Here is a 144,179-nt window from a genome sequence, read left to right on the forward strand (position 1 = left end):
TTGCGTGGCTACAAAACCAAATAGCTGGAATTGATTTTTCCTGAAAATGCTACTACAGAAAATAAAAATAAATTAAAAATCACATGTATTCTGTTTTCAAGAACAAATGATCATATTTATCAGCCTGTATTTTTTTTTCCAAAATGCAAAAGAATGTTTCAGCTTGCTAGAGTACCTAAGCAATGTGATCCAATGATGTTAAAACATATTTTACTAGGTAACAAGATTAACTTAACAGCATGACTTTATAATATGCTGCTAATACTTTTAAAACAAATTATTGATTTTTACATTAATTAATATTTTGAATTCCTAATTTCAAAAAACTAAGAATATTATAATGGGAAATGCTATTAGTCTTTCCTGATGTGTCCTGGTACTGATGTGGAGATGTGCTTCTTAGAAAAAGCAGTGAAGGAGAAGAGAGAGAAAAAAGAAAAAAAATGCATGGTTAAATTATCCTGAAAACAAACACACGTTAGAGGTATAAGATAATGTGTTTAAATCTCTCAGAAATCTTAAATTATAAAAAAATGTTTAATCATATAAAATCCAGTTTCTTCTTTTGTTGAAAAGAGAAGCAATATTGAGGAATGTACACATCTGCCCCATGCATATGACTCTTCATATGTATCATATTGTCACAGATATTCAAAGAATCAGAGTAAAATAATTGTGTTTATTTCCCAGAGAATCATTTGAATAATAGATGGGAGGCATTTTCTTGTATTGAATGTTAATGAAGAAAAGCAGATTTTAATTCAAATTATTCTAACAGTTTGTCATGTTACTCGGAGATGAGAAGCTTCAGGTTTCTATCTGTAAAAATGGAAAATAGTAAGTGCTTTTACTAAAATAGTCTTATGGTAATTTGGAAAATGCTATACTGAATCACAATGTAATTGTAGCTCATTAAGAATTATATTTGTAAGGCTAATTAAAATTGACTATGTAAATAATCTGCGTAATCTAGGAAATAAAACTAGGAATTTCAGAAAATGGGTAACCTTCCCTCCCCAAATTGGTACAACCCAAATATAGGGAAAATAAGTAAATTTTAAGATGGGGACTATACCAATACTCTACTAATCGTATTCTTCAGACAATAATTCTACTGTATGCTAAAAGGTGTTATTATGGAAAATAGATCTGATGGACATGTAAGTTTGACAACTGCTGTGTAAACTAATTTATATAGGTTTCAATAGTTTAGGAGTTCACAGTGTATTTCATATGATAATGAACAAGATGCTCCTTCCTGGCACATAAAAAAAAAGTTTATTAATTAATTAGCAAATGCCTGTTATCTGCCCATCAACTCCCCCTCTATGCTCTGGAATTTTCCCCCATTTCCCTACTTCATTATCTCAATATCTCAGTTGATGGTACAACCATCTTCCAGTTATTAAGCCACACAAGAAAATCACATGGGCATCTGCTGAGCCAGCTCTTCTCCACTGCTACTATTCCTCCTCATGCTCTACTCCTGGCAACAAATCATCTTTGTGCTGCAATTCTTTACACCACTGAAATTCTCATTTCCGCAAAGTAAAATGTGGGGCAACTATATCAAAATTGTTTATAAAAATTCAAAACAGCCAGATATTATTAATCTCAGAGTTAGCAGATTCTATTCTCAAGCACAATAATAAATTTATCTGATGGTTTACAGTGCTAAAATGTAAATGCACATTTCTGAGCTCTCTAGTAAGAAGAAAGTTGGCCACTGTGCCCATGGTGATTGAGAGAAATTAGTATGTGGAGGCTCAAGTTAGTACTGCCTTACTGAACTAGCCATGTATCAGAACTTGCCCAGCAGTCCTGGAAACTCAGGAGAATGATTTTTATCAAGTCACCAAGAGTGGATTTATTTTTCTCAAACCTGAAAAGTCAAAGTTATAGCCTTCTTTAAATAATTCAAAACAACCTCTCGAAATTCAAGCCAGAAGTGCAAATATAAATATCTGAAATGGGATGCCATAAAATCTTTCATTTGCATTCTTGCTTTGGACAACTCATGAATGGCTTGGAAAGTCTATGGCATGGTAATTTACAACTTTGCAATGAAACAAATTTCAATCATACACTTGCTGGAAATCTTAAATGTGGAATGGAGTCATTCATCTGGGAACTGAGTTTACTACACAGCATCAAAAATTCAATGTAGTTTTCCTCTTTTCCACTTGTGTCTGCTCCCTCAATAAACTTAATGTGGGGCTAAAGGTTGTTACCTAATGTTTCCATTGTTAATTTGTATGTATAAAATTTGGAAATTTGAATCCTGGTAATGGGCTTACAAATGTTTGTTTCCTATTAAAGATTATAATTAAATAAATCTCTCTCTGAATATAACACACAATGCATGCACGCACACACACATACACACACACACACATGAAACATGTTGTGCTAGGAAACCTGTAGCTTTGTGGTCATCAGAGGGCAAAATCATAGTTAAAGGGATTTTGTTTTCTTGTCCTAGAAGTAAAAGAATAAAATCTTTTCTTTTCTAATGCCATCCTAATAACAATCTGAGCAGAACATTATAAAATGACAATTTCAAAAAAAACTGTAGTGTAGTAACCCTTATAATTACAAGTCTATATATTATTCCAAGATAGTACTAGTTATAAAATGCATAAGAACAGAAAGAAGAATATAAAAGCTACTGAAGTTGTTATGCTTTGACACTAACAATGAAAATGAGGTATTCTATAAGAAACAGTTTTTGGTGTCTCTCTGTGAATATAAATATTGAGATCTCTAGAAAAGTGGTCATCGAATGTAAATAATGTCATTTCTGGGTGGTGTGATTTTGGGTGACTTAAAATCCCTTCTCTTTGTATTTTTCTCTTTGTATGTTATCTTTGCTCGATTAAAAAAAATTAATGCACTGTATTTTCTTAAATTATAGACAATTGAAAATAACAAAAATCCTTTCTAGTACCTTTAAGTATTATATAGGGATTCTAAAGATGATTTATTTTATTGTGTGCTTTTATCATTCACCAAATACAATAGAAAGCCCAGGTTTCAAGTCAATTGAGTTTAATATACAATAGTTTTGATTGTAGTGGGAATAGGGAGAAAATGTTCTTCATGAATTATCTCTTTTAACATCCCTTTTCAAGTTAAAGCTGGACTTACATTGTAATCACAAGTCTTGCTTCACATTTTATATATTTGTATTCAGCTCTCACTTATTGACACACAAAACAAACTATCTAATCAAAAGATATTTATTTAAATTTATTATTTGTGATTGTAATTATTAATAATAACATTGGCTTTAACATATTGATCACTAATTGTGTCTGACATATGTTTTCTCATGGATGAATGCATCTACATTTATAGGTGAAGAAAGAGGGGCTACAGAAAGTAACTTACCAAATGAATACAACTAGTATTGTATTTGCATGTATTATTACTTTAATATTTTCTTCTGAAATTAAAATAATTTCTGAACTGTATTATGATATTTCTGTGTAGCACTTTCTTTAAATTATTTCCAAGGATCATTTTCTTTAATCCAGACAAGGTAGATAGTATTATTAGCACTTTTTACAGATGAAAATAACTACATAATTTGCCCAAGGTAATAGCTTGTTGATATTTAATACCACACCTATCTTTCTAAACTTTCACCACAGGGGCATTAGGCCTGTAAACATTTCCAGCTTTCTTACTAAAGAGTTCCTGTTACTTATTGCCTGTCTTGTGCCCCCTTTCCATCTTCAAAGCCCAAAACGGCCAATCACATCACTCTAACACTGATTCTCTTCTGCCTCCCTCTTCCACTTATGAGGATCCTTGTGATCACATTGGGACCACTCATACAATCCAGGATAATCTTCCCATCTCAAGGTTAGCAGATTAGAAACCTTTATTTCTTCTGCAACTTTAGTTTTCCTTTGCTGTGTAACCTAATCTATTCACAGGTTCTGAGGATAAGGACATGGACATCTTTGCAGTGGGCATTTTTCTGCCTACTGCAATTGGGTATAACAATAGATCAAAGAAAAGATTTCAGCTCACTAAGCTTTAATTGGATGACTATCTAATTACTGTGGTCTTGTTTGAGCAAATATACCAAGTTTCCCACCCCCCTCCAAAAATGTATTTGTTGTGGTAATTGTTGTGATGATAGCTGTGGCAGTGTTTTGTGGGGATTTCATTACTGTAAATATAGAATGCAGGACACACTTTCCAAAGTTTTCATTTCATAACATTGTTCCTAGCAAAAAAAATTTTGTTTCCTTTAAGGAAAATTCTATTTTAAAAGTTAATAGTATTTGAAGAGATAACACACATTTCTGAATCCTATTTTAAACCAATTTACACCGATTAGAATGTGTTGAACTGAAAAAGAAAGCATCCATATTTTCAGTATGTCAAATGCAAATGTTTTACGTACTTTGATGCTTCAGGGGTGAGAATCCTCCTCAGGTCAGCTAAATTTTACCACATACATGTCTAATTAAATGCAGAAACCCATCAGTGCCAAGGTAAATAATACTGATTTCTGGTTCCTTATAACATACATCATTTAAAATAGATAGAAACGGGGAGTGTCCATGTAAAATAATATCCATTCTATTGAAGGAAACACCTTCTTTTCTGCTACTCCTGATTCATGCAAATGCATGTGAGGGTATCAAACCAGAGTACCTTGCAGCCAAATAGCTGAGATTTTAACCCTTGCTCTGCTACTTTCATGCTGCCTGACCTTTAACAGTCAGCTTCCTCATTTTAAAAATAGAGGTAATTATTTAAATATTGTGCTGTCAGGAGAGTTAAATAAGATCAATTAATTTCTCCAAAAATATTTATTGTGTCTACTTATTGGCAGGCACTTTTCTAGGAGTTAGGCATAAGGCAATGAACAAATAAGACAAAACCCTACTCTCAAAGAGCTCACATTCTGGGGGCGAGGAGACAGGCAATACACCAATAAACAGTATAGTGTGTTAATGGTAATAAGTGCTAAAGATGAACCATGGAAGAGGGATAAGGAGTGCAGGGGTGTGATCGGGGAATGGTTTCATTGAGAAGGTGACAATTGTCAAAGACCTAAAGGAAGCAAGGGAGCCAGATGTGCTATTATCTGGAGAACAAGAAGTGTCCAAAGAGAAGAGTATGTTCAAATGTCTCAAGTGGGAAGAAGCATAATGTTTCTAGGAGCACAAAGAAGGTAAGTATAATTGAAGCAGGGAGAGTGAAGGATAGTGTGACACAAGGTAAGTATGGAGAACCAGAACTGATCATATCACGAAGGCTCATGTCAAGGCTTTATTTCTACCCTAAGAGTAAAGGGAAGCCATTGGTGGGTAAGCACGATGATAATGTAATTGTATTCTTGTTTTTATTAAACACATTGGCTTCTATAAAGAGAATAGATAGGAAGAGGTCAAGAATTGAGGAAATTGAAGAAGTTAGAGTAATTAATGGGCTATTGTGGAATTCCAGGTGAGCCATAACAATGACTTGCACTATGTCAGTAGCTGGAGAGATAAAGAGCAGAAAGAAAGATTTAGGACCTAGAATCGACAGAATTTGGTAACACGTTACTTCTGGGGTATAAAGGAGAAATCACTGTCAAGGATGGCCCCCCCAAATTTTGTCATAAACTACTGGGTGAATGGTGGGGTCATATTCTGAAGGAGAAAAGGAGTGGATGAAGAGCTAGTTTGGCAATTAAAATAGAGTTGAGAAGGTGGGCAAGATCATGAGTTCAGTTTTTAAAAGTTCACTTTCGAGGTGTTTGTGAGATGTGCAAAAAACTACTGAAAAGGGGGGAGTTGAATACACAGGTGTGAAGCCCGTGGTAGAGATCTGGCCTGGAGCTTAAGATTGCTGAAAGTTGAAGTAATAAATAGCTAGAGAAGCAGTGCCATGGGGGATCAGCCAAGTTTCAGCTAAGGACAACAAAATGTGCTGAGGGAATATTTGGAGAGGTTGAAGATCTGGGCATTTACTGACTGTGAAGCTGGAATGGTTCAGAGAATGAGCAAGAGGTAGAGAAGTAAAGACTTGTGAAGGGAAAAGGATGTAGGGAGACTTTGGGGAATGTGGAATACATCTAAGGTTAATTTACACATTCTGCTCTGAACCATTGCATGTTGATTTTAGAGACATCTTACTTCCAAATTCTTAAGATTTACATTACTCTAACTTCTGTGTATTGATAATAACTTTCACATTTAAAATATCACACAGACGAAATTTAAAAGTAAGTATAAAATAAATGCTATGTAATCTTATTGTACTCCTAGATAATTATTTTTCCCAAATCATATATTGTGACTTTTTTGAAAATTATATCATATTCTTATATTTCAAGTATGGATTTCACCTACATGAGCTGTAATATTTTTCCCAAACTTACTGCTGAGAAATGAAATACTAATTGATAAGTTACAAAGTCCACAGTGATAAAGGGACTAAAATAAAGTAGTATGTGTATTTTGTTTCCAGTTAACCTATTTATTGCAATCTGATTTTAAAGTAAGATGATGTGTGGTCACTACATACTGCTAATATTCATGTAAAAAATGAACCAACACTCATATTCATAGTAAACACAAACTTATATCAAAGAGCTTTAATCTTTTGCTAAAATGACATTAAGAAACATGAATAACATATATCATAGGTGAAAAAGCTTAGTCAGATATGGCATTAACATACATCAAGAACAAAATATGAAAGACCTGGGTAATTAAGGAAATCATTATTTGATCGAATGGCTGATATTTTCAAGTCCTACATGATATATGTCAAGTTTAAAAAGGAACAAAATTCTATCCAGCTATTCAGAGAATTTCCAGAATTACTGAAATACATAGAATATAACAAAGAGCTATAAAAACAGACAAGAAGCAGAAGAAAAAGAACTTTATAAAAGAACACTTTTATAAATATTTTCATTTTATAAATAATTTTTTCAAATGATTTCTCCAACTTTAATTGGGCTTGGAATAGAAAATACAACAATTTCATTAAAAGAAAATATAAGGAGAAAAATATTTAAATTTTGGAAAAACACAAAAAGATGTATTTTGGAAGATATAAGAATTAAGAACATATTAACAAATATCTGCAAATTATAGTACTCAGTTTATATATGTATAAGATACTATACATGCTCTCAAGAGAGATTGTGAGATGATTTGCTTATTGATTAGTTTGTTACTACATTCAAGCTCTGGAATCTGAGAGTTGTATCTTGAAAATTAAAACATATATAGGCTAATAAAATATTTCATTTCCCCTAATGTTATGTAACCTGTTTAATTTTGAAACATGCATTCATAAAAAATTATAATGACAAAAGATAAAAGGACCACAACCTCCTCTGAAATGTTTCAACTGCTGAAAAGATGTCTCAACATTTCCTACCTAGTTGAACCAGAAATCTCCCAGGGAGAGAGCCCTCTGTGTGCAGTGTGCAGCTGCTCTCACACCTTTGATGTAAGTAAAAATATAAACTTCAGATAGACTGAGTTAAATATATTTTGTTCTCTGCAGAGAGATTGGTAACAGTTAGCTTGCCACTCCCTTATTCTAGGATTTCTCCTCTCCTAGAATGACTTTCTCAAATCCATGCAAAAAAGGAAAAGAAAAGAAAAGAAAAAAAGAAAAAGTTATTTTCTCTCTTTTTTTAAATTAAAAATCCTATGTACTTTTCTAATTTATCACCCACCAACCACTTTTTCTATTTATGTCAAATAGACTTGCCATTTGAATGGTCTAGTATAAGAGAAGTTGTTTTGAAACCCTGAAAGTCCCCAAGGTAAGTCAGTTCTTCCTTGTCCAGGCAAGGAAAAGTTAGTGGGTCTGTTAGAGATATTATAAGGAGAAGCAGCAGTGGCATAGAACAAAGGCATAGACAGCCTCAGGTTGCTTAGGAGACAAAGTATAGAAATCTCATTTTTCTGTGGATAGCTGCAAGTAACTTATCATTTCATTTTCAAATGTATACCTACCTAGAGAAAACCACAATGCAAAAAGACACATGCACCCCAATGTTCATTGCAGCACTATTTACAACAGCCAGGTCATGGAGGCAACTTAAATGTCCATCAACAGAGGAATGGATAAAGAATATGTGGTACATACATACAATGGAATATTACTCAGCTGTAAAAAGGAATGAAATTGGGACATTTGTAGAGACATGGATGGACCTAGAGACTGTCATACAGAGTGAAGTAGGTCAGAAAGAGAAAAACAAATATCGTGTATTAATGCATATATGCAGAATCTAGAAAAATGGTACAGATCAACCGGTTTGCAAGGCAGAAATAGAGACACAGATGTAGAGAACAAGCATACAGACACCAAGGAGGGAAAGGGGGAAGGGTTAGGGTGGGATGAATTGGGAGATTGGGATTGCCATATATACATTACTAATAAGAAAAAAAATCAAATTGTACCCTTTAAATATATGCAGTTTATTATGTCAATTATCTCAGTAAAAAGCCTTAAAAATAAAATAACACGTATACCTAGAAGCTTTCACACATTGAAAACGAAATAACAATTGTTGTAGTAAAGATTACATTGAACTAGTTAGGTGTATATTTAAGGCTGATATGTTTTAACTATTTCATCATGGGGACCGAAATTTTTTGTTGCAAAGTGAGTTAGGCCCTATATAGGGTATTGTCATTAGGAGAACTACCAGAATAGAAACTATCTCCATTTCTTTGATACCATAGTCAATGTTGATGCCTTTTTTGGTTAATAATGTTTTTTAATTACTTTACTTATTTTTCCAGATGGTGGAAGGGATGGAGTAGGACTAAAGCTGCAATTGATAAAAAAGCAAGTCACTCATATTAACCCAGAGAAGCAGGTGTTTGGTATTTTTGTGGTTTGGAGAATTTTTCTATTCTGTTCTTAAAATGTTTTCTGTTCTCAAAATGATTATGGAGTGGTCTTATTACAGTCTTGCTCCATTGTTGTTACAGATGAATTTTGATGTAAGTGTTCTGTGAAAATACTTATTTTCAAAGAAAAACACCACAGCCTAATTCTTAGGACCAAGATAATTCTAAACTGATAGCAGTCAATGATTTTGTTTTTCTTTTTCATCAATAAGAAGTGAGTATGCTTGTACATACTTCTTTGTGTACATCTGTGAGAGCATCTCAAGGTGGAACCCTGGGTCAAAGGGAATATATAAACTTAATTTTACTGAATACAAATGACATGATTGACCTCCAAAAATGGCTGCACTCATTTATAGTCTCATCTGCAATGACTCGATTTCTTCCCAGCACCTAGTTTTATAATTTATAATCTGCTTGTCAATTCCCCTCAATTGTTATAATATTTTTTGGAGGTAAATGTTATTATTATTACTATTGTCATTATCATTATTGTTTTCCCTGGTCCTTGTGTTCTGAGTTACCACAATAATGTTCCGGTTTTATTTATTGATTGAGTTTTTTAAACCTTTGAATCTCTTTACCCATTTCTCCCATTCCCCAGTCCTGCCTCTGGCAACTACCAATCTGTTCTCTATATCAGTGAACTTTTTTTGCTTGTTTGTTTGTTTTTGTTTTTGATTCCACATACAAGAGCATTAATATGGTAATATCTTTCTCTTTCTGACATTTCCCTTAGCATAATGCTTTCAAAGTTCATCCATGTTGTCAAGAATGGCAATATTTCATTCTTTTTTATAGCTGAATAATATCCGTTGTAGGTATATATATATATATATATATATATATACATACCACACCTTCTCTATCCATTCATCCATTGATGAATACTTAGGTTGTTTCCATATCTTGGCTATTGTAAATAGTGTGGCAATAAATATGGTGGTGCATATATCTTTTTGAGTTAGTGTTTTCATTTGCTTCAGAAAAATATCCAGAAGTGGAATTGCTGGATCATATGGTAGTTCCATTTTTAATTTTTTAAGGAAACTCAATACTGTTTTCTATAGTGGTGGCACCAATGTACATTGCCACCAACAGTCCACAAGCGTTCCCTTTTATCTACCTCCTCATCAACACTTGTTTCTTTGTGTTTTTGATGATAACTATCATTATCATTTTATTTTTCCCTGGTCCTTGCATTCTGAGTTATGAGTTGTCTTAAATATTTCATTATAACAATATTCTAATTCTCTAATTAGGAAAGAATTATATCAAGTTACAGAAATTAGTTCTGTAAATTCAAAGCAACCTAAGTGTTAAAAAAAACCCAATGAATACTATTTTAGGCCATAACTTAGAGAGTCACCAACCTGAATGAATGAGATAGGATGATTTATTCAACTAATTAAATGGACTAGATAGTGATATTTTTTTTCTGCTATCCATAAAGCAAAGCTAGAAGAAGAAATTTGGATTTTTGCTATGGACTGAAGTTTGTGTTCCCCTCCCCCAAATTCATATGTTGACTCTCTAATCACCAATGTGATGGTAGTTGGAGAGGTAACTTTGGGACATATAAAGTCATGTGGATGGAGTCCTCATTAATGGAATTGGTATTTTATAAGAAGAGACATCAGAGAGCTCGCATCCTATCTCTTTGTTTTCCGCCATGTGAGGACACAAGGAGGATCTGGCTGTCTGCAAAGCAGCAAGAGGGACCTTACCAGCCACCAAATGTGCTGATACCTTGATCTCAAACTTCCCAGCCTGTGAGAAATAAACATTTATTAAGCCACTCAGTCTATGGTAAATTGTTACAACAATCCAAACTAAGACAACTTCCAATTAAAAAAAAAGTACACTGTATATATTCATATACATTTTATTTTTTCCTTTCTAATTAAATGTACATACTGAGAAATAATTAAATTTGATGACAAGTATTGGTACATAAATCTACTAAACATTGAAGAAAAAAATAAAATTATATAAAAATTTTGCTTAAAAATCACCTATTTTAACTATATCTTAATTATGTACATATATATTTAGTAACTAGTTTACAGTTTTAGCTGAGACTTAGCAAAAGTAACTATAACAATTAAATTCTTTTAAATATGTTAAGAAATTGAATCTAGGCCACATTATTATAAAATCAGCATTAATACTAGTGTACACTGTGCAATAACTTTAGATAGATGTTATGAAAATCACATTTTACACAATATAAGAAACAAATAAAGAGGGTAAATTATAAGTATGGCAAAACTTAAATCCAGATGTTAATTTCTCTTTGACAACTGGGACGGATGGTGATCTTCATGACCAGCTGATTTCTATTGGTTCATCTAGAGTTACATTATTCTGTCTTAGATCAATGTTTAATATCTAAAAAAAATGGTAATTGTTTAATCAGAACTGTTTTTTTTAACAAAAATTAATTCTGTAACTAAATGCTCTATAAGTAAACAGATTATAGCTTGTTTTTCTTTTCCATTTTGATGAATTTTTATTCCAGAGAGTTTACAACCATTTCAGTAATAGTCTCACCTAACCCACCCATTATACAGATGATGAAAACAAGTCTCAGAGAGAAAGAATGGTTGTCAAAATACAATGAAAAACTGAGATTATTAACCAACTATCTTATTTATACTACTTTACTCTTTCTCCATGACTCTTAAATACACAGTTATTCATAATTGCACTACATAAATCTCAATGTGTTCTGCCTTCAAATATTATCCAGTCATCTACACATAAAATTTAGATTTTAGAAATATGCTTTCTTTTACATCAATCTCAAAGGGCTTTAAGATGCTGAATTTATTGCCAATGATTTCATTGTGTGTGTTACTTTCTTTCACTGGAGAGAATCTCCATCAGACCATAGAGGGACTAAGTATGGAGGTGACCAATTAAGCAACTGTACTCAATCATCTACAATATATTTATAAAATGTTGATTTCATCAGACTTTTCCATTGCTCCGATAGACTCATATGATTCTCAGTGCCTTAGCTCAGAAAGTTGTATTCAATCATCAAATATGCAAGAGAAGAGAAAGAAAATCAACATTCCTTTACTGCTAAACAAATACCAAACACTCACCTGGGGATTTTATAAAATTTATTCTTTACTAAAGCACAGCATCTTAAGAATTTTTTTCCCACACTTTACAGTAGAAGAATTTAAAAGGTAAAAGGTAAATAATTTTCTTAGTATTCATTAGCCAGGTTTGAAACTGATCCATCTTACACCAAAACCTAACCTAATTCCTTTATATTGAAAGTGAAAAACAACCAGTACATCACATAAATTTTAACACCTGTACAGATGGCAACTAGGCATAATTGCTGCTAGTAAAATGTTTAAAAAATTATATTGATAGAGCAATTAAATTGTCCTTCACATATAATTTCTACACCCATGGAGAAGCACAACCAAGATAGAGAAATTGACTGTTCCCTCCTTTTCCCATATATCTATAAAACCTTGGAAAACAATAGATGCTCATAAATATTTGTTTTATTTAAATGCATTTAGAAGGGACTGCTCCTTTGCTAGTAAATTTAATATCTTCTTTTGGAATCACTGAGATAACAAAACAGTGTAAAAAAATGTAATTCTTTGTGAATCTATCTGAAAGCAGTGGAATGAACTTTGTAAGTGGTGTTTTTTATGCCAAATATTTGGTCAAAATTAATTTGAAATAATACTTAAAATCTATTTGACTTTGTTCAGCTATCTGTATTTAGTTTACTTTTATAGTAAAAGTTGTAAGCTTTATTTTTAACCTCTGTAGTAGTAAATAAAGAACAAGAAAATATATAAAGAAAACCATCATTCTGCAATCTTATTGAACATTGGGCTGTTCAAAGGAACTGATTTCTTATTATGATTGATAATCATTGACTATTTATTCCTGGGGAATTAATTTTCCTTTTTAAGGACTCTGTTTCTTAGTCTGCCATTAGACCACTAGACTAAAACACTGATTCCCTTACTTTGGAATTTTCTAAACCAGTGAAATTTTAAAAAGAAGAAAAATGGGGGCGAGGTGCTTGGTTATCAACTTTTGTTTTACCATGGAAAGTCATTAAATATATAAAACTCTAATTTCTCAACCTTGATAGAATTTAAAGAAATAAAAGTATTTTAGTGCCAAAGTAGTAATTAAGAAATAGTTGTATATTAAAGGGGAAATTCTGATTGCCTACAGAACAGCAATAACAATAGGACAGATATTAAATTTCAACTGGAGGAAATGGCTTCAGGTGCAGTTCGACACTCACATCTTGTACAATTTATGAAAACCTAAAATTGTGTCCAAGATACAATTACTATTTTTTTAAGTTGTAGTCAGTCAAACAACTAGCTATTTTGTAAGTTCATCTGAAGTGGTTAGTTGATAAAAAGCTAGTTGTTTTTATTCAACTTTAAACACAAGCAGATATGTGTACTCACACTCCAAGTTTTAGCAGTACAGATGTAGGCTTAAACTTGTATCAAACACTTAAAACAGTTAGCTGCCTTCTAGAATATATGTTCTTTGAAATCTACTTTCACAGAATTTAGAATCAGAAGGAGTTTAAGAGATTGTTTACTTGCATATTCTTATTTAATTGTAAGGCAAAAGAAGTCCTGAAGGTATTTATTCAAAGTAAGAACCTCATTACTAGCAGCAAAGTGACTTTAACATAAGAATCCTGACTCCTTTAATGTGTGAATCATATCCTCATGTACCTGTATGTCAAATTACTCATAGATGCTAATAGATAATTCTATTAATTTTGTAAGGATTTTTAAATATATTTTATCTAAGACATATTAAATGTTCAAATGTGAACATTTTGTTTTTGAAAAGTATTAGGTTTTGAGGCACATGATCATGAAGGGATGAAAATGATTTAGAGATTTAATGTAAATTTAATTTTGCTTTGATTATGTCAGAACAATTATAAAATAGATGCCATTAGGTTGATTTATATGACAAGTTACCAAGGATGATGATATGGAAATAGATATGGAAGTTTAATGAAAATAAACAAGGAAGGTGATGGTTGACCCATAATTATGTTTCTTTAGGGCTAAGAAATATATGACGTTCATGTAGACGTTTTGAATAGTTCCATTTAAAAAGAAATGTTTTCTTATGTCACTTACCTCCAGGTCTTTGTTTTCAAAGTTAACAGTTTCTTTATTTCCATTATGTATGAGATTAACCTCACTGACAGGAGTCTTTTCTTTCCCCCATATGTGGATGTATCCAAGCCTCATTTCATTTTTGTTTATGTAACCATTTTTCAGTATAGCGCTTGTCAAGATGGTCTATAAAGATAAAGACAAAGAAATAATTTAAACTCTTCATCTAGGAAAAGCAATTAAATCTTTAAAAAGCATATATCTGTTAACTAAAATATATTTCATGGTACAGCAAATTGTTTATTCACATATTTGAAAAGAGGTTTATTATATAATATATATAAAATATGTAAATATAAAATATGGCATAAAACTTCAAATATTATTTAACACAATTTCATATAAATGAGCTGTAATGAATACCTACCTTGTTTAAATTAAATTGTACAAAGAAATATAGGTCTCTTTCATAGGTGTCTATAGAGAAAAAAAAAAGAGTGATGTGTTTATATTTCTAAAGAAGAACAATAGTAAATACTAGTACTATATATTTTGCTTTTCTTTCACAGTAAAAGGGTACCAAATACCATCAATGTATATTTTATTTTCTCTAGGTTTATATATCTTATTTGAACACAGTCCAAGGAGCACTGAAATATAAAGGATGAGTCACCAGAGAGAGTCCTAGATGGATGAGTAGGTTGGTATGTGCCTATTTGTGTGTAGGAGAGTAATGCCAAAGCAGTGACAGGTCTAAAAGCATCTTAACACAGCTTTGGGAGGGTGGAAGAAGTATAAGAATAAAGAGAATTGGGTGTGATAGTTGTGGCTACCTCAATGACTGACAATAATATTATAAAGGAAAAAGAACGTGATGGTAACTTATCCTACTGCCATTTGAGAAAAATATTCAATTGTTAGAGATTATTACAGGTCAACTGAAATCAAACTGATAAAACATAGGTTTTATATCCAGCTCTTTAAATAAGATGTAATCTTGCCATACTTAAAATCAAATTAAAAAATAAACTTAGAGCTAAAATTTATTATTTAGTATTTGTCAAATTCTAAGTACTTTATCACAATACCGTAAGAGATATGTATTATTATTCTTCCCACTGTATAGAAGAGGAAAATGAGTCCCAGAGAAGTTAAATAAATGGTCAAAAGTGAAACAACTAATTATCAAGTCTGGATTTACATCCAGTTTTCTCTGACTTCTACTAAACAAATGTATAAGGCAGAAAGGCAAAATAGAGTCAAATGCATGATTAAAACAAGTATTAGGATAACATTGAAAAAGCAACAAATTTTAATTCCCTTTTCCACTTATACATGCCAACATTATATTCATGAATTCTCTGAAAAAAATTGCTTAATTTGAGACTAATTTTGCCTATACTAAAATCAAACGATATTCTGCCCCAAACTTTTTTCTCTATACATATTAATGTATATATGGCTTATTTAATACATGTTTTGAGGCAAAATTTTGTCTTAATTTTTAAATACATAATTACAGCTTAAGTTTTTAAGAGCAATTTTTAAAGTACAGGTCGATGAGATAAAAGAAAACAAAGGTGACAGCTATTAAGACGATATGAACAGTTTCGTTGTTTTTAAGGAATAAGAGAAAGATACCACATATGACCTTAGTCCAGAGTAGACATGTCTATTTCACTAAGATGAGTAAGACAAATTAATATTTTACTAAGCTACAACTTTATTAGCTAGAACAGTTAAAATTTACTTAGTGTACATATATTTCAAAATAAGTTTATTTTGCTTTATCTTTGCTTTTTTTGAGAGAGAAAAAAATATGTGTACAAGTAACAGTGATTGTGACTGAGCAAAGGGGCCAAGTAGGTGATTAAATAGTTAATTCCACTAGGTGATTGTAAGTAAAGAAAAAAACCCTGTAAGTTAGTAATCACTCAAGAGAGTAGGTTTGCTTAACCACAAAATCAAGCAGGCTTGCTTAGCAACAAAACCATACAACATGAGCATGAGACATGCCCTAAAACAATAAAACAATGGTGGAATGAGACCCACATCCTGCCCAGTGAGGTCAGTAGGTTAATGATTCCTAGGAATGCTTCTCTGCATACACCAGAAACAAAAATATAAGGAAAAGGTGACATTATATTGAAACCTGAGATGATTTACCATATTTTAGTATATGTTACTGCCTTTTTGCTCATTTCCATTGCACCATGACAGTCCCAGTTCGACAATGTAGGGACAAGAAAACTCCCTTGCCTGATGTGGAGGGGGAACTGATGATGGAAGCTTGATGTTTACTCAAGAATGAGGAAGAAGGTGATCTTCTCCCCCTCCCCACTTTTCCTTTGATTATAAAATTCTAGCCTGCTAAGTTCTCGGCATGGCACCCTCTTGCCCACCTGCTTGTAAACCTCGCAAGCATCCTATTCTAATCACTTCTTATCTATCACTTTGCTTCTCACTTAATTCTTTCTGCACAGACATAAAGAACTGGAGCTCCTCGGAGCTCCCCAAGACGCATTTCTATGGTTTCAATAATATTCCATAAAATTTAAATGTACTTCAAAGAGGAAATCATTTAGATATCATCTAGTTTATGGAGTAGGCTGGCAAGCTTGCTGTGAGAGAAGACTTCTTTGGAGATTCTGATCTAATAAATCCAGAGACTCTAAGCATTTGTTATGTATTGTTGTTGCTGTTCACTCAAGAAATTTCAAGGGATTAGTTGAAATCTTTATACTTAATTGTAATAAATATACCACGATTGTGAAATATAACCAAAAAAGTAGATATAATGGGCCAGAACAATTTTGTATGCCTGCATGAAGAGAACATAGAGAAATATGTGCATTATGTTCAATTGCTTTCCAGTGATAAAAGAACAAATCTGCCATGAAACTTCAATAGGGTAAAGGTCACACCAAGTTGATTCATCTCTATCTTAGTCTGACAGAAAGAGCTGAACAAAAAACTCTAAGAGAAGCTTTGTCTTCCTTACTGTTAAAATGAATTAACTCAATTTGTTAGATAGTAAGATTCAAATATCCCAAGACAAGCATGCAAATTATGCATAACTCAACTTTACATCCCTGGGAAATTGTAGGCAAATTCAAAGTGCCTTCTGCTGGGCCCAGTGAGGAAGAAAGGCTGCAGACTTTGTAGAATCTCAGTTAATGTATTAATGAAGTTCAGGGCTCTGAAAGCATAGGATTTTAACTAACAGCAGTTGAGATCTTCACCTTCTAAATCACAAAATACTAGGAAGAAGTAATTTTTTTTGAGTTTTGCTTACTACCATATGATTCTTACATCACTTTCTGGTATGCTTTACTTACTAATAGACTCCTATTTCTTATGGTTGTAGAATATTAACTATGATTTACCTGAAAAGATGAAAGATATATGTCTTTGTTATTAGTGAAAAACCTCTCATCTATGGATAATTTATTTAAATTGCAGTGAACTGCCCTATAGCTCCAGATAGATGTTAGTTTTTGTCTAAGATTTTTGTCAAGAGAATGCTCAGAACTCCCATCTAGTATAGCTGGCACTGCTAATGGCTGTCAGTAAACCTAATCCTCTAACAGTGTTTATTTTACTGTAATAATGACCTGGGGACACTTTACTCAAAGGCAGATTCCTGGGCCTCTCCCCAAATTAATGCAATTTGGTGGGCCCCAGAATATACATGCTTTACAAACTACTCCAGGTAGCAGAGCTTTCACTGCTAAAAGTCTAGCAGTTCAGTCTGATTTTGAAGAATAGCCATGGAGTAAACAACGATTTAAGTTTAAATCCTTAAACTTTTCATGTAAAAACTGTTGAATACTGAAAACACACACACACAAAACTATAGCCATAAAGCATAGAGACAAAGTTTGAGTTTTGTTTCTGAACTACCATGTTTTAGAGGCATCCTTCATGCATCAATATGTGCACATGGGAACGTGGCTTTTCAGCTCCGTTGACCTCACACACACTGAGTGCCTATTATGCAAACAGCACTGGGCTAACTTCTGGGAATGCAAAGATGATCAATATACCATCCCTGCCCACACAAATCTCTTAGTTATCTAGACATTGATCATAGGGATTTAATATATTTAGGATAAGAAAAAATTCTTTAAATATTTGGAAGTCTATTTTTAAGTTGATTCAACTATTTATGAAACTATTTTAGCTTTGAATAATATTATTGGCTTTTTATTCAGCTTCCAAAGTACAAAAATAGGTAACAAAAAAGTAATGTGAGATGATATGTATGTTATCAGCTATGCTTACCTCTTAAATGGAACACTTACCTATAGTCTCTCCATCATCCCAAAACAGAGATCCTTGTGCCATCTGATGATCATCCGCAGCAACAATGAGCTTCATGTAATTTTGTCGACTGTAGGAAAGAAAGAAATACAATTTTGCTACGGTTTATACAGTAGCATATGTCTTGTTATGATATGACATCAGTAGAAATATCCAAAGGAACACAAATAAGAATATCAATTAAGGAGAAGACAAATTGTTTTAGGCAAAGGGAATAAAAAGATTTTCCTTTTTTAATGAGTTAATGGAAATTATATAAATCCTTCATATTTAATAGAAAATATCATGCTTGTCTTTGATATCAAGGATTTACCTACTGTAACAAATCAGAAGTGGCCTCATTTATAATTAAAATCATATTAAGATTACTGATACATTCATTTATTCTTTCTCTCTGATAATCCTGTCATTGATCATTAAACATAAAGGTATTTCAATAGCATGTCTTAATCTCACATGAGTTAAGCCTTGCTCACATTTCCATACACAAATTACTGAATTATCATTGGCAACTGTTAATAAGAATGTGAAGAGTAGCCAGAAAATTGCAAGTCCTTTCCTTGGATGGGACAATACTTCCCAAGCTTGTGCCTACCATAGGCCTATCTATGAACTAAATATCTGCTTCCACGCTCAGTATACAAGCAACTTGGTTTGTCAGCCTCATATTGATATGGAAGGATTTCTCAAACATATTATACTTAGCTATCTACCTTTTCCAATCACAAATGTTGAAGGCTGTACTGCTATGGAAGTCTTCTAAAATATCCAGAATATCTACAGTTCAAACTTCCATAGCAACTTTATATTTTCCATATAAAGACATTAGCATGTCTTGGCATGCATGTATATATGTATTTCAATTCATAGGCACTGTGGTAAAAGATGAGTAGATCTTATTAGCAACATTAAGTTTCAGTTGGTGTTTTAGTCTGGGAAACATTTCTATCATGTTGGAAAACAATTTTCCATGAGTTTCTCAAGTTTCTACATATTTTGTATACAAAAGCTTTGACAGTGTTTCTCCCTTCAAAGCAAAGAATGGATGCTTTTGTTTACAGCCTATTATAAAAGATTGAGTTTCCCAAAGTGTTGCATCCCTTAACTGTGACCTAAACCTCCTGCATGGGCAGAATTCACCTTGGCCACTTGATGTCACCCACATGGGACTTGGGGGATGGGGAAACTTGAGCAAACATGAAGCTCATATTTCTTGCTATGCCAAGAGTAAGAAAGACCTCTGTCTCAGACCCAGCATCCATAAGACTCTAACCTGTAAGCTTGGAAGTAGGATAAAATCTCAGACCTTTCCCTGTTCTTGACAATTCTAGCATGATGTATCTCAAAATCTAATCTGAGTTCTGTAAACACTTCATTTACCTGTAAAATGTGTTTTGAGCAGGCTCTTGACATGGTAAAATATAACCACCACGGACATGTAGGTTTATTTCATATAAAGGAGCTGCAAATGTGTGAAATGTTTCTCTGACACCAATATCTTTGCCCTGGAAATGAGAGGATTGGAAGAAAGAACAAAAACAGTAAGAAGTAGAATCATCAGCAATATTGGTACTTGAGGGGGCACATGTATAGAATCAAGTAATATGTCTTTTAATTTAAAAAATAATAAAACCACAACCATTTAATAAGGAAATCATGTTGTTAAAGCATATACTTATTCCTTAGTTTATTGATAGCTCTGAAAGTAATTTACCACCACTTGTTTCTGTGGTGTCACATGCAGAAAATATATGGGTTTTTGATGGGTCACAAAAGTTATTCCTGATTTGTCATATACATTATTCTTGGAAGGACTGCATTACTTTTAATGGTCGTTTTGCATATCTCATAAAGGGCAATGAACTTTTTGTGCTAATTGTACAATTTCCATGTTTATTTGGTAAAATACATCAATGGCTACTTTAGAAACTATGACAAAATAAGTTAACTCTTTCACTGTTTGTTAATTTGATTCAGATATAATTAGCAAAAAAAATCTTACTCTTTTTAAGTGGGAAGAAAAACAAGTATGTAATTAATAAAAAGGCTATAATTGTCAGCCCCCAAGAATTCCTTAACTACTTACTGTATGGTAATCAAACCACTGAGCATTAGGGACGTAGCCTTTTACAGTGTCAACATACTGGAATTTAAAGATATAGTCATTAAAAACATATAAACCAAGGAAAAATTATTTTGTGAACAAAAATATGTGGTAGGACTTACATCTTCCACTACAGGGGTAACCATAAACGCTGGACCCCACAGGAACTGTTTGAATACATCCCAGGTTGGCTTTTCATTAAAGAACCTGGACAAAATGTTTACAAAATTAAATCAAAGAAATTTATCTCTTCTGAATACCATAAAATAATTATTAAAATCACATTTTGCAGTATGGACTTTTGTGAACTGAAATGAAAATTAAACCATAAAAAAATCAAAAACAATTTCATTACTTAGAATTCAATGTGCAGTAGTACAATACTTTATGAGTAAATCTAGACCATGACTAAACCTTCCTACAAAATGCAGAGTTGTGATGGATATATAAGACCAAGTAAGAGATCTCCTTTAAAGAGAATTCATATAAATTTAAATATTAACTCTGCCTAGTAAAAGATCAACAAAAGAGGAAGATAAAATTATAAACACTCTGGAAGAAAAGTGTGAGACAAGTGTGTTATAAGAATCTTAATTTGGTAACTTTAAACAGTTTGCTCATCCTATGTAAGTTAAGCTCACTGAATTGTGAATTTATATGCCCTTAAAGTTTCTTCCATTTGTTTATATATTTCTGAATTTGAGATATAAATGGCTGGAAAAAACAAAATCTGCTTTTTATAGTTTGAGAATTACCACTATTAAATGTCCACATTTTTTTCTTTAATTGAAATGGAAATGTATATTTTTATTTTTTCTTTTGTGTTTTGTATTGTTTTATTCTAAACTGAGATTAATGCCAAATTGGTCTGCTGAGTTTACTCCTCTATGAACTTCCCATGGGAACAAAACACCAGAAATTCTCAGTAGGACAATAGTCTGTATAGTTAATAATAACATTTCCAGCTAGGGACTCAGATCAGAGCTGATACTCCAGCTATTCTGGAAAGTTAATAGGGAGAAGACAAAGAGGAAAAAATCTGGAACTAAAAGAGGCAAGAGACTACTAAAATGTTAACCAGAAATAAAGAAGGGATTATGGTAATAAATTACTAGAGGATAATTTGAATCTAGGAATTTTTTTCTTCTGTTTTTAGAAAGTCAGATCTTTTATCTTACTATTAGAACAGAAGACATATTTATCAACTTATTATTTTGGTAACTTTATCTTGGATACTACTGTTTAATTTGAGTAAATAGTCACTGATGTATTTTTTACAGGTTTACCAATAGTGAAATCTAAAAAATCACCTCATTCAATTACTCTGGTAACATAGGGCACACAAAAAACTAAGTATACCATGATTATTTCAAGGGTCTTTTTGTATTTATGCTTGAATGTGCTTTTTTAAATTAATTAATTAATTAATTAATTTAATTGGCTGTGTTGGATCTTCATTGCTGCACACGGGCTTTCTCTAGTTGTGGTGAGCGGGGGATACTCTTCGTTGTGGTGCGTAGGCTTCTCATTGTGGTGGCCTTTCTTGTTGCAGAGCACGGGCTCTAGGCACGTGGGCTTCAGTAGTTGTGGCATATGGGCTCAATAGTTGTGGCTCACGGGCTCTAGAGCACAGGCTCAATAGTTGTGGTGCATGGGCTTAGTTGCTCTGTAGCATGTGGTATCTTCCTGGGGCAGGGCTCGAGCCTGTGTCCCCTGCATTGGCAGGCAGATTCTTACCCACTGCCACCTAGGAAGTCCTTGAATATGTTTTTTACTTTTCATTACATTCATAAGAAATTGCTTGTATTTGCCTTAAAAATAGAACAGGCTAAAATTTTTGCAACTATATACCATAGATTAGAATTTTAAGATTTGGTCTTACATCAGTTTGAGCTTTAAGGAGCAAATCTAAAACAATTTTCTACAGAGAATGTTAGAACTGTTCTCGGGTACCCAATTAGACCATCTCTAGGAAGAGTTAGGGTGCTCTTCTTCAGTCAGGCATTTATACATGGTAGATTTACTTAACTGCTGTAAACTTCAATTAAGTCAACCATAATATGGAGATAATATTACTTATTTCCAAGAAGTTTTGAAAATATAGACCAATGTAATAAGGTCTGTAAATCATCTAGAACAATACCTGGTATATAGTAGCTATTCCTAAGAATTATTACTTTTTAAAAACTGATTAATGTGTTTCATTTTTAATGGCATATATTAGTTTGCTTATTAGTAGATTTAGTTACATAAATGCTTATTAACCCAAAGTGTACACTAAAATAATAATGAAAAGTTTTAAATTTAAAGTATTTTATATTGATTATTGAGTAAATTAAATGAACACTAATCTGTCTGCAGTAGGAAAAAAAATTTTGCACTTACTCATGCAAAAGGGGTCGGATAACAGTGCCACCATGAGCATGAATTTCATGCATCTGTGTATAGAAATAGGGCAATAAGGTATATCTAATATTTAGAATAGTCCTTGACATCTCAGAAAAAGTTTCATTCCAGGAAGCAGGATCTTGTCTCTGAAACAAAGCAAAAGTCATAAGTTCTTGTTCTTGTTTAAATCATAATTTTCAAATACATAGTTGGAAAATAAAAAGTAGGGAAAAATTTAATTCACTGTCATATGCTACACACTTTTTCATCACAAAAGTCTTATGGAGTAATATTTCTATCTCATATGATAGAAAGAGAGAGAATAATATTAGTACTTTAATAAGAAAATGTAAATTAAGCCCATGGATTGATTTCATTTAGGTGAACATATGTAAAGAGCAGTTCATATTTGAATAGGTAACAAACACATTGCCAACTGTAGTGATACTCAGTGTAGGGTGAAAAGTCTAGGAGAGAAAGAGAATGCTATACAGAAGCAGATTGAAATGAACAGACACATGCAGAGCCCATTATGGTGACCCTGCACATTGTATGTTCTCATGAGAAATGAATAAATTATGGTACGAAAGAATTAATAGAATAGGAGGAAGAGAGGATGTAATTAATGTTGGATAAGAAAAAAAGAACATGTCCATGTCTGCTCTGGAATACACTCTCCAGGTAAAAAAGACTAAAATTGACACTGGAAAGTTAAAAGCTTCTAAAAAATGTTATTGCACTTACTGGCTAAACAAAATAATAGGGAGAGAGATTAGTATTTTATATTCTAATTTATACCAAGGGAACAAACAAGACTGCCATATAACTCCAGGAGGCAACACTTCCAATGTTTTTTTGTTGTTATCAATAGGAATGGAGCCCTTAAGAGTGGTATCATATCTATGAAGATTCCCACTTTTCTAGATTTCAGTAGTAAGAAAGTTTGAATGATGACCGATTGCTATCACCTGTACATGTAGTGTTAGAATAGGAAAAACCTTGAAAGTACAAAGTACAAAACCAAGAACTATTAAGCTATATGTCAATACGATCCTACTGTTACTAGTTTCAAAGTCAAATTAGAAGAGGCAAAGAATATATTTGCTTTGTTGATGTTATTTCAGTTTTAAAATGCTGAAACACAAGCATTTAATGCTAAACCATACATCCCTAAATTCAGTCAAATTACCTCATAATTAAACTTAAGTTGAGGCTTCTGTTTTGTAGATTTTTATTCAGAAATACTTCATCAGTCTTTGCCACCCCCATTTCATCTTCTCAAAAGCTCCAGCCACATTCCCATCTTGGGGTCTTTCACTTGTTTCCCAGACCTGGAATTTTCCTCCATATATTTAAATTTGTTGCTCTCCCCAACTCAAGTCTCTGCTCTAATGTTAATGTCACTTCATCAAGAGGACCTCCCTGGGCATCCCTTCTAAAACGGAACCCTCATAAATCTTTATCATTTTAGTTTACTCTAGTTTTCCCTCATATGATTTATTTGTACCTGCTGTTTTCGTTCTCTCTCTCTCTCTCTCTCTATATATATATATATATATATGTAATTCTCTATTATTTCTATCCTTCCTGCATTATATAAAGCATTAGGGTAGGGACTTTGTAAATATTAAATAATAGGTTTTCAATGAATTTTTGTTGAACAAATCCCTGTTCAGGATTTTATTGATTCATGACTCACTCTCCCAATAATACAGCTTTTTGAATTGCATTACTGACATAAAATTTCTCTGTTAAAATATTGCCAACCCATTAAGTTGTCTCTACTGCCCAAGTTTCATATTCTTCCAAAATGTGGTCCCACACTGCCTTTTAACCTTGTAGAGATTTTCATTGTTATTTTCATTTTCTAATATAAATTATCCCTTCTATTCTGACTAAAATTTCCTAGGAGAGACATGAAGAATTCACAGCTCATAATGAGTTCTACCATTCGGTTACTATGGCTAGAACCCATCCTTAAAAGACCAGCTCTGTCTACGATTCTTCCATGAGGTGCATTTTGATAATTTATCTTTCTTCTATACCTCTCCACTGAAAGTAATATCACAAAGTTTAGCACTTACTCAGATATTGCCTGCAATTGTTTATACTCTTCCATAATTTTTATTATTGTCTCTCCCTTACTCAAAAAGTTCTTTCAGTTTAGTAAAGTGTATAGTAAAGTAAATAGTGCCACCACTCAGAAATTAGTTCTCATATTCCCTTCTCCTTTTTTTTTCTCAGTTTCTCAACTCATTTTTAAAACATTTGCTTGTTAAATCTGCCCATTTCAGGCACTGCTGTTTAATGACTTTCCACCTCTAATTATTGGTTTGAAACTGATTTTTTTACTGTTCTGTCCAGGTTTAGAATAATTTCCAGAAGCAAATTTTTTATGCCTAATCCAAAATTATATAGAACAGCAGTAAGTATGTCAGCTAACCAAGTATTGAATGCCAAAGCTTAAAGAAAACTCAGAAAATTCTCAAAGTGATGGGCTCAGATGCCCTTGGTAAATGTAAAGAGATTCAAAGCATTCATCTGGAAATCAGCCAGGAAGGGTGAATTCTATTCAAAACTGTTTAAGGTTAGTGGGGCAAAGCAATGAGAGTAAATGCAGCAATCACATACCCTAGTAAATGCACTGTTGTGACTTCTTGCGTATGGATAAAATGCTCCAAGCTGCATCCAGCGGGCGCAGAGCTGATATTCCGAATTGTTGAAGAAACCACAGATATCCGCTCCAGTCTAAAACACAGTTATCTTTAATTAAATAGTTTCTTTCTTAATATTAATAAGTGATGAAGGTAAAAGGAATAGAGTTACTTACATATGACATTCCAAAGAGACTAAATTCCATCATACCTAAAAAAAATTAGGAAAAAATTGTAGAAAGCCACTATTTTATGTATTTCGATATTTGCTTTTTTCTATTTATGAAGATGTTGTATTTCTAATATTGACCTCTAATTCAATGAAACATTTTTCAGATTATCAATATACTTTTCTATCATTTCTTCCTATGAAATTTATGTAGTTTTTATTTCATAGTATTAATGACATTTATAAAAATAAGCCACTATAATGCTTCCTTGACACTTTCAAGATGACACGTTTAGGTCACGAAACTGTTATGAACACATTATAGTATGAGAAGAAGGTGTTAGTGGTTTCCTTCATTTCATTTTTAAAATAAGAGGCTGTCTCTGTAATTATTTAACCATAGTTCATCATTTGAAACAAATTGAATTATCCTTATTAGATAAAAATCCCCCAAGGAATGATCATTTTAATAAACTAGAATGCATGTGAATTCCCAGATCTTCTTTTAAATAAGTATTTCTAAACATTAAGTGTTTCCTTGAATCCTAATATAAATAGTAAAGAATTAAGTCTAGATCCAAAAAAGTATTCCCTTTAAAATAATATTTTATTTACTCTTTATCAACTATTGTCAGAAAACTTTCAAAATTTGGTTTGTGATGTTTCACACTTTAAGATCTATAAGTGACTCATTCCCTAGAATCTAGAATTTCTACCCATTTCTATTCTTACCTCTATATGTTATCTTTCCCAGCTTCCACCCTTTCAAACAAGGAAACTGAGACCAAATGGGATGAAATTATTTTCTCAAAATAAACTAGATCCTGCTTTCTGGCCCATGTTTTCATTATGCTATCTGTTGTAAAATATGATGCCAAAAGCATATTTCAGAGGACTTATAAAGTATATGAACTAGCAAAAGGGAATACTTAATAGAAAATTCAAAAGAATAATGATAAGATGGTGACTGTCACATACCAATGATAGATTTGTCTAAATTGTCCCATTTTGCATAGTTGTCTCCAAGCCAGTGTCCTGCCCATCGTCCAGCAGTAGGGTATGTGGAACGAGAAATAACAATTCCTCTTTTGCCAGTTGCCTTCTGCAATGCACTAATATAGATAGAGAAGATCTATGAGTTTTTATATGAGATGTTTTCTTCAGATATTTCTACTTAGGACCACTTCCTTAAAGAAAAAAGTATTTGATTTATGGTGTCTATGTGTCTCTTATCACAACCAGCTCTTTATAAGTGAGTCTTCTCTCATTATGCTATAAAATCCTCTCAAGCATGAAGGACATCTTTTTTCCTTCCCAACATTTACCAGAGTGACATGCCTAAGTGGCCCTTTATTTATTTGTTCAGTGAATACAAGGCAACTATTGATATTATCAAATCAACAGATTATATTCTGAGTTTTTGAATGAACTCATTCTACTTAAACGTGTTCTCTTAATAAATACTTAGACTCTATTAATTGTTCCAACCCTTCTTATTTATAACTTGTCAACACTTAATCTCCATAATACTCTGCAGAGAACCTTTGTTGTAATACTCCCTGTTTTAGAGGATAGTTTAAAGATAGCAAGGCTGTCCTAGGTATTAAAAATAAAATAACTGCTCTATTTCAAGCATAAAATCTGTCCAAAGCCAGATCTCAAGAGAATGGGTTTAAAAATTAGATTATATTTTTTTCTTTTCTCCTCTCCTCAGTCTTCAGAGAGTGAGTTTATTGATTTTATTACTTATTTTAAAACATATTCTAATGCTAAGAATAATGCAATAGTGTATTATATTATTTGCATCTCTTTCTCTCTATTACAATTATAAAAGTATCAAAAATAAAAAAAATTTCACTATAATATTAATTGGAAAGAAAATGTTCATTTTTATATTACTCAAAATAAACTGTATATGAATAAGGACTGCAGAACTATATTAGGACAAAACATTTCAAATACCAAATTAGGCAGATTTGTAACCCACTAACATGTTATCAACTGTATCTAATCATTTTGTTGTTAAAGATGAATCCAGTGTTTGTACTGATTTGTTTATACATAAAGCTTCTTCAATGAGACCTTGAGATTCTTGAGGTTAAGGACTGCCTTAATCTTCTTTGTATTCCTTACACCTAACACAGTGGTGGGCATATAACAGTGGCTTAAGAAATTTTTGAATTAATGAATATCTCAAACTTACAGGAAACAAAATGTTTTAAACAGACATATGATATATTGAACCATCTGTTGATAATAGAGACAATATTGTATTTGCTAGCTTAAAATTTCTTACTTGTCTCTCTTTAAAAAGATCATATAAGAAAACCGTCTTCACTGCTTCATGTTTTATAACAAATATAGAGAATCTAGTCAACTGAGGATCAGTAACATATTTAATACGTCACACATATTGCAGACATTTAATAAGAAATGAATGTCTATTTATCTAAAGAATAAAAGAACTGATGATCAATCTAGAAATGTGCATATGTTTTCTCTGGGTATATGCCCAGTAGTGGGGTTGCTTGGTCATATGGTAGTTCCATTTTTAGTTTTTTAAGGAATCTCCATACTGTTTTCCATAGTGGCTGTACCAATTTACATTCCCACCAACAGTGCAGGAGGGTTTCCTTCTCTCCGCACCCTTTCCAGCATTTATTGTTTCCAGGTTTTTTGATGATGGCCATTCTGACTGGTGTGAAGTGATACCTCACTGTGGCTTTGACTTGCATTTCTCTAATGATGAGTGATGTTGAGCATCTTTTCATGAGTTTGTTAGCCATCTGCATGTCTTCTTTGGAAAATTTCTTTTTAGGTCTTCCACCCGTTTGTGGATTCGGTCGTTTGCTTTTTGGTATTAAGCTGCATGAGCTGCTTATATATTTTGGAGATTAATCCTTTGTCCGTTGCTTCGTTGGCAAATATTTTCTCCCATCCTGAGGGTTGCCTTCTTTTCTTGTTTATGGTTTCTTTTGCTGTGCAAAAGCTTTTGTTTCATTAGGTCCCATTTGCTTATTTTTTATTTTATTTCCATTATTCTAGGAGGTGGGTAGATAGCTAGTGGGAAGTTGCTGCATAACACAGGGAGATCAACTCAATGATGGGTGATGACTTAGAGGGCTGGGATAGGGAGGGTGGGAAGGAGTCGCGGGAGGGAGGGGATATAGGGATATATGTATAAATACAGCTGATTCACTTTGGTATATAGCAAAAACTGGCACAACTCCAAAAAAGAGGTTAAAAATATATATATAACATGAAATAAAAATAAATAAATAAAAGGTCATAAAATTAGAAAAAAAAGAAATGTGCATAAAAACATATTCTAAGTATAATTTCCAAAGAAAATTCATTTTACTTAACTAATATAAAAATTATTTACAAGGATAGAGTTATCCCAAATCCTTGATGTTTCCACATGCAAGAAATACATATTCTTGAAGAATTTCTTTTTTTTTCCGGCCTTATGTCTTACTTTTGAAAAAAGTCTTTACTGAAGCTTTAAATTAATGACTAAACATATGCCTCGTTAGATTTCTGATTGAGAAGAACTCTGCATAAAAAAAAAGTATTTTCGCAACAATTTTCTCTTCAGGGGAATCTAAGCTCTTGCATTATAAAAATCTCCTTTGTAACCCTTCATAGGATATTTCTTATTTGAGAAATCACTTGCCACCACTAAAACTATAATTTAAAATTACATTGTTATAAATATTTTGTAAATATTTCTGATATGTTCCAACTTTACAAATGGTTAATCACAATGAACTTAATTTAATTTTTAAGACACAGTTTTCAACTATAATACAGCTTGTTCTTTTTTACAAGTTGACTGGGAAATTTAGCTTACCGAAAGAATTTTAATGTTATAGATACATTTTTATTGCATGTTTATAACTGTCTATGTGAGCATTTTTTGAAAAGTACTAGAAAAGTTATAAAAATATTTTAAGTTATTGGGAAAAAAAGTCCATCTAAAAGGAAAACATTGATTTTTAGAAAACTGTAAGTGCATATTACAAAAGTGGATGATGTGAAAGGAGAATATTAAGTTGAAAAAGGTTTTAAATATTATAAAGCTTCTAACAATGCATAAATATCTTTGTTTTTGTCATAGTTACTAAAGATAATAATTACAAAATTACTCAGTTGACTATTGTTTACATTACTGATGAAATCAATTGGAGTAAATACACTCCAAATACTTTGATTGGGAGATATTAAATCATTTTAGAATACTGACCAGTATTGCTCAAAGAAAAGAAAGTTATTACAAGATTGTTTCTCACAGTTTTTTTTTTTATTTATGTATTTATTTATGTATTTATTGGTTGTGTTGGCTCTTTGTTGCTGCACATGGGCTTTGTGTAGTTGCTACAAGCGGGGGCTACTCTTCATTGTGGTATGCGGGCTCCTCATTGTCGTGTTTTCTCTCATTGCAGAGCACGGACTTTAGGTGTGTGGGCTTCAGTAGTTGCGGGACACAGGCTCAATAGTTGTGGCTCACGGGCTCTAAAGTGCAGGCTCAATAGTTGTGGCGCACAGGCTTAGTTTTTCCATGGCATGTGGGATCTTCCTGGAACAGGGATCGAACCCATGTGCCCTGCATTGGTAGGTGGATTCTTAACCACTGCACCACCTAGGAAGTTCCTCTCAATGCTTACTTTAAAAATCTCTTTGAAACTACAGACGTTTTGAATTATAATTTTTACAAGGCAAAAAATTTAGTATTATATATTTACAATCCATTAGAATAGTAGCTTGCCAATTTCACATCTCAAAGAGACCATTTGATCAGGAAATGTAGTTTCCATTTTAGTTTTAAAGCTGGATAACAAGTTTTTTGTAAACTGAAATAATTCCATTATTTTTGAGTGTATAAGTAAAACTTAAATTTGAGATTTCTTTAGCAAGAAGAATGTGAAAGTCTAAATCATGGGAAATGGTTTTATGTATTCAAATCTCAATTTTTTTTAAACATTGTTACCAGCTATATCAATGTTCAACTCAGCTGTATTAATTAGAAAGTAATATCCAAGAGACATGTGTTCCATATTTTTTCAGGTTACTAACAGCTAATTAAGAGAAAGTTACAGCTATAACCAAGAAAACCTCCAAATTCATGAAACAATGAACTGTATAGTGATTTTTTTTTATCTATACTAGTCTTATTTTTTTGTTAAAAAAAAATTGCAAGAGGAGGTCACTTCCTACAGTACACAGTTCTCCCAAAAAAAGCCCTCTTATTTTTCCAGGTTAGATGAACTAAACATCAAAAAGCAATATAATTTTCCAAGTAGCTAAATAACCCAGTCTATAGGGATGTCTGAGAAAAGAATTTCTATTTACTGATGTTTGTTTTTCATTCCAAATTATGATTACAAAAATCTTGGGCATTTACTTAAAAATTATATACTTAACGCAACCTGAACTTCCAAAGGAAGTCAAAGATTTTGATTTTTCTATGTTTTCTCTAATGAAAAATATGTAGTACTCTTAAAACTCATTCAAAGATGTTGAAGATGAAAGTATAGAATATACAGCTATCTAATCCTTGGATAATTACCTAAAATTTAAACACAATTAGAAATTTTAAAAATCTATTTCTCCCTACATCTGAAGCATAGGCTTTATTTTAGTACAATATTGAATTTTAAATAACAGAAAGATCAATCGAAGACTGAAAACTTTTAATATGGGATTTACACATGAAATTTTTTCATTTGCCACCGATACCCAAGGTTCTTTCTACAAAACTGTTTGCAGTCTTTCAAGCTGATTATTTATCTCCTGTTTCTGAATCCACTAATTCTGTTCTTTCCTTGTTTTGCCTGTTTCATGTTAAGTAAGGAGCACAATAACAAGAACTAGTTTAATGTCAAATGTGTGCCAGTTTAGAAAACATAAAATGAGACCCAAAGGAACAAAAAAATGGTACAGTCTGAATAACTTGAAGAAAAAATATGCTTTTAATCCTTTCAGTTTTCTCCAGTAATAAAAAGTATTTACTCTCAAATCATTTGCTTAAATGTAGTTTATGTATAGCATCTTTTTACATTTCTCAAGGTCTTTAAACATATAATGACTATGTTTAATCTCTAAAATACCTGAAGGAGAGGTCAGCAGTTTTCTCCCATACACGTGAAAAAATTAAATAGCAAGAAAGTATTTAAAAGATATGAAAAGCCTATAGCTATGCATAAATTGGGCTATTTAACTCAACATTTAAAATGTATTAATTGTTTAATTTAAACAACAAATGTGGGGGACTTCCTAGGTGGCGCAGCAGTTAAGCATCCACCTTCCAATACAGGGGACGCAGGTTCAATCCCTGCTCCAGGAAGATCCCACATGCCACGGAGCAACTAACCCCGTGTGCCACAACTACTGAGCCTGTGCTCTAAAGCCCATGTGCCACAACTACTGAAGCCCACACACCTAGAGCCCATGCTCTGCAACAAGAGAAAACACAGCAATGAGGAGCCTGTGCACCACAACAAAGATTAGCCCTCCTTCGCCACAACTAGAGAAAGCCCGTGTGCAGCAACAAAGACCCAACACAGCCAATAAATAAATACATAAATACATAAATATTTATTAAAAAAACAAAAAACAAAAAACAAAACAAAAAAACAAATGTGGTTAAACATTTACCGAACAATTTTTATAGACAGGAGCAAAATCAACATTATTAAAGGGATATTTTTTGGAAAACTGTACTAATATCTTCCAAATAATGCTATTTAAGAGTTAAAAATAGACCTTAAACATGACTAAATACCTATATAAACTATTTAGAAATTTACCTACTTTTCCCTTAAATTTATATATACAATTTTGAAAGTTGTGGTGGGATAAAAATTGATCCACTTAAATTTAGTAAAAATCCCACAGTGTGTCAGAAACTGTTAAATTCTGTAACGTGCTCCAGAAGTTCAATTTACTGCGCTTTGTGCAAAGAATATTTTCTTCCAATTTCCCTTAAATTGGAAGAAAACATACTTTCATCTCAAGATGCATAAGCTTTTTTTAAACTCTTTTTATACATCTTTATTGGAGTATAATTGCTTTACAGTGTTGTGTTAGTTTCTGCTGTACAACAAAGTGAATCAGCTATATGTACACATATATTGCCAGTGGGTTCATCAGTCACTTCTGAACATTTTTGTTATTTTTACTATCTATAGTTTTATGGTAAAGTGAGGTTAGCTGAGGATAACTGTGCTCCAATATTATGTTCCAGTGGGGTTAATTGAAGAAGCATTTGTCCCAATAAAAAGGCATTATTAAAGACTAGTTTCTTTGCTCTTAAAAATGACATTTCCTAGTCTTTCTGCATGATCTTAGTGCCCTCACATTGGGATTTGGTGAACAAACCTGTAGTCATTCATTCATGTGATAATATCTTAAATAATTCCCTATTCTAAGCTGAAAAAGAGTTTGGTGCTAGAAATAAAATAAGCATGCTTCACTAAGTGAGGAAATATTACCCATACCCTTTATTCCAAAATGCTTTTCATTCTTTTACCAACTTCAGTCATCTACTAGAGCAGTGGGTTTTCAACCCTGGATACTCATTAGAACCACCTGAAGAATTTTTAAAAATTCAGATGCTGAGGCTGTAGTTCAGACTAATTAAATCAGCATTTATTAAAAATCTCCAGTCTGTACTATATTTAAAATAAACAACAAGGACCTACTGTATAGCTCAGGGTACTCTACTCAATATTCTGTAATAACCTAAATGGGAAAATAATTTGAAAAAAAATAGATATATGTATACTTGCTATACACCTCAAACTAACACAACATTGTAAATCAACTATATTCCAATATAAAATTGAAATTAAAAAAAATCTCCAGTTGATTACAATGTGTAGTTAAGAACCAGTGATCTAGAGCTGCACTGTGTAATATGGGGACCACTAGCCACGTGGGGATATTTAATTTAAATTTATGAAAATTAAATAAAATAAAAATTCTATTCCTGAGTCACACTAGCCACATTACTCAACAACCATACATGGCTAGTGGCTACCATACTGGACAATTGAGAATTTTGGGGAATGGGATAAAAATTTTTAAAAAAGATAGAGAGAGAGAGAGAGAATTATTCTAAGTGCCATGAAGGACCAAGTAAGATAAGGTCAGCAGGTAAGGACTCAAAGTAGGTAACGTTAATATCTAAAAAGTGAGTCATAACGGATGATTATGAAGATTGCTTACTCATAAGTAGGCTTCCCTTGTGACCATCCATACAGATTGTGAACATCGTAATGCAAAACGGATGAACCATCACTAAGAATCTGCTCGGTTTCCATACATATGGTTCTGAAATGTAATCCATCAGTTTTTTTTGTGAGTTCTGGGGAGAATCAATGAAAAAATATTAATATGTTATAAAGTAACTGATGTTAAAGTGTGTAAATAGTAATTATATATTGTCAAAACATTAATCATTGTTTGAAAATATTATTGATTTTTTAACCATTTGTGCACTTTGTTTATGTTAATTATAAGTGAAAAAAGGTCTGCAATTATAATTGAAGTTACAATTGTGACTGGAAAATATGTGCAAAATTTTACCATATTCAATAATAATGTTACTAATTAACATGAATTCATAAAAACCTGAGAAGTGTACTCCTAAAAGTCTGCTATATTTTATGCATTTAGATGAGAAATACTGATTAAATACATTTTTTAAAAAAAATCCATTTGCTAACCTAAAGCCCTGGCATATTTTCTCAGCTTCATACGCAAATTTTCAAAGCTTTGCCATCACTTTAGATACAACAGTTTATGCAGTTTACTGCCTACATAAGAGCATAAGGATGAAAGTGGAAAGACTGCACTTTTCCCTCCTAGGTCAGGGACAACCAAGGAAGTGCTGTTAACATTCTTTCACTTTTTTCCTAATAAAGAAAAACTTAAAAAAACTTTATAAAAGATTTTAATTTTTCATCTTAAAGAATATTAAGAATTCTCAAATTCGGGAAGATTCTTAAAATCAAAGTAACAATTTCAAATTTAGAAATGTATTCATATAGACAAAACATGTTTCTTGATTTTTCTTCTCAAAGTAATGTTAGATGATTTAGATGATATTGGTATTGGGTTGAGGTGTGGTCCAGTGTGTAGATGGGTTGTGAGAATTGGGAATGTGAATCCTGTTCTCTATGTCATAAGGTATATAAACTTGATTAATAAATAATATTAACATGACAACATCCAAGGCATAGCAGCAATATTGTACCTGGGAAGTAAGGTGGATAATTTAGCTCTGTATTTCTGCATTGATTAGTAGTTGTCCCACTTATAAAACTTGATGGTTCATTCATATCCTTAAAAAGAGAAAGAAAAGTAAAAAGAAAAAAAAAAAACAACAAAAAACCAAATTTAGGGCATATCTTCTCAAAAGAACTAATTCAGAGACCCAATAAATTAAAGTAGGATATCTGAATAATAGCACTTTACTATTATTAAAAAGCAAAAATATAAGGCATCTCAACAATAGTAAAGAATTTAGTTTCACTCAGTCTTTCTTAACTTTTTACAACTCACGTCTCCTTTTGAAAAACATAAAATGTCCTATTTTTCTCTGTAGGTAAAATCTACATATAAAAGTGAATTATTTTATATGTTTCTAGACATAAAACTAAGTTATAATAGTGTATATTTCCTCATGTCTTTCCCTCCACTTCTGCCCTAGAGACTTGTATCAATTTTTTTTTAAAACCACAAGATATAGTATACAAACACAGAAAACTTCAAAGAGTATTTCTATTGAGTACACATTTCAGAATTTTAGTAGTCATATATAAAGGGACCATCCTATAAACATATAAATCAGTTGCCATTTAAAGGTGATTCCTCCACCATAAAAAGGTTATCTTTTCTGGATCAAGATATAATTATTGGGAATATATTTAATGGAATGCCTTATAGTACATAACTTTATTCATAAAATAAACCTGATTTCCCATTAATTAAAAAAAAACTATCTTTATACAATTTCACATCCTCAAGGCTTGTACATAACAGCACCTGTATGTTTCTTTAATTGAAGAAGTAAGTAAATTAATGCATACAATTTGAAAAATCAGCAGAGTAGAAATGTCACCTCCAAAAAACTAGAGAAGTATTAATTAAAAATCTCCTGTATTAAATATTTACTTGTAATAAAGTAAACTCTTTTTCTGCTATCTGAAAATTATGTTAAAAATCTTATTACCAACATTTTAAAGTTATACCAAGAACCAGGATATTGTCTAGAAGATGATTTTGCCACATGTGTAAGAGTTTATGACTTCTTACACCAAAGGCTGACAGTTGAATGTGGGATTTATTACTACATTGAATGAAAATAAAATAAATATTTATAAGCACTTACAAGTCATTAAAGAGACTATTTTGATTTCTTGGTCAGGTTGAAAATATTCAACTTTAATATTCAGGAAAAAGCAACTAAATACTTAAACTGAATTGTTAAAACTGCATTTTAGCTGTCCTTTGCACAAGAAAGTTCTGTGAAAAAATGAGCGAGCTAATTTCATAAAGAATATTTTGTTAACATTATTAGAATCTAGTAAGAATTTTGCATATCAATATACAATAAATAACTTAAAATATAAATTTCTCAAAATTTACTTACAATCCACAAGCCATCAAACTTCATCTGGTTATTGTAGAAATCTATAATTTCCCTTGCCCACCACTCTGCTGTGGAATTCCTAAAGAAATCTGGAAAAGCTACATGAGCTCTGTAAGCCTATAAAAACAAAATTTAGACCCACATGTAGATAGTCATAAGAGAGACCATGTGTGTCAGTCAGACATTTATCTGTCACAAGTTGTGCACAAGATATAGTGAAGGCAGCCTGATCTCAACTTGAATGAATGTGTATGATTTTCCTCGAACCACTCAAGCCTATTGTGTTCTTAAATCTAAACTGAGTTTCTTATAGACAGCATATACAAAATTTACAAACTGTTAGCTAGACTAAAAAAAAAGAGAAAGTTAAATAAATAAAATCAGATATGGAAGATGAGAATTACAACTGATGCCACAGAAATAGAAAGGATCATAAGAGACCATGATAAATAATTATAAAACAGATTGGATAACCTAGAAGAAATGGACACATTTCTAGTTTCACACAACGTAACAATATCTGATGACTAGAGATGCAAATATCCTCAACAAAATATTGGCAAATCACATTCAATAGCATGTTAAAAGGATAGAATACCATGAATAAGTGGGATTTTTCCCTGTGTGGCAATGATTATTTAACATAAGTAATTAATCACATACAGCACATCAACAGAATGAATGATAAAAATCACATGGTCATATCAATAAACAAAGCAGAAAATCTATTTGACAAAATTCAACATTCTTTCATGATAAAAACTCAACAAACTAGGAGTAGAAAGAAACTACCTCAGCATGATAAAGGCCCTATAATAAATGCCCACAGCTAATATCATACTCATTCAGAAAAAAACTTTCATTCTTTTAGTTCAGATCAGAAAGAAAGCAAGGATGCTCACTCTTGCCACTTCTATTTAACATAGTCCTTGCAGTCCTAGCCAGAATAACTAGGAATAAATAAGGGGGGAAAAGAGCATCCTAATCAGAAAGGAAGAAGTGAAACTGTCCCTGTTTGTAGATGATGTAATCTTATATGTAGAAATCTCTAAAGGACACACACACACACACACAACTATTAGAACTAATAAATAAATTCAGTAAAGTTGTAGGATACAAAATCAACATGCAAAAATCTGTTACGTCTCTATACACTAATAATAAACAATTTGGAAGGAAAATTAGGAAAATAATCCCAATTACAATAGCAACAAAGAATAAAATACTTAGGAACAAAATTGACTAAGAAGATGAAAGATTTGTACACTGAAAACTACAAAAAATTACTGAAAGATATTGAGGAAGAAACAGACAGAAATAACCCATGTTCATGGATTGAAATAACTAATAACCAATGTCCTTAAGATAAACCTTAAGGACATTATGTTGAGTGAAACCAGCCATTTATAGAAGGACAACTACTGCATGATTCCACTTACATGAGGTATCTAAAATAGTCAAACTCATAAAATCTTGAGAGTTGAATGGTAGTTTCCAGGGGGTAATTGGGAGTTGCTACTCAACAGTCAGAAAGTGTCAGTTATGCGAGATGAATAAATTATAGTGATCTGCTGTATAAATTGTCCCTAGAGTGAAGGATGCTGTATTTTAAACTTAAGATTTTAAGCGTAAGTGTCATGTTAAGCATTCTTATTACAATAAAATAAAATTTCAAAAAAGAATTATTGCTTGGATTAAGTAAAATAAAATGTAAAATTGTTTAACAGAGTGACTAAAACACATTGGTATTTTTAAGAAAAATTTGATTTAATATGATCTGATAGAATTTGAAAATATGCCATCACTTTTTAAAGGAAAGTATTCAAACTGAATTATTAATCAAAGTGGTCATTAAATCCAAGTGTTGAATTTCTTTTAGTTATATTATTAATCAATACAAAACTTACATTAACAGCTTCATCTTCAGTTAGACTTTCATCTATTGTTACATTGGGCAAATCTGGCCAAACCTACAAAGAGAGAAGAATTGGGAAACCAGTTCAAAATAAATTCAGTGTGGTATGACTGTTGTTGGAGATATAATAGAGTTTTAGAAGCATATTATAGACTCAAGATCCCCAGATCAGTAATTCCTTCAATTACTTTTTTCAGTTTGTTTTGGTATGTGTATCATTTGCAAACTATTTCCATTTTCCACATTAATCTCCTCTTTAGTATGGCAAATAAGAAAAAGAATACTAACCTTTGTGTAGGTAGAGATTTTGAAAACAATGCATGTAACCAAAAGGTCTGGTCAAGAATTAATATGAAAAGTATATACTAAATTAAATTTAATGTCATACATTAAAGTTGTTTCTACAATTACTCCAGGATTAAAATCTAAAAACAAAAAGTATATTTTTATATGAAAGGAATTGAAGATCTGAGTTGGATGATGCCATGCTGAGGAAAATACCTTCTTGGTTTTCAGTTAGTACTAAATTCTCCTCTCCCCCATACCCTAGCCCTTGCCTCTTGGCCTACCAATGTTTCCATCTACCCCAACCACCAACATGAAACAGAGCCCAAATTCAATCATGCCAAAAGCTCTGGTATTTAAATCTACATTGTAGAAGTTAGAAAGTCCCATATAAAGATGTAAATAATCCCCAGAGAGGTAATTACATACAAGGAATTAATTGTTGATAGAGAACAGTGCTTGAAAGGTAGAAATCTGAGAAAAAGTATAGAATGAGAAAAAACAGAATGAAAAGAAAGTAAGAAGAAAAACATCCCTTTCTATAGCCAATACTCTATATTTGCATGTTTCTTAAAACATGATTTTTCACTGTTTATCACAGAATTTTTTCTATTTTACTTTAATCTTCATATTTTGAAATATTTTCAGACTTATAGAAAAGTCATAAATATTATACCTAGTGTTTTTCTATACCCTTCACTGTGCTTCCCCTAATATTAACATATTTTTAACCACTGTATAATTATCAAAATTAAGAAATTAACATTAATAGAATATTATAAACTAATCTATAGGCCATGTTCAAATTTCACCACTTTTATCAGTAATAATATATTTTTGGTCCAAGATCTAAAAATGCTCCCACATTGCATTTAATTATATCTCCCATTATGGGATTTTTTTTTCATTCTAGTTATAACTAACGGATTTTTTCCTTTACTGTTTATGTATAAGCCAAATCAGGATGTTTTCTATAATGTATTAATATACCCAAGTCTGAATATTATTCCTTAAATGAGATACAATGAATTATATTCCCTGTTCAAGTCAGGAATATAAGTATAACTTTTACAGAAATTGTTTATTTTATCAATGAGATGTTTTTAAGAGAAGTACAAACATTTAAATGACCCATGTAGTATAGAATAATGAATAACCATCTTATTAATGGTAGTTTTATAATAAAACACAGGAGATACCAAGAAATACAAGACAATTTTAAGATGAATAGTATTTGGATATATGACATATGAATTCTTTCTCTATTTCTAATAATTTGGTTTGAACTTAAAGAGTATCTATTATTTTATTTATGAGCTGTTAAATCATTACATCTGTCCCTCTGAATATGTTATTAACAGTGGCTTAATTAAATAGAAACTTTCAATGAAATAGCATTTTTATGCTTATTTTATATCAAGATTTCAATTCAGTACCTTTGCCCAACAAATATCATTGGTGTTAGGCCATTTGACAAAGACATCTTTCTCCTGTCCTCTTTCAAAGGCAGGGTAAGGCTTTGTTTCATTTCCTGAAATTGCCGGATCCTAAAATTGAAATGAAATATGAACAGGTAACTATGGTATAAAAGAATAACCACTTGGGTAGCTGTTATGAAATATTATAATTTTCCATTATTAAATTACCATTATATTGTATTTTCACATGGACTGACAAAAGGACTGATGATATAAACTTTTGTGTTCTAGTTACAGTCTCCTAAATTCCATAGAAGGAAAATTTAAGAACTTTTGAAAATGTATTAGCTATGATTTCAAGTAAGATTACCAGTGTTTTTTGTTTTATTTCTCCAGTGGGATTTCTGGCTACCTAGCTTGCTTTCTATAAGATAGTGATGAAATATTCTCCTCACTGAATCACTAACTTGAAGGCAAATTTTTAAACATGTGAAGCATAAGAAGCAGTCCTAGAGACTGATTTGAGAATTATATAGGAAGAGAAAATTCATCATCACTTTGTGATAGTATCTATAAATTGAGGACAGTTTGTAGCTTGGGTGATCACTAGAAAACAGCCTGCCTTGACTCCCAGCTTTGTTTAGTCTTAGGACTCTGTGCATACACCTAAGAATGAAGGTAGCCTGTGGCCGCCCATGTAAATGAAATGAAGTATTAAAGAAGGAAAGTTTTAAATTTGGGAGTACAATCCAAAGTTATATACTTCATATCTTGAAACACCTTTTCCCTCCCTCATTCAGGAGAGAAATCTTAACAAAATCAAGATAATAAGGCTCAGAATATAAAATATAAATACTGACCAGTATAATAATGTATCGCATTCCCTCAGTTCTTATTTTGTCAACAAACTGAGGAAGGTCATGGAATTCTTCATCAATAGTAAAGTCTAGTTGCCTTTCCATGTAATCAATGTCTGTGTATTGAACATCCTGAAAGATGAGAATTGTAGTGGGGCAAGAATCAATAGAGTGAGTTCGTCACATTCTATTATACTTATGAAAGTAACAGCAATATGAAAGTTTCAATGCCTGAGAGAATTAATCAGGTAATGCAATGTTCAAGAAATAAAAGTAGCATGTATAGATGCAAAATAAAAGCAGCATGTATAGATGCAAAAGCATGTATGGATGCAAGTTCATATAAATGCTCTGTTTTGTTAACAGTTCATTAAATAGTAATTTTGATTTAGAAGTAAAAATCCTTTCAAATCAGTATCTTTTGTTATGTTATTCCCAAAGGAAATAGGAAGACACAGGAGTAAAGGAGTTATGAGGCTATAAAATTATATTAAATGGCAATTTGGAACTTTGTACAATATACAGAAAGAGGTATTGCTCCATTTCTGGAAACAAAGAAAATATGAGGTAATTTTAAATAATTCTAATGTTGCCAAAGGGGAAGAAAGAATTATTAGTAAATCCATCAATTATTATAAAATTATTCTTTTATTATTCACCAAGTCATAATAGCCCAAGCTGAAATAAGCAAAATATTGTTTACAAGTACATACTTACAAACATATTTAAACTAATAAATGCTTTAATTATAACATGAAATCTTTAATCCAGACCTAAATAACATTTTTAAAAATCACTTTCTGTTAATAGACAATTTCTTCTTCTAGGTGTTATAAAAAATATGGCTAACATAGTAGACCTAAAAATTAAAAAAAACTCCCTTTTAAAAATTTTTTTCAATTGCATATTGCTACATCATCAACCTATACAATTAATTTCTGCATAATGTATTCAGGAACCATATATTGGATTCTACTATATGTACTGATGTTTTATAAATGAGATCCTTCTAATTCTTCTTAGAATGAGTTCTTATATACCAAGCGTTCTAGATTTCAATGTTTAAATGTTATCAGAAGGATCTCTGAGATTCCTTAATCTTGTTAAAAAATAAAAATCACAGGAACTGATTATTTCTGAATACTTAATATTCAGTTTCCCGAACATTGAGGGAAAAGGATATTTTGCAAGCCCTCTAATTCTGTATTCTAATATGACAACCATCAACTGTTCCATGGCGACAATCATTGTTTCGCCTCCAACTCTTTTTCTGTAATTTGTCACATCAGTTGATGAAATAAGTTTCTATGGACTCTTACTCTCATCTAAAGAGAAGAAAAGAAATGTGTCTGACTACCTATGAGACTCAAAGTTTCTGAGAGATAAGCAAGTGCATAGTGACTTGGTTAGTACAACTCACAACCAGGGAACTGGTGAAAAAGCAGGAAAAGAAATGGTATTATCCCTTTTCCTTTATCCACCTGATAAAGGCAATTAATAAAATCTCACATCCAATTCATCTGGTGCTATTAACAACCTAAGCATCGATTTTTGCCAAACATTTAAAATAACTTTAAAGTATATAAGTGTTTAATTATTTCACCCTGCTTTTATAGGTGACATATACAATACTGTTTTAGAAGTCGATATACATACATAGGGGATCTGAGCAGCCACCATGTCATTATATACTTGTTCAACTTGTGAAGTATTTCTGTACCCATAACGACATAACTGGAATCCCAAAGCCCAATAAGGTGGCATGACTGGTTGGCCAATTACCTATGGAAAAAAAAATTATTTGTGAACTAAGAGAACTATTTTATAAAAAAAACTTTATTTTTTTAAAATGTGCAATCATACTTCATGGTATTGCTTTGTTACGACTTCTGGAGATGGGCCCAAAAACATGTAAAAGTCCAAGATTCCTCCAACTGTGTGATATGTTAGAGCAGGAGTTGGCTGAAATGTAACATCTGGAAATCCAAAATATGATTACATTTTATCTATGTTATTATTTTATTAGTCACATAAAATATGATACATTAAAAAATTGTTTTACCCATTGCATTGCTGTTAAGTAAGAGAACTCCATGAGCATGGCTCTCATCTTCCAGAGCCATGTAATAGGGATGAAATCCATACGAATTAAGTTTATACTAAAATTAAAAAGAAACATAATATATATTTAAATAATAATAGCATGTGAATTTTGTCAATGTAATATTTAAATTCACTATAAGATTGAGCTTAGGAACTTAAATGTCCCTTCATTGCACACACAAACTATGACTGAATTAAAATAAACACTTTTTTTAGAAATAAGTTATTTCTTATTTGAACTGTTACTGCATTAAAGAATGTAAATGAATATACAAATGTGTAATACTCACAAATACTGCCACATTAACTTATATAAAAAACCCTTTGGTTTTAGAATAGTTGGGTTTCTTTCTACAGGTTATATGTCTTTATAAATTGGTACTTCTTTTTCAATAATAGAATGTTCTATAAATGACTGAAGTGATCAAAGTACTCAAACTCCTTAAGTACTTAATGTGATGATATATGTTTATACATTTTATGATAATATTTTAAATGATAATATATTGTTTATATACAAAGCATTTAATTTCATTTTCAGCTAGATCTTTTCATTTTTTAGAACAGAAAATCTGTATGTAGGGTCATGAAATTTCTTGTCAAGGTAACAAAACTTATAAGTTGATGATCCCTAATCAAATCGATATCATTTATCCACAATGAACCCCAGTAACTGATTAGCATGTGAAAGAAATTTTATATATTGAGAATTAAGGTTATATTAACCTAATAATGCCAATACTAATGTTGGAGGTTTTTTTTTTTTGGCCCCACTGCATAGCATATGGGGTCTTCCTTCCCCAACCAGGGATGGAACCTGCGCCCCCTGCAGTGGGAGCATGCAATCTTAACCACTGGGCAGTCAGGGAAGTCCCTGAAGGGTTTTAAAGAGGTAAATTTTGGTAAAACATATTCTTTCAAGTGGAATAAATGAAAAACAGCCTTCATAAGTCTGAACTATTGTGATACAAATAAAAGTTGTATGAACACCTAACAAAAAGTGGTTATGACAGTATACACATTTATAAACTCATACTGAATATATCCTTTAAGTACACATCACATGTGAAAGATGGAAATGAGCTAGTATTTTTTTAAATGTATTTTCCATGATATGTTTAGAATAATTATAATTAATATTAATCGTGCAAAGTATTAAATATTCATGAAATGTAGGCCAGTAATAAGATAAAACATTGGGAAAAGTAACATGAGCATATAAAAACATTTTCTAAAGCTATAACTAGCAGTATAATCTCATAAAATGCACAACTGCAGCTTAGGGTAACAAATGAAAAAGTTAGCATCAAATCTTTAACTAAGGAGTAGAAAAAAATCTTAAGGAGAACCCTAGCCAGTTATTTTCTAAAAGCTGAAAGTAAACATGGATTTGGCAGGGAATACTGAATCTGAATGTTCTTTCAATGCAGTTGAGGGGGTAAGGAATTAGATCACAACCTCACTTCTCATTGTAGTCAATGATGCTATCCATTCAGTCATCAACTTTCACCTGTAATTTATGGTGACTTTCTCATTTGTTTTTCAGAAAATCACTCTAGCAGCTTTCAGGATCTCTAGCCCCTTTCATTGCTTCAATATTGAAGTAGGCCTACAAAGAAGTGGCTGGGGTCTGAATTATCATCTTAGTTGCCACTTGGGGTGGTCAAATATTGGTACCTACACCAGGGGGTTGGTCTCTTGTGAACATTCCCCAAGTATGCCAGTTCAGATCTCGCTTAAATGCTGTGTGTTCCACTTCCCCCAAACCATATACATATTCTGATGGCAGGCGTGTAGATATTTGAATGAACTGGTTATTAAAAGCAAATCCAGGAAGGTGAGAATCCCAACTGAAAACAAAAGAAAACAATTTCATTCCTGTACACACATACAAATAGTATCACAAATAAAAATGGTAATTCTTTCTTAGGTGATATGGAAATCAGTAGCATTTTTCTCTATAGGCCTTTTCATATGCAGATGCAAATGAAAATAGATAATTATTCCAATACATTTTTTGGCTAAGTTAAGGAATACCTAAAATATGTTTCATATATTCATAATTGTACCATGGCTATATGTTTGTTTTTAGACATATACTGCTTTCTAAAATAAAATTAATATAAAAATTATAAATAATATATGACCTAGAAGTAATATATGTCCTAGGAATTGAAAGTTCTTCATTTTTCTGTTCCCTTGAAATAATCAGTAAATTTCTACTGTATATAGAATAAAAAGAAATATATCAAAATAAACTGTAAGGTATAATGGATATTTTAATTCCAAACTCTCTTTATTATGAGTCCCAGTCATTTTCTTCTTCTTTTATTTTGTATTTATAAAAACATATGTTTATGAAGAAATCCAGAAGAAATGTGTTACACAGAATGTCATTTGCAAAAAGATAAAAGAAGAAGAAAAGAAATTTGGCAGGGAAAGGAAAAAAGCATTTGGGACATATTCAAATTTTTATATTAATGATTTTGGGAAAGTATTTACTAAATAACGCTTCCTGAATAACAATAAATAATGCCTCTGCACCAGAAATTTTCTACAAAATCATTTAGCTTCTTATCCTTTGGAACAAAACTATTACCATAACAGAATTTTAAAACAATATAAACATACTTTTCTTCATTATTTTTATCCATACTGACATTATCTGAGTACATCGTGACAACATCTTGTAAAGGATAACAGGGTAAGCTTAAATTACGTAGAAGTATCTTGTAATACACTGTAGTTTGTAGAGCTTTTTACTAAAATAAAGTAACATTTTAAAATTTAAATTTATTCATTGAATGTAAAAACATATCTGTATGTATATATCTTAATTTCCTTTCATCAGTTCTTGGTGGAGATAGTATTAACTCTATCAAATTCCAGGACCAAAAAACTTCAATCTTAATAGTTCTAATAAAGTACTTACATAACACATTTCCAATTATTTATTCTGACAACCCTCATCATGCTTTTCAACAGGAGTCTTGGTTTTGGTTCTCAACTTGATTAGAACCATGGATCTGCTATTTAATAATGAAATCCATCACATCCAAAGTGTAAATAAAATTTTACACCTATTGTTAATGATTTGCTAACTTTAGTTTTTAAATGTTAAAATAAGCCAAATTATTTAATACATACATCTAAACCCACTTTTGGTGTGATGACACACTAGCTCAGTGAAGGCTATGAAAATAATTATCTAACTTTGCTTCCTAAGGTAAAATCAAAATATACTTTATATCAAACAATTTAATTGCTTACATAACTCTTCCTGTGCTTCTCCTTCGAATCTGGATGCCAAAAGGATTTTCCTTGATTTCAACATCATAAAGTCTACTTTCATAAGTACTGGTTGGTGTAGTTGGAATGTTTAATGGTACTGGAACTTCATATCTCTTATTTTGGGGATCATAAATCTATTATAGGGAAATTATGAAAACACATATTTTTTGTTCTTATTGCTGACATATTAGGTACATATCATTAAATAATTTAAATAATGGCTCAAACGAGAATATTTAGAATTCTTATAATTCCTAATTTTGTATCTACATAGAATTCCATGTACATACATAGATATGCAATGAAATCAAATAATGTACTGCATTTTACCTGTTTTAATGTTTTATAATTCATTTTTCCATACAATGAGAAACCTTCAAAAAGAGAACTTTTAGAGCTAAATATTCTCTTATATGGACACACAAAATTATTTACCACCTCATGGTTAGACACAGTTGTTTCAATATCTTTGCCATATGTATGATCTTGCAATGAATACTGATGCTAATTTATCTTCATTCATGTCTTTATTTCCTCAGTACATTACTTACAAGTGATAGTATTAGGTCAGAGTATACTAACATTTGTAGGATCCCTGATAATCTATTGGTAAACTGTTTTCCAGAATTAGTGTACTAATTAATATTCTCACTAAAATGTGTACTCTAATACTATCATATGTTAAACTAAAGAGTATTTATTTCACAAATTTCCATTTATTTCCTTGCTGATGAGGATAAACCTTTTCCTAGATGATTATTCAATATTTAGCTTTCCCATTCTTTGTATTTGCCTTTAGTTCCTTTTATTTTTAATGAGTATAAGTATTTTAATATTTTATTCTAAATTTTATTTCTTCTGTTAAATGTCTGTTTATGAGGTCTCAGTATTTTTCTTGATTGTATGAGTTGAAATTGCTTTCCATTTATCATATAAGAGTCAGTACCATTTCTAATAGTATTCTTAATGGATTCCCTTGGAGCTCTTAAGTAAAAAATAATTGCTAAGTGTAACTATTGAAAGAAATTATCTCTTTTATATTTCTTATTGCATTGGCCAGAAAATTCAGATCACCATTTAAGAATAATGGAAACAGTGAGCATCCTATTATGTTTATTTTTTTCTGTTTTGTTTATTTTAATGGGACAACCAACATAGTCCAATTCTGACTTATCAATTTATCAAGAATTTAAATAATTAAAAATCACCACTATATGTTTAACTATTCATAAAGTTAGCAGAAGCGAAAAGCTTCATTTATTGTGCATCTAGCTATGAGCTCTGTAGGCAAAAACGCTTTATTTTATAGAATCAAAATGTCATCAACCCAATTAATAATCATTAACATTACATGAAAAAGCCAAGCACCTAATCTATTTAAAGTCTGTCTTGGGAGGTGAATCATGCATTGAGATAGCTTATATCAAACATACCTTAAACTGCAGCATATCATCTTTGTGATATTTCACCTCCACACGGAGTTGAGATGGGATCAGAAAGTACCTTTATTCGAGCATTTACGGTATTCAGCCAGAGGTCAGATGTTTTACCCACTGATGAGTACTGAGTTGATTGGACTAAATAAGGGTTGTCTTCTTTAGGAAAGTAACACTCAGGTGCTTTGGATCCAAAAGGAGCCTAAAAACGCAATATGTGTTCATTGTCAGAAATTATATGCACTGTAATACTTAAAAAAAAATAAGGTAGACATAACCAAATGTTGTATGATTTACAAATTTTATTGTTTAATACTAAATGAAATTGCTGTCATAATAAAATATGTATTAGGCAACACGACACATCATGTGCTAAAATGTTTAGAATATTTATATTTTGACTCTAAAAGACCAGTAGATCAGAACAAATGTCATAGTTTTTCAATTCAGAATACAGATGGTTGTGTTGTCTCTGAAAATAATTAAGTATATTACTCATAACTTTTGACCCCAAGCTTGTTTGTACACTTCATATTGATTACTGCCTTTTTTTTGTATGTAAAATGACTCTACAACAACCCTCAGAAGGGTATGAATTTAAAGTTCTTTTCTTTTACTTATAATCAAACTATATTATTCCTTATTTCCTGACTGGTCTTTCTTTTGGTTAATTACATCCTGACTAATATTTTAAATAGGAACTGCAGCCAAAGATCAGAGCTAATTGGTTTGTATAGGGGTGGATGCTAAGATCTCAGAAAAAAAATGAAACACTATGGCATTGATGGCTAGTTGTATTACCACAATCCATTCTCCCATCTTTCTTATTTATTAAAATAATATATTGTTGCAAGAAGCAATGTGCCAATCTATATTTCCCAGTCTCTTTAGAGGAAGTTGTATATGACTCTGCCCCTTCCCCCAAACTTCCTTAAAAGAAAAGGGTATAAGCTGATTAAAATAGGATATCCTTTGCTCTTCCACCTTCCAGGCCTGGAATACATATATAATGGCATAATAAAACTTTGGGGATGAAAGACAAATGATAAATAGGGGACACTGATGACATTGAGATACCAGACTATTAGGCCTGGGATTTTTTTCTGTAATAGAAAAATAAATTGTGTCTTGTTTAACCAAATAAGATTTTAGGTCTCTGATACTTTCAGCTTCAAGCAATCCTTAACTGACGGGAATACTTCAGTACTCATTCCAAAGGCATGGAACTGAGGGCCAATGGAACCAGGAAAACAATCAACTTTAAAAAACTGCAAAGTCTGTATATGTCTCCCTCATAGCTATCTTTCTGCACAGTATCACTTCCCCTTTATCATTTTACATGTTCTCATTTATCTTTCTTAGTAGTTTATCAGCATTGCTATTTTTGTAGTTAGGATGAAAATAATCTTGTTGGTTAATTTATGGAAACTGTATAAATCCCATCTAAACCATCCCTTTTCATATAATCTCAATCCCTATGTCCCTTGCTTGCTCTTTTTATACTCAGTTGCAAAACAACGATACTGGGGGAAAAAAACCTATCCTCTTCATTCTCAGTGCCTACAATTGTGTGGCTGAATGTGGCTTGAGAAATGCACACAATACTGCAGACTGCCCTCCCCTTATGTAATCACAAAAGTTAGAATGGGTCCAAAAAATGCAATCATACTGTAATTGCCTCGTTCATTCACGATTATACTGCCCTGGATAATGTTTTCCTTTTTTCTCCAATCACAAAAACCCTCTCTATTCTCATCAACTCCTAATGATTTTCCTTATTATTTCAGTATGAAAAGGAAAGCAATCAGAAGAAAAATCAGAATGAAATACCACAACTACCCACCCACCTCTTTACCTCCTGTTACAAAATACATACTGCCTGTGCTTCCACCTAAGGCTAATCATTTCATTTGTGCACCCAATTCCATGCCTCCTTGCCAACAGACTTCTCCTGCAATTCCCAACTCTCTGTCCTACATCACTAGTATTCCACTCATTATAGGTTATTCTCCGTGGCATAAACCAATTTGATTTCTCCCACCTTAAAAGAAAGAAACTGTCACCTCACTAATTCTCCAATTACTGCTCTATTTTTTATGGTCTCCTTAGAGCAAAATATAAAAGGTTCACCATATTCACTCTTTGTAATTTGTCTCTTCATTCTTATTGGAATCTCATTTCACTCTGACCAGGCTTTTATTCCCAGCATTCCATCAATATTTCTTTTGTAACAGATACCAAAGACTTCCATGCTGCCAAATCTATACGTCAGTTTCCAGTTCTTATCTTACTGATTTATATGCATAATTTGCACAGTTGATAATTTTCTCTATCTTGAAATGCCTTTTAACTTGGCTGACTGGAAGCATCATTTCTTTGTTTTCAATCTAATTCTTTTATAAATTCTTCCTCAGTCTCTTTTCTGGTTCCTTATTATTTCCCTGAGTCTAAACGTTGGATGATTCAGGGTTTAGCTTTTGAACTTTTCCTTTTTCTATTCAAGCTCATTCCTTTGATGATGCCATCTCATCACTTGGCTTTAAACAGTGTATATATTCTGACTCAATTTTATATCTTACCAATGATATAAAATTTTCAGTTTTGCTACATCTCACAATTGGAAAACTGCACTTGGATTTGTATTGAGCATCTCAAACTTAATTCATCTGAAACATAACTCTTCCCCTTCATGTTTGTTTCCCCAGAGTTTTGTCGATCTTTGTTACTATCAACTTTCTTTTTTTCCAGCTGTTTAAACTAAAAACTTGAAGTCATTTTTATTCTTCTCTCATATTCCATATCCAATCAAAGAACAACCCTTTCTGGCTTTATCTTAAAAATATGCACAAAAGTCAAACTCTTATTACTAATTCTACCATTACCACTTTGGCTCAGTCTACCAATATTTTACTTTGATTACTGCAATAGCCTCTTTTCTGGTCTGCCTGTCTTATTCTTCTAACAGTCTGTTCTCAACACAGAAGCCATTATGGTCCCATTAAGATGGAAATTTAATCTTCTCATTTGTCTGTTCAAACCTCTTCAGTAGCATTCTATTTTGGAGTAAAAATCTTAATCCTAAAACCTTAATACTAATTACTTAGACCACTTTTGACATCATCAAAAGTGGTCTACGTAATTGATCTACATTATCTGCTTCCACATGTCTATAATTTCATCTTCTGCTGTTCTTCCCTTTACTCATCCTGCTTCAGACACCAAAAGTTCAGAATTTAAAAAATAAAATAAACATAACAATCCCTTTCTGTAAAAACTTCTGCTATCATTGGCCATCATTGTTCTTGAAAGTTTGACCAAAATTACTGGCAGAAATTGTCACCTCTTAGATACAGTCCATCAACCAATTTCAGAAATTTTAATAACTTAAGATGATGCTTTTGAAATACTACCCCCTACTGGCATAATACCTTGCTCAATTAAGCTAGTCAGCCATAACCAACATCTAAAAGAGTGCAACAAATAGAGTTATATTTTATTAAATAAAGTTACACTAACCAAAGTGCCTGGAAAGCAATTTATGCATCTATTTAGTCTGGCATTTACTAATCTATGTCTTTGAAGAATTAAGATAAAGATAAATTATCTATTAGAAGTTCTACTTTCAAATTTCAAATGCTTGTCTCAATGAATTTAGTTTATATGCTGTAGAATTAAAATCATAATATGTACAGTTTATAGTAACTGAAATGCTTATGTGAAAGCCATATCATGAATAATTAAAATTCTTATTACCGTGTGCCATAAGCAGCCACGTTGTTCACAGCTTTGTTTTGTTGCAATGTCTGCATCTGGAGAGCAAGTAAACTTTTCAGTTTCCAAGGAAGTTTGATCCCACTGAACAGTAAAGTTTCTTCCAAGGTTAAACGTGAGATTGTAAATTAGTAGATTCTTTGAAGACAAAGAAAATATTAAAGAGTATTTCTGACCGCTGGACAACTTAAAAATACTTAACATTTATAAAATGCATGAACCCTACAGCAATTCTTCAAATCAAATCATTAATAATTTTAATATAATATTAAAAGAAAAGGATAGAAAGGAGAAAACATGTCATGCTATTGAAATAGATAGAACCTCAAGACGGGAAAACTATGAGAAAATATAAAATACTAATGAAAACCATTATCTTTAAATTCAGACATGAGTTCAATTCTCACTTCCGCCACTTAATGCTCATGAATCTGGGGACATTATCTACCCTGTTTTATCTTCAATTTCTTCCCCCTGTAAAATGGGGGTAATGAATAAATAGTATGTGAAATTTAAGCACTCCAATACACAATTTCCATCATTAGAATATTGCATATTTTTGTTTGGTTATTGTTTATAACATGGGCAAAATTTACCCCAGTTTCATGTGGACAGCTTATTTAACTTACCTTCATAACTCTAATTCAGGAATAAAAATTCATATAAAGAGCAGTCCAATCACATCAGAATTAGAAAGATACATCTACAAGTGTCTTTGTAAATCTTTATGTTCCCATAAAAATAGAAACAGATATAAGTTGGGATTGTAAAAACCATACAGTAAAATGATTTTGCATTATGCCCTCTTTATAATCTTTGTTAGATTCATACAGTTGTCAATAAGCGTGTATTATTTAAATTTATATTGACTAGTTTTTATAGTCCTAGGAATATATATATTATAGTGTATTTACTAAATAAAAAATAATTAACCAATGCATATTTTTATGGAAATTCCTATGTGAAAAACTCTGGGCCAGAATTCTTAGAAGCTAAACAAAAATACTCTAAGAAAATGTCTTAAATCTCAATTTAGAATTTATGTTGACATTATTGATAATTAGGATTATAGTAATGGTAGAAAAGTAAATGCCAATAAAAATCACTTCCATGTTTTAAATTATTTTTTCTAAAATTTTAAATACATTAACTTTCACCCGAAGCAACATTATGATTATATATTACATTTTACATATGAGGAAGCTGAGATAATGAGAGATTAATTTATGGTGTTTAAATGCACAGACTGCAGGGCTGGAATCTGAGCTCAATCTGTCACTCGTTTTCCCTCTCTAGTACACTTGTTAAAGGAGGCAAGAACAACAATAAGAAAGGGACTACTAGAAGGGGAGAGTGTAAACAAAAATTTGAAAACGAAGAAGTACAACATATATAGAGGACAAAGAGAGTTCATGAAAGGAGAAGCAGGATGAATTAAAGAAATGGATTCAATCATTATCTTAAGGAGTCTTAAATGAGAAGTTAAAACATTTAGATTCTTTATTGTATGCAGTAGGTGAGTAAGAGTTCAGGGTAGGAGAATGGTATCAAAAAAAAATTAGGAAAGCATACATAAGTGATATCCAATATAAAATTAAACAGAGAGGGAGAAGCAGTATGAATTCACCTTAAGGTTGATATCTCAACATAAATTGAAATGACATAAAATGGAATATTGCCAGCAAAAGGAAAAGAAAAGAAAGATATGTAATGAAGAAAAAAAAATTACAAAACCAAGAGCCTGAATGGTTATATAATGTTAAATATGAGAGCATGTGACAGCTAAAATATTTTAAAAGATTGTATTTACCTGGTTGGAAGCATCATAAGTGAAATTGTAGTGACCTCTCATTGGTTCATCATCTTCCACCACTGAAACTTCTGTAACAGTGTCTATCAATCCAAGGATTTTTATAGTCTCAAATGCTAAAGTGGTTCCCTCCTGGTATGATGAATGTGTGCATATAATATCTAATTTGTTCTGGAAAAAAGTATATAATATTACATATCAAATAGAAGGCCACTGGATACAAATCAGAAATAACAGTACAGTGTATTTATATTGATTAAATCTTATAGTTCTAAAAATATATAAAATATAGAGTATTTACTAAATAAAAATAATTAACCAATACATATTTTTATGAGAATTGCTAAGGGAAAAACTAGACAAGAGGGCTTAGGAATTAGACAAAATTCTAAAAAAATGTTCTTTATCTCATAATTTAGAATTTATTTATGCTGATATTACTAATAATTTAGTATTATTTAGTATTCAGTATTAAATTATAGCATTATTATTTAATAATATAATATAATAAGAAAAGAACCAATCATCTATCCCTCCATTCCCAACACCTCTTCACATCCAAGTACCCTACATAAATACACTTGTAACTCTTTAAAGTTGTTTTGTACACATGCCACAAAATTTATTTTCAGAGATAAATTACGCATGACGCAAATCATGTATATTCCTTCTCATTCTAGCCCTAATGTTGGTGAAGAATAAATTAGCTTTGGCAAAAAAGAATATATGATGAAATCTAACTTCTACAAAAAGCACTGCTACTAATTATTCAAAATTTAACCTTGTGCATAGCTTTTTCATTTTCACCCCAAATCCATGACCGTCACTGCTGTGACTGGTATATTAAAACATTTTCAAACATGTTGAGATTATTTTCCCAAGACATATTGCTTAAACCAGACATAGTGCTACAAGAAGTCTGAAGATTTCTGTGCATCAATTTCATCAACAGAAACTTATCTATTATACTGAAACATAAAAATTTAAGGTAATTCATGTATAATTTAATCATTTAAAATGAACAATTTATTTCATTTCTTTCCATTGACTTCTGGAGAGAAATGTAACATCTTTCCAAAAAAAGGCACAATCTAGACATCGACAAGGTATTATATTTAATTATGTATCGAAGGAGAGTGCTTACGTTAGAAACTGAAAATGTATATAAAATATAGTTGCCATTCTGGATGGTATCTGAAATGGGGAAAAAACAGTTATCAGATTAAAATGTAACATTAAGTTCTCTTTTATTTTTACAGTTAGACAATAAATTAAGGTTCTTAATTATCTTTAAATGAAACTATTTTGATAGTTTATTTTCCCAGGAAGTAAAGGTAATGAATGCATTTTTGCCCAGTTTGACTTTTCAAAGACTGCTAAAATAGTTCTAGAAATTCACAGAGCGCAAAACTTGTAGTAAGATATACATAATTATAACTATTGTTTTGAATGATATTTTATCTCTTTCTAGTAAACTATGTAACATTTAGTTTATCTTGGGAAAACGGCACACCACAAGTTTTTCGCGTCTTCCATTTTTTTTTCATTATTTGAAGAAAGAGTGAATGTGGAGACATGTTAAAGATTCAAATAAACTTTAATGAGAAAAATGGAAGAAACAATTATTATCTGCATCATATATATAACATAACTTTTTCTCAACATGTTTCTTTAACAGAAAACTAAAGATTATAACTAAACTAATTAGGAAGAAACAGAGTGGAAAATATAAAGGGAATCCTAAAATCTTAGGATTATATATACAATACTTTGAGTAACATTAATTTCCTTAAAATTTTAATCCTAGGAAATAAAAATAGAATCAGAACCTGAATTGAAGACAGTTTTATTCTTTGTGTTGTTGATTGCTTGTTCAGAAAATTCTGATTTTAACTAACATCCTTAAGTATATAGATATCATATTAGATGACAATTAAATCATAACTACATATTTTTAACCATTTTATATGAAATAAATTATCAATATAAATTTTTGCAAGTAGAAAAAAGGAATGAATTTGGAAATGTTTATATAATTTAAGAAATGAGAATAACCTTAAAATCAGGTCCCACATGCTACCATTAGAGGTATCATCTCAACAACATTCTTCACCTGATTACGAACAATTTATTTCTGCTGGAATCCACTCCTACAGAATTTCTGGGTAGTAAATGCTTCGAATCTGTTCTCAGGGCAGAGCTCACCCTAGTGTGCTTTAAAGCTAAGGTATTTGAGAAAGAAGGGAAGGGCTGGTATGCTGGAGTAGAATGAGAAATGGTGAGTGGTAAGGAGACAATTTGTGTGTGCATGCGTGTGTGTGTGTGTATGTGTGTAAAATGCACAGGACACAGCGAATGCTCTACATCTTAGTAAAGACTGTGGCTCCTAATTGAATAAAATGGAGAACTGTTAGAGGGTTTTGAGCAGCGTTGTGATAATTCAAATCATCTTTTAAAAGGGTTAGTCTATCTGCTGGTTGGTAAATAGATGTAAAAAAGGGGGACTGACAAGAGCTATTGACCTATAGACCAGTTAGGGAGCTCTTACAATAATTAAAACAAAAAGTAGTGATGATAATTGTGGAGTTTATGAGAGAACCCAGATCAAGGTGGAACCAAGAGAAATTCCTAGGTTGTGACAGGTAAGAGTGAACTCTAAAGTTTTTGGCATCTTGTAGAGATGAAATTACCATCAACTGACAAGAAGAAGACAATACATCTGGTGGAACAGATATATTGTGGTAATCTACATATTCATAGGAGATAAGACTTTGAAAAGAATAGAATTTTTTTTCATATATTCCATATTTTCAAATTGTAAGAGAGCACACCAATACATAGGCTATTTCTTGGAGTTAAGTTAGAGATATTTGGATGTTTCAAATACTATACATAAAGGCATACAGGACATTCTTTAATATATCTGAGAATTAGTGAGCTATAATAGAAGGTAAACTATATTTTTTTTGTACACAGATATATAAAACACAAACCTAAGAGCCTTCTATTAAAAAATGAGATTAAAAAAACTTAAATTTATGAGACTGATTGTAACTAAGTAAATTCAAACAGATTAATTTTCTATGGCATAATTTAATATTAGCAAAAACAACTCTTTTTATTCCCTTGGTGAACTGAATTCTTAAGTCTGAGGCTAATTAAATAAAAGACAGTTAATAAATTGAAATAAATTGTGACACATTTATATGGCAAGATCCTTATCTCAAATAATTTGACATTAAATAACTAAAGCTTTTTATTAAAGTACAGTTGATTTACAATGTTTCAAGTAAAGCACAGTGATTCAGTTATATATATATGTATACACGTATATTCTTTTTCAGATTCCTATCCATTATAGTTCATTAAAAGATATTGAATATAGTTTCCTGTGCTATACATTAGTCCCTGTTGATTATTTTATATATAGTATAGTGTATGTGTCAATCCCCAATTCCAATTTATCCCTCCCCCCCATATTAATTAACTAAAGCTTTAATATTGGTTTTCTTTTACAGTAATAAAACTTTAGTTTTAACCACTATAATCATTTAAGATGGTTGAAAATAGGATGCAATTTATATATCTGTGAACTTATTAACTATTTTAATTTTTATACAGTAATCTAATAAAGATATCTACACTTGTCAAACTGTTACAATAAACAAATAGACAAAACTAAATATTGTAATTGAATATATACAATTTAAATAACACTGTTAAATTTCATAAAGTAACCTAAAATCTTAAGGTAGGAAACAGCAATTAAAAATGAAAACTTGTGACATTTTTTTAAATGGATGCAATTTTATAATAAAGGCAAAACTTCCCATGATCAAAATAAACATTTAAAAGCATATCACTTTGAAACTTACCTTTACTTTCTCCATCATCCCAGAAAAAGTCTCCTTTTGCTCTGTTATCTTCATCTAACGCAACTATAAGTCCTAGAGGGTTCTTTCGGCTGTTAAGTAAGTTTGGGTGCATATATGATTAAAAATAAATTTATAATAGTGAAATATCCGATAAGTCCATTCCAACATAAGGGATTTGTAGGAGTTCTGCATTCACATGAGAACACTGATATTAATAAAATTCGTGTCTATACTTAATAATTTATCAATGAGAAAAATAATTTATATACTTGGAAAATAAGTGAAAGGAATCAATACAACAAATACAATATGAAATTTCTTGGAGGCCAAGTCACCATCAAAATTGAAACAGTATAGTAATACTTCAAACAACAAAATTAAATATATCTTATGAATGCTCAATTCAACATGTATTTGCCACAAATACACAAACCCTAAACTGCAGTGTATCAAGGTTACAAAACAATGAAAAGTACTATAAAATGAAATTTTATATGCTAAGTGGAATCTCTAAGACTCTTACAAATGAAGCTAATTCTATCATGCGAAATGAAATGTGATTAATAATTTTTTAAAGCTCTTTATTGAAATATAATTGCTTTACACTGCTCTGACAATTTTTAAATGAATCAGCTGAATTTATATGTATATCTCCATATCCCCCTCCCTCCCATGACTCCCTCCCATCCTCCCTATCCTGGCTTTCTAAGTCATCACCCAGAATTTAGTTTATCTCCTTATGTTATGCAGGAACTTCTCACGAGCTACCTATTTTATAATTGGAGTTTTTAGTTATATATTACTATAGGCTTTTAAACTTAAAATGAGGTGATACAGTCCAGGTAACTGTTCTATATAGGATATATCCCTTCCAGCATGCACTCGTCAAAGTATATGTTTCTCTTGTTCAATACGGCTCTAGAGTATAACCAATTATTTTGAGAACATAGTCATGAAACAGTTACAGTATGAAAGTAATCAATTCTGGAAAACCAAAATAAAGTTACTGACATCCATTCACTCACTAATTTATTCCGTCAACAAATATTCACAGAAAACCAGGAGCCTAGTCCATAATAGGCTGACATTATTATTGGTCTGGGGACTAAAAAGGTGAAAAGTCAAGCCCCTGCCTTCATGGAGTTTATAGTCTAGGGGAGCAGACATACAAGAAAAAGTAAAAATATAATTCTTTTTTTAAAATTTTATTTATTTATTTATTATTTTTTGGGGGGTACACCAAGTTCAATCATCTGTTTTTGTATATAATTCTTAATATTCTTAATGTTATGAAGAAATACAGCACAGTAAGGAATAGAGAGTGAATATCTGTTGGGGTGTTGTAGAATATGGGGAAATGTGTAGATTCAATATGACACATTCTGTCCATGTACCCAGAATGAATGCTGTAAGATGAAGCACCAGAATTTTCAAATTTCTTCTTCTTTTCTAAACAGTTCTTAAATTTATTCTTACTGAACAACTTAGTTTCTATCTTGTTCTTTACCTAACAGAAATATCTACCTCATTTATTAAAACATTTTAGCTGAAAGAAAAACATTGTGACATTTTTGTATTGAAAATACAAATACGTAACAACTGACATTTTAATCAATTACATAACCTACTTAATATTTCATTTTTTATTAAGAATCAGCAATTAACTTCAATTATACATATTCTTTAGAGAATGCCAGTACATTTTGGCACAAGAAAAAATTTCTAATTTAATTATGCTCATTTTTTAAATCAAGATGTTTGCAGTAATATACATAATCTGATTCTTTTTATAACTATGGTGGTTATATGTAAGAATTGCTTAAGTATATCAAATATCTTCTGGTGAAAAAACTAAATATCAATATTTAATTCTTAATAAAAATGTGAAACATTAAAACAAATTATATTTCAGATTTCAGTTAATGCCTTTTCATTTTACCTTGCTGTTGTAGTTACAGCAGGTTGCTGAATGGGGATAACATAACCTCCTCTAAGATGTAATCCTATTTTGTCTGCTGGAAGATACATATCAACACGTTGTTTTTTCCATTGCCTTCTTGCACCCTAATATTTGGAAAAGATTTTTTCATTATTGCAAAGAATTTAAACTCCATTTCACAAGAATTACACATAGAAATTTACAGATAGAAATAATTCTTATTATGAGAAATTCATGTCATCTTAGTGAATAATATGTCATTTTTAACTTTTAAAGAAAACTTTTTCAGTGTACTGAAGAAATCTGGGTAAAAATAAGTTTGGTTTCACAAAAATTCAAGATAGAGAAATCCAATTCCTTTCCACAATCATTAACAACATTCTAAATTAGCCCTATGTTTTATTCTTCGATTTCATTTAAAGTTAGCCATGTCTCTAGAAAGGATTTTTTTGAAATCATTTTTTAAAAATCATTTTTTAAAAATAAAGGATGTGCTTAGCAAATAAAGAGTCTGCCTGCAAAATACTTCCCTTTAAAATAAATACTCTCAGAAGGTCTTGGTCAATTAAAAAAAAAAATAGGTTGTGTGTATGAATCCTGCTATGTTACCTTTTCAAGACTGAGATAAAAAGTCTTTCCCAAATATTATAACATACCATATAAACACAAATGTTTAAGGTTAGCTCAATACTCAGTTCTTCTGGCCATAGGATGAATATGTAAAACAGGAAAAGTATTAAAATGAGTTACCACCCCTTCTTAAAATTACTCTTGACCTTTTATTTCCATGATTTGAAACGGAAAACTCTTTGCACTAAAGAATATAACTTCATATTAATCATGTGCAACAAAACATATACTTGCTCACGTGCAACAAAATGTATACCTGTACAGGCTTTCACACTTCATTAAAATTTGAAATTACTATTTTTTATAATAATAACAGAAACACTGAAAAAATATGCTGTGTGTTTGGAGTTAATTTTCCATGTACAGATGTTGGACAATATATATTTGTGATCTATTATTATATTAAGGTTACTTACAGTTTCAAAATCATACCAAGTAGCATTAGGGATGTATGCACTCACTGTATCTGCTCCCTAAAATAAAGCAAGATAATTTATATATATATATATTTTTTTTTACTTCAATACATACTGGAAGAGAATCATATCAAACGTTAAGTTGGAATTTCAAAGTAAAGGGAAAAGAAACTTTCTCTGTATTGTTTTGTATATATAATAATCAAAAGGCTATTTTACTAGTTTTAGATAATATTATAATGTAAAATATTCCAGAAGAAAAGATGAAATAAATTTAAGTGACAACTAAAATAATGGATACATGCATTTGTATTGCTATAATCTACATGGTAATTGTGAATGTGAACACATTCATTTTCTGTATATTTCTATGGCATATAGACTTTTAAATAACATATAGAAACCAAATATCTCATCCCACTATTTTTTCAACATTTTCATATGATTTGCTGGTTTTCAAGTTCTCCTTTATTTACAATATAGCAATATTACAAGTCTATGTCCACTTGAATGAGAGTTTCTCATTATTACTATAACATTTGGTTTGATTTCATAAATAAAGCTTTCTTTTTCAGAAGAATACTAATTTTATAAGATTTTTTTCTCCCTAGTAAGTAATATATATTTGAAATATTAAATATTAAATCTACTTAATATATTTATAATTTTTCACAGTTTCTTCTACACTTTAGAACTCAGTTTAACACTTATCAGGTTGAAGCAGTCCACTGAGTAACATTTATTACCCAGATGTTTTGTAATTTAGTGTGGATTTGATTATACAAAGTTTTCTTTAAACATAAATTTATTAAAATTGTATCCTACCTGTTTCAAGACAGGGGTAATAAGTAATGAGGGGCCCCATAAGAACTGAGTGTCCTCAATCCAGCTATCGGTATCCTCATAAAACCTAAGAACAATGACAAGGTTTACAGTACAAAGATTAAAAGATAAGTTTATCCAAATGCCTCATTTGGTTTATCTTTTAAGCTTTTTTCTGGGAATAATTATTGTCTTTAATTTTACTTATTTGATAAGTCATTTTGAATCTGAAGTTATTACATCCTTATGGTCCATCTGACACACAAAAAAGAGAACAGTAGAAAGAAAAGGAGAGAGGGAACAAAGGAGGGAGAAAGGGGGAGAGGAAATTAGTTCATTTGGAACTCAAAAAAATTTTTATTATATATGATAAGGTTCCTTTTTATCTGTAATAAACAACTATTCTAATTCATTTTTCTCCTGTAAGATAGGTTCATAAAGTACCAGAAATCTTTCATATTCTACTTCCCTCCTTTTACACTTTTTCTTTATAAACTCCCATTTTGACTTGGATTTGAAAGCATCTTTAGTCATTTCTTGAGGAAAGGCCCTGCCTTGGTCAAAAAATACAAAGACAAGCACAATTCATTGTTTTATAATATATCATACGTGATCTATACTTAGATGATTTTCACAATATATACATGATTATGTTTTCAACATTCTATGTTTAATATTGTTTATTGACATAATTTCTCCAATATATTCTACATATCTTTTTTCTTTTCAGTTCTATACAATTCCCACATTTCTAGATTAATCTTGTTCAATTCATCAAATTAATTATATTTACTACTATCATTCCACAATTCATCACATCATTTACAAAAATGTAAGCAAAAGCAGTAGAAATCTACTTGATATCTTGATTTACCTTTATTAATTTTTCTTCATATGCCTGAACATAATTTGAAAGATACTGAAATTCTTGAATATAGTACTCACTCATGAAGAAATGGCCTTGCTACTGTTTCTCCAAACATATGGGCTTTATAAAATAGAGTATAGAGGAAAGGTAACAAGGTATAGCGAATATTCAAATAGTGCCTTGATGAATTAACCAAAAGAGAATTCTGTCCAAAAAATGCTGGATCCTGATGCTGTGGGGTAAATAGATGAATTGAAATAAGAAATTAAAATATGAAGGAAAATTAAAATAGAAGCACTTAATGTATTTTTGAAAATCAAAATGTATACTTTTTATCTTTATAAAAAGTTGAGATTACTCCTATTTCATTATCAAAGTATAATGAATTTCTAGTTTTTATGTTTCATTTGGATATATATATTAAACTTTATTTTAAAGTGGACATTTCCCTTTTAAATACGCATACTTAGAGAAGATGGAAAATATTTTAACAAAGGATTCTTCATGTCTATTATTTGTAGTAGATTGAATTATTGGCCCCAATTTTCATGCTTCCTGGACCCACAACTTTTGTTATGTAACTTTGCACCTACCTCTAGCTGTGGAGTGTACCTCCCCACTACTTGACTTTGTGCCAGTGGAGTCTTAGTACATGTGACAACTTCAAGTAAAGGCTTGAAATGTGCTTGCCTGAGGACTTGCTGCCTTATGCCTTGCCACTGCTATTAGAAAAATAGCCCAAGTGGTCTGCTAGCTGAGGGATGCAGGGAACAGAGCTGCCTGACCAGCCTATAGGCTAGCAACTTAAAGGACAGCCTCCCTGCTGAACCCAAGCTAGATTAGCTCACTCTCTCAGCTAAGGTGTAATGATGTGAGCAAATCTGCTTAGATTTTCTGTGATGGGTAACAAAATTAACATGAAACCAGCTACTGCCTCCCTGGATTCACCATCATATTTACCCCAAAGTGACATTTCCCTTTGGCTGCTCCCAGGAAATCAATGAGCATAGTGGGACTACTATTCGGGCCCATTCCAAGGAGACAGAAGTCTCTCCCAGTGGTCAACTTTGCCTTGAGGACTCCCTACTGAAGTTACCTAAATTTCCTTAGAACTGGGCTATAGTATATAACTCTCCCTATCAAACCTCCTTCTCTGCCTTTATCTTCACCAGGTTCAGACCTGAAGTGTGATCTGAAGGCTCTCTCCATTTTCTCCTGCTTCCTCTCCTATATCCACAAGTATTTCACCAATAAATCTCTAACATGTCTAATTCTGTGTTGACATCTGCTTATGGAGGACAGAAATGAACACAAAGTATAATGTAATTCATATCAGGATCTCCCATGGACACAAATTTCTTGAAGCATCACTCAGGTAGATTAGGAGGTGATGAATATACAGTTTATACCTCCTACTTCTGTACTATCATGCTTCCTTCCAGGCTGAGGTCTGAGTGGTTGTCCCTCTTCTCAAAGAGAGTTAAGCCCCAGTGTGTGCACAGTGAATAATTTCTTAACCAACATGCACTTAATTGACTTAATGCTTTCACCTAATTTCCTCATTCTCTCTGAAAAATATGCCCATGAGAGCCCTCAGTATGCTGAATGCTCAGGGTTGGTAGATTAGCCTCCCACCAGTTCAGATGCATGTTTTCAAAATGTTAGTTTTATTTTTCCTCACCTGTCATTACAGTTTTACTTATTACAGAAAGACTATGGACTCAAACTGCTTTGCAAGTGTCTTTAATTTTTTGTGTATCTTTAATGAAAGAAAAACTGGAAATCCTTAATAGTATATTTCAGTTTCATGAAAGAAAAGTCACCTGGAACTTGTTAGAATGTAAGAATCCAGACTCAAAAAGTTTGTCTTTAACTTAAAATATTGTAATTTAACAAGTGTATATGCTTTAGGCTTAAGTAAAATATTTATACTGTGACCATATTATGTCTCATGATTTCCTTATTTGATCATATTCTTATATACAGAATATTTATAGACCTTGAGAAGAGGACTTACAACTCTTCTTTATGAATTATACTATAAACTTTCAGACCAGATCTTCTATAGATATAAATTTAAGTACATTGCTAAATATAGGATAATGTTTTATTTTGAAACATGGAAAATAAGAGGCATTTACCTCATATCCATCAGCATTATGGTTTCTGGAAAACGGATAAAAAGCCCCAAGTTGCATCCACCTTCTGCAAAGCTCTTCTGTGGTCTCAGCCACAAATCCACAGATATCTTCTCCAACCTAAAAAACATATGTATCTATTATTTATAATGTAAAGATTCTCAAATTTGCCCAGGGTATCACATTTTATGCCTCAACTGATTAATGTGCACTAACTTACAATCTTTTTGTTTTACTGTCTTCATATACTCTTCCTTAGCCTAGTTTATTTTCCATTTTTGCCACATACTTGCCTCTAATTCAATGCATAAAGCTAAAATTGCATTATTAAAATGTGTTGCTTCTTAATACAAAATTCACCACCTATGATTTGATTTTTCCTATTTATAATATATTACTGTAGGAGTAAAATAGTAAAAAAAATTGCCAGATGTATACTCATATATAATTGCATTCCTCGTCCTTCAAAGACCCTCCAGAAAAAAACTACTATCCTTAACTTACTATCAATATTTATTGTTCACAAGCATTTCTTTATTTTTCTAAATAGTATATATGTATCTATAAACAATATATAAGATTGTTTTGCATGTTTATTAACTTTATATAGATGGCATGTTGTGTGCATTACACTGCATTTCACTTTTTTCTCAAAACCTTATTTTTGTGAGATTCAATTCTGTTAATAAGCCTGCAGTTCTCTATTGTATGGGATCCCACTACTATAAAGTGTGCTTTTATGAAGTGTATATATAGGTTTCTTTGTGAATATGTAAAAAAACTAACTTTTATTCTGTAATATATGTATATAATATTATATTATTATTTTCTTGATTTATTGGAAATGTACCTTGTTCAATCAAAACTGGATGTAACCATTTATAAGGATAGTCACTGTACATAAAAGTTTCTATTGCTCTGTTTTCTTGCCAATTTCTGATATTTTCAGACTTTTAATTTCTATCATCTACATATATTAAATGTATCTCTCCAAAGTTTCTACTTGCATTTCTCTGATTACTAGGAAAGTTGAGAGTTTTTTTTCATATTTTATTGATTCCATTTGGATTTCTCTTTCTACAGAATTGCTTGTATTTATCCTTTGCTAAACTTTCTATTGTCTATTATAGTAGGTTCTTCAAATTAAATACTAATCATTTATTGATTATATGAATTGAAAATATAATTTTTCAGTAGTAGGAAATACCTTAACTTTTTAAAATAGACATTTGATGAACAGTTTTCATTTTGTTGTAGCCAAATTTATGTTTCTTTATTATCTATGCCTTCTGTGTTCTGTGTAAGAAATTCTTCTCTTAACCTAACATCATAAAGTTACCCACTTGTATTTTCTTCTAAGATGTTTAAAGTTTACTATTCACACATTGGTTGTGTATGATGTAAGACAAAGAGCCATTTTATTTTTTAAATGGATAATCAATTTTCCATATGAATGCATGATCTACAGTAATAGTGCTACCATTAAACAAATTTCCATTAATGTATGGGCCCATGTCTTATTTTGCAATATTAATCTATTTGAATATTCACAGTTAAGTATCATTGTGTTATATTACTATTTTATCTGGTAAATCCTTGTACTCTTTTCTGCTTCTTTAAAATTGTATCATCTTCCACATGAAGTTTAAAATAATATTTTATGTTCTTCAAGTTCCTTTTATAGTTTAAATTGGAATATCACTGAATTTGGATAATAGTTTGGGGAGAATGCATATTTCTAACATATTGAGACTTCTTATCCATGAACATGGTATACCTTTAATTTATTAAGTTATTAAAATTTCTCTCAAAAAGTTATACACTTAGTTTGAATATTTACTCCTGGTTATTATATATTAATTAGTTGCTATACTATATAACACCTTACCTTGAAATACATTGTAACTTTTCTCTTCTTTTTTTTCTTCTTTTTTTGCACAAAACTTGCCATGTATTGGTCTATTTTACTCAAACTTTCAGAGTCACCTTTGTACTTGGAATGTTAATTTTCCTCTAGAGACACTGCTTTCATCACATTCATTTCTTCTCTGAGTTTCATTATCTACATCTTTAGGTCTATTGTGTTTTTCTTGTTCCATTATCTTAATTTATGCACTTCATTATTTAATAATCAACCCTTCTTTGTTTATAATCTAAGCATTTAAGGCTAAAAATTTTCTTCTAAATACCAATTTAGCTGATATCCCACAGTTCTGATATGAAGTACAATTGTTAGCATTCAGTTCTAAGGTTTTCTTCCCTCATTTCCATTCCGTTTATTTTGGTGAATCACTTGGTAATGTGTTTTTTCACTTTCCAAATTCAAGATAGTGTGTGTGTGTGTGTGTGTGTGTGTGTGTGTGTGTGTGTGTGTGTGTTAGCTTCTTTTTGTTTGGTTTGTTTTCGGTTTTCATTATATTCAATACATATGAAAGAACAAATGAATTACTATAATTTTCTTAATATTTTACATTTATTTTGTTATGTAATGACACTCTTTAGTGCTGAATATCAACATCACATAGTTCTTTTTTTTTGCTTGATATAGAGACTTATCAGATTTCTTATGTTGAGAACTGCATATATACATTTTCTCTGCTTTAAAAATTTGAAAATTTTCTCTGTCATTATTTTATGTTTTAAATAGAGGAAACAGCTTTATTATTTTTTCACCTAAACTGACAGTCTAGTATTTTAAATATATCTAGACTTCTGATATTTACTTTTATTACAACCCCAAATTTGGATTTTTCCCTACCATTTTCTCTGGTGCTTTATATTTATTATATAAGCTTTTTCTATGCTTTGTTTATACTGAAATTTGTTTCATGAATTAGTTTGATTTGATTGAATTTTGTTCATTCCATTTTTCCACTCTAATGGCTTGAACATTATACTTATCATCCACAATCTTATTTTTCTCATAAATTCCCTAGCAATAAAGATTGAAATTTTCCATCACATACCTTTAATCATTTTACTGAAAATCATTAAGATGATAATATTACAAAATTAACTGTAATTACAGTGTTTATAAATAACATTGCATAAAACTGCTAACCAAAGGTATTCCAAACAAGCCAAACTCCAGCATTCCTGTAATAGACCATTCCATTTGTTCCCAAGAAGCAGTATTGTCTCCTAACCAATGTGCAGCATGGGTTCCAGATCCAGCAAAAGTTGACCGGGTGAGAATAAAGCTTCTTTTATTAGGAAAAACTTTTTCTAGAGCTCTAAAAACAAAATCAAACTAATAAATAACATTTAAAATAATACTGATTTTATAAAATCTAAAATCTTAATTTCAATGCATATTTTACAGTTCTGAGAGCCAAGTCATAATATGTGCAACTATTTTATCAATATTTGATATTAATTTTGCATTTAGCTATCAGTGTTTACTTAAAAACATTCTGATCAAGCACAGAGAATAGAAATCTTCTAGAAATGATTTATACTTTGAGTACTTTTCTTTACCAAATTAAACATGTGCTTTCTGTACCCACTCAATTTTGTTTTTGAAATATATGACTTAAACCCATTGAAATCTCTTTACAATATAAAATATAGTAATCTGAACTTGAACCCAATACACATTTTTTGTGGTTCAATGATGCTAATTAAATATCAATGTCTGCATTTTCAAATATTATCAAGCAATGTTGAAATAAAACATATATTTGGGAGGCATTTTATTGTGTCTTTAGGAGTTCATCATCCACAAATACTAGCATTATTCGTCTCACCTCTACTGGCACCTTAATAATGTTGACAAATTTCTTCCATAATTTGAAAATAATCAGGAAAAAGATACAACAGTTTAATTCCGTATATAAAGTTATCTAGACTACCTTAGTAAAAATACAATAGTATTCTCAGGTGCTTTTTCTATATTACATTTATATGAACTATAGTGTTGTTTTTTTCTTTCTAGAATTTATTTACTTATACTGTATGATATTTAATGCTCTCTTAAGTGAAGTAAACAAACACTATGAAAACAGTGTCTAAAATTTTTACATCATGGTATGATTTGGGACCAAAAATGGTTTTGAGTTAAAACTTTATCACATTTGTTTTAATTATGATAAAATTTAAAATTTATTGACCCAGAATCTGGTTTATATTAACTATCGCATTATAGGTCCTTATACAATGCTTGGGAAATAGTAGGCAATCAACTTATGATTGGCCCCTTCTTTTATTTTGTATCATACTCCTTTTTTATATACAAGCAACACATTCCATTAGAGAATTACTTTGTGAGATATTATATAGAAAACTGCATTTTAATTGAAACTCTTGTTTTTAAAAAATTAAGACTTGTTCTAGAAGCACCATTCTCTCAGGCCAATTGTGAGGTTCATACTTAGAACACATATTCAGAGATACCAAACTGAATCAAAATTTGAAAGGATAATTTCAATCTATGATTTAAAAAAGAATCACAGTTAAATACATGCATCATGTAGTTCTTGATAACAAAGTTTAAAATTTGTGAAAATTAGTAAAACAGGTGATGCTTTTAATGCCCTAATTTTTCACCATGAAAATATTATTTTTCTTTGCTTTCCTACTCTTGTTATTATTCACTATATGTAAATTATCAACTATGCTTCTAGACAATAAATATCAAAGGGCTTTCTGGGTGAAACTGCACTTACCTCTCTGTGGCTATAGCCATACTGTATCCATAGAGGCTGTGAACATCATACTGTTTCCCCCAGTATTGTACAGCATCCATGCAAATTGTCTTGGAATACAGGAGTTTGTCAAGAATATCTTAGAAAAAAATATAAGAAATAATTTCTTAAGAAACATTTTGCCATTGTAAACTTTATAATCCTTAAGTGATATACTATGTAATACCATATTTAGTTAAAAAATAATGAAAACAACAATTTATGCTAAGTTTCAATTGGGTCTCCACCCTTTATTCTTATTGATTAACCATTAGATTTGCACTTACAATAATAAATACTCTGTTTCCTAACTTCAGTAATAAATAAATCCATGGAAAAAATAGACTAACATGTATACAGATATATACACATCTGTATTATAAGTCATATAGCTATAGATCCATTTGAAAGTTTTATAATTTATTTAAGTATAACATAATTCCACACATGTAGACTTGTTACACAATAACAAATCATTTAAATCTCTGCTTTTCAGTTTTTATTGTGCTTTAATTTGATTTAATTTGTTGTGTTGTAATAATCATTGTTATCTGTCTTCAGATGCCCTTATAACAAGCTATTCCCCTAAGACCACTTTTTCTTTGGTTAAATTTTATTTTTTACCAATTTTAATGGTGAAAATATGCTTTTTGGAATAAGTGAGATGTAACTATTCACATTAGGAACATCTAATAACTGCAAAGACTTACAATAAAGTGCTCAAGGAAAAAACCTGATCACTTAAATTATGATTTCAAACAAATTTTGTTTCTTTTCATTAATCATTTAATCATGGGCAATTCATCAGTGGTAAACACAAATCAATATTCTACATCAAAATTTAAAAAATGCTCTCCTTTTCTTAGGCATAAATATTTTGGCCAAAAATAAAACAAACAAATAAACAAAAAACCATAGTTTTTCCAGGGTCTCAAAATTATATCAAAGTTTGTGATTTAGAAATACATGCTAGAATTTACCAGTAAATAAAGATAATTATTCTCAATGTTAAGGAGATAGTTATATGAAATTTACCAGGAGTAAAAGGTGGATAATTCAGTTTGTTGTCATTGCATCCTTTCTTTGAACCTTGAACAAAGCTGGAAACTTCATTCATGTCCTGAATGGATATAAGATAAAGAAGAGCAGATTTTAAGTAATTATAAACTATATAAGCAGAAACTCTCTACTTGGTTGTAAATATATTATCTAGGGCAGCTATGATGGTCCTTTTCTCCTAGAAGACAAATATAAGCTACCAACCTATAAACAAACTTGCTTAACTATTCTCACTACTTGATTCTATTTCTGGTATGAACAAGTCATTATAGTGAGAAAGATAATATTTGTTTGTGCATAAGTGTATATACCAGATAACAGAGGTATCTTAAATGGGATTAAAGGATTGTTTGCAACCAAAATGTATTTGATGTACCTAGTTTTAATTATACATAAAAAGCATTAATTATATTACATTGCAAGTATTAAGCAACTGATTTTTTCTAAATAGTTGTATCAGTCTTCTCACTGTGAGCCTATCATTGTACATATTTCCAGCACATTCATTTATTCAACAGTTTATTAATTTCAGCTGGCATTTATCTAGCTTCTACGATGTGCCTTGCTAGTAGCTAGGCACAGCACTTTTTGCCTAGCCCACAACTCCTACACTTCCATGAGAGAATGAAAGTGAAAAAAGGCAAATAGCTTTTTAGTATTCCAGTGAAAGTGGTTATGAGCTTATTGAATCCTTGGAAGAGTCTCAAAGAACCCTAGGGCTCCTGGACCACATTATGAAACCAGTGACTTAAAAATCTCTTGGACTCAGAGTTGTGGGGTACTGTGTTTATGGATTTTCTTGCCTTGTAAACTGAGACCCCAGTATTGTCTTGCTACTTACTAGTTCTGTGTTCCTACCAGTTAAGTAAAATCTTTGAACTAAAAAAGATTATTCATATAAAATCATATGTCACACTACACATGCTCAAGAAATGTGTATGTCTTCCTCCGTCACTTCTAACTGCACCAAAGAACTTCGATACATTTTTGAATCATTTTTTCCCACATCTCTATAATATGTTCTGTCTGCTCTCACAAAGGCATCACACTCATTCAAGTCCCTCATTAATTTTGTTTTCTCAGAAGTATATTCTCTTTACCACTCTTCCCTTCTTTCATCCACATGATGCCTGATAGAATTAATATGAGAAATTAAGGCTGCTCAAGGGAGAAAATAATAAATTTCTCTTTTTGATACAGATTTTTTTTTCTTAATAGCCACAAAGAAGGACAACATTAGTTATTCTAAAGTACACATTCGGGTTATTTTACTGAAATTACCTAATATATTATATTCAATTTTGTTGTTCTATGTCCAGTAAAATTAATACAAAGAGATACTATAGTCACACAGCCAATAATTTTAGATGAACCTAAGTATTTTTTCTTCATGAATGCACCAATTGAATTAAATTCAAAAACAGCTTCAACTACTAAAATTCATAAATGGAACTGAGTGGCATTATTTTAAATTTTAAGAGTCTTTTTCCAAACCATTTTATTACCTCTTGTATATAATATTCACTGAAGAAATACAAAACATTTAACTCTGAAATTAATGTTATTTCATTTGAACTATGTATTTGCAAACTTGCAGTAAAATTCACAAGCTTTTCCAGCATTCACTTAAAATAGACTTTATTTTATATAATTTAAGAATAAATAAAATATATAAATAAAATAAAATAATTTAATAAATGTAATAATAAAATAATTTAAAATATAATGTAATCACTTTTACACAATTTTAAGCATATTTTACAACAAAATAGCATTTGCTATTTGATTATTCTCTATTAAAACATCTTGTCTATTTGGCAAGACATTTTATGTTAAATATGTTAAACATTACTCATAATTTATGCTATTATGAGTAATACATTATGTTAAACGTATTACTCATAATTTAATATAATTTATTTGTATCTCTTTTAATGTATTTTGTATTTTTGCTTCTTTCAAAATTCTAAAAATATTTTTCTCTAACTTATTCAAATAATTTAAGTGATGTTACATTTATTTAATGTCATGTAAAAATGAATTTGATTAGTATTTTCAATATTACAGCCAGTAGATTCAAGCATTGTAAGTCGTGAAACAAAGGAATTTGAATTGATAGTAATAAGTACTCCTTCAGGTACTCAAGTGTCATTAAAATCATTTCAAGTCTAGTAATAACCATTTCTAGGAATTGTCAATACCATTTTGGGGGGGCTTTCTTTACAATCCATTGAAAACTGTATAAAAATCTGGTGGCATTTCATAACCTCACATTTAAACTAAATCTAAATAAAAGTAACTATATTTTTAAAGAAATTTTTAAATAATTGAATTTTTCTAAAAATCCTATAAAATGTAGAGAGAATATATACACTTCAGCTCTGTTATTCAGATATATGAATGTGTTTGGATATATCTTCTCAATGAATTTTAAGTTTCCTAATACTATATATTAAATTACCAGACTTCTCTATGGAAGAATTCTGCTTGTTAGATTTTAAAGAACAGAATCATAGTAACAACATGATCACAAAAATATGGTTATTTTTTCAGAAAAATGGAAATGTTCTTTTTAAACATTAAATCATTAAGTCAAATGTTCTTTTTAAATATTAAATCAAAGTGATTTTAATATTTACACTAAAAATTTTAAAGCATTAGCATTGAATCTAAATTAAAAATCTAAAAAATTATAAAACTTTTAAAATTTGACATGGAAATAAAATTTCATCAGTTAAATAACACTGCTTTACTATATATTCATTCTGTCAGAAAAAAAATAATCTGAAGAAAGTAAAATAATCAGAGAAACAACGTGGCAGTAGGATATGGCAATTATTCAGGTAAGAGCTGGAAGCAGGATATCCACTGCTTATACCCAGCATATATTAATTCAGTGATATTTAGTGAGCTTTGAAATCATACTGACTATCATGTTGTGTTCTGGTGGTTTTTTTAAAGCATTAGTCAAAATGCTTCTGTATTAGTGTCATAACTACTCTGCCTTTCTCAGATGCTCCTCTTCCTCCCATCCCTCCCTCTCTTTGGAGATGAATCACGTATTTCATTCTTCAATGGATGTAGAAAATGGAGTATTCTCTCTATATATAGCAGTCAGATTCTCTTTCACTATCCTAAATGTCATTTATACTTGTTACTCTGTTGCAATGGATTCAAATTGTTCCTATGCAAGTAAAAGAAAGAAAGAAAAGAAAGAAAAATAAAGAAGGAAAGAAGGTACTTTTAATTTAAATTAAATAATAAATGGAAATTGGAGCTAGAATTAAAAACAAAACAATTTTTGTTTGATTGCAATTTTTTTTGTTAGTTCTACCAGCAGCTAGGTAGAACTGCAATTTCACTGATTTTGTGTCAAATAATTAAAGCCTCTCCATCTTCATTCTGTTACCATCATAAGAATTCTGGAGGTTATGCTAACCTTTCACTCCACTCTATGTTGTCATGATGGTGCAAAATAAACACTTGTAATTGACTGAATAAATTAAATAAATACATAATTTAAATAATGACAATTAATAATGAGAAAGTAGAGATATTGCAACCTAAATCGTCAAAAATTTAACTATTCCCAGATATCCATCATCTCCCCTTCTAAAATTCCGTACAGTACAGTTGTAATACCTTTGAAAAACAACCCTGATGTTCTCTCTGTGTTCAAGTTTATCAGATATTTTTTCTGAAATATAGAATTCTGGGATCACCAAGTAGTTTCATTCCTCAAATACTGTTATCGTTTCCTTAACAAAAGACACTAAATCATTAACTACCATCAGTATTATTCTACATCATAAACCTACCAGCTGGCATCAATACATATAAAACTTCATCCAAAGAAACTTTCAAAAATTAGTGTTTTTCTTTAATAACTTTACCAGTAATCTAGGATGTTATTTGTTTGTTATTGTCATTATCTTGAGATAAAACACTTAACCTGTTGCCAATTTTGATTTATTCTACTTCATAACTTACTAAAAAGAAAGTTTCTAAAGGAAATTAAAGGAAACTAAAATTTCTAAAGGAAACAGGTCCATGTTGCTGCAATTGTTTGCTTACTGAAGACTTTAGAAAATGTTTCTAAAGTTGCACTACTATAGGCTAATCTCCAAATTTTAACTACTTGCAACATAAATTATTAGTCATAAAGATACAACACCTTAGTGACAGAAATGAACTTTATTCTATAAAGTATATTATTGGATAAGAAAAATCTCAATTTACAGTTTTTAGTTTGTATTCTTTTTCTGACCCATGAACATGACAGGTATGATATTTATACATTCTAGACAAATATAAGAACATTATTTTTATGTTCAATATGTTCTAAAGTGTTTCTTGTCAACTTAATAATTATTTTATGGAAAAATAATTCTCTGTTCATTGTCCAAAATCACAAGTCTAAAATAACCACTTACAATCCAAAGTCCATCATACTTCACTTCTTGATAGAAAATGTTGCATTCATCTGCCCACCATTCTATGCAGTTTGGATTAGTGAAATCAGGGTATACTGTTAATCCTGGCCATACCTGGAAAAATAGATCATTCACATATACACATAAATAAAAGGATACCTAAATAAATGAAAACTCACAAATAAATGAAAATTCTGAGTGCAGAGTAAAAAATTATTGAAGTTATGACATTGTACTTATTTAAGTATATGTGATCCATGCACCATTTACATTTACAACAATCTCAGGTCTACTTTAAAATGCATTTAAGGGAAAGTATTGATAGTTAAAGAAAGAGTGAGAACGTGAAGCATTTAAAAAGGGAATAATATAAGACTATGAGATGCAGCTGCTACTTTGACTTCAACTAAATTTATTTTTTAGCATCTAATAGGTTAAGTTAAAAAGCAAAGAAACAAAAACTATATAATATATTCCTTGTCTGATAAAAGAAATTGCATTATTTCATTTCCAAAAGCATTTGTTTCCAAGAAATTCAAGCAAAAGGATTACTTGTGTATTTATTTTTATTTAACAAATTTGAAGATAACACTTATTATGTGGTGGGGCTTGTTCCAAGTGTTTTTAGTTATTAATTCATTAAATCTTCACTAGAACTTTAGGAGATCGGTACTATTTTTATCATCACTTTACAGATGCGGCAAGTAGTGTAATTAAACCCATTTTACAGGTGAGATAAGTCATAAACAGAGAACTTCTTCAAGGTCACACTACTAATAAGTGCTACAGAAGGAATTCAAATCCAGGCAATCTCATATCTGATTGCATGCTATTAAACACTACATGTACTGTGCTACCTTTTTATGCTTTATGCTTCTTCAAATTATTTTACTCACTATTTAAAATAATGACATTTAGCAAGAGGAATTCAATTTCTGATGTACTGGGAAAAATAATATTGTTTTATATCCAAATTATGCATATTGGCTATCTGATTTGTCCATATTCAATAGAACAGGTTTTAAAAAATGTATTCTGTGAGATATTAATGGGCATTATGGGAAGGAATATTGAGTTTTGTTTCCTGATGGAGCTTGATAATTATTTGAAGAAAACTTTTAGCAGTAATTTTAACTTTGATGAATGTAATAGAAAAGTGATGGTTAGGATATTCTTTATTACTGTAAATAATGCTATAATAAACCTTTTTATAAATTGATATTTTCTCACTTTATTTCCTTTGACTAAATTACAGAAGTGGAATTATCAAGTCAATGTATCTAGACATTATGATTTTTGATATGTCTTGTAAAGATGTCTCCAAAAGAATATTTATGGGTTAAAAATTACGCCTTTGGGAGGTAGGCAGTTTCCTGACACTGCTCCTTATTAGTTTTGTGATATGACGAAAGTTACCTCACCTCTCTCAAATTCACTTTTTCCACATGTAAAGTAATAATTTTCATCATAGCTATCTCATGATTTTATTGTGAAAATGTACACTATAAATCTTATTACCCAGCATTTAAGTACTCAATTTATACATGCAATTATTTTACATCAAATTAGAATTTTGATAGTAATCCAAATTATTTACCATATTTATTACCATTAGTTTTGTTTATATTACTGGAAATTATCTGTCTTCTTACAAAAACTGTTTTAGAGATAATTGGAATATTTCCTCTAAAATTTCTCTATGCAATTAAAATATCATTCCAGATTTGAAAGCAAATAAATTCACACACACACACACACATTCAGAAACACTTTGTTGTTGCACAACAGAAACTCTGAGCAACACAAATTTAATGAATATCATAATTTACCTCTCCAATAATTGCTGTAGTCCCATCTGACTCATTTACCCACACATTTTTTGCAGTTCCCCTCTCATAGGATCCATATGCTGCTCCATTGATACGTTTCTCTATGGAAACTGCAGGGTCCTAATAATAGAGAGAAGAAACTACAGAAAATCAATTACTTTACAAACACATAAATACTAAAAATTAATATATGTAATCAGTTATTACCAAGATGATGACATATTTCTGCCCATGGTCATGCAAATCTTGAACAAATCCAGGGAGGCCATTAAATGCAACTTGATCATAAGTAAAGGCTTTCTTGTTTTCCATATAGTCAATATCAGTGACCTGTGTATCCTGAAAATTAGCAGACTATATTTCAATAAATAGTACTGAAAGAACCCTCTAACCACTTCAACCTTCAAGTCCAAAGAATTTGTACTATAAATATAATGATTAAAAGGTAAATGAATTTATATCTTTTATCTCACTAAAGACACAATGATATTTCTTATAAAACTAGTTTTTCTAATTCTACAGTACAAAAGCATTAAATGATTACTCGTATTTGTTTGGGTGATGATTACTAGATATGTATTAGGTCATATATACATGTATATGTACAAATATGGGGTTCATTGTATAAAAAACAAAAACCTGCACATTACATAAAATACATTAAATTTTTATTACGTTAAAAAGTATATAAGCTCTAAACATAAAGTATATTTAAAAAACTGACCATAATTTTGTTCACACTTCAACATGTGTTCTATTCTAGTATAATTCATAATCAGTTCTCAAAATTCAGGTAGGCCTGGGCATTGCATATGGACATAAAGTGTACTTTATCATAAAGCAGCTTAATAATTTATATCTATATCTATATCACCTATATCTATATGGTAATCCTGACAATTTCCTACATTTATTATTACATGACAATATGTAACTTGAAATATATTCCTGCAAACCCTTCATCCTACTTACAAATGGTATGGCAGCTTCCCGATTTCTTCGTACCACTTCTTTCACTACATCAAGTGACTTATAATTCCAGCGACTCAGTTGGAATCCAAGATTCCAATATGCTGGCATTGCTGGTCGTCCAATGAGCTTGAAGTAAATGGATATTTAATTAGTTTCAGTAACGAACATTAGAAACTGATGTTAATATGCTTCTTATTGTTATATCTCTAGTATTGACTTGAGTTTAACTATGTATTTTAAAGAAAGATTTTGTATCTGTATTCTAAAATACAGACATATGGATATTCTTCTAGAATTTTGTTATGAATCACTTAGGAAGTTGATGTTCTTTCACTCATCTTTTGTTTACTTTGTGTTAAAAAATCAGAAAGATAGCACTTAAAAAAGTAGCACTTACAAAAGTAAAATTGGCTTCAAGTCAGTTATTTCACACGGTACTTATATTCACATGTAGGGCCTTGGTTTCTTCCTTCTCCCAAGGAAGGCCCCCAAATGGGCCCTTCTCCTCCCACTCGCTAGTAGCCCAAGTAGGCTCAATGCACACCTGCAGCACAGCACCAGTGTCTCATCACAACAGAGCACAGGGTTTTGCACATGGAAATATGAGTGCAACTGATACTAAATTTTTTCACTAAAAACTAAGTATTAGGTTACATTAAGACAAATAATCTTATTTGACATGATGGGTTTTCTTTGGTTTAGGTTTATATATATATATATATATATATATACACACACATACACACATGCTTATATATATGTATGCTTATACATATAAAAATATATATATACATTTTTGATTCATGATTTCTTCATCATGTATGTCTAAAGAGTACTATCTAAAAATTTTTAAAAATACTCATGTTGGGTTATTGTATTCTATTCAATTTAAGCAGTAAATTTATTTTTTAAAAATTTGGTATCAAATAAAACTCCCCCAAAACTCAGTATGTTTAAACTCTATTCAGAAACATCTTACGTTCCATTGAACTTCTTCAAAGATTTGGACATGTGATTGAAATTTATGTGTGTGTGTGTATTATATGTATCACAATTTATTTTCAGAAAAGTATATAAAATATGTATTATTACATATTATATTAATTTATGAACTATTCATCTTATACTTTATATGTATATATTGTCTTTAAAACTTATAAAACAATCTGGTCATTCAAATGCATTATGTTTTAAATTTTGACATATTGGGACCACTAATGTAGAGAGAGAATAATTTATTTTTCTTCAAACAAGAAATAGTTTCTTTTGCCTACTCTCTACATAATTTGAGCCCCACTAAAATGCAGCAGTGATTAATATGCTATATTCTACACAAGTTTTCTATCCTATTGTTTAAATTCAAGCTTCTGAAAGTCTACCCGTAAAATGATGTATGCAATTGGACTGCTATATTTCATGAATGCAGCATTCACATGTGAAACATGACTCAAACTCAACTACTGCTGACCACACATTTTACTCATTATGTAATGAACAACTATCCCAACTAATATTTCACAAATTCTTTCAAAAAATGTGTTGTCCCATTTTGATGGTGTGATAACTGTACACAATAACAATGATTTCATTTTATAGAGACTAAATTTTATGTACTTTTCTGAAATTCAGATTTATGGACAGCAATTTGGGAATTGCTAGACATTGTAAATTACTCAATTGTGTAAAACCCTAGCTACTTTTATTTCAGATTGTTAGATCCTAACCAACGTTTCTGATAGTAATTGTTCCTCTTTTGAGATCATTTTAGAAGTGGGAATTATATGTCGATTTATCAATAAACAATATTTTTAAAATAGGCATCTATAAAAATGATTTATTTTTCATGATAACACCAGAAATTATATATGCTAACAGTCACTGGAGAGCAATTTACATGGGAGAAACTTCTAGAATTAGGTTCAAAATAAGCCCTGGATTCCTCACCTCTCTAAGGTCCATCTTGGGCTCTGGTACACTAAGATGTTATTTAATAGGTAAATGAGAGTTGTTTAGACAGTAACCTTAAGACGTTAAGACTTCAAACTATGTTTCAAAATCTGTCCTTCTAAGTCTGAGTATTGGAGCCAATTTTTCTGGAGTTTATCTACTGTACATTAACAGCAAGTGTCACTAGCCTTTCTCATAACTCAGTTGCCTCTAAGATTTTTATCAAAAAGATGTATGACCTATATAGCCATTGCCTATCCTCAGTCTTGAAGATAAGATACTTCATTTTGTTTTATCCCACCAAATAAGGTCATAAATAAGTAAAGATTTAATATGCAACATCTCAAAGAAATCCAACTACTGAACTCAGCTGCCTAGAAGCAAGAAACAATTTGATATCAGAAATACAGATGTTTAAATATACCTAGGTGTCACTGTATAAGGAAAACAAAAATAAAAACCACTTTCTCATACCTGAAAAATGGTAAGGTTTAAAAATATATTTAGCTAAGAGACCTCATATATCTTAGCTAAAATCATTTCAATATGTGAACATGTTAGATGAAAGAAAATTATAGTAGAAAAAATTTTATAAAATAGACCTGAAACACACCTCTTGATACTGTTGAACTACTTGTTCTGGTGTATCTCCTAGAAAGATGTAAAAGTCCAGAATGCCACCTGTAACTCTGTAAGTTACTATTGGAGTAGGCTGGATGAAAATCTCTACAAAACAAAAATTGGAAAAGAAAATGTAAATAGTGAAAATGTAAATAGTGATAAAATAATTGCAATGTCTATTTAAAGTACTTCATATTAACCACATAATTTTATAGTTTTTTAAATAACTAAGATAAAATAAGATATTGAAGATAAGAACATAGGATAAAAGTGGAATGCCACCATATATGAGGTTTATGATAGAATATTCCAGATGTTTGCTCTTACAGATGTTGACAAATCTCCCCTAGAAAATGCTTAGCAGCCCGTCCTTTTAAAACAAAAAGATTTCTTTTTAAAATTGCATTTCAATTAGTTATTTTAATTGAATATTCTGTGAAAGATCATATTATCACATGTTGATTTCTAAGAAAAAAACTACAACGTTTTTAAATATTTCTATATGTAAGACATAGTAATTGGATAACCATATGGCATACTGCTTTTGCTGGAATATTATTATTCTCATAGTTTTTATTATCACTGAGTCACCTATCAAATATAGGTATTGCATTATTCACAACATTAAAAAACAAAAGGTGCTACATTACCTGAATTAAGATAAACTAAAAATGATTCTTCTTTCGTTTCATCCCCACATAGACCTTTCCCTTTTTTAAATGTAGTGGCATATTAACTTATCCTAACGAATGGGGTTATGGGAATGGGAATATTCATTTGCATGGATGTGTTCACTGTTGCTCTGGAGGGAGAAGGAAGTGCCTGAATATCATAACACAGCATACTTTCCCCAAAACAGAAGCACAGATAGGCAAAAATTTGTCTCAGTAACTACAAAAGCTGCTTATAATTTCACATTCATTAAGAACTAAGTTTACCCTGGTATACAATATCTATGATTGGAATAAATAAAGCAGTTAAAACATTTCAAGTCTCATTTAAACATATTATCAGATAAATTACTCTCACCCATTGCATTGCTGTTCATTAAGAAAACACCAAATGACTTTCCAGAAGTATCCTCAATGCACATGAAGAATGTTTGATGGCCATATAAGTTATTATTATTCTATAAGGCATAAATTGGAAAATTAAACAAAATATATTTAAAACAAAAAGATTATACAGTGAAAATGGCCTTTATGAATTCCAACATTTTTCTGTAATTTATTCCTCATATTTAACTTACTCCATACTCCTATAATAATTTTCTCTACTATATATACAATATGAAAGATTTTGGCACAAAAGACATTGAACTTAATTATTAATACATTAAGATATAAACATATAACTATATATTATACTATTAATAGATTATTTAACTTTCCTTCATGTTTTATTATGAGTAAATGAGTTTTAATAAGCTGTTCATCAACTATACTTCAATTTTTTAAAAAAGCTATTTGTGATAGGGTAATGGCATGTTTATCCATTACGTCTCATGTATGCCCAAGGTATTGCAGGGAATTCTAAGATAATGTCCACCCTCATAGAACCTCTGCAGTACAGTTGTTGAGAGCTGATGACTAGATGAAGTGGTGGAGGAAAATTGGAAATGCACTTAAAAAATAAAAGATAAAAAACTTCTTGGCCGATTGGGTATGGAAGTTCAAAGGAAAGAATGTAGGAAAATAGCTATGAGGTGTTTATTAGCCTGGTGTTTATTAGGTGTTTATTATAGACAGTGATGCTGTAAACAAAGACTGGCAAAATTTATTAATATTTTTATACCAAATATAGCGTTTTTAAAACAACTCACATTCATTTTGAGGAATGAAATAGCATTAGCATTTTAAAAATCTTTAACATTTGACTCAAAGCAATCATGAATCAATACAAAAAGTTTTTTTAATGGTATTGTCTTTGTCCTGAAGAATCACATATTCTAGAAGTACAGATAAATATATATACAAATAATACACTGTGTTGGTTGTCATACTAAAATATGAGTAAAGGGTTAGAAAGTAAAGATTAATTCTGCATGGGGGAGTGTGGGAAAAGTTCTTATGAGGTGAAACTAAATGAGCTATCAATGACTTGAATAAATAATAAAGAACTTCATGCTGCTGCATAACACAAGGAGATCAACTAGATGATTTGTGATGACTCAGAGGGGTGGGACAGGGAGTGTGGGAAGGAGTCACGGGAGAGAGGGGATATGAGGATATATGTATAAATACAGATGATTCATTTTGTTGTACAGCAGAAACTGGCACAACAGTGTAAAGCAATTATATTTCAATAACGAGCTTAAAAAAAAAAGAACTTCAAGGTTTAGTGCTTACAAAGAGGACTAACCTCTTGTGAAAATAAAAAAGATTATCATATGTTATGGAAGAGGAAAAAAAGTGGGTATAGATGCAGGACAGGATGTCCAATACACAGGCAGACACCATATCACACAAAGCCATGTAGAACATGGTTAAGTGTTTGGAATTATTCTTGTGCAATAACTAGCCCTGGGTAGGTTTAAATAAAAGAGTGACTGAAAAGAGAATGATAAAGTATAAAAGTGAAGACCAAAAGAAAACATTCATAAATTGGAGATATCTTTTTAAATATTCATAAAATCTGTCAGTCACTTATTTAGTTAATTTAGGACTTTGATATCAGTCCTCACCCCTAAAATAAACAAGCTTATGTATCACTGACATCAAATAAATGATGGTTTCAAATAGGCTAAAATTATCAGCTGCTCAAGTATAATTATTTTACTTATAACAAGAAAGATAGTTCCTCACATCACCAGGAAGCTGATCCCGAGTAAAAATTGGCCATGTTTTCCAATATAAATCATGACGAAATCTCTTGTGAATATGTTCCCCAATACCATAAATATATTGACTGGAAAGTCTTGCTGAGATCTGTAAATACTGGTCAGAGTATACCAGGGGACCAATGCTGGTGTCAAACCTGTAGCATGAAATAAATGAGTAAATGAACTAGAAACATATAAAATGTTCTCTAAATATGGGTCTATGTTTTCTTCCAGAATATTTCATTTTAGATATGTTAATCTTTAGCTGTGGTCACTTCTTAAAAACACATGAATTATACCATAACCAGAACTTGTTAATTCCATCAACACAATTAGCTTCATCATGGTTAATGTGATTCGTCACATGCAGTCTCTCCTTTTATCCTCACCACAATCCTAAAGCACAACTACATTATAGATCTCATTTCACAAATGGCACAAATTGGACAAATTTATTCATGTGACAGTAACTGATAAGAAGGTGAGTCAAAAATTATCCACACTCAGTTATATTAAAACATCTATAAAGTCTACAGCCAGAGTGTGGAAAATTCTTGACTCACCCTCATATTTATTCAGGGTGACAAGCTGGTAGGCAGCAAAGCCAAATCTCAAACCCAGATCTGCCTTGCTCCAGAGACAGGGTTTTAAAATATAGTACTATACTGGCTTCTGCACCTCTAATATATATATTAAAATTAACTTCAAAATTATTTTTCCAAAAGGAGAAAGGTTGCTTGTTTTATGCATATCAAATATATACTATGAGAAATGTTAAATAGCATTTCTTTTGTGATTTAACATAAAATCAATTGCAAGTTATTAAAATATATTTAAGAAAAGTAATTCCTGAGATTCAGTCGTGACAATTGTTTAATTACCTTTCTTGGAGATTCAAGAGTGGTGATCTTGAAAATTACTAAATTCTTTGCCACAAATATCCCTCAAAATACATTTGTAATGAAGGCTTCAGATAATATTTAAATTAATATATGTTTAGTAATTTAAATTTATTATGTGTAAATATATAATCAATTTAATTTCATACACATATATGAAAAAAATCCCCTAATCACACAATGGAAATTCGTCCCTCTCTGCATAGTAACTACGTGATCCTACAAATTGACAAAAGAATATGATAAATAATGGGGAAAAGACACAACAGGAGTTTTAGTTATGCAAAAATATAGGCAAGGCTAAAATTGTATCAGTGATGCTCTTCACTTTCAACTTTGGTTGGCCCTATTTCTATACTTTCATTCATGTTCCTGTACCTTTCATCCATGAGAAATTAAAATCCCTTTAACATTATCCTCTTTAAAAACATGTACATCCACCATCTTTTGGGAGGAAATTTATTCTTTCTGAAAAAGCCCTAAAATTAAGACTATGATAATATAATAAAATTGGCCAATTATTTAAGCTTATATAAATATAAAATAATTACTTATAAAATTTTATTATTGCTTTTTCTATAAACTTTAATGCTAAATGGATTTTCTATAACCTTCACATCATACAATGTATCAGATGCTGCAGTTCCACTAAATTCTTTTACAAATTGATGAGGAACTTCGTATCTTCTATTATTTGGATCAGTAATCTGCAAAGAGTTTTAAAAAAATAGCATTATTTCATTCTAAACTGTTAATTAATTTTTCAATTCTGAGTTAAGTAGTAAATGCAAGTTCCAAATACAAAAATCATAAATTTAAGAATTTTATAGATGAGTTATGAATCTAGTCATAAACTTAACTTTAACATTGTTGAATGGCACTGCACAGAATAAATTGTAAATATTGTTAAGGAATTAATAAAATTAGTTAGTTATAAAGGTATGATATCAAATAAAAATTTTTGACCAATATTAAAAAATAATATTATTAAATATTGATTCTTGAATACTAGGTTTTTGTGAATTTAATTATCCTTGTTGCATTTCAAAGTTCACCCACTTAAAAATCCTGCAGGAATTTTAAATTTTGTTTAAAAAAGATCTAATTTTTGTGAAATTGTGTTAAAAAGTAAAGTACGAAGAGTATAGTGTTTTAACTGCCAAATCCAAAAGACCATACTAGTAAACTACTTGGTAAAAAAACAGCACAAATTTCTTTAAGATCATGACTAGAATGATACCAGTAAAAAGAACTGGTGAGTGTGTCACATTTATATAGAACAATTAACAGCTTTCTCAAATTAAATTTTAAAGTACTCTTTTATCACAGTCTGTAGTTGAATAACAAAATTAGTAATGTTTATTGAGTGTTTATTCTTCTCAGGACACTTTATCAAATATTTTACATTAACTATATTATTAAATTCACCAAAAACTACTGCCAGAAGAACTATTTTTTTTGATAATTTTATTTATTTATTTATTGGCTTTGTTGGGTCTTTGATGCTGCGTGTGGGCTTTCTCTAATTGCGGTGCACGGGTTTCTCATTGTGCTGGCTTTTCTTGTTGTGAAGCATGGGCTTCAGGTGCACGGGCTTCAGTAGTCGTGGCATGTAGGCTCAATAGTTGTGATTCGCTGGCTTGCGCAGGATCAGCAGTTGTGGTGCACAGGCCTAGTTGCTCCACGGCATGTGGGATCTTCTGGCGCCAGAGATCAAATCTGTAACCCATGTCCCCTGGATTCTTAACCACTGCGCCACCATGGAAGTCCTCAGAGGAACTATTTCTTATGTTATATTTGAGTAGACAGGCTCAGGGAAGTAGAGTAACTAGTCCAATTACTTCTTCACTTTGGAATAAATATTTATTAAGAGAGAAAATGTCTTGGTGGGGTGAAGGGTGTGTTCAAAACACGTCTTTTATTAACTTTATTAACTTCTCTTTAGAAATCTCAAAAGCCAAACCTTGAACCGGAGACGACTGGGTGTCTGACTTTGAGCTGTGAGGAGAACACTGTTAATGTCATTTCCAAATAGTGTAGGTGAAGGTATCCTGTTTAATTTGGCTTTAAGTCCTTAAAGAAAGAAAAAAAAAAGCTTGCATGAATTATAACTTAATTTACAAAGATCAATAATTATTCAATATTTTCATATTTTTTCTAATTTTTTTGCCTGTCTCACAAATAATGATTTCTTTCCATTTGGAAGATAAAATCATGCAAAAAATAAGTCCTTAATATATCTATTTGAATATTCTTGTGTACATATTTCCCATTTATTTTACTGAAGATATTTTTCCAATGAAAAATTTTAAGTATACTTTTTCATTCAACTTAAAATTTGTTGGATCACCATGAGAGAACACTTCTCACCAGTATTTGTTGATGTTGTTCCCTCAGCATTATAGCCGTGGTTATCTGCGAAGAAGCACCAAGGAATAACAGAATCATTCCATGGCCTCCAGCAGCAACCTCGAGTTGCACAAAGTGTCTGATAAAACATTTATCAAAGGAATCATAGGATTAGTATTGTTATCATATGTCTCTTTTAAACGTTCATTAATTCCAATAAATATTTGAATGAATGTTTAAAAAGAAACATTTCTTCAAATATATAATGTGCTAAAATATACTTTATTCTTTTGTTCCTTTCACTTGGAAGAAATGTAAATATTTGATGAATTGAATTAGTTACACACTATCAGAGACTGATGCTCTGAGTTGTGATTTATCAAATTTACATATCAATATACATTATTGTAAGTTCATGTTATTTGAAAGCTTCGTACCCTCCGGATAATTACAGGCTCTTCTGTTGTCATGTAGTCAATGCAAAAGAACTAAAATATTTACTGTGTACCAATTATGTATCAAGCTGCAAGTGAGGCTATAAAGATGAAGATATGGCCCTAAACTTAAGCCTACATAAAATGTTGAAGATAGTTATTTCCAGATGATTATTGGTTCAATATGATTTAAACTATTTAAACTAGTTTATGTGCCAGTTGTTGCAACTAGTTGCTGCCATTACATCCAATGGATGAAGTAAAATACTAAATTCTCAGTAATTTTATGATCTATATGGAAAGATTACATGAAGTGAAAGAAATATTATATATGTTTATAGTAAAAGTTGTGCCACATGGTGATGTTGTGTATTAACATTGGTATAATTAAAAATCTACTTAATATTTAAATTTAATAGTGTGACATTTTCATAATTTGAATACTTGTAAGGTTTTTTTATTGGCTATTTGCCTTGAAAAAAAATGTTAAAAGCCTCCACTTTTACCAGCGGACGGTATACATGTTAACTTCTCTCCTATTTTTAACATCAAATTAGAATAGCATCAGGTACACATACATGTGCACACACATACACATGCAAATATGTACATTGCAAATGGGAGTATAATGGAATCTGAGCATTTTGGAGGGTCATTACCTAACAGAATCTAAAGTATATATGACTTTTGATATAGACACTGCAAAATGGGAATACACACACACACACACATGCATACACCCACATTCACTCATTAACCTTTTAATCCCACGCAAGTTATATCCATTCAGTTTCACTAAATTTTCTCCATTTGAGCTCCTTCTCCCCAATTACCAAATAATAAAAAATAAGTAACTTTAAAAATTTAAAAAAATTAAAATAATCAATGTTACTTTATTTTCCATAGACTCCTCTTAATGTCATCAACACAAATACTTTAATAGAGTGTGGATATTCTTTCTCAAATGTTCTATATTGTCAAAGGTTATACTTTTTTAAGAAGTAGATTTGAGAGGATAGTTTCATGAAGATTTATATATTTAACAACAGCTTCTTAAGCATGGGGAAAATATTAACTTGTTAATTTGAACTGAAGTACAGAAAAGCAAGTTCAGTAATTTCTATGATGTCTCATCTGTTCATACACAAATATGACAAAAAGAAATGCAGCCTAATTAATGGCAAGATTTTTAAAAATATGGTATTGACCCAATATTGAATAATTATCTTAATATAATTATAATAATATATACCTATTCATAAAAATATTAAAGAATTTTTTTGCTAACCCGTGTTGGAAATTGTTCTGGGATGCAGTTTATCCTCTCATTGATAGGATCATTCAGCTCACTTGGACATTTTCCTGAACCAGGATACACAGTGGTTGTGCAAGTGGTAGCTGGGCTTGAAGTAGAATCAATAATTTCTGGGGAAGAGAAGGGTCAATAAAAGAAAACATGGTTTTAAATTAATTTTTCAAATTTTTAAGTAACAAATACATTGAAAGTATTCATGAATTTACATATAATGAAAATTAAAATAAACTTTGCATTAAAAAAGGACCTACAAATTCAAGTCCTAGTCACCAAAAGGAAAAGATCCAAATGACATTTAAAACTGTGCAAAGCCCTGTTGACTGCTCCTTCAGAGAACCAAAACACATTCATGGGAGGTCTTGAGGTAGATTCAAAAGGAAACAAAACGTACATTCCTACCACACATGCAAACTGTGTTTTAGAGATGAAGAAAGAAGATGGAGAAACATGGATGGGGAAAGGATGTAGAGGGGACAAGAATTAGGGAAGAAAAGAGAAGAGTGGGAGAAAAAAGATACTTGAAGTGAATAGAAGAAAAAGCAAGGAATATCAAAGAAAACTAAATCCCAATTCCATATAGTAAAGAGGGACTTTCTAGCATGGCGAAGATAAATTTGATTGCTTCACAATGTAGTGAGCTTTCAGTTCACTAGAAGAAGGTAAAACAAAAGACTGGCAGCAGTAGAAAATGCTAACTACTGTTAGACTGGACCATAATTTGCAATATGTTTCCAATTCTGATTTAGTCAAGAGAGAATGATGCAGAAAGAAAAAATCAATTAGGTGGACCAGAGTAGCATGCATCAACTCTAAATTAGCATAGAAGTATTCAGGGAAAAAAAAAAAGATAAACACTTCAAGCCTGTTTTACCTTCCCTTCTGTTTTTCTCATACAATCTCTCTCTTAAAAAAAAGAAATTAAGCCTATGGCAAAGAGGCTATCCCCCTAAATTAGCTATTCCCCTTTGCAAGCGTCTGAAAGCCAGAGCAAAACCCCACTAATGAGGTTTCCCACTACTTAGAAGAACCTCACTGGTAACTATAGACCATTATTCCACTGTCCCTTAACATCCTGATCCCTTTGCCTCTTTGCTATTTCTTAAGCAACACAACATGGGGAAGGCCACTAATATCAAAGCACACAGATTCCTTAATTACAATGATGCTTCATTAAAACACCTGGAATATAATGGATAGAAAAATTTGGAGTAATTATGTAACTTACCTGAGATCTTTCTTCATGTATTTCCTCTCATATAGATTACTTTTCAAAATCCGTAATTATTATGGAGTAAACTTGATCTCAACCTTGCTATAATGTATAAGTATTTTCAAATTATTTACCTTTAACAGCAGGTGTCTTAGTTGCTAAAACAACAACCTAGGACAATAGCTATTACTGTAACTATAGAAAATAGGACAATCAGAGAGATTTCTAATCGAGTAAATTTCTTCCTCGCCATCTAAAGAAAGAAAAGGAATACATGTTTGAAATGTACAATATACAACTATAATAAGTGACCATTATCATAAAATTATATACATATATTTTTATACTAAGTGCAACACAAGCAGAGCTGCAGACAGCTCTAACAGTTTATAACCTAAAATAATACACATTGGTAAAAGTGTAAACAACACATGCAATTTTAAGTAAAAATAATGAATTAGTGATGCACATTATAGTAGTACACTAAAATAAAAATATGAAAGGAAAAATCTCCAAGTAGGTGTGTCTTGCTCTCTCATTTTAGAGCTTTTTTCAAGTCAAAGAAAGCTTATACTTGCACTGTGTTCCTTAATTCCACAACAATTGTATGAAGGAGATGCTGTTATTCACATTTTACTCATTAGGAACTTCAAGCTTAGAGAAAATAAGTTATTTTTTCAAAGTCAGAAGCGAGAGAGTAGCACAGACATGTATATACTACCAACTGTAAAATAGATAGCCGGGGGAAGTTGTTGTATAACAAAGGGAGTCCAACTCGAGGATGGACGATGCCTTAGAGGACTGGGGCGGGGAGGGTGGGTGGGACTTGATGGGGGGGGGAGTCAAGGAAGGGAGGGAATACAGGGATATGTGTATAAAAACAGATGATTGAACTTGGTGTACCCCCCCCCAAAAAAAAAATCCAGTACTTCCTACTATAACTACTGCTTTTCAATTTCAACACTGTTTTTTTTATAAGGATATTGTGGAAAAGAATATAAGTATGTGGCAAAGAAAATAAATATCAATATATAAAAGAATATAAATATAAAATGTAGAAAAGATATATATATATATATGTATGTATGTGTATACACACACATACATATTATTTAGGAGTATACATTTAGGAGTTGTTGGTTAAAAAAAATTAAACTGCATAATCTCCCAGTTCCACCCTCAAATAGCAAATAAAATATACCAAACTCTCATACCAAAAATATATATTTATTCCAGATATCATTTATGCATTTGACTTAGCATCCAGAGGTAACTATAGGTAGGTAGGGAAGAGCTCTTCTCTAGTAATTATCTTAAAGCTTATTTAACTTAGTTTTGACCATACATCTCTAATCTCTCCTAGTCTTAAGTTTCCATGGCTCTTCTATATTCTATGTTTTTACATGTTTTAATTCAATGGCAGATACCTAGATAGAAATTCAGAATTTTCATAGTAAGTACTCTTATAAACTGCTGGTTTTAAAATTAATTTTATTTTCTCTCTCATGCTAGTCCCTCCTCCTGTAGCTATGTCAATTCATATACCCAGTTGTCCCAAACTAAAAACTTCTTTTCCCTCTTCATATCTTTCTATTACATTAACTCATTCAACAAGTCCTGTTGATTCTACCTCTGGAATATTTTCAGAATTAAACCCTTATCTTATCCTCAGCAACGAAATATGTTTTTTGGATAACATGTCTTCTTAGTACATGCTGCTTAATTTTTCATCAATTCTTCCACATCTACTCTTCTAGGTAGGCTCCAATTTAAGCACCATTCAAATGCCATGTCATCTGTGAATGTTTTCCTACTTTTAGAAGCAGAGTTAATCTATCCTCTTTCCATTTTACAACAGCACATAGTATATCTATTGCAATTATGCATGTGTTAATTACCTCCATTAGATTGTTATATTCCTAATAGCAAGAATCATGAAAGTAGTTCAGAGCCTGATATCAAATAAGTACAGCTCAATTTTTAAAATATATCTTATGAATGAATGTTTAAAGATTAGCACTCAATTTTAGCATATGATTTCCTGTTATAGATATGTAAGCTGTTTATTGCATCAGTAATCTTCAGAGAAACTGAATGAATGTAAGCTAAGTTTAAACAAAGCAACAGGTGATCTATGAAGCTGTTTAGAAAATGAAATCCAGTTCCTCAATGTCATGTGAGAAACAACACAGTTGCATTTAATGTTTAACTCTCACTCTGAGTAATTTCACTTTGAGATCAAAAAGCCAGTAAAAATTATTGTGCTTTTCTTTTGTTAAGGGAAATCTAAAAAATGCATATTGTCATGAAGCTGATCCTCTTTAATCTAAAAAAAATCAGAACAAAATTAATGTACCAAAATTAAATTATTCATATGTGTACTTATAAACGATCGGTACTAAAACTGTTCATATGCTGTAGGTGGTAATTACAGTGATCATATTTTGGATCACAGTAATTTTAAGCAAAATATTTTTAAGGAAATTATATATTGATGTCCTTTCTCTGTATATTTATTTTCAAAATGAGTAATATTTTATTAGATGGTAACTTGATAACTGATCTTTAAAAGATTTGCTAGAAAAGATGAAATGTTTTATAAATGTAGCATTCTATTCTCCATATGTTTTTCTTAAATGAAATATATTTAATCATACCTAATAGATTACTTCTCTACACCTCAAAATATTTTTGATCCTTATTTTCATCTATGTAGAGTAATTCAACTAAACTTGCTGATTCTACTTGAGTCTGACAAAAATTATAATGAAGAGCTGGGTAAAGAAAATATTCTTCTATCTTTAAAAAATTTAGAAATGTTTTTTCCTGTTTTAGTACAAGGGGCTATATATTTTAAAAGGCAAATGAAAATATGTTATCACTGCTATTTTAAACAACTGCAGATAGACAGGAATATTGCTAACATGAATTAAAGGAACACACAATTACTTGGAAACATGAAAGTAACAAAGAAATGTGATCGGTAACTTACCTTATTTCATATCTGGTCTTTTTGCTCTGTTGTACCAGAGTTGGGTAAGGCTGACAAAGTAATGATCAGAGAAAACTACTAGCTATAAATTGAGCTACTCATAAAGTTTTATTGCACTCTCACAAACCTATCAGTATTTAATACACTTCTGTTCAACGTGAATCATAAAAAAACCTTAACCCTGAAAACAGTTTGTGTAAATATCTCTCTCCAGGAAGTTAAGTTAATTAATAATTGTGCTCTCAGATAGTCTTTAATTTCTAGAAGCTATGAACTAGCCTAAGAACATAAAACTTATTTATATATTTTTTTCTCTTTTCAAAATTGTATTTTTTTTACTACTTGGATGTTGTTTTAATTACTGTTTTATCTCACTGTATGAAATTTAAACTCTCACTGGAAAGTGGAAAGATATTTGTAAACTAGGATTTGAAAAAACATTTGCAGGAACTAACAACTAGCAGATAATATTTCATAAAAGGCTATGATTAAATAAGTTATGTCCTATGTCTTATTATTAACCTTAAGGTTGAAGAACTGACAAAATCTGTAAGAATGAAATGCGAAAGTAGAGATATATAAGTAATGCAGAAATAAAATCAATAGTTTATGAATCTATTTATTAGTTATGGCACTAATTTAATTATCAAAAATTATAGTATAAACATTTACCATTTCATACAGAAAAAAATGTGCTATCAGTTACACTACTGGTTTAAGTTAGAATAATGTTTAAGAGCAAAGGACTTATATTAAGAGACCTGGGTATAAATATCAGCTGTCCCACACATACCTGAGAAACTGTGGGCACATTTGTTAATTTTTTCAAGACTCAGTCTCTTTATCTACAAATTAGAAATAAAAATCCTTATTCATAGGGTCATCGTGAGAATTTTATGTGCTCACATAGACTATTCTCATTATTACAATCTCTCTGCTATCACAAAGAGTACAACGTGACTCTGAAATGGTTAGTACTTGAGTTCTGCATATAATCTGGGCACTACCTTTTCAAAGGAATATATATTAAAATAATGTGATCACACAGAGTGGAGTAACTAGTTTACTGAGGCATCCTAAATATAAGTTTAAAGAGAAACAGTAAAAGAAGTATATGCGTGGATTACTGTTAAGACTCTGGGGAGATACAAAGGAGAACTTCCAGTATATAAAGAGCAGTGATATGGAAATAAGAACAGAATCATTCCAGAATAGTCTCTGTGGGCAGAACTAAGTCCAATGTAATAGAAATTATAAGTGATTTCCTCTCTATTCACAGTGCACATAATTAAATAAGTGGAAAATCTCGTTAAATCAACTCAGATTTTCTAGAATCAAAATATGAGTGAAGCAAGGATATAGGATATAAGGTCAATATACAAAGGTCAATCATGTTTCTACATAAAAGCAGTGAGTGACTGAAAACTGAAACTAAAATATAGAGACTAAAAAAAAAAAAAGACTTATAGCCTGGAATTCTCTGATGCCCTAGTGGTTAGGATTCGGCGCTTTCACTGCAGAGGTTGGGGTATGATCCCTGGTCAGAGAACCATCCCACATGCCTCGCTGCATGGCTAAAATACACATAAATAAATAAATAAATAAATAAATAAATAAATAAATAAATAAAGACAGGTAGAAGGAAATATAGATATAAATCATATTTAGAGACCTATAAAACAAACAAATGCAAGAAAAGAAGCAAAAAAAAAAAAGGTGACTATAGGGAGGTATAAATTTAAATAATCTCATTCTACATGCATTTTGTTGTGCTAGCTAACATCTAAATTTATTCCTACATTAAGCAAGAAATAAGAGTTTTCAATTAAGATTAAATTCATTTTAAGTATTCTGCTGGTCACTTTGTGCAATAAAAGGAGAGAGTCTGTGCTATTTTTTGGAGAAAATCTATCCTACTACTGCAACAACATCAACACTCAAGTTAATGCCAATAAGTCCAAGTGAATTGTTTTTGAAATGTCATAAGCCCACATTTTCTCTTTCAAGGTCACTAACAGCAAAATAATTTTAAGAAAAACCACCAAAAGAAGAGAAATCTGCAAGGGAAAATGACTAAAAGTCATGTAACACAGACAAAACAGCATTCAAAACATAAAGAAATATGATCAGAAATCATTTAATTACTGAAAAGGTATAATGTTATGTGACTCTAGGTTGCTTTTTATTAAAAATTAATACATTGAAATAAAATTAATTACTTGAAATTTGGATATTTCAGGTTGTGTTACAGTTACCTTGTTCTTAAGGAAAAAGGAATTTACATTTAAAAACTAGCTTCCCAAAAAATGACTTCAAGGAATAAAAATACTTTAAAATGACAACAACATATTTGGAGAGTTATTACAGCAAATTGTTGAAGTAAGGTAAAACATCCGGTATTCAGAAATAAAAATAGTTTCCAGTAAAGGAGAGAAAAGGTAGGGAGTACACATATAATAAGCTTTTGCATAAAACACCGTGCTATTCTTTTCTCATTATTTTATCCTTAAAAAAAACACACACAAAACAAAACAAAACATGAAATGAACAACTGCACTACAGGTGGGGAAGGCAAGGTTCTACGTACAAAGTCAGTGGAAGAGCCAGAGACTTCCATCCCTAAAGGCCATGCTCTTTGCATGAAAGCATGAATAACTGGAATTTAGCCTACCACATATTTTAAGCAATAAATAACAAGTTCATGCACAATATGGGCATGATATAAGCTCCTTGGCACTATCTGAATTACCTGGGTGAAGTCCCAGAGTTCATGAGGTCATTTCCATCTATCTACAAGGATATTAGCTTGATAGCAAGAGTGTACATGCAGGAATCACATGTTACAGTAGTGACTAGTTTCCAATGATGCATCTTGTTAAGGCATGTTTTATTTCTCTCTCAACTATGGAGACTGGAGATGTGGAAAGGGCATAAAATTTTTTGAATTAAGTTGATAATGAAAAATGCACGTAAAAGATAAATATTGCTACATATCCAGAGGTGTCTGTACAGTCTTAAGTATATCTGATTCCCCAACCATCTCCAGAAATTCTAAAATAATCCATATTTAGATAAGCCTGTGATACTAAATACAAGCTATAATGTTTACTTTAATGATTGATTCTTCCTAAGAAAGAAATGACTGAAAGTGTACTACTATGACATTCAAGATTTTTCATAGACAGCACTTCCCTTTGCTGACTACCCTTTCTCTTGACCCCAATCATTACCTAAATCTTGCTTATGGAAGTTGCACTAAAATAAACATTTAACTCAAAAACTGAATATGGTCAAATCAGTCCATTACTGCTTCCAAGGTAACTCAAGCGCTTAGTAAGTATTACATTTCCTTCCTATATGCTAAACTTGGTTAACAGAGGGCAGATAGCTTTTTAAATAGTTCATAAAATACTTTTTAAAAAAATTCTGGACCTTAAAATTTTTGTTTCAAATCTGTGGGGAAATAAAAGATTATTCCATAAATAGTGTTAGAAAAAGAGGGTAGTCACCTGGAGAAAAACAAAATGTTGGATTTTTATCTCACCTTTACTCCAAAATAAGTTTCAGACAAATTAATTCTTTAACATAAAATAAAACACAAAATTACTAGAATAAGTTTAATCATTCTCATCTACTTTTTTTTTCAAATATTAGCTATTATTTTAATTTTTATTGTTATTTTCTTTTTATTTATTTATTTTTTGGGGGGGTACACCAAGTTCAATCATCTGTTTTTATACACATATCCCCATATTCCCTCCCTCCCTCAACTCCCCCCCCACCCTCCCTCGAGTCCCCCCCACCCTCCCCGTCCCAGTCCTCTAAGGCATCTTCCATCCTCAAGTTGGGCTCCCTTTGTTATACAACAACTTCCCACTGGCTATCTATTTAACAGCTGGTACTATATATGTGTCTGTGCTACTCTCTCGCTTCGTCTCAGCTTCCCCTTCACCCTCTGCCCCCCCAAACCTCGAGTTCTCCAGTCCATTCTCTGCATCTGTGTCCTTGTTCTTGTCACTGAGTTCATCAGTACCATTTTTAGATTCCGTATATGTGAGTTAGCATACAATATTTGTCTTTCTCTTTCTGACTTACTTCACTCTGTATGACAGACTCTAGGTCTATCCACCTCATTACATATAGCTCCATCTCATCCCTTTTTATAGCTGAGTAATATTCCTCTCATCTACTTTTTAAAAATAAAAACTGAATAGAAATGTATCTAAGTATATTTCAAAACTCAGAAGCTATAAAAAAATAGATTGATAAATCAAGTACATAAAAATATAAATGATCCTCTTTGCCCAAAATACCTTAAACAAAGAGAAGATTAAAAAACAAATTGAGAACATTTGGGGAATTCATATAAAATGCCAAAGTTTACTTTCTGGAATTAAAAGTTCCTACAAATCAATAAGAAATAGACCAATGGCCCAATCAAAAAATTGCAAAAGATATGAATTGACATTACCTAGAAAAAAATGGCTCTTAGAAAACAAACGTGCTCAAAATCACTCACAATAAGAGGTATTAAAATTAAAACTGCCAGATCATGTTTCACCCCTGAGCAATAAAATAAATGAATAACACTGTGATGGAGAGTGTGTAGGAAACAGTTCTTCTCATATGTACAGTGGGACAGGAAATTGGTGAACAGCAATTTGGAGAATGTGTATTAAAATTTTAAATGTGTATGTTTGTCGACCCAGCAGTTACACCCATAGGTCTTTTCCTTAACACATATATAATTGCATACATTCACATGGTATATATTCACTGCGATTTTGTTTGTAACACCAAAAAATTGGAATTTTTAAGTTATTTTATTCCATTTATCAGGAAAACCCAAAGCATTTTTCTTTCCTAAAACATTTTGATGATCTAATCCTTTTATTCCTTTTTCCTTCCAAGCCATCTTCATCTTAAAACAATTGTACATCTTTTCCAATCTTTTCTTGTTACTTGTATTTTTACCATTTTACTTTTCTTTAATAGCTTTTTGCTTCAATAATTCATTGTCATTAATGATTTCTGCATTCTCTCAAGCAAAGGTATAACAGAAGGACAATTAAATCTCAGGCATGATTGTCAGCACTTCTTTCCCTTAACTCCAGGTCTGTAGTCTGTTCTAAATTAGAACCAGTTCTGCATTCTAAAATATATTGGCTTAGAACATTTTATCTCAGACATTCTTTTTTTTTTTTGATTTCCCAGGCATTGTTGAATGGGAAACAATTGTGAGCTAGTTAAATAACCAGCACATATAAAACAGAATATTATACAACCATTTAAAAGAAAGATACAGTGACTCGTACGTCAGGACTTACAAGAGAAAAAATGTAAGAAGCAAAATAGTGTGTATAATATGCATCATGAACATATATTACAATCTGAAAAAAACTGGATCTAATAAAAACCATATATATATATTTATATTTATCTTCATATTATATATGGTACATATATGTACCATACCCACCCACCCACACACACACCAAGCATTGCTTCTAAAGTCTTTTCCGTCTTACTCCTGCTGAACTTCATGAGGCATTCACTTTGGTAGGCTGCTTGGTGCAGAAGAAAGAACTAGAATCAGAATTAGAAGCGCTGTATCCAAGTCTCAGCTTTGACATTTATTGACCGTATAATCTTGGGTAAGCACTTTAACCTCTCTTTGTCTCAATTTACCTCAAGATTAAAGCAAAGATAAACCTTATTTTAATGAAAGACACTGTGTCCTAGTAAGTCAAATCATCAGCTTTGAGGCTACAAACCTAAGTTTAAGGTTTTGCTCCGTTATTTCTTGGTTTTGTGTGCTTGACAAGTGACTTAAACCATCTACACTTAATTTTCATAATTTATGACATGAGGATAATATCTATCTCCTAGCTGGGCCAATGAAGATACTGAGGTTCAGAAAGTTTAAATGATTTGTTCAGAGATATGAGATTGTTACAGACAGAAAAGACTAAATCTGTCATCTGATTAATTTTAATTAACTATTCACAACATTGTAGGGTATATTTTCAAACAAAATTTCCTTGATAGCAATATAAAAAGATACACACACACATAAATTTTCTTTAATTGCTCTTGATTAACATGAATATTGTAGTTATAATTATATAACTTAAGAGGATCTTACCTACTTCCGGAATTTACAGTATGTTGACTTTAGAGTTTCTTATTAACCCTTAACTGCCTTAAAAGTAGTGAAAGCTTGAAATATCGTATCATTCACTTTTATGACACTTTTTCCTATCTCTTTAAAAAGAAGTATTATTTAGCAAAATAATTTGAAAATTAAAATACAAAGGATTTAATTTTGTATTGGATTCTTGTGGGAGAGAGAGAGATTTGGAAGTAAGCTTTGGGATAACTAAAGATAAATGGCACAACAGGGACTGGAAATTAGTAACTTGAATATATTTTAGCTTTGGTCAAGAGCATATGTCCCTTTCTATGCATTCTTTAATTTGCACCTCCTCCTTACTATCTAAAAGATACATTTTCACATACATAAACATCAGTCAGAAATAAAAGTTAGATTATGGAAAGTTATTTGAACAAAGAGAGGAAACTAAAGGGAATAGATGATAGCGCCGTATGCCCATAATTACTAAAAAAAAAAGTTTGAAAGCCTAATTGATAGACAGAAAAATATAATTCAATAGTACTATTAAAGATCAGAGGAGAAAAAAGTCTTAGAAAGTACACTGTAGTGAACTATAAAAGGAATTCTTTCCATTCAGGTAAAAGACGTTTTAAGTAAAAGACTGAAATGAAATAAACAGCACTACAGGATGGTCCATAAACATTTTAAATAACCATAATACCTTTCTTATTTCCAAGCTCTACCCAGAATTTAGAAACATATTTGAAAAACATTTCAAGATCTACTGAGGATTCTGCGTCGAGTTAGATCATGTTCTTAACCACTGAACCTAAGCAATAATTAATGATAAAACACAGATCAAAAATATCTATTTATTGTCACACATACCAAATTTACTTTTATTTATTAACCAAATATAAATGAAATAATAATAATAAAGGGTTGTTAGCAGTGTGTTTTGGTTTTGTATAGGCTTGCTGGGTAAAGATCTGACTTTGATGATGCTTGATGATGATTTTACTGTCTCTCCACTACCACTTACTCAGTTCACAACTCCTAGAATAAACGTCTTGAATATCCTAAATAATTGTGAAGTGCAGGAGTTACACAATTTTCAGAAACAACAAGGCAATATACATAGCATTCTGTGGTTTCAGCAAACATAAATTTCTCGAAAAGTAAGATTAAAAGCATTCTGATTGTGATTTATAAAGATGCTTTCCACAGCATTCTTTACTTCCTTTGTCAAAATTGTTGGTACTGTCATATGTTTTTTAATATTAGAATAAACTCAAATGTAATTATTGGATGTTATGCCTTCCAGAATAATGTCTTCAAATGTGAAACCTGAAGACTTAAAGAAGGGCATGTAAGAGTCCCATGGAAAACAATTTGTTTACACAGAGACTTAAGCCATCAGATTTGAAGGCATTCATACTATCACAATAGTCAAACTACCAGAAGTTATCAACAGATGTCCCAAGCCATTCTCTGAGGCTTTCTGCTATCAAGGTTAAAAAAAAAAAAATCAAAGGGAGAATTACTTTCAATTTTTAAAGAGAAATGGATATTTCCTCAAAATATTAGCATGTACCAAGTATTTCATCACTATAACTGTATAGAGACAAAACTCATTCAAAGGTTCACTTAAAATGGATACATTTTATTGTATGCACATTTCCTTTAAATAAAGTTGCATTAAAAATTTTATAGGGATTATAGACGCACTGTGAATAAGAATTTAAGACTCACCCATATTTGGTGGCCAGATTTGTCCCAGATGCAGCTGTGAAGACTTTTACAAACAGGCCTTCATCAAGCTAACCCATTGTTAATGTTGTTTCAGTATTTACCAAATACTTGTGTGGTCATAAAAAGGCCTGTGTAATTGTTAAACACATAGATTTCAGAGTCCACACACAGATTTTAAGAACTATCAAATCTGCATGTTTAACAACCTTACCATGTGATTCCTAGAATTTGCACATTTGAGAAACAGGGCTTTTGTTTCCCCAATCCTTCTTAATAATTATTTTTCTACTCAGTTTTTCATGAGAAATTCTTCCAGCTCAAATTTCTATTACTCTGTGAATTATCCAAAGTTTTATGGACCTCTGCTTTCCAAAATTCCAGATATTACAGTATGCACTGACGACATCCTAATCAGGAATTCAAAAAAGAATAAATACAATAAAAGGCTAAAGATCTCCTACTTTGGTTCATTACATCAGGTAATGGAGTAAAAGAAAAGAAAAATATGGCATTGGCACTTCCAATGTCACCTTCCTAGGTGTAACAGCAATAAGGCTATGTACTTTGTTCAAAAATAAAGAAAAAGCTTTAAGCATTTTGAAAGCAATTTAATATCTCTGAAACAAAACATGAACTAACAACAGCACTGTATAATTTCATTACTACTTTAAAAAGGGAACTGTAGGATGCCAAGCAGCTACTGATATTGAGTCCAAAGAAATGCATTATAATACCCACTTGTTTTGGTTATAAACACTTATTGAGGTTAAATATACAGCGAATATAGCTCTCATTAAATAATGTGGCCTCACCAATTTTAGCTATTTTTGTCATCTTCACAAATTCCAAATTATTGAATCATTTCAATTATGGTTACAGAAAGTTTCCAAACTGAGTACAGATGCTGACAAATGCCTGAAATTTCTGAACTCAGAATAGGAATGGCCAGAGAAACAGCCTCCTGGTTTGTCATTAGCAAGGCTTATTTATGTTTCACTGAAATAGAGGTTCTTAAAGAAGGCACATTGGAATCACTTGGAATACCCACAAAAAACAGACCCCTGGACCCTGCCCCAGAAATAAAGGATACAAATCTTAAAGGCAGTGGCCCAAAAATCTGTATTTCAACTAGATTCCTAGGCAATTCATATGCTGAAACGGTTTGGAGAATCTCTTTTACATTTTAAGAACTCTAAAGCTAATCAAGACAGGATTTTTCTGCTATCACTGAAATCACAAGGACTATGCTATGACCCAGAAGCACAGATGGATCTGTGTGAGTGTTACACTGATTTTCTATAAAAGCATTTCTTCCAAAGTAAACAAATAATAAGAGAATCATTAGAAAACCCTTCTCAGAACCATCTGATATCGACTTTTGGCTACAACTTTGCGGCTACTCACTAAGGCCACCAAACTGAAAGAAGCAATAAATTTTTCCCTGAATGACACAATTGCTAAAGCATCGTCACTCCCTTGCTTTAGTCAATTGTTAATAATAATATATATACACACACACATATATATTTATTCCTCCTTCTCTCCCTTCCTCCTCTCCATCTATCCACACACAGAGCAGTTTTTCAAGAGTATTTCCTGGCTGGCAAAACTGAGTTGTTAGTAAGGAAGAAGTATGGAAGGAGAGGGGTCTTACATATCTAAGAACAGTGATGTAAAATTTTTTAATTTTCACATCATCACAAATATTGTGGAAACTGGGAAAAAAGAGGCCAGATAATTAAGAAGTAACAATACACCGTTTTGTTGAGATCTCTTTATTCTTTATCTGTTTATACATAATTTTCTGTTTCCTACCTGCCACTGCTCTCTTTCTCCTCTCTTCCCAACTCTTCATCCTACTTTACATACTCCCCTTGTTCTTGCATTTATTAATCCATATGTAATATAATCACTTTATCTTCACGTAAACAGTCTATCAAGTTTTTACAGTATGTACTTTATATATTTTGGAGGATAAGATTTGACATAAAACTGATTCCACTTAATAACAACCCATATTATAACAGCATTTACCTCAGCTTGTTTTAAATCAATCTTTGTCCGGTACACAAACCCTATGATAATCAGCCATAAAAATGATTAGATAGCACACACAATTATGGGTCAGGTTTTCCATACATGGTTGGAAACGTGTTTTATGAGGTACATGTGTTAATTAAAACCCAAGATTCAGAATACAAATACATTTGGTACATAAATTTATCTGTCAAACAGCAAGGGAAAGAAATATTTCATTCATTTCATTTATTCAATTTTTTCTTGTCTTTTAAAAAGAAATACTTTTGAGAATGGCTGATAAAGAAGAGCAACCAGCACTGGTTTACATGGAAATTGATGCTCTTTGAAGCCATTTACTAAAGAGCACCTTGATTGCCTGAAAGAGCCAATGTATCTTACAAAGAGAGGTTTCCAGGAATCACAGAGAGGGACTAGCAGTGGCATTCTAAAATAGGCTAAATAGTTTATTAACATCATTTTTCTTTCACAACATTTTTGAAAACTGAACACTTTTAAAATTGAATAATCATTTTCACAAGGTGAATCCTTCAGAGATAACAGAAAATACTTGAAGAGATGCAATTAAAATTATGACAAAGCACCAATTAGAAACTGAGCACATGTTCCAATATGAGTGCTTCTACATATCTAAAATACAATTCTGAAGAAATGTACATATTAAAGCTGTCATTGCTTAGCCAATGTCATTTTATAAAATTACAGACACTATTATGCTCTTTTTATTTACTTTAAATCTTAGATAATGACTTCTATCTAGTTCCATGTTTCTTCATATGTTATTAAAATTATAAAATTACTTTCTCATCTACAATGGTTTTAGTTTCCAGTTTTAACTTTGATGTTCTCTTAAGTCTCAGAAAATATATACCTATGTACATTATAAGTAGTAGGCATGTATGTGTGTATATGCAATAGGTATACAGGTATATAAAGTAATTATATAGGTATGTATATATGTATAGTAGGCATATAAGTGTGTAAGGGGTGGTGTGTGTATATGTGTGTGTGTGTGTGAATGTGTTGATAGGGACTTTGTTTTGACTCCATATCCTAGTATAAGGTAAGTCCTCAATAAGTAGGTAATAAGTGACTTAAGTTCCAAAATTTAGCATTAAACTTTAACTGTAAAATCTTTATATGTCCTTTAAAATAAACTATTCAGCTTCAACTATTCAAGTGTGGATGTTTCAGCTATACTTAAATATAAACTTTCCCTGTGAATCTCATAGCACAGGCTTTACCATTTTCTTGGGATGAATTTTTGTATTTTTAGATTCTACATTGAAAATATACTAGTGCTTAACGGCCCTAATGAATTTTACTCTCCAATAACTAAAACAGATACGTCTCTGTCATATGTTTTTATTCAAATTTTTGATTTTATATATTTGCCTTTAGCTCTAGTTTAAAATAATGTAAGTGATGTTCTTCAAAGATGTATCAGATCCACTACAATCCAGCTTCCACAATCTGAATATATTTTCAAGTCACTGAACAATAAGGACTACCTACCTAATTATATAATCTAAGTTAAAATACCTCATAATAGGACATTTCTTTTTTCTAACTTCGAGGTAATCTACCATGAACATCCATCCTTCAAACTATCCTTCATACGGTATTTCTCACAGGATATTAGAAATAGACCATAAGATTGCAAAATTCTCATTCAGGTAAAACATTTTTAAAAAAGCTTTTGTGTATATAATGGTAATATGACATGAAACAAAAATGATATAAAACTAATAAATGTGATTCATTTATCCAAAAAAATAAAAAGCATGCTCCCAGGCATTGCTCTAGGAATCAGGAATAACAAATAAGACAGATATGATCCATGTTTTGATGGAAATTAGTCTATTAAATTAATATGAATATGACATTATTTACATAATGATACAACACTCTTTTCCATACTCCATCTTGAGATAGAGGTTTTTAAATTAGCTGAACATTCACAGAATTTACCTGGAATAAAATAGATGTAAAGATATCACTAAGTATATACTAAGTATACTAACTACATAGTAAGATTTTACTAAGTAATATATTAACACTTTACTAAGATATCTTCTAGCTTTATCTTACTATGTGTCATTGATTCTACATGTCAAATTGCTTCCCTCAGAGCTGCAGACCAGGCTACTGATCAATACTAACCTCACCATCTCCCCTCCTGCCATCAGAGGATATTATCTTTGCTCAATACCAAGGACTGTTAAAAATCTCTCTAAACAATTGCTCTCATTCTGCCTTGTTTCACTTCTCCCTTACTCCTCACAAAGCCTTCCTTTCATGCTAATAAACTTCCAAGTTCCTCAATATTGTTAAACTACCTGCAAAACAGAAACCATGGGAGAATCCCAGTGACTGCCTACTCTTTGTCTAAACAGGAATGCAGAAGACTGCTGGAGAAGTTCATCTGTCCAGATTGGAATAGGGGTGACACATATCATGCACATCACTCTCAAATTCCAGAGTGCCTCAAGTCACAACCACTCCCTCTCTCCCTAAGGCCATATTCAGAAGCCCCACTGGAATAGGAATAATTGTATGATCTCAAAGCTTAAGCGTAAAGGTGCTCCACCATTGTTCTATTTGTCAAATTAGCTTTCTCACTCAACTTCTATGCAGTCCTAACTACAATGGGAAAACATTAAATGGTTTCAGACAGGCGAGTAAAATAGGTTTGCATTTTAGAAAACCCTCTAAATGCATGTAAGGGGATACACTGAATAGTATGCAGCTGAAGGCTAAGGTAGTAATTCAAGTGAAGGATGTTTGCTTGGTTCTAGATAGTGACCGAGAGCATGAAGAAAAGAGCCAGAACTGAAGTAGAACAGAAAGTCCTTGCTGTGACCTAAAAGCTGAAGCCAGGATGGCTGGAGAATTTTTTTTCTTATCCAGAAGAAGGTTACCTCCTAGCACGGTGTTACAGAAAACAAAATAATAAAATTATCTACCTTAGAAAGTGAGCAGTGATTTGGACAAAGAAAAAGTAAATAAAGAAAGGGGCATGGATCGCAAGCGTGGGGATAAGGGTGGTACAACGAAATACCCCGGTCAGATGACGCCTCTGAGAAAGGGTGATTTAAGCAATACCTCCAAAGGCAGTGAGGGAGTGAGTCACAGGCATATCAGGGGCAAATACCACGGGCAGAGGGACAGCAGGCGACAGAGAATCTAAGCGAGGGCACTTACCCAAGGGTGGGAGGAACAACCAGAGCACCAGGGCTCTACGCAGAGACTGCTGTGGACGCTAGACTCCGCTCTCCTCGCTTGCTTCCAACCATCCCCGCTCGCTTCCCTCCCGGGGAAAGAGCAGAGCAGGGAGACCGCGCATGTGCCAGTTCTGGGGTGCCACCACCTTTGACCTCCATCCGGGGTACCGGGGACCCCTGAGTTCCCTTCTCTCGCTTCCCCGGCCGGCTGGGTCTCATTCTCTGCAGTCCTCGGGCTGGTGTTGAGGTGAGTGTGACCCGGCAAGCTGTGGAGGAAAGGGACGAGCAGGGTTGGAGGTGGGCTTGGGGTCCCCGCGACGTCTCTGTAGTGCAGATGGAGCTGAGGATGGGAAGGCGGGGTGCAGGCTCCTGGCTCCTCAGGACCCAGCTTCACCTGAGGAGGAAACCAGTGCGGCTGGAGCTGCACAAGGGAGGTGAATGTGGGGCTTCGCCTGCAGGACCTTGTAGACAAGTACAGGATTTCGGCTTTTCTTGGCACCAGTGGGAGCCACTCAGCTTTGAGCAGAGAAGTAACGCAATCAACCTGACTTATGTTTAGTAAGGATCTCCGACTGTTGTGTGGAGAATTAAATGGTTGCGTATCGCCTGTAGAAGTAGAGACATCTATTGCGAGAATTGAGCGGCATGGCGACGGTTTGTTCCAGGATAGTAGTGATGATGGTGGTGAGAAATGGATTCTGGAGATAAAGATGTAGATATAGATATAGATAGTTATAAATAGGAGAGGCAACAGGAAAGAAACAACAATCTGTTTATGTGCTTTCATTCTCTTGAAGCCCCCTGTCTGGCGCCAGTTCTCAAGTTAGATGAGTGTTCCGTAACCACGTTCTCTTCTTCTGTGTTTTTGTTGTTTTCCTTACTGATGATGTTAACCAAACCAAAGCCCCAACTCTGAAGAAAGTTAAATATGTTTATTTTCTTTTGGCTTTCTTCTCAGTCACAACATCCGATTGCAAGTCCCCAGAAAACCAGCAGAGACCTGAATGGCATAAAAGTCAAACATAGCAGGAACTGCCTGGCTCACATTAAGGCTATGTTCCTTCTACGTTGGTGTTTTATGGATTGCAGTGCATTCAGTCTCTGGGAAGACGGTTGAAAACGCATAGACAAAAGTTTTAATGCTTTGGATGGTTTGGTGATTATCATTTATTTTGAAATTTCCGATAGTATTATAGGGAAGTTGTATGATTTTTATATTTATCAAAAGTGGCCAGAGCTTTATATAAGATGAAGAAACACTTTATCAGAGGGTTATGTGTTATTTGGTGTTATCTGATTCTTTTCATTCTTCCATCCAATGTAAAGATTTAAGACCATTTATAATCATGTATGTGTTGCAATTGCATGTTTTTCTTTTTTCTTTTTTTCTTAATATAGTGGGAGTGATTTCTTTGTTTCACTTGAAAGAGGAAACTTTTGGTGGTGGAGTGAGTATCAGGGAAGGAGGAGAGAGCTAGGGATTTATTGTTTATTTACACTTTTTAGTTTTAAATTATTGTAGATTCCCATGTAAGTTGTAAGAAATAATACAGAAATACATCATGTATTCTTTACCTAGTTTCCCTCAATAGTAACATCTTGAAAAAATTATAGTACAATATCACAACCAAGATATTGCCACAGTCAAGATGCAGAACATTTCCATAGCAACGGGGATCCCTCATGTTGTTCTTTTATAGCCACACCCAGTTCACTCCCAGTCTCCACCTTCTAATTCCCCGCAACCACCCATCTCTTCTCCATTTATATAATTTTGTCATTTCGGTAATGTATAAATAGAATTATAGAATAAGTTACTTTTTAGGGTTGGATTTTTTCAATCAGCATAATTCTCTGGAGATTTATCCAAGTTGTGTGTGTTAGTAGTTTATTCTTTTTTATTTCTGAATAATTTTGCATGGTATAGGTATACCACAGTTCCTTTAACTGTTCACCAGTTGGACATTTGGGTTGTTTCCAGTGTTGGGCTATTACTAATAAAGCTGGTATAAATATTTATACACAGGTTTTTGTGTGAACATAAATTTTCATTTCTCTGGGATAAATGCCCAAGAGTGCAATTTCTGAGTAGTATGGTAGTTGCATGTTTAGTTCTGTAAAAACTGAAAAACTTTTTGGGAGTGACTGTACCACTTTGCATTCTCATCAGCAATGTATGAGTGGTCCAGTTTCTCTGAATCCTCACGAGCATTTGGTGCTGTCATTTTTTAAATTTTTTTTATTTTAGGCACTCTGGTTAATAATATCTTGTGGTTTTAACTTACATTTCTCAAATGATATTAAGCATGCATGTGCTTATATGTCCTCATTAGTGAAATGTCTCTTTTTTTGCCTATTTTCTAATTGGATTATTTGTTTTTTTTTTTTTATTATTGAGTTTTGAGACTTCTTTATACATTCTAAATACTGTATTTGGTCTTTGTGGCACTGGCTGGAACTTCCAGTGCTGCATTGAATGAGTATGGACATTCTTATCTTGTTCTCTGTGGATGAAAGCATTTATTCTTTGACTGTTGAATGTAATGTTACCTGTAGGGTTTTGTTTTATTTTGTTTTTTTGGTAGATGCTCTTTTTCAAGCTTATTCTTATTTTTATCATATATGGGTGTTGAAATTTGCTAAAAGCTTATTCTGCATATGTTGCTATGACCATGTTGAGGTAGGAGTAGATAGGCCCCAGGCTAAGCAGATACAGCTGGTCTCCTGCTGATACTTTGAGATGGGATACCAGTGGGAGCATTGGGCCCTGGCTGGGTGTATTCTTGTGGATTTCTGGGCCCAACACATGCACAGAGAAGGCCCTTAGTCTAGGGGAAGGACAAAAGGAGGGAGAAGAGGCCAGCTGGAATCTATCTTGGCTGAGAGATGCATGCGCACACCAGGACCAAATATGGAGGTGACTGGCCAGAGACAACCTGGAAAGCTGTCCCCACATAAGCAACCTAAGCTGCCTTTATGGTGCGTAAGTCATTCTGAGTTTGCCTGTGCATTCTTTCACATGCACTTTGCTTCTAGTAGACGCTTTTATTTTTTTCATAATCTTGGTCTCTTTGCTGAATTCTTTCTTCAAAGAAGACAAAAACCAAGGTCCTTCTTCTGTCTTTTCACCACTGGAATCAATGTGACTTTTAACTTCTTTAACCTGTTAATATGGTGGATTACATTGATTGACGATGTTCAAATATTAACCGGCTTTGCATATAGGGAATAAACCCTACTTGATTATGGTTTATAATTCTTTTAACTGTTATCGAAATCTACTTGCTAATAACTTGTTAAGGACTTTTACATCTGTATACATGAGGGGTGTATGTTTGTAGTTTTCTTTTTTTGTGTACTGATTATTTGTCTTATTTTGGTATTTAATACCAGTTTCATAAAATGAATTGGAAAATTTTACAATCTCATATTTTCCCAAAGAGATAGTTTTGAATGTGTTAATTCTTCTTTAAATATTTGGTGGAATTCTCAAGTGAAACCATCTGGACCAGGATATTTATTTTTGGGGATGTTCAAAATTGTGAACTCAGTTTCCTTAATATTTAAAGGGATACTTAAGTTACCTATTTCATATTGGATGAATTTTGATAGCTTGTGTTTTTTGAAGAATTGGTCCATTTCTTCCTTGTGTCAAATCCATGTGTGTAAAGGTGTTCACAGTATTTCCTTATTATTCTTTTGATGCCTGAATAATCTATTGTGATACTCTCTGTTTCATTCCTGATAGTAGTGATTTGCATCTTTTTGGGTTTTCTTTTTTCTAGTTTTGCTAAAGATTTGTCCAATTTTATTATCTTTTCAAAGAACTCTTTCTTCTCTTTCTTCACTGATATTTCTGTCTTGTTTTCTGTTTTCAGTTTAATTTAAATCTACTCATATCTTTACTGTGTCCCTCCTTCTGCTTGCTTTGGGTTTATATGGGTCTTCTTTTTCTAGGTTGTTAAGATGAGACTTAGATTATTGATTTGTGAATTTTCCTTTCCAATATATGCACTTAGTGCTTTAAGCTTTCCTTTTTGCATTGCTTTAAGTTTGTCGTTGGCACGTGGATTATTTAGAATTGTGTTTTTTAGTTTCCAAGGGTTTGGAGATTTACCTGGTATATTCTTATTATTGATTTATAGCTTTACTTCATTGTGGTCAGAGAATGCACTCCTATGATTTCAGCTCTTTTAAATTTGTTTTGTTGCCCAGAATATGGCCTATCTTGGTGTGTATTCTGGGGGACATGAAAAGAATGTATATTCTGCTGCTGTTAGGTGAAGTATTGTATAAATTTTAATTAGATCCAGTTGGTTGATGTTGTTCAGAGTTTCTATATTTTTGCTATTTTTTGTCTTGTTGTTCTATCAATTATTGAGGAAAGATAGTTGAAATATCTAACTATAATTGTAGGTTTTTCTATTTCTACTTTTAGTCTTACTGATTTTTGCTCCATATATTTTGAATCTTCATTGTTTGATGCATACTTATTTAGGATTGCTGTGTTTACTTTTTGGATTGATCTTTTTACTGTTATATAATGTCCCTCTCTGTCCTCTCTGTCCCTGTTAATTTTATTTTTTCTGAAGTTGATTTAATTTGATATTCACATAACCACTCTTGCTTTCCTTTAATTAGTGTTTGTATGATATATACATTTTTTCTTTCTTATACTTTCAACTTGCCTATGCTGTTATATGGATTGGCCAAAAAGTTCGTTCAGGTTTTTCAAAACCCGAGTGAACTTTTTAGCCAACCCAATACTTGAAATGAGTTTCTTATAGACAGTATATAGTTGGGCCATAATTTTTAATCAAATCGGCCAATCTTTGTCTTTTAATTGGTGTATTTATATCATTTACAGAATAATTAATGACATGTTAAGGCTTAAGTCTGCCTTTTTTCCCCTGTGTTCTTTTTTCTTTATTTATTTTGAATGTATCTTTCTAGTATTTTTGAGTGTACCTTTGCATAGTTTTTCTTAATTCGTTGCCATAGGTATTACATTATATGTACGTATTATCACAGTCAGCTGGAGTCATTATTTTATAAGATTTTGTGAAGTATAGAAAACTCATTTCCTTGTATATCCTTTACCTTCTCCTATTTATAATTGTTTCTTCTACATGCATTTGGAACCACTTTAGACAGTCTTATGATATTTACTTTAACTTTCAAACATAAATTAGAAAATTCAGGAGTAGAGGGAAAACTTGTCACATTTACCCATGTTTTGCTTACCATGAAATATTATTTTTTTTCCTACTTGCTGTTTCAAGGTTCCTTCTTTTATCATGTCCTTTCTGTTTAGAAAACTTCCTTTAGCCAGTTTTTTAGGGGAGATCTGCTGACAAATTCTCTTAGTTTTTCTTCATTGGAGAGTGTCTTGATTTCCCTTTTGTTACTGAAGGATGTTTTTGCTGGGTATAAAATGGTGGGCCACAGGTCCTTCCTGTTGTGCCCATTTCTTCCGTCTTCTGTGATTTCTGATAAAAAGTCCTCTGTCATTTTAAATTGTTTTTTCCTTAGAGATATAGTGTCATTTTTCTCTGACTGATTTCAAGATATTTTCTTTGTTTTTAGTTTTCATCTTAATTATGATGTGTCCTGGTATAGGTTTTCTTAGGTTTGTCCTGTTTGGGGTTATTATTTCTTGAGTCTGTAGTTTCATATCTCTTGTCATATTTGCTAAGTTTTCAGCTGTTACTTCTTCAAGTATTTTTTCAGTGTTGCCCTCTTTGCTCTCTGTCTGCAACTATGATGACAAAAATGCTACATCTTTTATTATAGTCCAGCAAGTCCCTGAGGTATGGGTTTTTTTTTTCCCCCATTCTATTTTTAGAATAGAATTGTTCAGATTGGTAATTTTTATTGTTCCATCTTCCGTGTTACTGATTTTTTCTTTTGCATCTTGCATTCTATAATGGAAGATGCAAAAGGAAGAGTCCACTGAGATTTTCATTTTCATTTGGTGGTTCGTTCTTTATATCTTTCGTTTCTTTATCAAAGCTTTCTATTTTTCTGAGGCTTTCTATTTTTTTAATTTTCCAAGAATGATCATAATTGCTTTTGAAGTATTTTTATCATGGCTACTTAAAAAATATTTGTCAGACAATTCTAATATTTCTGCCATCTCAGTGTTGGCATCTATTGATTGTCTTTTTTCATTTAGTTGGAGATCTTCCTGGTAGTTGGATGATGAGTGGTTTGTGACTGAAACCTGAATATTTAATATTATATTGTGAGAGCTTACAACTTACTTAAATCTTCTGTTTTAATTGGCTTTATTTGACACTGCTCACCTTTTGGGGAAGAAAAGGGTACCTTCTCATTACTACCAGATGAAGGTAGAAGTCCAGGTTTCCCCACTTAGTCTGCACTGACACATGAGGGGAAGGATTCTCATTTTACTGGATGAGGGTGAGGCTTCTGGCACTGCAGGTGTCCACTAATGCTGCAGTAGGCGTGACCTCATTTCTGTCAGGTGATGGTGAAAGTCCTGACTCCATTAAGCCTTCTTTAACACCTTGCCAGAGGGCACCTGGTTACTACCCAGTGAGGGTTCAAGTCCAGAGTCCCCATGTAATCTCTACTGCAGCAATCAGTGAGGGTGTAGAGACACTTAAGTACATACTTGTGAGGGCAGAAGTCTGTGCTCCCCACTCAGCTTTTGCTAATATGAATGGGCTTGGGACCACAGTTTGGGGCTTTTTTTACTGTAGTAGAGTGATTATTGTCTAAAAGTATTTTTGTCTTGTTAGGCTGCTCCTTTTTAGGGATTCATTTCTTGTCAACCAAAAATATAAATTCTAATGACCATGTGATATGAAGGAGCTGAATATCAAGATGTAAAGTAAGGTTAAATAAGATGTTATATTATCCTGAGAAGAGAGAATAATATGTTACACTAAAATGAACTGTAGTGGAGATTGAGGCTCAAAAGCTCCACTAATCCACAACTATGTCACCAAGTACTTAAATTCCTGGGATAGGAGGAGCTTGGAAAGTGCAAAGGAATTAAGAAATCTAAGAAACCTAATCATGTAGCATAAGTCATGTGGGACCATTCATTTGAACTTTTCTGATCTCTGTTTTGCTCACCTAAAAAAAGGAGGGAGTGGGATTGTTTAATTTCAGTGAACCCTTCTAGCAATGTAATTCATTCTACAATTCTAAATTATTATATACACAAAGAGAAATTAATAATTCTTTTCTATTGAGCTCAGTGAAATTAAAAGATATTTAGTTGGGTAAATCACAATGTGATTCAGACATTATTTAACACTAGCCAATGACAAAATTTGAGGAGACATTTTCAATCAATGTAAGTTATAAATAAAATATAAAATTGTTAAAAAGTGATATGATTTGCATGAACCAATCAAAACTTGCCTGTTCTCTTATCTAAAAAAAACACTGTTTTATCGATTAATAAACCATTAGCAATCCAATAAATACTGGAGGACAAAGAACTAAAAATGCAACTCTGTGGAGAGGACAGATCAGATACTCTTCCCATGATAGAAAACACTCTTCAGTATCAGTAAGATACGATCCATTTAAATTACAGGCATACTTTGTTTTATTGTACTTCACTTTATTGCACTTCACAGATACTGTATTTTTTACAAAGTGAAGGTTTGTGGCAACCCTGCATTGACCAAATCTGTCACTGCCATTTTTCCAACATTTCCCCACCTCTTGTTTCTGTGTGACATTTTGGTAATTCTTTCAATATTTCAAACCCACCACCAAAAAAAAGAAAATTACAACTTGCTAAAGTCTCAAGTGACAGTATTTTTTAGCAATAAAGTATTTTTAAATTAGGTATGTACATTTTTTTAGACATAATGTTATTAAGACTACAGCACAGTGTAAACCTAACTTTTATATGGACTGGGAAACAAAAAAATTTGTGTGACTCACTTTATTGCTATATTCATTTTATTGTGGTGGTCTGGAACCAAATTCACAATATCTCTGAGATATGCCTGCACATGTAGCCAAGTGCTAAGTTTTTGTTGTTGTGTTTTTTTTTTATTGGAGTATAGTTGATTTAGAGTGTTGTGTTAGTTTCAGGTATATAGCAAAGTGAATCAGATATATATATATTATACATATATATTATTTTTCAGATTCTTTTCTCATGTAGGTTATTACAGAATATTTAGTAGAGTTCCCTGTGCTATGCAGTAGGTCCTTGTTAGTTATCTATTTTAAGTATAGTAGTGTGTATATGTTAATCCTAATCTCCTAATTTATCACTTCCCCCCACATTTCTCCTTTGGTAACCATAAGTTTGATTTTGAGATCTGTGAGTCTGTTTCTGTTTTGTAAAAAAGTTCATTTGTATCATTTTTTATTAGATTCCACATATAAGTGAAATCATATGATATTTGTCTTTCTCTGTCTGACTTACTTCACTTAGTATGTTAATCTCTAGGTCCATCCATGAAGTACTAAGTTTTTATGTAAACTTAAAGTTGTTACTCTCTATAAGTGCGACTTCTGACAACTCACATTTTCACCACTTCCTCAATTGTAAAATGATGGCAGTTCAGCAAGTCTATTTTAGATATCCATTTCAGTTTTAAAGCTTTATGGTTTTATGATTCAGGTTAACTTATTTGTGACTTAGTTATTTGTGGTAAAATACCAAGGGTCAAACTCCATCAGTAAACGAATGTATTATTCTCCTTTATCACAGCCATACCCAGTTATATACACCATACTGCTTCACCTTGGTGCCCTTTCCTGCACCTTCACTTTATTGTTCTTGGAAGTACTCTATGCCAAACAGTTACAACTCACATGCATAGTTGCCTCTTTGGCCTGATTATCACTTGGAACTGCTCTACTTCCATGATATTAAACTTAGAATATTTCCCTGCCACTTTCATGTTCCCACCATTCCTTCTCCCCCAGGTCCACTGACTTCACGTTTTCCTTTTCTCATGTTGTTAAGTCCCATGATTCTAAGCACTACAGAAAAGTCATCTAATTGCTGATTGAATCCCCTAAAAAGTCAAGTAAATAATTTTAGAGAAACCCTCAACTATACCAATCACTTCTTTTATTTATCTACAGTCAAATGTCAAGCCACTATTAAGAGATCCATAAACATGGTCATGTTTTTAATAATTAATGAAAAAATCCTTCTTTCTATTTCAGGTCTCGCTTAAACTTCCATACCACCAAGTTTCTTGAACTTATTAGACTGTCATTTGGTGCTTCAGTTTCTTATACGTTATCGTTCCATTTTTGCATTGGATATCTATTCACATTCCTTCCCTGATCTCGAAGGTCAGACACTCAATGCCTCATAAATGCCAAATCAAATGACATTTCTCTGTCATATAATTCTTTTCAGCGGCTTTGTCATTATCAACCACCAAATGCTTTTCAGGTTCAGGATTTTCATTTTCTACATAGCTATTATATTTTCATCCCCAGAGTTTTTTTCTTGTTTCTTTTTCTTATTAATATTTCGAGGGGATGTCATTAAACAGTAGACTTTAATAACTATCTCTATGCTGATCACTGCCAAATTCTTAACTCAAATAGATTTCTCAGAACTGCATATTTCAACTGCTTACTTGATCTTCCCTTATGCATGTCCTGTAGACCAGGGGTCCCCAACCCCCGGGCTGCGGACTGGTAAAGATCTGTGGCCTGTTAGGAACCAGGCTGCATAGCCAGAGGTGAGTGGTGGGCAAGCCAGCGAAGCTTCATCTACTGCTTCCCATCACTCCTGATCACTTGCATTACTGCCTGAATCACCCCCCCCCCACCCCATCCCTGGAAAAATTGTCTTCCACTGAACCAGTCCCTGGTGCCAGAAAGGTTGGGGACCGCTGCTATAGACCTCTCCAACACAATATACTTAAACTGAACTTCCTTTCCCAAGTTATCTCCTTCTCCTATAATTCCTTTTTTCTGTAATCTCCATCCACATATTATTTCTTTACTTTTCCCATTCTTCACTACAAAATATTTCCAGAAAACTCTTTTTTAAGTTTTTTTTCTTATTTTTTTTTAAATTATTGGAGTATAGTTGCTTTATAGTTGTGTTAGTTTCTATAGCAAAGTGAATCAGCTATACACATATACATATATCCCCTCTTTTTTGGGTTTCCTTTCCATTTAGGTCATCACAGAGCATTGAGTAGAGTTCCCTATACAGTAGGTTCTCATTAGTTATCTATTTTATACGTAGTGTCAATAGTGTTTATATGTCAATCCCAATCTCCCAATTGATCCCCCCCCCTTACCCCTTGGTATCCATACGTTTGTTCTCTACATCTCTTTCTCTATTTCGGCTTTGTAAATAGGATCGTCTATACCAATTCTCTCAGATTCCACATGTATGTGTTAATATACAATATTTGTTTTTCTCTTTCTGACTTACTTCACTCTGTATGACAGTCTCTAAATCTATCCATGTCTCCACAAGTGACCCAATTTCATTGCTTTTTATGGCTGAATAATACTCCATTGTATATATGTATCACATCTTTATCCATTCCTCTGTTGATGGACATTTGGTTGTTTGCATGTACTGGCTATTGTAAGTAGCACTGCAGTGAACACTGGGGTGCATGTGTCTTTTTGAATTACGTTTTTGTCTGGATATATGCCCAGTAATGGGATTGCTGGGTCATACGGTAGTTCTGTTTTTAGTTTTTTAAGAACCTCCATACTTTTATTCATAGTGGCTGTATCAGTTTACATTCCCACCAACAGTGCAAGAGAGTTCCCTTTCTCCACACCCTCTCCAGCATTTATTGTTTCTAGATTTTGTGATGATGGTCATTCTGACCGGTGTGAGGTGATATCTCATTGTAGTTTTGATTTGCATTTCTCTAATGATTAGTGATGTTGAGCATCTTTTCATGTGTTTGTTGCCATCTCTTTGTCTTCTTTGGAGAAAAGTCTTTTTAGGTCTTCTGCCTATTTTTGGATTGGGTTGTTTGTTTTTTTGATATTGAGCTGCATGAGCTGCTTGTATATTTTGGAGATTAATCCTTTGTCAGTTGCTTTGCGTGCAAATATTTTCTCCCATTCTGAGGGTTCTTTTTTCGTCTTATTTATGTTTTCCTTTTCTGTGCAAAAGCTTTTAGGTTTAATTCAGTCCCAATTGTAATTTGTTTTTGTTCTTATTACTCTAGGAGATGGGTCAAAAAAGATCTTGCTGCGATTTATGTCAAAGAGTATTCTGCCTATATTTTCCTCTAAGAGTTTTATAGTGTCTGGCCTTTAATCCATTTTGAGTTTATTTTTGTGTATCATGTTAGAGACTCTTCTAATTTCATTTTTTTTCATGTAGCTGTCCATTTTTTCCAGCACCACTTATTGAAGAGGCTGTCTTTGCTCCATTGCATATTCTAGCCTCTTTTGTCATAGATTAGGTGACCATAGGTGCATGGATTTATCTCTGGGCTTTCTGTCGTGTTCCATTGATCTATATTTCTGTTTTTGTGCCAGTACCTTACTGTCTTGATTACTGTAGCCCTGTAGTATAGTCTGAAGTTAGGGAGCCTGATTCCTCCAGCTTTGTTTTTCCTTCTCAAGATTGCTTTTGCTATTCAAGGTCTTTTGTGTTTCCATACAAATGGTAAAAATTTTTGTTCTTGTTCTGTGAAAAATGCTATTGGTAATTTGATAGGGATTGCATTGAATCTGTAGATTGCTTTGGGTAGTGTAGTCATTTTCACAGTATTGATTCTTCCAATCCAAGAACATGGTATGTGTCTCCATCTGTGTGTGTAATCTTTGATTTCTTTCCTCAGTATCTTACAGTTTCCTGCCTACAGGTCTTTTGCCTCCTTGGGTAGGTTTATTCCTAGGAACTTTATTATTTTTGTTGCAGTGGTAAATGGGATTTTTTCCTTAATTTCTCCTCCTGATCTTTCATTGTTAGTGTATAGGACTGCAAGAAATTTCTCTGTGTAATTTTGTATCCTGTGACTTTACTAAATTCATTGATTAGCTCTAATATTTTTCTGGTGGCATCTTTAGGATTTTCTACATATACCTGGAAGAAATGGACAAATTCTTAGAAAGGTACAACCCTCCAAGACTGAACCAGGAAGAAACAGAAAATATGAACAAACTGGTCTCAAGTAATGAAAATGAAACTGTGATTAAAAGTCTTCCAACAAACAAAAGTCCTGGGCTAGATGGCTTCACAGGTAAATATGATCAGACACTTAGAGAAGAGCTAACACCTATCATTTTCAAACTCTTCCAAAACATTTCAGAGGATGGAACACTCCCAAACTCATTCTCTGAGGCTACCACCACCCTGATACCAAAGCCAAAGATATGACCAAAAAAGAAAATTACAGGCCAATATCACTGATGAGCAGATGCAAAAATCCTCAATAAAACACTAGCAAACCGAATCCAACAACACATTAAAATCATATACCATGATCAAGTGGGATTTATCCTAGGAATACAAGGATTCTTCAGTATACACAACTCAATCAATTTGACACACCATATTAACAAATTGAAGCATAAAAACCATACGATGATCTCAGTAGATGCAGAAAAAGCTTTCGCCAGAATTCAACACCAATTTATGACAAAAACCCTCCAGAAAGTGGGCATAGAGGGAACATACCTCATCGTAATAAACGCCACATATGAGAAAATCACAGGAAACATTTTTCTCAATGGTGAAAAACTGAAAGCATTTCCTCTAAACTCAGGAACAAGACAAGGGTGCCAACTCTCGCCACTATTATTTAACATAGTTTTGGAATTCCTAGCCACAGCAATCAGAGGAGAAAAATAAAAGGAATCCAAATTGACAAAGAAGAAGTAAAACTGTCACTGTTTGCAGAAAACCCTTTAGATATACCATCTTAATATTTCAAATTCTACTTGATGTCTAGTGCCATTCCAAAACAAGCAAGACAAGCAAATGAAAGAAAATGAACAAACAAAAAACTAAGAAGAAGTGTCCTTAGAGATATAAAGACAGTCATGGTTGAATGGTGTTAGAGATTCCAGGCAAGAAAAATGGGGTTCAAGGAGATACGATTAAATATTCCAGTGCTACAGAGAGGAAAAATATGTTAATGACAAGTACATTTTGAACTGGTTTTGAGGACTAGACTATTAGTCACATTTAGAAATTAATGGCAGATTAAGAAGTAAAGGCAATAAGTGTTTATTCTATTTAAGACATTTGGCAAATGGTTACAGTGTTGAGGAGGCAGAAGGACATGGAATTAAGAGCACACATGTAGAATCTGCAGCAAACAGTAGGAGAAGCTATCTAAGATAGGCAAAAAGAAGGTAGACGTGTATATCAATAATAATAAATACGTAGTAATAACTAATACCTTTGATGTTTAGAGTTTGCTTTATGTCAAGCCCTGTGCCAGGTCCTTTACATGTAATGGTGTTTAATAGTTTTTACAAAAAAAATCCTGTGTGATAGCCTTTATTGTTTATTAAATCAAACACGTGCCTAAGTTTCCTGAGTGGTGAAATGGAAAACAACACGAAGTTGCTTTTGGCTTCTGTTATAAACAGTGTCAGATTAGAGGGTAACATATTTTATGCACAATAACATAACAGAAAGATTTAAAGATCCTAATTTAGAAGTAATAATACACACAGATGAACTCCAAATGAAAAATAATGATTTACAAAGAATGTTTTCTAAATGTGAAAATAGAGCTTAGGTTTTAGGAACAGAATAACCTAACACTTCTCACATGGTATATTTTTAGGATGCTGCAAAAATTAAGATTAACATTTACTCAGGGACCTGACTAGTGTGAGGCAAACAAAGGAACTAGTGCAAATTTAAGGAAGCACTCATGCTTAGGTTCATGTAAGTGTAGGGTCAGCATTTGCACTGAAGAGTGAGTATCTCCTTAAATTTTTTGTCTTAGACACTTTGCTGGCCTCACCCTAGTCCTAGCCCTACCATTTGTCAAATTTAATATGATCTAAAAATCTTACAAAAAGTAATGCAACATAAAAATTAGAAACATTTGCTAAGCCACCCCCAAAATAAAATACTTAGGAATAAACCTCACCAAGGAGGTGAAAGACTTTTATATGCTGAGAACTATAAAACATTAATAAAAGAGACTGAGGATAATTCAAAAGAAAGATATCCCATGCTCTTGGGTTGGAAGAATTAATATTGATAAGATAGCCAGCTTGCCGGTGGGGACTGTGGGCTACCGCGGGCGCAGGCTCTGGGGCAGATTGGTTGCGCGGCTGGGCCGGGGACCTGAATCCGCCGGCGAACAGGGCTGATTTCTTCGGCTTCGTGGGACCCAGACAGGACGCCTGTCTCCTCCAGAGTGAAGGTCTTCCTGCTGGTGCTGCTGGCTGCCCTCCTGGGTGTGGAGTGAGCCCACTCCCTGGTATGCTTCTCTTGCGTAAATAAGAACAGCAGTTGGTACTCCCTGAAGCCCACCATCTGTTCTGATACGGACAACTACTGTGTGACCTTCTCTGCATCCGCTGGCATCGGGAACGTGGTGGACTTTGGCTACATCCTGAACAAGGGCTGCTCCCCGATCTGCCCCATCCCAAGCATCAATCTCAGTGTGACATCTGTGGACTGCTGCCAGAGCTTCCTGTGCAACATCAGTGCAGCCGATGGCAGGCTGCGGGCCAGCGCCACTGTGCTGGGCCTTGGGCTCCTGCTCAGCCTGCTGTCGGCTCTGCTGTGGTTTGGCCCCTGACCGCTGGGACCCTGGGCCTGGCCCAGACTCCCAAAGCTCAGGAAGGAAAGAAGCCCAGCCCCTCCCAAACCCAAGAGGATCTCAAAGCCTCCCCCTCTGACTCTTCACCTTGCTGATCCCACCCTTTCATCCCTGGGTCCCCACAGGCAAGCCTGCCCCCTGCACCCACACCTGCCAGCTACCCTTACTTCCTGGTCAGCCTTCCTAGGGGAACCTGGAAACCGAACCTGAAGGTCCCTGAGTCAGAACACACTGAGACATGCTGGGAGGAGCACCTAATCTCAGGCCTGCCCCTCTCCAGGCCCTGTCCACCCATAGGTGCAGAAGATGTGCTGTGTGGACAGGTGTGTGGTCCGTGTGCCCTGCCGGGCATGTGTGAGTGTGTGGCCACCTCTTGGCCTGTGTTCAGGGTAAGGGGTGGGAGTCAACTTCAGGAGCCCAGCATTGGCAGCCCCTAGAGCCCCAAGCACCCACTTGGAACTCCTTTCCCCTGGCATCTCTGCACACCTCATTTCACTCACTTCACAGGCAGCCTTTTGGGAGACAGGGCTTTCACTGTTCCCAGGTCTAGGCTGCTGACCCAGGAATCTCTTCCCACCCCCAAATCTAGCTGCAGCCCCCACTCCCTCCTTCCACCCCCACACTGGAGCCCTCCTGCTGCTTTGGTGCCTCAAATACAGATGTTCCCACCCTTAAAACAAACAAACAAAACAAAAAAGATAGCCATACTAACCAAAGCAATCTATCCCTATCAAATTACCCATGACATTTTTTCACAGAACTAGAACAAATAATCCTAATGTTTATATGGAACCATGAAAGACCCAGAATTGCCTAAACAATCCTGAAGAAAAAGAAAAAAGGAGGAGGCATAATCATCCCAGATTTCAGACAATACTACAAAGCTACAGTAATCAAAATAGTATGGTATTGGCACAAAAACAGACATATGGATCACAGGAATAGAATAGAGAGCCCAGAAATAAACCCACACACCTACAGTCAATTAATCTTAAACAAAGGAGGCAAGAATATAGAATGGGACAAAGACAGTCTCTTCGGCAAGTGGTGTTGGGAAAGTTGGACAGCTGCATGTAAATCAATGAAGTTAGAAAACACCCTCTCATCATACACAAAAATAAACTCAAAGTGGCTTAAAAGCTTAAACATAAGACATGACACCGTAAAACTCCTAGAAGAGAGCATAAGCAAAACATTCTCTGACATAAATCATACCAATGTTTTCTTAGGTCAGTTTCCCAAGGCAATAGAAATAAAAACAAAAGTAAACAAATGAGACCTACTCAAACTTAACAAGCTTTTGTACAGCAAAGGAAACCATGAGCAAAGTGAAAAAACAATCTACACAATAGGAGAAAACATTTGCAAATGATGCGACTGATGGGCTTAATTTCCAAAATATACAAATAACTCATAAAACTCAGCAACAACAAAAAGTACAACCCAATTGAAAAATGGGCAGAAGACCTAAATAGACATTTTGCCAGATAAGAAATACAGATGGCCAGTAGACACATGAAAAGATGCTCAACATCACTGATTGGTAGACAAATGCAAATCAAAACTACAATGAGGTAGCATCTCACCCAAGTCAGAATGGCCATCATTACAAAGTCTACAGATAACAAGTGCTAGAGAGGGTGTGGAGAAAAGGGAACCTTCCTGTACTGTTGGTGGGGATGTAAGTGGGTACAGCCACTATGGAAAGCAGTGTGGAAGTTCCTCAGAAAACTAAAAATATGATCCAGCAATCCCACTACTGGGCACATATCCAGACAGAACTCTAGTCCAAAAAGATACATGCGCCCCTATGTTTATAGCAGCACTATTCATAATAGCCAAGACATGGAGACAACCTGAATGTCCTTTGAGAGGAATGGATAAAGAGGATGTGCTACATATATACAGTGCAATACTACTCAGCCATAAAAAAGAACAAAATACCAGCAACATAGATGCAACTAGATTATCAAACTAAGTGAAGTAAGTCAGAATGAGAAAGACAAATACCATTTGATATCACATGTGGAATCTAAAATATGAAACAAATGAACCTAGCTGTGAAACAGAAACAGAATCATGGACACAGAGCATAGATTGGTGGTTGCCAAGGGGTAGAGGAGTGGGAAAGGGATGGATTAAAGGTTTGGGATTAGCAGATGCAAACTGGTATATATAGAATGGATAAACAACAAGATGCTACTGTATAGCACAGGGAACTATATTCAATATCCTGTGGTAAACCACAATGGAAAACAATATATGTGTGTATAACTGAGTCACTTTACTATACAGCGGTAATTAGCACAACATTGTAAATCAACTATACTTAAATAAAAAAAAAAAAACTCTTGCTAAGCTATAATAATGTTATGTGCTCATAGACTCTAAGGCCATATTGCTTCATCATGAAATTGTATACAGTATAAATTTAATTTAAAATATTAATTAGCCAAGGTGAGAATGATAAAATAAATCACTGTACATTGCATAGCCATTAAAGATATATTCAAGTGATTTTAATGATATTGTAAAATTAGCACGTATAATAGTAAGCATAATAGGGAGGCTCTAAATAGAATTTATTATCTGATCCAAATTATGTAATATATATCTTCATATAGATATATAAGTATGTGTGCATTTTTAAAAAGTCGGAAGAAAATATATCAAAATATAAGTATTTAATTTTGGTTTGTAATCTTACTGGTTATTTAAGTATTTTGCTTTATATTTTTCTGTAATTCAACTTTTTTTTTAGTAATCTTGGACTAAGAAGGAGAAAATAATTTTAAAATCCCGTGTTTATTGAATACATACTATGTTCCAAGTGTAAAGAATTTGGGAATTAAAGATAAAACATAGTCTCTGCCGTCTTCAAATCCCACGGTGTAGCAGAAGAGACAGATCCTGCACATACAACCCTGTATACACACACAGTTGGTTGTGGTGTAATATAGTAGATTCCATACTATAGTGCCAAAAACGCTCTAAACGATAGCAAAATAATGTGCTAAATTCTTAACAAAATAATCAATTGTGTGTGCAAAGCACATGGGTTGGATGGAATTACTAAAAGCAAAGCATAGTTCACTCTTTTTTCTTGAGTCATTTTTCCTTAGAAGCAACTAGAGGCAGTGTTCACCTCTGGAAAGTGATCGGTTGATGCCGAAACTTTGATGTGTACTTCTCCATGCAGCAAAGCATTTTAGATGAAAAAGAGGGAGTAAAGGATTGAACGTTTAGTTAACGATCATTGTAAAGTTATCTCTGTCCACTGAAAGGATGTAATCTTTATTCTTTTCCATTTCTGTGTATATTTTAAGAGAAGTTACTGATAAATTTTGACATCTGTTGCTGAGCACAAGTTGGTATCTATATATGAACATTATATCTTTTAGGCTTTGCAAATTATATCCCTTGTTAATAAACTTAAATCTAAGTGCGTGTCCCCTGCTGATGCAGCAAAAGAAAATAACAGGTGTTTTAAGTTACTATGAATTCCATGAATCCAATTAATTTATCATTGCTTTGATAGGATGATTACTCTGCTTTATTTGACGTCAGTAGTAAGTTTTATAACTGACATAATATTTTGTACTTAAGGTTTTACTATTTGCCAGCAAAACTTGCTATTTTACCTTACTTCACTTGTAACCTCAGAAATTTTGGTGGATTCTTTGTTCTGACAGTTCTTTTTTTACTACTTAGTTCCCACATTTAATTATTCCTGAAACTTTCAACAAATACCTGAATGTAACGGTTGAAAGTCAAGCGCTTTTCTTCTCTGGTGCTCTCTTTCCTTTTTTAGTTGCCAGTGATTATCCAAAGTGATATCCAAAAATTACATTTCACAGGCAAAACAATAGAAACCTTAAACCATCAGTGATTGCCAAGGATTCAGGGGGAAGGAGTGAGAGATGAACAGGTGAAGCACAGGACATTTTTAGGCAGTGGAACTATTCTATATATAATGATGGATGTATTAGATTCCTAGACCTGCCTAACAAATTACCCAAAGCTAGGTGGCTTAGAACAACAATTCTGGAGGCTAGAACTCTGAAATCAAGGTATTGGCATAATTAATTCCTTTGGAGGGCTATGAGGGAGAATCTGTTCTATGCCTCTCTCCTAGTTCTGGTGGTTTGCTGGAAAATTTTGCATCTTTTGGCTTGTAATGCATCACCATGATCTCTGCCTCATCTTAATATTGCATCTCCGTGTGTGTGTCTCTGTATCCAAGTTTACTTGTTTTATAAGGAAACTAGCTTTATTGGATTAGAGCTCACCTTAGTGACCTTCTTTTATGTATCATCTGTGTACAGACTCTATCTCAAATAAAGTCACATGTTGAGGTATTGGGGGGTTAGAACTCAAATATATACTTTGAGGGTGGGACACAATTAAACCCATAACAGTGGATATGATATTATGCATTTGTCAAAACCCATGGAACTTTACAGCACAGAGTGAAACATAAGTATGCAATTTTAAATAATTATTTAGGAAGTCAAGAGGTCCTAGGAAAGAATGTACACTGTGACAAGGGAATCTAATTGCATTACAAATGTATGAAACAACCTCATGGAGTGGGTGGGGCATTACTAGCGTGGAAGTACTGACCTAAGTAATTTTGGAACTTAATGGAAACTGTAAGATTAAAGGTAAAAGCACCTGCACGTAAGCACTGTACTCTGGTTGATGAATTTTTTCCCACAGAGGTACAGGTTATCAATCTGATACTGCTATACATGATTCTAGAATCCAAGTGCATGGTGGATGGTGGGAGCCAGGTTTATCACTACTGGAGTGGGCATTTGCAAATTTCAAGGGGAAAGGCACTAGGATTATTTATGGAGCAATGAATTAGAGTTAGAGTTATCAGTTAAAACTTGTGTTTAACTGAGTTATCTGGTGGTTAGATATAGAAATACGCATAGATATGCATCTATACGTTAGTATACAAAGATAGATTATTTTTTATCAGTTGAGAAGGCCTTAAAGAAAAGGCATCCCAGTAGCAATGAGCATGACTAGAACCCAGATCTTGGTTTCTAATACCATTTACTGCTAAAAGGAACCAGGGTTTCTTATGTTGTAGAAATGGTTGTGGCAGGAAATATACAAGATAAACCTCAAGCAGGAGCATCTTATAGTGCTAGAAAGTTAAGGAAGTGCTAAAAAAAAATCACATTAATGGAGACATATCAAAGGGGCACAGGAGCTAAGTGAAAGATTTGAAAAGCAAAATAAAATAGTATTGGATTATAACCAGAAGTATAAAATATATATCCATGATTCCACATTGAAATGATGGAATAAATTAACAAATGGAGGGAAAAAGATAAATCCCTCATGCAGAAGAATTTCAAACAAATTGTATAGAAACTCCATCTTAAAGGAATGGCCTGCACAAAGCATACAGTGTGGAAAGGGAGAAATAAAGAGTAACTTCACAGTGATGAAACCTGACAGTACTTCAGCCAGGTGATCAAGATCAACGTCAGTAGTCATAAGTCATGTTGATTGTGTAGACCCTTGATATGATGAGATGAACGTGGCACTTTGTCTCTCTGATCTTCTTCCTCAAAACCCATTAACAATTACATTTTACCTTGCAATTTCAAGTTTTACTATTTCCTAATTAATGAAAATAGTTGGAGTGCAAATATGATTGAGAATGTGTTATTGGCTGTACCTCCTCTCCAAATTCACATATTAAAGCCCTAACCCCTAATACGGTGGTATTTAAAGATAGAGGCTTTGGGAGATAATTAGGTTTATATGAGGTCATGAGAGTGGGACTCTCATGATAGGATTAGTGTCCTTATAAACAAAGGAAGAGAGATCAGAGCTCTGTCTCTCTCCACCATGAGAGAAGGGGGCCATCTGCAAGCCAGGAAGAGAGCCCTTGCTTGGAAGTGAATCTTCCAGAGCCTTGATCTTGGGCTTGAAGGCCTTCAGAACTGTGAGAAATAAATGTCATTTGGTCTATGGTATTTTGTTATAGCAGCCTGAGTTGACTAAGACAGAATGATTACAGAGTGCCGATACTGTTCTAAGCATTTTGCATATATTTTGTATTATAAAAAATCTACTTATTTAATATTCACAGAATTCCTATGAGGTAGACTTTGTTATTGTCCTGTTAAGATTACCTGCCCAATGTCTCATAGAAGTTGTAGAGCTCGGTTTTGAAACCAGGCAATCTGATCTCAGAGTCAGTATGCTTAACAACTATGCAATGCTGTTTCTCAAACTGATGTTTACAACGTGTCAGAAGCAAAATAATGATAATTATAAGTTTGTGTATGTATAAGAATTATAGGCTACTTATCAGCAGGAACGATAATGTTCCAGTGGTCTTCCAGACTCTACGGTTTCTTCATTCTAAATTCAAATATGAATGTTGAAATGCTGTTTCGGTGAATTTCTGCTACCTCCATAGCTGGGAAAAACAAACTACATTATACTTCTTTTGAAAATGAAATTCAGTTCATTCTTAACATATCCTTGTTATTCATGAATTCTGTATTTGTGAATTCACCTTCTTACTGAAATTTATTGTTAATTAATGTTAATACTTGAGGCATTTTCTAAGGTAATTGCTGGACAAGTGCAGAGCACCTAAAAATGTACATATTCCCAGCTGAGGTCAAACATGGCACCACACTGCCTAGGTTCAGTTCTTATTCAGAGATGACCAGAAGATGGAGACAGTAGTGGGCAATGCAGTGTATTGCAAGATATTCCAGCTCTGGGGCCAGTTGGGTAAGATTTGGATCCTGACTCTGGCACCTATTAATGGAGCAGCCTCAGGAAAGTCACTTAACAATTCTGAACCTTGTTTTCTGTTTTGTAAAATAAAGAAAATAGAATTTACCGGGATGAGTTGTTTTTAGGATTTAATATTATAATCTATATGTGATATGTGTTTGCATAGTGTGCATATATATATATATATATATGTATATATACACACACATATACATATAAATGTATTTCTCCTAGGAGCAACAATTCAGTATTTACTAATTCAGTGTTCCCCAGATCTTTATAGAAAATAACTACCGGGAATAACAAGAGTGGCTTACATGCCAGAAACTCTGCTAGATACTAAGATGTGCACAGCCTCTGACCACGAAGAAGTTACAGTCAAGTGGGAAAAGCTATTATTTTAGTAGGAGAATTGTTTTTTTTGTTTTTTGTTTTTTTTTATTTTTACTTCAAGTCAAGGGAGATAGAATCCAGGCCCTACTTGGGACTTCTGAACCGCAAGGACTGTTTTACTTCTGATACTTTCCACTGATTTCCTTCTTAGGATTTAGATCTGGGGTTAGAGCAGGCATAACAATAATTCCAGTTTTATGCTTAACCTTTTAAAATAATTCTCAATCAAGTTCCCCCAAAAACCTTTGGAATGTGTCCCTTCTTTCTGTTTTATGGCTTCCAAAATTATTCACAGCACATAGTTAGTGAAGGTGTGCCTTGTACTTTTACTGACCTCGGCACTAACTGTAAGAATTTATGTCTTTGTGGCTGAATGCTTCTGATTTTTACATTAACCATACCCCCTTCTAACCTAGTACACTTGTGCTTCTATTTTTAGGTACTAAATAATATAAACCATCTATTATGCCATCAAAGTTAATTTTCCTCTTATTATTTTTAATCTCAATGGATGCTACTGAAAAGTAGAGAGTCCTGTTAGTGAGCTTAAATGGCTTTTAGTTAGTTTTAGTGCTAAAATTTTTTTAAAAAATTGACACTTTATGACTACTCAACACAATAATATGCCAATTTCTACCCCCTGAAACTGAAACAAGTGCATTAAATTCAGATAACATTTTTTCAAGTAAGGTATTTATCCTGTTGCATTCCAACACAGAATTATGGTGACACGCACTTACAGACTATTAATCTACCATGAATACAGATTAAAAAATTTACAAGTTGAAACAGATAGAAAGCATGATATAGGTCAGCTCTAATCTTTCTCTTATCCCCCCTAATCACTAACATTTAAGCATCAATTTATAGAAATAATTTACTAAAAAAAAAAAAAAAAAGTTACCCAATTCTAAAGTCTTATTTCACCTCACACTGTCTCCTTGGAGGTTATCAGTTTTGTCATCCCATTCAGGCCAAGTTTTAAACACCCTCCTAATTCCAGTTTTCACTTTAGTCTAATCCTGCTAGTATAATCTGTTTCGTATAGTCTGGGGAAAACTTCCTGTCCTTGGTCTAACAAAAGCTTATTGTCTTATCCTAGCACCTTCTAAACTTAGTGTAGTCTATCCAAATCTGTGGAATCTTACCCAACTGAAACAAACTATTAAGTTTACATGTGTCCTACCCTTTATGTGACCCTGAAAAAAACCCACTTTATAATCACTCTCATATTCTCTACCGTGGTAAAAGTAACAGATATTTTACAGCCAAAGGAAATAAATTGTCCCACAAAAATGTAAATTTCCCAGGAATATTATTCAACTCTATAATTTTTTGCATTAGCCCTCTCTAAGTTCTGTAAGTTACATTCATACATTGACAAAAAAGCAAGAAAGAGACAGAGACAGAGAGACAGACTCTTTTTTCTTTTAGGAAAACCTTTAGTCTGTTATGACTGGCACATACAATCCTACATAGCCTAATAACCTGTTTTTTCTCTCTTCTTCTGGACTTTCTTCTCATTCATGAAGCCTGGCTCAAGCAGAAATTATTAAGCCATTATTTAATGGAATGATACAAAATGTGCATATTTCATATGAACCCTAGTCATTCTGTTCTAGTCCATATGGGTTGCCATAACAAAATATTATAGACTGAGTGGCCTATAAATAACAGAGATTTATTTCTTACAGTTCTAAAGGCTGGAAAGTCAAAGATCAAGGCATCAGCAGATTCATGTCTGGTGAGATCCTATTTTCTGGCTTATAGACCATAGTCTTCTCTCTGTGTTCTCATAGGGTAGAAGGGGCAAGGGAGCTCTCTGGGATCTCTTTCTGAGGGCACAAATCCCACTCATGAGGGTTCTATCCTTATGACCTAATCACTTCCCAAAGGCCCCATCTCCTGATACCATCACATTGGGCATTAGGATTTAATATATATGAGTTTTGGGGAGACATTAACATTCAGTCTGTATAGCACATTTGTAAAAACAAGGCCAGCCCACCTAGTTGGGATGTATTCTCAGGCTTAACATAGCAACCGCATCAATATGAACCCTTAAAACCCAGCCATCCACAGATGTACTACTCTCTTTGAGTACAAATCCAGAATGAATCACTTTTATAAAATTTCACTCTCCTTAGTTATGCTAGAGAGCAGTAGTTCATATATTTTTCATTTAGTTTAGAAATTAAAAATGTCCTGATTTAAAATTTCTTTTTCATATCCAGACAATGCACTGTTAGCAGATTTCCTGAATAAATATTAGGCTCTTGTGTAAAAATAGAAGTTTCCCCTTTAAATGAGTGGAGAACATACTAAAATGTTTAGTGTTGCAGTATTAAAGACAAGTACGATTGAATATACTTTCCCACTAGCATTTCTATCCCTTAGGAGAACTTCCTTATAGTTGAGAGGAAAATGATATTCATTTCTCTGTGCTTTAAAATTATATCTAGAATTTTCACTTATATGAAAGTTTCGTGATCATCACGTGTATTTCAATCTTAAAACAAGTGAGACACATGTTTAAGAATTCATGATTTCATTTCACCCTTTGTAACCCATATCATAATATTTCATAAATGGCTAGGATGATAAAACACACTGCTTTAAGAAGCCATAGTATTGAAGCTCAGTTCTACTAAGGCTGAATAATTAAAGGTGGGTTACTTAAAAACCTTGACTTTAAAAAAATTCTATTTGAGGACTTCCCAGGTGGTGCAGTGGTTAAGAATCCGCCTGCCCAGGGGACAAGGGTTCAAGGGTTTGATCCCTGCTCCAGGAATGTCCCACATGCCACGGAGCAACTAAGCCCATGTGCCACAGCTGTTGAGCCTGAACTCTAGAGCCTGTGAGTCACAGCTATTGAGCCCATGTGCCACAACTACTGAAGCTCATGCGCCTAGGGCCTGTGCTCTGCAACAAGAAATGCCACTGATAAAAGTTCTTTAAGAAACAAAAAGAAGCCACCGAATTGAGGAGCCTGCACACCACAATGAAGAGTAGCCCCCTGCTCTCTGCAACTAGAGAAAGCCCGTGTGTAGCAACGAAGACCCAACACAGCCAATATGTAAATAAATAAATAAATTTATTAAAAAAAATTCTATTTGAAAGTTTGGGACATTCCATGGCATGTAAAAGATTAATTGTAGAAATGGGTTTTGTCAGAACTACATTATTTTTTTTCTTCAATGGAACATTGATGAGCATATATCCTAAGGGGTAAATTTTGTTCTCTAATTAACTTCCTTTTTTTTTTTAAATAAATTTATTTATTTATATAGTTTTGGCTTGTTATGTCTTTGTTGCTGCACGTGGGCTTTCTCTAGTTGCAGCGAGCAGGGGCTACTCTTCGTTGTGGTATGTGGGCTTCTCGTGGTGGCTTCTCTTGTGGTGCAGCATGGGTTCTAGATTTGCGGGCTTCAGTAGTTGTGGCTCACGGGCTCTAGAGGGCAGGCTCAGTAGTTGTGGTACACGGGCTTAGTTGCTCCAAGGCATGTGGAATCTTCCCAGACCAGGGACCAGACCTGTGTCCCCTGCATTGGCAGGCGGATTCTTAACTACTGTGCCACCAGAGAAGTCCCTCTCATGAACTTATGAAATCCCATTTTAAATAATAAGATCCGAATTCTGTGAAGCTGGAATGCTGACTATAACCTTCTGAACATGGTATTAAAAAATTTTTTTTGAGGAAGACAAGAGCATTACTTGTCTTACAAAGTGGGAAAAGGACCTCAGTATGTTTTGGTCTTTGCTTTTATAGGTACACACAGTATCTGTCTGTTCTCCAGTATCTAATTTTGCTATAGACTTTTCTACGAAGAGAAACTTGATTTCTACTTAGTTTTTGTTTGGGGTAAATGGAATTGCCTTCTATTATTCATTTGAAATAGATGATTAAAGAGAAGCTACATTAACAACAAATAAAATGAAACTTTGTAGAGGTTTCAATGCGGCCTGTAATATCAAACTAAAAAAATTTGAAACTAAAAATGTGATGATTCAGTATTGAAAAAGCTTTTAGAACACATGTGTCTACAGCAAGTTTGGAAGATATAACCTCAGTTGATAAAATGTAGCACAGTGATCCACAAATATAAAATTATTAAGCAAAATGAATTCTTTTGACAAAAAGATATATATGAATGCAATCCCTTAGAAAAACAGGGCAGAATAGTAAAGTGGAAGTCAAATTTTGTTGTTTGAATTTGGTACCTCTAATCTCACAAACACGAACACCCATCAATCAAACAGATTTCATTATTACCATTAACTACTGCTCAGAACATAGAGAGGTCCTCAGAATGTAGAGAATTTCCTTTCTCAGCGCCTTTACATACAGTTTCAGGGATTATGTTTTGACCTCATAACATCTTGATCAAAACACCTGAATAATTGGTAGCACTTAGACATGGTTTGGCATTTCTTTAATAAGTAAATTTGCCTGTAGGTCTGTTTAGTTTTGTTGAATTGAAATTCATCTTATCTTCTGAGTCTTGAATCTTGGTAAATGAAATCCCTTGGTAAATGAGGTAAATGGTCTATTATTTGTAGCAGTTTTAGGAAGTGGGAAATTGTTATCACACTTGCAAGGTCACTTTATGTGGTCAAGGATATGTTCCTTATATCATTTTTTGTTTTCGCTATCATTGGTTTATTTGGTTGAATTCTCAGTCTTTAGTTTTCTGTCATATATACTTGTTTATTTTACACACACACATATACTTTCCTAACCTCCAGGCATACTCTTTTATACCTTATTCATTCCTTCTTTACAGTCCCATTCTAATTGAGTCATCAGTAGGTAGTTTCAACCAAAAACTCAAAACTAATATTTGGCTTAGTTACGTAGGCTTTTTACCATGCTGACTTACTGCATTGCCTGTAATACTGGCTATCCCAATATGCTTTAAACTACTCAAGATGGCTTTCTGTTACCAAGTCATTATTGTGTGCTTTACTCTTAAAATATTGACTTGATAAATTTCTTCTTATAATTTACTGTTTCGATAGCTACTGATATAGTTTGTCCCAAATGGTCAACCACCTACCTAAAATATATGTGTAAGAGTGTATGTGAACTCAACAGTCCTCTTATTTCCATCACAATGTTCCTTCTCTTTCCTCTGAGACAGCTTCTGTTTTTGAAGTCTTCAACTTCTTCATTACATAAACATTCCATAAGTATTGCTCAGAATTTTTCAAAGGAGGAGAGCATCATTTAGTTGTTATTGTTCAATTACCCACTTTAGTTAAGTCCAAAAACACAAATCACTTTTATTTGAGTGAGGTTTTGCATCCAGACTTCATTTTAGTATGAAACAATATTTCTGTTTAAAAAGGAATTTTACTTTTCATGTCCCTAAATTACACTGCTAATTGTCTTCTACTAAGTTTTATTAATTCAGTTTTACCAAAATAAATTTTTAGAAGTTAAATAAATTATTCCATTCTAACAAGTTAATCTGTGTACTTCATCTTTGCTCCTTCTTGTATAACTAAGCCCATCTGCCAAAAGAATTTGTCCTGTGCAAACAGGGACAGGACAGGCTCTTGATTTTTTTTAATCAGAAAGTCTCCCTTATTAAATCATAAACACCTATATGATAGGAATTCAGTCTCATTTATCTCCAAAGTTCTCTTCCTTCACCCTGCCTTACCTCCTCCTATGAATGGTTATTACAGTGTTTTGAACGTAGTAGATTATTTTGTTTAGGGCACCATTACAGTTACAAAGCATTATTTTGTCCCGTGAACTGCACTAAATAGCAGTGCATACATAAATCCCCATCTAATTTTTACAAGTTGGTACTATCATTATTACCATTTTATAGAAAGGGAAACTAATGCTTAACAATATAAAGTCACTTGTTCAAGGTCACATAGCTGTTAGGTGGAGGTCTAGGACTCAGTACTAAGCATTCTAACTCTAGATCCCATCTCTTAATCAACACACTGTGACTGCATTCTCGTGCCTCCCAAGAGAGGCTGACTAGTTTTTAACTGGCATACTTTTAGACTTGCTGTGATGCTGCATTTGTGTCCAGTCCTTAGTGTCACTCATGCCTGCTGTGCTTTAAATGTAGCTGATGAAGCAGCCACAACGTACTACTTCTGGTACTAGGAGCCACAGTGTTTGTGGCATACAGTTTTCTCCGACCATTCTTTAGTTCTACTCAGCCTCCTCTGATTTTTATTGCTTTGGTTGTTGAATTCTTAGCTCCATATTCTGCATTTATAACAGTTTCTATTCTATATACTTGAAGTCCCTTTTAGACATAAAAAAAAATTTACTAGAACAGATTGTGCTCATGATTTTGATTGAAGGTCCACTGCAGGCTTGAGTGGATTGCTTTCTTCAAAATCCTATTTTTTTAGTTCTTCCCCATTCTGTCCACCAGGGGAGAGGTATTTAGGTTTGTGAGACTGACTCATATTAACTCAAATAGTAAGGGATTATATATAAAGTAGATTACCAGTATCTTTCATTTACAGTGAGAACTATGTCACAGAGATCAGGATGGTTCCACGTTTCACAGTGGTATTTCTTTCTGAAAAAATAACAAGGAAAGAAAACATTGAAAAGAGAGTATTGTTTGATGAGAATAGAATCAAGCAAGGGTAGTAGCTGGATAATCTTAATGGATAATTCATTCTGATTCACAGCAGGACACTTAACCTGAATGTTTCCTCAGGAGGCACCTACATTGCTGACACAGTGTTGGTGAAGCAGGGACAAGTTATTGCTCACTGACTTCCTTTAGTTAGTCCTTGGTTTTAATAGTTCTTCCTCTAACTTGATTAGGGTTTAGTTTTCATTTATTCATTGATTAATTCATTTAAAAATATTTATGCAACACAGACCATGTGCTAAGCATTGAGTAAATCAGTGAAGACACCACATTAACAAGGCAGACATAGTTTCTGTCCTCACTGAACTTATAGTGTAGTGATGGAGTCAGTTATTAAAGAGGTAATAACACAAAAGTTAATTACAACTGCCTTTATTACTCTGAAGAAAAATTAAGTGGGGTTGTGAGACTGCAAAACAGAGGACCCAGTTTTCTGCGGCAAGTCGGAGAAGGCTTTCCTGTGGAAGTGATTTTTAAGATAGTAGTTAAAGGATTTATAGCATGGACATGACAGAGAAGTAGAGGCAGAGACTTTTAGGCAGTGAGGGTGTGGAACAAGGTTCTCAGAGGGGAAATAACTTGGGTATTTTAAGTAATTAATAGAGAGTGGATGCACTGAAGCTTAGTGAATGAGAAGGTTGATTAATAATGAGGGGTGGAGGTGAGGATTTGGGAGGTGGAGACCATGCAGGGCATTCCTGAGTATATTACAGATTTTGGACTTCCTAAGAAGTTGCTGAAGGGTTTTTTAAGCAAGGAAGAAACTAATTAGAATTACAATTTAAAATATCAATTTGACTGCTATTGATAAGGTATTTATAGGGGTAGGGTCAAGAGTGAAAATTGTTAGAATAATTAGCTGTTGCTTTAGTTCAGGAATAAGTTATGATAGCTTAAAGAATGGTTTCTTAGAGATAGATAGAAATAATTCCAGAAATATTTGGGATATAAAAATCAATAGGCTGTCTTTTTTCCTGCTGTGGATTCCTGAGACGACAGCTAAATCATTCTGACTAAATATGATTATATAAGAATCTCCTCAGCCAGAAACAACTGCTTGAGTTATTCTGCAGATGGATAACATTTTCCATTCTGAACGGATTATGATTTTTTACTTTACAAACATCTTTTTAAGTTCTAAGGAGCAGAATATTGCTGACTCCTATAGATTTATTGCAAAGATCAATACTTATTTATTGAAATTAGTAGACTATGTGCAGACTGGTGAGAGCAATGATAGCAACCTAGAAGATTCTGGAAAACCTGACCTGATTCCCAACTGTACAACCATGATAACCTCAGCCATTCTTTCATAGCAATGTGAGTCCTTTCCTACCATTCACAAAAGGCTGCACGGAAATAATGATTATGAATCAGTTCAGAGATAATGATGGCAGTACAATCAAATTCAGGGAGCTGGAGTGTACTTCCATAAAGTATGCTTAAGTGAATATTTTAAACCATGATGACATGAGATTCTTTTTTTTTTTCTTGCAAAAGGAGTATAATGATTTCAGATGCAGTTGTTTGAACAAGTCAGCATTTTTCTAAATCTAGAACACTTTTAAAAAAATGCAATAGTTTGAATAATTATAACTATATCATTAAGTGATTTCGCAGCTCAGGACTTTTAAGTGTGGAATCATGGTTAATCTTTTCCTTCAAATAATTTACAGACTTTGCTATTCCACACGTGTACAGTTGATTCAAGCTAATACAAACTGAAAGAGAAATGAGCTGTGAATAGGGGGCTAGGGCTGTGTTCTTCAGCATTTCAAAAGGTCCTTGCTCAGGGCTAACCTGGGTTTTGAGGACATCAGGTTAAATATCAAGGTATGAAACAAACAGTAATTAACTCCTTCTTACTTCCTATAGTGAGTTATGTCTACAGCAATAGTTTTTAATGCCTTTAAATAATTTTGCATGTGTAAGTCACATCTCCCCAAACTAGTCTGCCATTTCCTTGAGATAAGATATTTTTGTATTCACAGTGACTTGCCTTGCAGCAGATGTTCAGTAGCCCTGTGCAAAATAGGATACTATATATTCTTGTCAGTACCTCACCAACTTCTTGATAAGTAACTTTGCATCATTCCTGGAACAAACACCTAAAAGTCACATTTTAAACATCATTTAAGAAGCATCATGTTATATCAGTTTATTCATAAAATTCCTGCCACTTTATTGCCTATTTTATAGCAGGTTAAAATTTAAGCTGATATAATTAAATTTGTCACTCAAAACAAGAAAAGATACAATTGGGGGAGAATTACTAGTGCAGAAACTGGACTAAGTGTAACTGAGAAAAATCAGGCACCAGTATCACAGACAGCAATGTTAAAGTCATTCAGAATTAAGCCTTTAAAAATTACATCTCTTACTTTAAGGAAGAAACCTATAGAAGCTTATTCAGGGAACTTCCAAAGATATTTTTAAATGATACATACAGTGTTGAAGGCTGTTCTCCAATTTCTATTCTAACAATACTTAAATTATGAGAACAGTAAATTCTCCACTCAGCACTGTGGTGGCTGTGTCTGCATAGGAAAAGCAAAGCAGAGAGTTGAGACCATTATTTCAAATAACACCAGCAAGATTAAATAACCCTTTGTATGAGGAAGGAGTGGGAATGTTTTTTAAGCATCCTTCATATATGTGTGTGCAGTCAATGTTTATTGGCATTTTGTTTGTCCCCAGGGGCTGCAGTTAAAGAACTAAATCTAGTAATGGGATTCATGGCTTGGATTCTACCATGCTAATTCTAAATGAAAACATTCATTTTCTTAATAACATTCCCTTGTTTGTGAATGCTTTAAACCTTATTTATTATTCTCTACTGCTTAGCATGCACATGTGCTCAAAGAATAAAATATAAGCAGACATAATAAAAGATATATGTAAGGCCTCATAGAAGAGTATAAATGTAAGGCTATAAATGGAAAGATAAGTGAAGTCAGCTCCAGTATTTTCTGTACTACTCACACTGAAGAATCTGAGTCTCAGAACCTATATCAACACAATGAAATTAGAATTCTAAGTAATGTGTCTAATGCTCAATAATGCCAGCACCAGGGAAATATGATTAGAGTATGAAAGATTACTCATAGTTATGAAGAAATCTTTGCTCCTTTGTTTGATTTTATTCTACCAACTTACATGCACCCACCTTCCATCTAATGAATGGTAGAATAACTCTTTTTTAACTGTTAATATTTTAGTATGTATACAACTCTTTTCCTATTTTCACCTCCAGTAATATATTAAACCTGTCCTTTTGTCCCTCTTTGATGTTCAAGGCACATGTAAAATGAACCTGCTAAAAGATTAAATATAACATACAATTCCAATCAGAATAGCTTATCATTGGCATAGAGGCTAGATACTTGTAGATAGATATGTGCTGATACTTGTAAAATCAGGTAATCAGCAAATTCTGAGTATTTTGGCCATGTACAGCACAAAGAAAATATCCTATGGCATTGTGAAGAGGTACTGTCCTTTCTTACCCTGGAGAGGCCTCATTTTTTGGCTCAGCCAGAATTTACTTCTGTTACTTTGCACTGGATAAAACTTATGCCAGGATGCACTATGGTTAGCGATGGACAGAACATAGGAAATCATGTTCCTTATAAGGATTTTTTACATTAGAATTCTATTATTACATTGGTGTAGTTTTCCCACTGAGAAGGATCTTGATATTACAAAATTATATACTCTCCCCTCTACTGGGGTAAATTCCAAACTCGTTAGTATGCATGTAAGCCCTTCTCACTATTACCCCAGTTTGCCTTACTAGTTTAATCTTTAACCCTTCCCTTTAATGCACGAAACCTTTTCCATTTTCTTAACATTCTGTTTCCTTTTATACCCTTATTCCTTTGTTCAAGTTGTGTAGTACCTTCGCAGCTTGGGATTTTACAGTGCAGCCCCTTGTACTATAGGGTCCCTAGTTAGGCAATGTTATGTGCGTACCCTTCTGCAGCCTCAAACAAGGCCTGGCATTTCCAACTTACACTTCCATTGCATAGGTCTCTGAAAATACTCTACAAAGAGAAAGAATGTAGAACCACACAGGAATGCCTCTCTCACTGGCACCTTGATAGAAAATTTCTTTGCAACCTGAAGCAATATTGAAATTCCTTCCTGATGAAAATAATGGTGATAATGATGGTGATAGTAATAATAACAGTAATTTCGTAGTGGCCGTCATGTATTGAACACACACTGTGTGGCAACATTGATCTAAATGTTTAATGTCCATTATTGCTAATACATCTTAACAATACTAACAAACTCGTGATTTTCATTCTAAACAGGTTTTCAATCCCACCGTCCCTCTAGTCACCTGTCTCAATAATTCAGTCACCACCATCTACTCAGTTCTTCAAGCCAGAAGGTGGAAATCATCCTTGATTCTTTGCTGAGATTCTTTGCTTCATGACTTACATCTATTAGTAACCTCACTCATTCAGCATATGTTTCACTTCTGCTTCCTTCCATCTTCACTGCTACCAGCTAGTCTAGGCCACCACTATCTTTAGTATGTGGGAAAAAAATTAAATTAAACAAGTAAAAGCAACACTATTAAATTGCAATATGATATCCTGATTTGGATGCTAGAATAGAAAGTAGCGAAAAAACCTGTTAAATAAAATCTGTAATTTAGCTAGCGGTGTTGTACCAATTTTTAGTTTTGAAAAATGCGCCATCGGTATATGAGATGTTAACATTAGGGGAGCCTGACTGAATGATACACTATCTTTGCAACTTTTCTATACATTTAAAATTATTGCAAAGAAGAAACATTTTTATAAACCCTGTTTTCTTAGCTGCCATCTAGTCCCCTTCAGTCCAGTCTTCACAGTTGCTAGAGTAATCTTTTAATAATATAAATCTGGCCATGTAACTTAAAGAGTTTAAGCAGCACAGAAAGATTAATAAAAAACCTGTCCAAGATTATATAGGGATTAATGGCTGAACAGGGATTCTCACCCAGATCTGACAGAATTCAGTATCTCTTTAAGCATTTTACTCTACTGGGTTCTCTGTGTGAGCCAGAATTAGCACATATCACAGAGTCAGTGTCTTCCTTCTTTGCGTATATCCCATTCATGGTATAAATTCAGTCTGATTCAAAATCCTAAGAAAAGCTTATCAATGCCAACTATGCTAATAGGTAGGAGAGTGAGAAGAAGTACGTTATGCTTTTCAGCTACAATGCAGTGTCTGAAATTTTTCTCAAGGCATGAGAAAAAGTCTTCCTGTGAGATTATTGCAGTAGTCACAATTGCCTTCACCAGGATGGCTTACAGGGATCGACATTCAAAAGGATGCACTATCAAAATGGTCATTAGCAGGGGTCCCACGTTCTGAATATGAAGCTTCATTCTCCCCTTCCTTGTGAAGCAATAGCTGGATCGTGAAGATATCCTTTATTTTTTTTATAAATTTATTTATTTATTGGCTTTTTTTAATAAATTTATTTATGTATGTATTTATTTATTGACTGTGTTGGGTCTTTGTTTCTACACACTGGCTTTGTCTAGCTGTGGCCGGTGGGGGCTGCTCTTCCTTGTGGTGCGTGGGCTCCTCGTTGCTGTGGCTTCTCTTGCCGTGGAGCACGGGCTCTAGGTGGGTGGGCTTCAGTAGTTGCAGCACACAGGCTCAATAGATGTGGCTCATGGGCTCTACAGCACAGGCTCAATAGTTGTGGCGCGTGGGCTTAGTTGCTCCACGGCATGTGGGATCTTCCTGGAGCAGGGCTTGATCCCGTGTCAGGCGGATTCTTAACCACTGGCCACCTAGAAAGTCCCATGAAGATATCCTTTAAATTTTATCCCCATTCCACATTCTAGAGTGTAATAGGGAACTAAAACTATGTTAAAAACAAACAAAAAAACAAAAAAACTTCAAGGATTTTCTAGCTATGTTATTATAACCTACTTATCTTAGTATTAGGTCAAAAATCTCTAATTTCTCGAGTTCTGTTTTCACAGGGGGAAAGACACTTAGCATTGAGACCTATTATCTCTGGTTTTCTGTGGGATCCTCATTAGACATCTTTCTATCGAACTGTAGTAGCTTTAGTGGAGAAACTTGGACAAAAGGATAAGACTGAAAACTATAGCAGTCTTTTCTTAATCAATCGTCACTTCAACTGTTAATAGCAGGAGTCAGAGGAAATCTAACTCTCTATAGTACTTACTCAACAAAGATTCATAGTTGTTGGGTTTTGTATTTTATATTTATCATTTGTTTTGACATTTTCATCTTTTAAGATGAGAGCATAATCCATAATAAAATAATACTGATTCAGAGCAGAATCTATACCAAAATAATAGGAGATCCTTAGCTATTTAAAACAAATCTCATCATATTGCAATTCCAGAACTATAAGCAATCAAATAAAAAATACATTTTAATAGAGGGTGCAAAAGGCTTTTTATATTTCTTAGATATCAGCATGCTATAAAGTTCCGGTGAAGTTTAAGGCATGGGAAAGTTTTCCCTGGGAGTTATTAATTATTACCATATCTGCCCTCCATATAACATCATGTTTTTACACAGCTGGTTATTCAGAAAAATTCAAGTTGATATGCTTACTAATTTTTACAGTGGGTTAAGATATGAAACTCAATTTGTGTCATGTTCATATCTTTTGTAAGTTGTATCTCAACTTTTTTGTATATTGTTATAGCATTTTTATTAATGGAAATAGTAATAAAAGTATATGGAATATAGGTACACATATCTATACATATGAAGATTTTACTTTAAAATCCCAATATATTAAGTAGTCCTAAATATCATATTTTTATATTTTGGTTTTATATAATCCTACTTTACATTTGAAGAATTCATCATCTGTACATCCCTGATTCTGTTTAATAAGCAAGATATTCTTATGTTTCATCTTCTAAGATGTAGTGGGCTACATGCCACTTATTTGCTTTGAAAACAGTTTGAAATTCTTTAATTCTTTTGCACAATAACTTCTAAGATACTTGAATTATACTCGATGTATTAAAAGATAAATGTACAATTTAGGATCACTTTTTTTTCTAATAGAATTAGAGTTCAAACACAAGTATGTTTCAAGGATAGCATAAAATGCCAACAAGAATGTACAATTTTAACTCAAAGTCAAACATCCAAGACAGCTAAAGTATGGCACCATAGTAGTAAGCTTCCAGATACCCAAAAAGAACTCTGAATTTTCATAGGCATATTCATAGCTTTAATGAAAATAAATGAAATAAATGCCTGCAAATTATTTTAAAAGTATGTCTTTGTATTTGCTTTACATGTTTATTTTGGGGCTAAATTTACCATCAAATAAACTCTCATTGATTACTTTATTATATCCTTTGGTAAGATAGAGGAGAATATGATCATGGTAGTGTTTCAAGATTCAAACGTTAGTAAGAACACAGGCGATTTTTTTTTCTCTTTTTAAAGTCTCACATTACCTAAGTGAAAATGTGGCTAGCTATGTATTAATATTTTCATCTCATAAGATAGAAATATATTTTGTCATTCATCAGCTAAATTTACCTTACCTTTGTCCACAACAGGACCAGAGGTTGAAATATATGAATAGAGATAGTCATATTCTGTCACTCTATGTGTGAAATCTTGTATATTTTGCTGGTATAGAAGAAATGAAAATTTTAAATTGCACATCTCTCTAAAGGAAGGTGGTACATATAATACTTGTATGTATGCCCTGTTTTATTTAATACTTTTGGCTGGATTAACATTCCAATAGAATTTTCAGTAAAGTGGTAGAACCATCAGTTAAATCGATTATAACAAAGAAGACATCAACAAAGCCTATTAAATTATTGCTCTTATTTATAAACATTTAAACAACTGAGCACAAGCTTCACTAATGCCACATCTCCACACTGCTGGGCAAACTCCTTTGCTTTGGCTGCTATTTGAGGAAGATAAAACTATATTTTATAGCTCCTCCCTCCCTTCTTCCCTCCTTCCCTCCTTCCCGTCCTTCCTTCCTTCCCTTCCTTCCTTCTTATTATTTTCTCCCCAGAGACATACTCACACTACTCAGTTTCCTCACTCTTATTTCATTGAGGTCAGTGTGTATATTACTAATAAAGAAATCCAAGAAAAGTACAAGAAATTACTACATTTCCGATTACGTCACATTTCTTGCCACCTCTTCCACACTCCAGCCCTCTGTATCCCTTTTCATCATTTCTCTGGATTACATACCAAATGGCTATCAACTTTTGCAAGAACGCATAGGCCATACATATTTTAAAACTCCATTCACTTAGTCAACAAATATTTACATACTGTCTATTGTTGTTAAGGCTGTGTGTTAGAAATAATGCGGGAGAAAGGTAGTATTGTGGCTATTCTAGAAACAAGATAGGATTCATGAAACTCAGATTTTTGATCAGAATGTATTTTCTATAGCTGTTCAAAATGTGGTCCTAGACACTGGGCTACAGAAGACCTTGAAGAGAGTCTGTATTCTTAAGTACTTACAATATAATGGAAAACCCAGAATTCTTGGTACAGACAGGCAAAGTCACTGAAGGACACTTAGGGTAAAATATTCCAACATATTTTATCTAAGTCAGTATAGAGTAAATAGTGTGCATAAGTGTTTGAAAGAATATCAGTGTTGTTTACTGTATCAGTAAAGGCCTACTGGATGAAGGAAACTTGAAACTACATTTTGATGCCCATAAGAGAGGTGTATTTTCAGAAAATAAAATAATAACCACAGTGATTTGTACAAACATGGAAATCAGCAAATTGTATATACTGAAGGAGAAAGTATTTGCTTGGATACAACTGAAGATTCTTGCTGAGAACACTAGTTCTCAAAGTGGGGGTTGATGAGTGAGCATGTCAGAACTACCTCAGGAGCTTTTTGCGACTGACTGCACACTGTCTTCTCTCTCTCTTCATTTTCTGTTTGCAGTATATATTTTTTTATTATCATTCTATGATGCCCCTTGCTGTGGATATGAGAGTGGAGCTGTGTATGTTGCAGTTAGAATAGAGAGTAGCTTGCAGAGGTTTCCCAGAATTGATAGCTCTACTGGCCCTTCTTTAAAACACAATGATTTGTAGAAATGCTAATTTATTTTTTTGAAATGCAGTGAGAGTATTGAATGTATTATCTCAGAACTGGGTAGCCATGTTTGAATCAACATGAGAAGAGAAGTGATTTATTGTCAAACTCTAGCCTGGTTCATTTAACAAATAAAATATTAGCAGCTAGATTTCATGTATTGCTCAGCATTCCACACTATATCTTATCCCATTTTGAACCTTAAACTTAAATCTTTTTAAAATTTCACCTGTGCAGTGATGTATTATGCAAATTTATTTGATAAAGTTGTAAGTAAAATCCATATATATGTGTGTATATATTATATTTATATATAACAGAATGTGTATATATATATTAGAATTCATTTAAGCAATGTTCAGCTATCAGTTATCTACATTTATAAAGACAGAAGAGTATATAATCCAAATTAAGGAGCAATTTCAATATCATTTATACCGATAAAATTCAAATCATAAATACCAATAGAGAAGAATAATATTATAGCTGATGAAAACTATTTTAAATTACATATATTTGGCTCTCAAATAGTCATAGCTCTGGGATGTATTACATAACAAATTACAGTAAATTTTTAATAAGTGATTATTTTCTTAAATTAATAACTGCATTGTGTTTCTTAAATAAATTCTGATATGGGGCAAAGAAAAAAGTTATGTCAACATGGTCCAAAAATTAACTGTGGCATAGTTATGTATTATTTGGAAAAACTACTAATTAAAAAAAAAAAAAAAAGAGAGGACTTTTAAAATTCATTTTATACATCTATAGAACTAGGTATACATTTTACACATCTATAGGTATAGATATAAATATAGATATAGGTATACCATGAATTAAGCTAAATGTCTTAGTTTGCATTGTTACCTCAGTTTATCCTTGTGATATCCTTGTGATTTCTTTTGCATTAAAATTTACTTTTAACACTCCCCTAACACCATACACAAAAATTCAAAATGGATTAAAGATCTAAATGTAAGGCCAAATACTGTAAAACTCTTAGAGGAAAATATAGGCAGAACACTCTGACATCAATTGCAGCAAGATCTTTTTCAGTCCACCTCCTAGAATAATGAAAATAAAAACAAAAATAAACAAATGGAACCTAATTAAACTTAAAAAGCTTTTGCACAGCAAAGAAAACCATAAACAAAACAAAAAGACAACCCTCAGAACAGGAGAAAATATTTGCAAACAAAGCAACTGACAAAGGATTAATCTCCAAATATACAAACAGCTCATGCAGCTCAATATGAAAAAAACAAACAACCCAATCAAAAAACAGGCAGAGATCTAAATAGTTCTCCAGAGAAGACATGCAGATAGCTAATAAACACATGAAAAGATGCTCAACATCATTAATTATTAGAGAAATGCAAATCAAAACTGCAATGAGATACCACCTCACACCAGTCAGAATGGCCATCATCAAAATCTAGAAACAATAAGCGCTGGAGAGGATGTGGAAAAAAGGGATCCTTCTTGCATTGTTGGTTTGAAATGTAAATTGGTACGACCACTATGGAGAACAGTATGGAGATTCCTTAAAAAACTGAAAATAGAGGTATCATATGATCCAGCAATCCCACTCCTGGGCATGTATCTGGAGAAAATCATAATTTGAAAAGATAGATGCACCCCAATGTTCATTGCAGTGCTATTTGCAATAGCCAGGACTTGGAAGCAACCTAAATGTGCATCGACAGAGGAATGGATAATGAAGAGGTGGTGTGTGAATATATACAACATTTCTCTTTCCATTGTCCTTCTTGTTGAGGAAGGTTTACTAAAGGAAAAATGAGAGATTCACGGGCCTTATTATTCCACAGATTATTTATACCTGTTAACATTTTCTTTACCCACTTCCCTTTTATTACCAGCTAGAAAAACAGAGCATCTAATAAACTGTTAATTAGA

The 144,179-nt window shown here is 32.5% G+C and overlaps 1 protein-coding gene and 1 pseudogene across 1 annotated transcript; one reads left to right on the forward strand and one right to left on the reverse strand.

The window, feature by feature from the left end:
• Nucleotides 1-11,216: 11,216 nt before the first annotated feature.
• On the reverse strand, nt 11,217-88,734 carry SI (sucrase-isomaltase). Its single transcript, XM_057738943.1, is given in 49 exon segments — nt 11,217-11,285; nt 14,063-14,227; nt 14,469-14,518; nt 18,346-18,434; nt 19,745-19,869; nt 20,451-20,507; nt 20,591-20,675; nt 22,854-23,002; nt 25,488-25,604; nt 25,687-25,721; nt 26,658-26,791; nt 33,909-34,047; nt 34,939-35,026; nt 36,337-36,453; nt 38,244-38,306; nt 39,973-40,083; nt 40,815-40,943; nt 42,468-42,593; nt 42,675-42,787; nt 42,874-42,970; nt 44,596-44,764; nt 46,185-46,339; nt 47,639-47,687; nt 47,689-47,843; nt 51,395-51,550; nt 53,223-53,393; nt 54,367-54,416; nt 57,098-57,186; nt 59,037-59,161; nt 60,083-60,139; nt 60,908-60,992; nt 61,850-62,004; nt 63,914-64,030; nt 66,972-67,143; nt 68,575-68,692; nt 69,628-69,712; nt 74,085-74,198; nt 75,914-76,033; nt 76,121-76,252; nt 76,886-77,011; nt 79,446-79,558; nt 80,483-80,582; nt 82,258-82,429; nt 83,729-83,880; nt 85,137-85,246; nt 85,544-85,661; nt 87,245-87,381; nt 88,616-88,652; nt 88,654-88,734. Coding segments are annotated over 49 exon segments (5,478 nt in total).
• Nucleotides 88,735-104,935: 16,201 nt separating this feature from the next.
• On the forward strand, nt 104,936-119,324 carry LOC130854986 (lymphocyte antigen 6E-like; annotated as a pseudogene).
• Nucleotides 119,325-144,179: the final 24,855 nt, after the last annotated feature.

Source organism: Hippopotamus amphibius, chromosome 6 (genome assembly GCF_030028045.1).
Source record: "Hippopotamus amphibius kiboko isolate mHipAmp2 chromosome 6, mHipAmp2.hap2, whole genome shotgun sequence".
In the NCBI taxonomy this organism is placed as follows: domain Eukaryota; kingdom Metazoa; phylum Chordata; class Mammalia; order Artiodactyla; family Hippopotamidae; genus Hippopotamus; species Hippopotamus amphibius.